The following is a 122,583-nucleotide window of genomic DNA, read 5'->3' on the forward strand; positions in this document are numbered from 1 at the left end:
GCAGACCTCCTCACCCCCTATACCAACGCCAGGGCCCTCAGATCGGCTGACAAGGGTCTCTTAACCACCGTAGGTCTAATTTCAAGTCTAGGGGGGGGGGGGGGGGGGGGGCGTGCTTTTGCTTTCGCAGCCCCTGACCTCTGGAACAGCATCCCCAAGGTTCCTGATCGGCTGCACCTTGGACAGGTTGGAACCTGTCAAGCAGCCCAGGTAGAGAGAGAGAGAGAGTGAGAGACAGAGACCGACAGTGAGAGAGAGAGAGAGAGTGAGAGACAGAGACCGACAGTGAGAGAGAGAGAGTGGTAAGATTTTAAACTTAGTACAAATTAAAGAAGGAATTGAGGGAAAGACAGGAAAGAAAGATTGGAAGTAAGTGGAGAGAGAGCGACTGGATTCAGAGAGAGAGCGACTGGATTCAGAGAGAGAGCGACTGGATTCAGAGAGAGAGCGACTGGATTCAGAGAGAGAGCGACTGGATTCAGAGAGAGAGCGACTGGATTCAGAGAGAGAGCGACTGGATTCAGAGAGAGAGCGACTGGATTCAGAGAGAGAGTCTCCTGCTCAGGTAGGCAACACTGTTCTACCTTCTAGACCTTCTCTGTCGTGGTTTTAGATTAAACAGGAAATTATACTGATATGATACCAGACAGATGCTACTGCTAAACTACTACCTGCCAAATACTGCTAAACTACTACCTGCTGCCAAATACTGCTAAACTACTACCTGCCAAATACTGCTAAACTACTACCTGCCAAATACTGCTAAACTACTACCTGCTGCCAAATACTGCTAAACTACTACCTGCCAAATACTGCTAAACTACTACCTGCCAAATACTGCTAAACTACTACCTGCCAAATACTGCTAAACTACTACCTGCTGCCAAATACTGCTAAACTACTACCTGCCAAATACTGCTAAACTACTACCTGCCAAATACTGCTAAACTACTACCTGCCAAATACTGCTAAACTACTACCTGCTGCCAAATACTGCTAAATTACTACCTGCCAAATACTGCTAAACTACTACCTGCCAAATACTGCTAAACTACTACCTGCCAAATACTAGAAATATTCTGGTCCTCCTGGAAATACCAATTGTTCTTCCCATTTTCAAAACAATATAATTAATATGCTGAGACCAAGGAGTTTAGTACTTTCAACTTGTTGAACTGCCGAATTACACAAGTTTAAATGAAGCTTTGGATTTGTAGATAACCTGTGCCTTGTTCCCAGCACAATACATTTAGTCTTGGAGATATTAAGGACAAGTCTATTACATACTACCCAGTCATGCACAACTTTAAGTTCTCTGCTCAAAACTTAATTTAGTACATTGCATGATGGTGCAGCGTAATACAATGTCGAATCATCTGCATAAAGAACTGTTGTAGCACATTTGGTAGCCCAAGATAGGTCATTAGTAAATACAGAGAAGAGCAAAGGTCCAAGGCAACTTCCTTGCGGAACGCCACACTCTAGACCTCTGCTACTGGACAGGCTGCCATTTAGATACACCTTCTGTGATCTAGAGGACAAATAACTTAGTATCCACTTTAAAGCAGAAGAGTTAAAACCATAACATTTAAGTTTCTCAACCAGTAGAGAATGGTCCAGCACATCAAATGCAGCACTAAAATCTAACAGCACAGCTCCCACCAACATAGAGTTATCTATAGCTTTAAGCCAGTCATCAGTCATCTGTATCAAGGCAGTAGAAGTAGAGTGACCAGCTCTATAGGCATGTTGAGAATCTGTTGCAAGCTTGTATGAAACAAAATACTCTTGAATTTGTGAATGCACCAACTTTTCCATGATTTTGCTCAAGACAGGTAAAATACTTATAGGTCTAGAATTTCCCTCATTAAAAGCAGCTTTGGTATCCTTAGGTGAAGGAAAAACCTTAGCCTCCTTCCACATCTTTGGACATAGGCCCACATCCAAACATCTATTCATAATATGACATATAGGAGATGCTATGATACCAGCAGTCATTCTCAGCACTTTACTATCCAGGTTATCTAGGCCTGCTAACTTACTATCAGGAAGAGAGCGGAGTAACCGCTCCACCTCACTGACTTCAGCCTGATGAAATTCACAAATTGTGTCTTTCATTATAATATACTTAATACAGTCATTTGTTTTAAGGTTGTTTGAAATATTCATAGCCTGCCTTAGTTTAGATACTTTACCCACATAATAATCATTAAAATGATTTGCAGTCTCACCTGGTTTCGTGAGAACAAATCCATTTGATTCCACTAAGGGTGTGCACACAGTTGTCTTTCGACCCATCATTTCATTAAAAACATTCCATATTTTTTTGCTATCATTTCTCACATCATATAACCTTTGTTTAAAATAGTCCCTTTTTTGTTTACCTTGTTTAGTTTTGTCACCTGATTGCGTAAAGCACAGTATTTATGCCTTTGTCTTTCTAGTGACAGCTATTATATTGTGGTCACTGAACCCTACAGGGACAGAGACAGCCTTAGGCCATTGTTCAGAAACATGTATAAATAATTAAATAACAATAAAATGGCTGAGGCTTCCGCCCAGGTAATCAGCTGAAATTGCCCAGGTAAAAGAAGATTGTTGTCGGGAGGAGCCCTATATAGTGGGGGGGGGGGGGGGGGGGGGGGGGGTACATGATAGGTCAAACGAGTGTGTGTGGGGGGGGGGGGGGGGGTACACAGGATAAGGGACAAAGGAGAAGGGAGGGGGATGTCTTTACATGAAAGTTGGGGGCTCCTCAATATATTATTCCACACTGGCCATATTGAAACTATTTTCTCAAACTCTATTTACTCTCAATAACTGTCTAACTAAATTAACTGAATGTGTACAAAACTGTTTAGACTTTTTGGATGTGTGTGAGGTTATGTGCAAAGCTGTTTTGGTGAAGTGGCCCTTTAATGCTCCCATGAACATTAGTGTGTTTCCACCGCACCTGCCGCTTCCAGTGTTACACTCTTCTTAATTTAGTGCTTGAAACGTTACACAAATAAATGTAATAATAATGTTAATACGAATAAATTATGCGATATTAATGAAAAAAACAGAACTGAATACATTTTAATTCATTCATTAAACTTGGAACACGCCAACATTTTGGGAAATGAGCTTACCGTCTTCTCCAGAGAGAGACAGAGGACAGAGAGGACACTGGTATCTATCTTCTTGTCTCTCTCTGGAGAAGACGATAAGTTACTTTCCCAAAATGTTGGCGTGTTCCTTTAAGAAGATGGTCCCTGGGCCTGGGCTATCTCTGGAAACCATCTTCTTGTCTGCCTGACGCACCCAAAGGACAAAGCCTGCTGCCTTGGGTTGTAATTCCAGCGTTGGTTCTGAGAACACGATCAAACTAAAGTGACTGCATCCATTTTCAAACAGGCCTGTTTAGTCTAACCTTAGTCAGCTCAGTTCCACAGTTCTGTGGTTTGTGGGTGTTGTTTTTCTTCTTCTGTTTTTCTGTAGAGGAGCAGATAATTTCCTCCTTCCTCAGAAGCCTCAAGATGGTTGTTAGATTATGTTAAGGGGATGCAGACCAGAGAAAGACTTTCGTCTTGTTTACATCAGGTTCCCCCATTTTCATTTCATAGTGATATTTATGACATTACACAACATACGTGACATTTATGACATAGGGATATAACGGAGGTCCGTGAGTAATATCCACTGTCACGATGAACACGCGTGTTGAGAAGTGACTGTGGCAGTAAGCGGGCTGCGAGTTAAACTCACTTCCCCACAACAGGGTTAAAAGACACATAGATACGGTGCCCAGGAGTTAAACTCACTTCCCCACAACAGGGTTAATAGACACATAGATACAGTACCCAGGAGTTAAACTCACTTCCCCACAACAGGGTTAATAGACACATAGATACAGTACCCAGGAGTTAAACTCACTTCCCCACAACAGGGTTAAAAGACACATAGATACAGTACCCAGGAGTTAAACTCACTTCCCCACAACAGGGTTAAAAGACACAGATACGGTACCCAGGAGTTAAACTCACTTCCCCACAACAGGGTTAAAAGACACATAGATACAGTACCCAGGAGTTAAACTCACTTCCCCATAACAGGGTTAAAAGACACATAGATACAGTACCCAGGAGTTAAACTCACTTCCCCACAACAGGGTTAACAGACACATAGATACAGTACCCAGGAGTTAAACTCACTTCCCCATAACAGGGTTAAAAGACACATAGATACAGTACCCAGGAGTTAAACTCACTTCCCCATAACAGGGTTAAAAGACACATAGATACAGTACCCAGGAGTTAAACTCACTTCCCCACAACAGGGTTAATAGACACATAGATACATGTACCCAGGAGTTAAACTCACTTCCCCACAACAGGGTTAAAAGACACATAGATACGGTACCCAGGAGTTAAACTCACTTCCCCACAACAGGGTTAATAGACACATAGATACGGTACCCAGGAGTTAAACTCACTTCCCCATAACAGGGTTAAAAGACACATAGATACGGTACCCAGGAGTTAAACTCACTTCCCCACAACAGGGTTAAAAGACACATAGATACAGTACCCAGGAGTTAAACTCACTTCCCCACAACAGGGTTAAAAGACACATAGATACAGTACCCAGGAGTTAAACTCACTTCCCCACAACAGGGTTAAAAGACACATAGATACAGTACCCAGGAGTTAAACTCACTTCCCCACAACAGGGTTAATAGACACATAGATACGGTACCCAGGAGTTAAACTCACTTCCCACAACAGGGTTAATAGACACATAGATACGGTACCCAGGAGTTAAACTCACTTCCCCACAACAGGGTTAAAAGACACAGATACGGTACCCAGGAGTTAAACTCACTTCCCCACAACAGGGTTAAAAGACACATAGATACAGTACCCAGGAGTTAAACTCACTTCCCCACAACAGGGTTAATAGACACATAGATACAGTACCCAGGAGTTAAACTCACTTCCCCACAACAGGGTTAATAGACACATAGATACAGTACCCAGGAGTTAAACTCACTTCCCCCATAACAGGGTTAATAGACACATAGATACAGTACCCAGGAGTTAAACTCACTTCCCCACAACAGGGTTAACAGACACATAGATACAGTACCCAGGAGTTAAACTCACTTCCCCACAACAGGGTTAAAAGACACATAGATACAGTACCCAGGAGTTAAACTCACTTCCCCACAACAGGGTTAAAAGACACAGATACGGTACCCAGGAGTTAAACTCACTTCCCATAACAGGGTTAATAGACACATAGATACGGTACCCAGGAGTTAAACTCACTTCCCCACAACAGGGTTAAAAGACACATAGATACAGTATCCAGGAGTTAAACTCACTTCCCCACAACAGGGTTAATATAGACACATAGATACAGTACCCAGGAGTTAAACTCACTTCCCCACAACAGGGTTAATAGACACATAGATACAGTACCCAGGAGTTAAACTCACTTCCCCACAACAGGGTTAAAAGACACATAGATACGGTACCCAGGAGTTAAACTCACTTCCCCACAACAGGGTTAATAGACACATAGATACGGTACCCAGGAGTTAAACTCACTTCCCCATAACAGGGTTAAAAGACACATAGATACGGTACCCAGGAGTTAAACTCACTTCCCCACAACAGGGTTAAAAGACACATAGATACAGTACCCAGGAGTTAAACTCACTTCCCCACAACAGGGTTAAAAGACACATAGATACAGTACCCAGGAGTTAAACTCACTTCCCCACAACAGGGTTAAAAGACACATAGATACAGTACCCAGGAGTTAAACTCACTTCCCCACAACAGGGTTAAAAGACACATAGATACGGTACCCAGGAGTTAAACTCACTTCCCCACAACAGGGTTAAAAGACACAGATACGGTACCCAGGAGTTAAACTCACTTCCCCACAACAGGGGTTAAAAGACACATAGATACAGTACCCAGGAGTTAAACTCACTTCCCCACAACAGGGTTAATAGACACATAGATACAGTACCCAGGAGTTAAACTCACTTCCCCACAACAGGGTTAATAGACACATAGATACAGTACCCAGGAGTTAAACTCACTTCCCCCATAACAGGGTTAATAGACACATAGATACAGTACCCAGGAGTTAAACTCACTTCCCCACAACAGGGTTAACAGACACATAGATACAGTACCCAGGAGTTAAACTCACTTCCCCACAACAGGGTTAAAAGACACATAGATACAGTACCCAGGAGTTAAACTCACTTCCCCACAACAGGGTTAAAAGACACAGATACGGTATCCAGGAGTTAAACTCACTTCCCCACAACAGGGTTAAAAGACACATAGATACAGTACCCAGGAGTTAAACTCACTTCCCCACAACAGGGTTAAAAGACACAGATACGGTACCCAGGAGTTAAACTCACTTCCCCATAACAGGGTTAATAGACACATAGATACGGTACCCAGGAGTTTAAACTCACTTCCCCACAACAGGGTTAAAAGACACATAGATACAGTATCCAGGAGTTAAACTCACTTCCCCACAACAGGGTTAATATAGACACATAGATACAGTACCCAGGAGTTAAACTCACTTCCCCACAACAGGGTTAATAGACACATAGATACAGTACCCCAGGAGTTAAACTCACTTCCCCACAACAGGGTTAATAGACACATAGATACAGTACCCAGGAGTTAAACTCACTTCCCCACAACAGGGTTAAAAGACACATAGATACAGTACCCAGGAGTTAAACTCACTTCCCCACAACAGGGTTAATAGACACATAGATACAGTACCCAGGAGTTAAACTCACTTCCCCACAACAGGGTTAAAAGACACATAGACACGGTACCCAGGAGTTAAACTCACTTCCCCACAACAGGGTTAAAAGACACATAGATACAGTACCCAGGAGTTAAACTCACTTCCCCACAACAGGGTTAAAAGACACATAGATACAGTATCCAGGAGTTAAACTCACTTCCCCATAACAGGGTTAAAAGACACATAGATACGGTACCCAGGAGTTGAACTCACTTCCCCACAACAGGGTTAACAGACACATAGATACAGTATCCAGGAGTGACTTCACCTCTTAGTGCAGCGGTCTGTGTCGTCGCCCGCGGCGCGGGAGACCTGGGTTCGAAACTCCCTCTGGGCATCGACATTTAACACAACGCAGAGGAGTAACATACGATCGGTCATAGGGACACACAGGTATACAGATACTGTTACATTTGTGCCATATACAATATGCAAATATACAGTACTGTTACCCAGAGATCCTGACAGAGAGTATATACATACGATGGGGAGGAGACTGTAGTGTACATTATGAGGGGGTGGAGACTGTAGTGTACATTATGAGGGGGTGGAGACTGTAGTGTACATTATGAGGGGGTGGAGACTGTAGTGTACATTATGAGGGGGTGGAGACTGTAGTGTACATTATGAGGGGGTGGAGACTGTAGTGTACATTATGAGGGGGTGGAGACTGTAGTGTACATTATGAGGGGGTGGAGACTGTAGTGTACATTATGAGGGGGTGGGCAGGCGGGCGGGTGGGAGAAAATCTCATAGCCGAGTTTTCGACTAGGAACTCCCGAGTTGGCACGCCGCTTTATTCCATTTGTCCTCGTGTAGGAAGTCTGAATCTATGACCTCCGAGTTACATCCAACGCAGCAAACGTAAGTAAATATTTAACGGTCTGGGAACACGATGTACGTAACGTCCTCTGCTCCGCATGAGGATGCTCTGTCTTCTGACGTCACTTTAGTTTCCCGCGCGGTCTTTGGGAAAATGTATTATCGGCTATTGTAATAATCCTGCCTCATGTATTGGCAAGCTTTAGTTTCCAGGAAGCATACTAGGACCGCTACTATTCCTAATTTATGCAAATGACATGTCGTCAGCTTGTGACTGCAACTTGTTCCTGTTTGCGGACGACTCAGCCCTGCTGGTCTCTGACAAGAACAAGTTACAGGTTGAAAAAGCCCTCAGCTCGGAACTAGGCAAAATCTGCATATGGCTCGCCGACAACAAACTATCATTACACATGGTCAAAACAGAGTCCATTCTCTTCGGTTCAAATAACAAACTCAGCAAGACCGACGGCTTCTCGGTTACAGTGGGTGACAATATTATCACAAGGAAAGATGAAATTACCTACCTGGGTTCCATCCTAGAGGCTAATCGTTCCTGTGACAAAATGGCATCCAATGTAATAAAAAAAGTCAACCAACGAACGCGTTTCTTGTACCGGATCTCCTCTCTGGTAAACAAGAATACCCTGAAGACTCTAGCAGGAGCACTCATTCAAGGGTACTACGACTATGCTTGCACCTCATGGTACCAAAGCACCTCAAAGGCACTAAAAAAACAAATTACAAACATCTCAAAACAAGCTAGTCAGACTACTACTTGACCTGACTCCTAGAACCCACCTCACCCCTGCCCACTTTGACAACCTAGGATGGCTTAGAGTAGACGACAGAGTACAGCAACTTGCAATGGGCCTGGTCTACAAGATACACTACGCGACCAAGGTACCCATGTACATGTCAAAATACTTCCCAAAGGTCAGTGAATACCACGATCACAACACCAGAGGGAGCTCCACAAATCATGTAAAACCCAGATTCGGCTCAAACAAGGGACTAAACACGTTTCACAATTATGCCACATCAATGTGGAACGCCCTGCCTAAAGCTGTAAAGGAATGTGAATCACTACCCACTTTCAAAAACACTCTCAAAAAACACCTACGTGAGACTGCAATTCGAAACTGGCCCCTACAAATGTCCTAACCTAGTTGTACAGTAAATGACCAAGTAAGGCTTTGTCAGTATTCCAATGTACAGTGTAAAATGTGTATGTGTCCCCTACCCAACCCCCCCCCCCCCCCCCCACCTCCAATGTACAGCCCTCACCCAACCCACCCAACCCCACCCCACCCATCCAACCTCCTCCAATGTACAGTTTCTACGCCAAATGTATATACACTCCTTTTCTGGACACTTTTGTATCACAAACAGTACTGTATTTGCAAATCTGATATGTCATAAATGTATAGATGTAGCAGTACTGTCTATCTGTATGTCATGTATGTCATATATGTTATGATGAATTGAAAATGGGGGACCCTGATGTAAACAAGACAAAAGTCTTTCTCTGGTCTGCATCCCCTTAACAATTGTATGTATTGAGCTGTACTGTACTGTACCCATTCTGCAATCTGTTAATAAAGTTTTCAATCAATCAATCAAACCAAGAAAACCTATTTTATCTTTTAGTGGAATGAACATTGCCGGCATCAGAATACATTTGACTTCTGGTCTTCATATAATCTATCAACAAAACGGGGGGAACAGAATGAAGAACAATTAAAACAATTTGCGATCATGAAACGTTTGGAGTCTAGAATATCTGATGAGTAATCGGTAAACATTATTCTTTTAAGTATAATTTTCTTCTTCTATGTCACACACACACACAGGCATGCGTTCTTCATGGGACGGGGGTGCATTAAGTGCAAGCCCAGATAAGTACTCGCTATTTGCATATCAATAGCGCCGGTCGTATTTAACACACCTGACGACCGGCGCTATTGATATGCAAATAGCGAGTGCAATCCCAGTTGATTTCAGGAATGCACCACTGCACACACACACACACACACACTGCTGGTGTTGTCACTGCTGCTGGTTTAGCTCTAGGCAAGGGCAAGAATGCGACCCCCATCTACTCCTCTTTGCATAATAATAGGACAGGTAGTCAGAAGGGGGGGGGACATAACTGCATTCTGAAAAAATGCGGGGGACACATTCCAATGTCCCCCGCGTGAGTTACGCCCCTGCTTTGGCCCTTTGAGGGCAACCATAATGCTGATGTGGCCCTCTGTGAAAATGAGTTTGACACCCCTGTAGAGAGGAACTGAGGAGGGCAGAAAGAAAGAGAAGTCACCGCTGTAGACAACAACTGACTCAATTTACAACTCTCCACATTGGAGCCTACAGACAGGGTAAGCTTCTTATTTCTTGTGATAATATAAATTAGATTGGGAGAGTAGCTTAATATAAGCCTAATCTACTGGGGGAAACCTTGTTTTAACCTTTGAATAGACTGCTACCTAATAAGGTATTACACTCTTATCTTATGAGCTTGTATAGCACATCTGCAGACATATTGATCTAGTGTGTAGACTATTCTCTTATAGCCAACTTTTGTCATCACGACTTTATTGTTTTACAGGATAATATACTGTACCAATACTGTAGATCTGTCTCTGGGTACTTCTTCTCTTCTCTCATTTCTGGACTCTTTTTGTATCACAAACAGTACTGTATTTGCAAATCTGGTATGTCATAAATGTAGCAGTACTGTCTATCTGTATGTCGTGTGTGTCATATATGTTATGATGAATTGAAAATGGGGGACCCTGAAGTAAACAAGTCGAAAGTCCTTCTCTGGTCTGCATTCCCTTAACAATTGTGTGTATTGAGCTGTACTGTACTGTACCCATTCTGCAATCTGTTAATTAAAGTTAATTAAACTATCTTCCATTAGTGGCCTCTGCAAGGTTGTGTGCAGCCATTTGCAGGGGATGCAGACCAGAGAAAGACTTTCGTCTTGTTTACATCAGGGTCCCCCATTTTCAATTCATTGTGACATTTATGACATACATGACACACAGATATACAGTACTGTTACATTTGTGACATACAAGATATGCAAATATACAGTACTGTTAAACAGAGATCCTAACAGAAAATATATACATACGAGGGGGAGGAAACTGTACATTGGGAGGGGGTGGGTGGGAGTGGCCGTTCGGACATTTACGGGGGCCAGTTTCGAATTACAGCCTCCCGTAGGTGCTCTTTAAGAGCTGTTTTGAAGGTGGTTAGGGATTCAAATCTTTTTTTACAGGTGTGGGTAGGGCGTTCCACATTGATGTGGCATAATTGCGAAACATGTTTAGTCCCTTGTTTGAGCCGAATCTGGGTTTAACATGATTTGTGGAGCTCCCTCTGGTGTTGTGGTCGTGATATTCACTTGGTGGTGTAGTGTATCTTGTAGACCAGGCCCATTGCAAGTTGCTGTACGCTGTCGTCTACTCTAAGCCATCCTAGGATGTCAAAGTGGGCAGGGGTGAGGTGGGTTCTAGGAGTAAGGTCAAGCAGTAGTCTGACCAGTTTGTTTTGTGATGTTTGTAATCTTGTTTTTAGTGCCTTTGACTCGAGGTGCTTTGGTTTCGATTGAGTGACTGAAAACTTTATTAACAGATTGCAGAATGGGTACAATACAGTACAGCTCAATACACACAATTGTTAAGGGGATGCAGACCAGAGAAAGACTTTCGTCTTGTTTACATCAGGGTCCCCCATTTTCAATTCATCATAACATACCTGACATACATGACATACAGATAGACAGTACTGTTACATCTAGACATTTATGACATACCAGATCTACAAATATACAGTACTGTTTATGAGTAAAAAAAATTGTCTATAAAGAGAGTATATACATTTGAGGGGGAAGATACTGTACATTAGAGGAGGTTGGGTAGGTCGGCTGGGGGGGGGGGGTAGGTGGGGTTAACTGTACATTGGAGGTGGTTGGTGGGTGGGGCTCAAGTGGAGCTCATACAGAACCAAGTATTTTGCTTAACCAGTCAAAGTGTGAAATCCTCCTTTTTGGCCCCCCGAACCAAACCAGTGTCATCGCCAGCAGCCTGGGTAACCTGTCTGCCCTAGTTCAGCCCTTTGTGAGAAACCTGGGTGTGCTCTTTGACCCCGAGTTTAGTTTCAATAGGCAGGTGAACTCGGTGGTGAAGGGGTGCTTTTTCCAGCTCCGGTCCATAGCCAGGATCAAGGCCATTCTCTCCCCCTCAGACCTGGAAAAGAGTAATTCACGCCTTCATATCCTCACGCTTAGACTACTGTAACTCCCTGTACCTGGGGCTTAATAAATCCACCATAGCCCGTCTACAACTCCCCCCAAAACGCTGCTGCTAGACTGCTCACAGGTACCCAGAAGAGAGCTCACATCACCCCTGTTCCTGCCTCCCTCCACTGGCTCCCGGTGCGCTTTAGAATAGACTTTAAGGTCCTCCTATTGGTCTACAGAGCCCTTAATGGTAAGGCCCCTGTTTACCTAGCAGACCTCCTCACCCCCTATACCAACGTCAGGGCCCTCAGATCGGCTGATAAGGGTCTCTTAACCACCCGTAGGTCTAATTTCAAGTCTAGGGGGGGGGGGGGGGGGGGGGGGCGTGCTTTTGCTTTCGCAGCCCCTGACCTCTGGAACAGCATCCCCAAGGTTCCTGATCGGCTGCACCTTGGACAGGTTGGAACCTGTCAAGCAGCCCAGGTAGAGAGAGAGAGAGAGAGAGAGAGAGAGTGAGAGACAGACAGTGAGAGAGAGAGAGAGTGAGAGACAGAGACCGACAGTGAGAGAGAGAGAGAGAGAGAGAGTGAGAGACAGAGACCGACAGTGAGAGAGAGAGAGAGAGAGAGAGAGAGAGAGAGAGTAAGAGACAGAGACCGACAGTGAGAGAGAGAGTGAGAGACAGAGACCGACAGTGAGAGAGAGAGAGAGAGAGACAGAGAGAGTGGTAAGATTTTAAACTTAGTACAAATTAAAGAAGGAATTGAGGGAAAGACAGGAAAGAAAGATTGGAAGTAAGTGGAGAGAGAGCGACTGGATTCAGAGAGAGAGCGACTGGATTCAGAGAGAGAGCGACTGGATTCAGAGAGAGAGAGCGACTGGATTCAGAGAGAGAGCGACTGGATTCAGAGAGAGAGAGCGACTGGATTCAGAGAGAGAGCGACTGGATTCAGAGAGAGAGCGACTGGATTCAGAGAGAGAGAGCGACTGGATTCAGAGAGAGAGCGACTGGATTCAGAGAGAGAGAGCGACTGGATTCAGAGAGAGAGCGACTGGATTCAGAGAGAGAGAGCGACTGGATTCAGAGAGAGAGCGACTGGATTCAGAGAGAGAGAGCGACTGGATTCAGAGAGAGAGCGACTGGATTCAGAGAGAGAGTCTCCTGCTCAGGTAGGCAACACTGTTCTACCTTCTAGACCTTCTCTGTCGTGGTTTTAGATTAAACAGGAAATTATACTGATATGAACTACTACCTGCCAAATACTGCTAAACTACTACCTGCCAAATACTGCTAAACTACTACCTGCTGCCAAATACTGCTAAACTACTACCTGCCAAATACTGCTAAACTACTACCTGCTGCCAAATACTGCTAAACTACTATACCTGCCAAATACTGCTAAACTACTACCTGCCAAATACTGCTAAACTACTACCTGCTGCCAAATACTGCTAAACTACTACCTGCCAAATACTGCTAAACTACCTGCTGCCAAATACTGCTAAACTACTACCTGCCAAATACTGCTAAACTACTACCTGCCAAATACTGCTAAACTACTACCTGCCAAATACTGATAAACTACTACCTGCCAAATACTGATAAACTACTACCTGCCAAATACTGCTAAACTACTACCTGCCAAATACTGCTAAACTACTACCTGCCAAATACTGCTAAACTACTACCTGCTGCCAAATACTGCTAAACTACTACCTGCCAAATACTGCTAAACTACTACCTGCCAAATACTGCTAAACTACTACCTGCTGCCAAATACTGCTAAACTACTACCTGCCAAATACTGCTAAACTACTACCTGCCAAATACTGCTAAACTACTACCTGCTGCCAAATACTGCTAAACTACTACCTGCCAAATACTGCTAAACTACTACCTGCTGCCAAATACTGCTAAACTACTACCTGCCAAATACTGCTAAACTACTACCTGCCAAATACTGCTAAACTACTACCTGCTGCCAAATACTGCTAAACTACTACCTGCTGCCAAATACTGCTAAACTACTACCTGCCAAATACTGCTAAACTACTACCTGCTGCTAAATACTGCTAAACTACTACCTGCCAAATACTGCTAAACTACTACCTGCTGCTAAATACTGCTAAACTACTACCTGCCAAATACTGCTAAACTACTACCTGCCAAATACTGCTAAACTACTACCTGCCAAATACTGCTAAACTACTACCTGCTGCCAAATACTGCTAAACTACTACCTGCTGCCAAATACTGCTAAACTACTACCTGCTGCCAAATACTGCTAAACTACTACCTGCTGCTAAATACTGCTAAACTACTACCTGCCAAATACTGCTAAACTACTACCTGCTGCCAAATACTGCTAAATTACTACCTGCTGCCAAATACTGCTAAACTACTACCTGCTGCCAAATACTGCTAAACTACTACCTGCCAAATACTGCTAAACTACTACCTGCTGCCAAATACTGCTAAACTACTACCTGCCAAATACTGCTAAACTACTACCTGCCAAATACTGCTAAACTACTACCTGCCAAATACTGCTAAACTACTACCTGCTGCCAAATACTGCTAAACTACTACCTGCCAAATACTGCTAAACTACTACCTGCCAAATACTGCTAAACTACTACCTGCCAAATACTGCTAAACTACTACCTGCCAAATACTGCTAAACTACTACCTGCTGCCAAATACTGCTAAACTACTACCTGCCAAATACTGCTAAACTACTACCTGCTGCCAAATACTGCTAAACTACTACCTGCTGCCAAATACTGCTAAATTACTACCTGCCAAATACTGCTAAACTACTACCTGCTGCCAAATACTGCTAAACTACTACCTGCCAAATACTGCTAAACTACTACCTGCCAAATACTGCTAAACTACTACCTGCTGCCAAATACTGCTAAACTACTACCTGCCAAATACTGCTAAACTACTACCTGCCAAATACTGCTAAACTACTACCTGCTGCCAAATACTGCTAAACTACTACCTGCCAAATACTGTTAAATTACTACCTGCCAAATACTGCTAAACTACTACCTGCTGCCAAATACTGCTAAACTACTACCTGCTGCCAAATACTGCTAAACTACTACCTGCTGCCAAATACTGCTAAACTACTACCTGCCAAATACTGCTAAACTACTACCTGCTGCCAAATACTGCTAAACTACTACCTGCTGCCAAATACTGCTAAACTACTACCTGCAAAATACTGCTAAACTACTACCTGCTGCCAAATACTGATAAACTACTACCTGCTGCCAAATACTGCTAAACTACTACCTGCCAAATACTGCTAAACTACTACCTGCCAAATACTGCTAAACTACTACCTGCCAAATACTGCTAAACTACTACCTGCCAAATACTGCTAAACTACTACCTGTCAAATACTGCTAAACTACTACCTGCTGCTAAATACTGCTAAACTACTACCTGCTGCCAAATACTGCTAAACTACTACCTGCCAAATACTGCTAAACTACTACCTGCCAAATACTGCTAAACTACTACCTGCTGCCAAATACTGCTAAACTACTACCTGCTGCCAAATACTGCTAAACTACTACCTGCCAAATACTGCTAAACTACTACCTGCCAAATACTGCTAAACTACTACCTGCTGCCAAATACTGCTAAATTACTACCTGCTGCCAAATACTGCTAAACTACTACCTGCCAAATACTGCTAAACTACTACCTGCTGCCAAATACTGCTAAACTACTACCTGCTGCCAAATACTGCTAAACTACTACCTGCCAAATACTGCTAAACTACTACCTGCCAAATACTGCTAAACTACTACCTGCTGCCAAATACTGCTAAACTACTACCTGCCAAATACTGCTAAACTACTACCTGCCAAATACTGCTAAACTACTACCTGCCAAATACTGCTAAACTACTACCTGCTGCCAAATACTGCTAAACTACTACCTGCTGCCAAATACTGCTAAATTACTACCTGCTGCTAAATACTGCTAAACTACTACCTGCTGCTAAATACTGCTAAACTACTACCTGCTGCTAAATACTGCTAAACTACTACCTGCTGCTAAATACTGCTAAACTACTACCTGCTGCCAAATACTGCTAAACTACTACCTGCCAAATACTGCTAAACTACTACCTGCCAAATACTGCTAAACTACTACCTGCCAAATACTGCTAAACTACTACCTGCCAAATACTGCTAAACTACTACCTGCCAAATACTGCTAAACTACTACCTGCTGCCAAATACTGCTAAACTACTACCTGCCAAATACTGCTAAACTACTACCTGCCAAATACTGCTAAACTACTACCTGCTGCCAAATACTGCTAAACTACTACCTGCCAAATACTGCTAAACTACTACCTGCCAAATACTGCTAAACTACTACCTGCTGCCAAATACTGCTAAACTACTACCTGCCAAATACTGCTAAACTACTACCTGCCAAATACTGCTAAACTACTACCTGCCAAATACTGCTAAACTACTACCTGCTGCCAAATACTGCTAAACTACTACCTGCCAAATACTGCTAAACTACTACCTGCTGCCAAATACTGCTAAACTACTACCTGCTGCTAAATACTGCTAAACTACTACCTGCCAAATACTGCTAAATTACTACCTGCCAAATACTGCTAAACTACTACCTGCCAAATACTGCTAAACTACTACCTGCTGCCAAATACTGCTAAACTACTACCTGCCAAATACTGCTAAACTACTACCTGCTGCTAAATACTGCTAAACTACTACCTGCTGCCAAATACTGCTAAACTACTACCTGCTGCCAAATACTGCTAAACTACTACCTGCCAAATACTGCTAAACTACTACCTGCCAAATACTGCTAAATTACTACCTACCAAATACTGCTAAACTACTACCTGCCAAATACTGCTAAACTACTACCTGCTGCCAAATACTGCTAAACTACTACCTGCTGCCAAATACTGCTAAACTACTACCTGCTGCCAAATACTGCTAAACTACTACCTGCCAAATACTGCTAAACTACTACCTGCCAAATACTGCTAAACTACTACCTGCTGCCAAATACTGCTAAACTACTACCTGCTGCCAAATACTGCTAAACTACTACCTGCCAAATACTGCTAAACTACTACCTGCCAAATACTGCTAAACTACTACCTGCCAAATACTGCTAAACTACTACCTGCCAAATACTGCTAAACTACTACCTGCCAAATACTGCTAAACTACTACCTGCTGCCAAATACTGCTAAACTACTACCTGCCAAATACTGCTAAACTACTACCTGCCAAATACTGCTAAACTACTACCTGCTGCCAAATACTGCTAAACTACTACCTGCTGCTAAATACTGCTAAACTACTACCTGCTGCCAAATACTGCTAAACTACTACCTGCCAAATACTGCTAAACTACTACCTGCCAAATACTGCTAAACTACTACCTGCTGCCAAATACTGCTAAACTACTACCTGCTGCCAAATACTGCTAAACTACTACCTGCCAAATACTGCTAAACTACTACCTGCCAAATACTGCTAAACTACTACCTGCTGCCAAATACTGCTAAATTACTACCTGCTGCCAAATACTGCTAAACTACTACCTGCCAAATACTGCTAAACTACTACCTGCTGCCAAATACTGCTAAACTACTACCTGCTGCCAAATACTGCTAAACTACTACCTGCCAAATACTGCTAAACTACTACCTGCCAAATACTGCTAAACTACTACCTGCTGCCAAATACTGCTAAACTACTACCTGCCAAATACTGCTAAACTACTACATGCCAAATACTGCTAAACTACTACCTGCCAAATACTGCTAAACTACTACCTGCTGCCAAATACTGCTAAACTACTACCTGCTGCCAAATACTGCTAAATTACTACCTGCTGCTAAATACTGCTAAACTACTACCTGCTGATAAATACTGCTAAACTACTACCTGCTGCTAAATACTGCTAAACTACTACCTGCTGCTAAATACTGCTAAACTACTACCTGCTGCCAAATACTGCTAAACTACTACCTGCCAAATACTGCTAAACTACTACCTGCCAAATACTGCTAAACTACTACCTGCCAAATACTGCTAAACTACTACCTGCCAAATACTGCTAAACTACTACCTGCTGCCAAATACTGCTAAACTACTACCTGCCAAATACTGCTAAACTACTACCTGCCAAATACTGCTAAACTACTACCTGCTGCCAAATACTGCTAAACTACTACCTGCCAAATACTGCTAAACTACTACCTGCCAAATACTGCTAAACTACTACCTGCCAAATACTGCTAAACTACTACCTGCTGCCAAATACTGCTAAACTACTACCTGCCAAATACTGCTAAACTACTACCTGCTGCCAAATACTGCTAAACTACTACCTGCTGCTAAATACTGCTAAACTACTACCTGCCAAATACTGCTAAATTACTACCTGCCAAATACTGCTAAACTACTACCTGCCAAATACTGCTAAACTACTACCTGCTGCCAAATACTGCTAAACTACTACCTGCCAAATACTGCTAAACTACTACCTGCTGCTAAATACTGCTAAACTACTACCTGCTGCCAAATACTGCTAAACTACTACCTGCTGCCAAATACTGCTAAACTACTACCTGCCAAATACTGCTAAACTACTACCTGCCAAATACTGCTAAATTACTACCTACCAAATACTGCTAAACTACTACCTGCCAAATACTGCTAAACTACTACCTGCTGCCAAATACTGCTAAACTACTACCTGCTGCCAAATACTGCTAAACTACTACCTGCTGCCAAATACTGCTAAACTACTACCTGCCAAATACTGCTAAACTACTACCTGCCAAATACTGCTAAACTACTACCTGCTGCCAAATACTGCTAAACTACTACCTGCTGCCAAATACTGCTAAACTACTACCTGCCAAATACTGCTAAACTACTACCTGCCAAATACTGCTAAACTACTACCTGCCAAATACTGCTAAACTACTACCTGCCAAATACTGCTAAACTACTACCTGCCAAATACTGCTAAACTACTACCTGCTGCCAAATACTGCTAAACTACTACCTGCCAAATACTGCTAAACTACTACCTGCCAAATACTGCTAAACTACTACCTGCTGCCAAATACTGCTAAACTACTACCTGCCAAATACTGCTAAACTACTACCTGCCAAATACTGCTAAACTACTACCTGCTGCTAAATACTGCTAAACTACTACCTGCCAAATACTGCTAAATTACTACCTGCCAAATACTGCTAAACTACTACCTGCTGCTAAATACTGCTAAACTACTACCTGCTGCCAAATACTGCTAAACTACTACCTGCCAAATACTGCTAAATTACTACCTGCCAAATACTGCTAAACTACTACCTGCTGCTAAATACTGCTAAACTACTACCTGCTGCCAAATACTGCTAAACTACTACCTGCCAAATACTGCTAAACTACTACCTACCAAATACTGCTAAACTACTACCTGCCAAATACTGCTAAATTACTACCTGCTGCTAAATACTGTTAAACTACTACCTGCCAAATACTGCTAAACTACTACCTGCTGCCAAATACTGCTAAACTACTACCTGCTGCCAAATACTGCTAATCTACTACCTGCCAAATACTGCTAAACTACTACCTGCCAAATACTGCTAAACTACTACCTGCCAAATACTGCTAAACTACTACCTGCTGCCAAATACTGCTAAACTACTACCTGCCAAATACTGCTAAACTACTACCTGCCAAATACTGCTAAACTACTACCTGCCAAATACTGCTAAACTACTACCTGCTGCCAAATACTGCTAAACTACTACCTGCTGCCAAATACTGCTAAATTACTACCTGCTGCTAAATACTGCTAAACTACTACCTGCTGCCAAATACTGCTAAATTACTACCTGCTGCTAAATACTGCTAAACTACTACCTGCCAAATACTGCTAAACTACTACCTGCCAAATACTGCTAAACTACTACCGGCTGCCAAATACTGCTAAATTACTACCTGCCAAATACTGCTAAACTACTACCGGCTGCCAAATACTGCTAAATTACTACCTGCCAAATACTGCTAATCTACTACCTGCTGCCAAATACTGCTAAACTACTACCTGCTGCCAAATACTGCTAAACTACTACCTGCTGCCAAATACTGCTAAACTACTACCTGCTAAATTACTACCTGCTGCTGTGACGGATCATACTGGGTCTGCGTTGTGTTGATGTTAAATGTTAATGTCCCGAGGGGGAGTCGAACAGGGGGCTCCCGCGCCGCGGGCGACGACACAGGCCGCTGCACTAAGAAGTGAGTTCACTCCTAACTACCGTACCTATGCGTCTGTTAACAGTAGCCCCTTTCGTGACTTTCGGTTTGCAAGCCTGGGGCTTTTGTGACCGCAGTCACTTATTTATGTGCCGCCACCAGTGTTGGGCAAGTTACTTTTAAAAAGTAACTAGTTACAGTTACTAGTTACTTCTTCCAAAAAGTAACTAAATTACTTACTCAGTTACAAATTATAAAAGTAACTAGTTACTTCAGAAAGTAACTATTGCGTTACTTTCAATATATTTTTTGAACTTTTTATATGTATTGCCCCTCAACAGGCCACAACAGGGCAACATTAAATTATGCTTGTTAAGCACTATACCAAAAATAGATAACAAATATATACTGATTGATTGAACATTTTAATTAACAGATTGCAGAATGGGTACAGCAGTACGGCTCAATACACACAATTGTTAAGGGGATGCAGATCAGAGAAAGACTTTCGCCTTGTTTACATCAGGGTCCCCCATTTTCAATTCATGACATTTATGACATACACAACATACAGATAATCTAATCGAATCATTCTAAACCAGGGGTCTCAAACTCAATTTACCTGGGGGCCGCTGGAGGTAGAGTCTGGGTGAGGCTGGGCCGCGTCAAATATTCCACAGAAAAAGGGTTTAAAGTATTCCAAAAAAAAGTACAACTGATCCAATCTTCTCACAAACTCACTAAAACCTCACAAACACCAGCAACTGAGCATTCTCAGTGGTGTCAGTGGACTCATCCACAGCTATGGAAATGCATGTGCATTTTTTTTAACAATAATTCTGCTTGCAGCTTGATATGATTTCATTCCATTACTTGTCTTTCAAAATTACTTGAGTCGCTTGACAGCAGTAAATACAACACTACATAACACAATATAACATGACTTCGTTTATCAACATTACTCATTTCTATATTTCTCTCATGTGTATTTTTAAGCTGCTTTTTAAATTGTGCAATATGTTTACTCATTTTGATGTATTCAGGTATGTTATCCCACAACTTCACTCCACAAACGGATATGCACATGCTTTTCAGCGTAGTGTGTAGAGGGCAGTACAATATTACGCTTACAGTCTAGTAGCTCTCTGGGCATTTTAAGTCATTGTTGACTGAGTGTTTGCGTAAAATAGAGCTGTTACTATTGTTACTGAGGATCTGTATTATTTCTGGAGCTTTCCTTTGCTAATAGGTGTTGTTGCATAACCTTTCAGCAGCATGCACACACACACACACACGCACGCACGCACGCACGCACGCACGCACACGCCACGCACGCACGCACACACACACACACACACACACACACACACACACACACACACACACACACACACACACACACACACACGCCACGCACGCACGCACACACACGCACACACACACGCACGCACGCACGCACACACACACACACGCCACGCACGCGCACGCACGCACGCACACACACACGCCACGCACGCACACGCCACGCACGCACGCACGCACGCACACACACACACACGCCACGCACGCACGCGCACGCACGCGCACGCACGCACGCACGCACACACACACACACACACACACACACACACACACACACACACACACACACACACACACACACACAGACACAGACACAGACACAGACACACACAGACACAGACACAGACACAGACACACGCACACGCACACGCACACACACACACACACACACACACATATATATACATATCTGTCTGAATATACCTGCATATAATCCTTGTTATATGTAGATACTATCTATATCTGTACATATCCCTTACCTACTCTTACTAGTTACGCTGATGTCCTGTATGACTTACTACCATAGTGTCTTTATACCTGTATCACTGTACATATTAATACTCCAACTCTGTACATACATCTGATTAGCACTATTACTCAGTATTACTAATGTATACATATTTATACCCAGTCACCTGTACATTGTATATTACAATTGCACTTTACTGTTACGGCCTTGCCACGGGGTCAGGGCTTTTTGACCCCGACCCCGCGATGTTGGGGGCTGTGACGTGGTTACTTCACGTCCGTTCCCTGGTGGCGTGCGGGATGCACGTCCGAGTGGTCGCGGGCCCGTCTAAACAAAGGTGAGTCCCGCGGTCTGCTCGCCCTGTGCGTTGAGGTACTGAACCCTCTTCGCACAGTCGGGTCCGATCTCCCTCCCGTCCCTCACTAGGGGGGGCCCGGATCCTCCCCAGTATTCTGATGGTTATAGGGGACCTCAGCGGATACATCTGTCGAGCTTTCCAATCTGCTCCACTCTTGTGTTCCAATAGAGCAGAGCGCAAAGCCATATGAAATATAATGAAGGTTATCCTATAACCCTAGTTATATGATTATGGTGAGCGCTCTGCTCTGACTCACTGAGGACCCCATGTGTCTTCCGTTTCGGCGGTGAAAGACTGGGGAAGGAGCTGGTAGTATTTTCAACAACCGTATTCCTTTATAACTTATTCCCATTTTTTTTACTGTTTTTTTAATGTTTACCCTTTCTACTGTTTTTCAATAAATCTTTCATGTCCTCCCCTTAACAAAGTAAATTAGTATCATCAGCAAACGTAAACATTTTCAAAATATTCGATACTGTAAAAATGTAATTTAAATAAAGTATAAATAACTTGGGTCCCAATATGGAACCCTGTGGAACACCACACGTTACTATTCTAAGATGTGATTCTGTATTATTAATGTTTACATATTGAAACCTATTAAATAACTTTTTAACCAATGATGAGTGACACCTCTTATTCCAAACCGTTCCATCTTTTGTAAAAGCAGGGAATGTCAATTGTGTCAAAGGCTTTACGTAAGTCAATAAATACACCTATTGAGGGTTGTTTTTCATTAATTGGTTGATATATTTTCTACAAAATCTATCACTGCTAAGGATGTTGATCTATTGCTCCTAAAACCATATTGATGGTCACTCAATAACCCATATTTTTCAATAAAGCCATCAAGTCTATTTACAAAAAGAATTCGAGTATCTTTAAGAATTAAGGTAGCGAGTTTTTCCTTACCTTCTGGGAGTGTGGCATTCATTTAATTAATTAATTTTACATTTTATTTTATTTTGGATTTCCTGGTGTTTTTGTCTTTGTTCTTGATTTATTGTGATGTTTCTTCTTGACTTGTTTAAAGAAGACGTGTCCGGCCCATGGGGACATTAACGTGTGTTGTCGGGCCTTACACATACATTTGATTTGATTTGATTTAATTAAAGGTGCTATAGATAATGATTATATGTAGAGAGATTTTAGAAAGGTGCGGAATAAAAGTATTCCAATGCATCAAAATAGCCCGACTTGCTAGTAATGTGAGAAAAACAGTAATAGTTTACATGCAGCTCTCACAATATAGACGCACTTTCGACTTGACTGTTATCTGTTATCCGTTACTCTTGGTTTTATGTTCCTGTGTATTCTTATTGTTCTCCGTTTCCCTGTGGTTCTATGTTTCTTTGTTTTCTTTGTTTCTTTTTTGCCTATTGTCAGCGACTTTGTGTCTTTGAAAAGCGCTATACAAAATAAATGAATTATTATTATTATTATTATTATTATTATTATTATTATTATTATTATTATTATTATTAAACATTCTAAATGGACTTCCGGTCACAGTGTTCGTGAATATCAAAACTGACTGAGTCACGTGATCCGCAAGATCTGCAGGAAAGACAGGAGATCTACAGGAGAGACAGGAGAGACACAGGAGATCTACAGGAGAGACAGGAGATCTACAGGAGAGACAGGAGAGACAGGGGATCTACAGGAGAGACAGGAGATCTACAGGAGAGACAGGAGAGACAGGAGATCTACAGGAGAGACAGGAGAGACAGGAGAGACACAGGAGATCTACAGGAGAGACAGGAGAGACAGGAGAGACAGGAGAGACAGGAGAGACACAGGAGAGACAAGAGAGACAGGAGAGACAGGAGAGACAGGGGATCTACAGGAGAGACAGGAGAGACAGGAGAGACAGGGGATCTACAGGAGAGACAGGAGAGACAGGAGAGACAAGAGAGACAGGAGAGACAGGGGATCTGCAGGAGATTTTATTTGATTTGATTACGGATCCCCAAGCTGGTGCCATAATAATAATAATAATAATAATGCAGGACTTAGGAAGTCTTTATTTGGCATGCAAACGACACACACATGCGATGGGTGGCACACACACACAGGAACACACGCATGCAATTTTCTTGTGTCGCCTAATGCGATTGAGTCTCTGCACTTGACCCATCCCGTCGTCCTTCCCCCCATGGGCAACCGGGAGCAGATAGGGCGTCGACGTGAGCCGTGCCCCCTTAGACCAATCCAAGTGCTCCTGCCCGTCTTCGTCACGGACGCCACAGCGTTAGCGATCTGTTGTTGTGCATGTTTTTCCATTGGGTTTATCTTATCGGGGGGGAAACCCTTGCGAGCACAGAGGGGGAGAACATGCAAACTCCACACAGAAAGGCCCGGGAGATACCCCACCTGAGTACCTGGCAACCTGGTCCCCAAGCGGGAATCGAACCCTGGACCTTCTTGCTGTGAGGCGACAGTGTTAACCACTACACACCGTGTGTACCAGCTATAGTCTTCCTGGGGTCCACACACAAAAAACATACAAAAACAATTATTATTGCAAAACAAAATGATTAAAAGTCAGTACTCGACACACAATGCATAATGAAACTAACAATTAAGATGGCTAAAATTGCATGCAAGCAAAGAAACAGAAAACAAAAACACTAAACAAACTACTTTACAGTGTTAAATACAATTTAAGATAATTAAACTGTAAATGCAGCAGAGGTTTTGAGGCGGGTTATTCCAAAGAGTTAATTATCTAAAAATAAAAGATCTCCTTAACCGTTAACGTTGAAAATAGATTTTCTTTTAATATACTTGTGCTGTTCAAGTTGGTCATGAGCAGTAAAACCCCTGTTTTTATACACAAACAGATTGTTTTTAGTAATACTGTGCATGAGCATTACACTAGAGGTTCCAGTAATGAGCAGCTTGAATGACCAGGTCCAAAAACCAACGCTTTAAGCCAAGAGAGGCGGGCATGCATACGGCTCACATTAGACCTTAGTGAGCAGCCCAGTACCAACCGTGCTGCCCTGTTCTGGACCACCTGGAGCTTCCTGAGGTCACCACTGGCAGCAGATGACCACATCGCAGAGCAATAGTCAAGATGACATAAAACTAAACTTTACACTATCTGACATAAAAGGGGACAGGCAACAAAAGAAGCACATTTCCTGGAAATACCAATTGCTCTTCCCATTTTCAAAACAATATAATTAATATGCTGAGACCAAAACATAGTGCAATCCAGCATCACTCCAAGGAGTTTAGTACTTTCAACTTGTTGAACTGCCGAATTACACAAGTTTAAATGAAGCTTTGGATTTGTAGATAACCTGTGCCTTGTTCCCAGCACAATACATTTAGTCTTGGAGATATTAAGGACAAGTATTACATACTATCCAGTCATGCACAACTTTAAGTTCTCTGCTCAAAACTTCATTTAGTACATTGCATGATGGTGCAGCGTAATACAATGTTGAATCATCTGCATAAAGAACTGTTGTAGCACATTTGGTAGCCCAGGATAGGTCATTAGTAAATACAGAGAAGAGCAAAGGTCCAAGGCAACTTCCTTGCGGAACGCCACACTCTAGACCTCTGCTACTGGACAGGCTGCCATTTAGATACACCTTCTGTGATCTAGAGGACAAATAACTTAGTATCCACTTTAAAGCAGAAGAGTTAAAACCATAACATTTAAGTTTCTCAACCAGTAGAGAATGGTCCAGCACATCAAATGCAGCACTAAAATCTAACAGCACAGCTAGGGTGACCATATTTTGATTTCCAAAAAAGAGGACATGTCCCCCCAGCCTCGAGATACTTAATGATACTCAGGCATGCGTTGCTCATGGGACGACTGGTTGCACTATGTTTTAATGATGCCGCGTGCGCTCGCTCCCGCGCATGCGCATAGATGTTCCCTCGCATAGCACACACTAAAGACAGTGCCTAATTGCCTCTACGAATGGGATGTAACACATTTCATTCACAAGTTTTGTGTGAATGTATCTGAGAACGTATTTGAACACACCTGACGACCGGCCATATTGTTATGCAAAGTAGTACTTAGCGAGTTGGCTCATCAGTCGAGTGCAGCACATTCCTGTGTGCACATCCGTGCATGTGCGTGCTTCTGCTCACAGACTGGTTGCAGGTGTGCAACCCCCGTCCCATGAGCAACGCATGCCTGATGATACTCAACGTTTACTCAAAGATGCATTTCCCGTGTGGGGATTACCGCCGGCTCAGCGATGCTACGACGCCGGACCGGTACCCAGTCCCGCACATTCAGGACTTTTCTGCCCGCCTTTCAGGGAAATTAATGTTTTCCAAGGTGGACCTTGTGCGTGGGTATCATCAGGTGCCCGTCCAACCGCTGGATGTCCCCAAAACAGCAGTCATAACTCCATTTGGACTATTTGAGTTTCTGCGCATGCCATTCGGCCTCAAAAACGCTGCACAGACGTTCCAGCGCCTTATGGACTCTGTGCTACGAGACGTGGATTTAATTTTTGTATACTTGGATGATATCCTCATAGCCAGCGCCTCTAAGGCTGAGCACATGTCCCACCTCAGGATGCTTTTTGAGCGGCTAAATGAGCATGGACTGATAATCAACCCGGCCAAATGCCAGTTTGGGCGGTCGACCATTGACTTCCTGGGGCACAGAGTCACTAAAGAGGGAGCGGTCCCTCTTCCCATGAAGGTGGAAGCGGTGATGAATTTTCCCCGGCCGCCCACGGTTAGGTCACTGCAGGAGTTTCTCGGAATGATCAACTTTTATCACCGCTTTATTCCCCAGGCGGCTCGGATTATGCGGCCGTTGTATGAGGCCCTTAGGGGTAAAGCGCCAAAACATGCGGTCGACTGGTCTGCAGAGAGAGACAAAGCTTTTCTGGATGCCAAGGCTGCCCTAGCCAACGCCACCATGCTGGCACATCCTTCCTTTAAGGCCCCAATCTCCATCACCACCGACGCCTCAGATTTTGCCGTGGGCGCAGTGTTTGAACAGTGGGTAGGCGGGGCTTGCCAGCCGCTCGCTTTTTTCAGCCGCCAGTTAAGCCCCAGCGAGCGGAGGTATAGCACCTTCGATCGGGAGCTCCTCGGCCTCTACCTTGCCATCCGCCATTTTCGTTTCCTGCTGGAGGCCCGCCAGTTCACGGCCTTCGTGGATCACAAGCCGCTGACGTTCGCCATGGCCAAGGTGTCTGAGCCATGGTCCGCCCGTCAACAGCGACAGTTCTCATATGTCTCAGAGTTCACTACTGACATTCAACATGTGGCAGGTAAAGCAAACCTTGTCGCAGACTGCCTCTCCCGGGCTGTAGTGGGCGCCATCCACTTGGGGCTGGATTACACCGGTATGGCGGCGGACCAGGCTACCGACCCTGAAGTGCAAGATTTCAGGTCAGCCACCTCAAGCCTGCGGTTAGAGGATGTGGTTTTTGACAGCGCTGGCACCACACTCCTGTGTGATGTCTCTATGGGACAGGCCCGCCCCATCGTTCCCACAGGATGGAGGCGGCGTGTTTATGACGCTGTTCACGGCCTCTCCCACCCGGGAAAGAAACCTACGCAGAGGCTAGTGTCCGCCAAGTTTATCTGGCCTGGGCTTAGAAAAGATGTAAGAGACTGGGCTGACTCCTGTTTGGAGTGCCAGCGCGCTAAAGTGTACCGTCACACCAAGGCCCCCCTGCAGCACTTCCCTGTACTGAAAGGAGGTTCGACCACGTGAACGTTGACCTAGTGGGCCCCCTGCCCCCCTCACACGGCTTCAGTTACCTCTTTACTATGGTAGACAGGACTACCCGTTGGCCAGAGGCAGTTCCACTGTCAGGCACGACGTCCGCCGAGGTGGCCAGAGCCTTTATTGGAACCTGGGTCGCCCGGTTTGGCACTCCAGCCGACCTCTCTTCAGACCGGGGCCCACAGTTCACGTCCGAGCTCTGGAACACGGTCGCCAAGAGCCTGGGCGTGAAGTTACACCGGACTACGTCATACCACCCGCAGGCCAATGGGTTATGCGAGCGCTTTCACCGCTCAATAAAAGCAGCACTTCGGGCCAGCCTTACTGACAGCGGCTGGGTCGACCGGCTCCCGTGGGTCATGCTTGGTCTCAGGACGGCCCCCAAGGAAGACCTTCAGACCTCCTCGGCTGAGCTGGTTTACGGTCAGCCTCTGCGGGTGCCAGGGGATTTCATCCCTAACATTACTGCCCCCTGGTGTGCAGCCCAGCAGCGGACAGCACTTCTGGAGAAGGCTAAGGTATTCACGCCGGTCCCCACCTCACAGCACGGCCTTCCCCGGTCGCACGTCCCTACAAGTCTGCAGTCAGCGGAATATGTTTTCATCCGTCACGATGCCCACCGGGACCCCTTGAAACCTCCATACGACGGTCCGTTCCGTGTCCAGGAGGCTGGAGACAAGTACTTTGTGGTGGACATGGGCGGGAAGCTGGAACACATTTCCATAGACCGCCTTAAACCGGCTCATGTGGACTTGGGCAAACCTGTTGGACTGGCCCAGCCCCCACGGCGGGGACGACCCCCTACCTTGCCCAGTCTTCCGAGTAAGGCCCGCGAGACCCCCTCGCCACCTATCCTGTGCCCGAGTGGCCGTAGGGCCCTTAAGGTTTTCCCTACAGAGGCGCCGGCCTCTACAGGGGTCAGGCGGAGCCGTTATGGCAGGGTTCTCCGCCCTCCTGTTCATTAACTTCTTTTGTTATGATGAATTCTGGGGGGACGTATGTAGTGGGTGCTATGGACATAATTCACCATTAGATTGTTTTGATGTATTGATGGGGCACTGTCACTTTAATGAGGTTGGTTTTGGGGGTTGGGCTTAGAGAAGACGCGCTGGTGGAATGTCATTCATAAAATGTTTTTGGTGACGAGGAGCTGTCAAGAGTTTAGCACGGCATAGATCTGACAGCTGTCACTTGTGCTAAGAAGATAATAAATGACACACTACTTGGTGTTGTCGCAAGATAGAAATTGTGCGTCTCTCCTTTCCGACGATTTCTACAATTGTTTTAATATATTTAAAGTATGCCTCCTCTCTATGGATATACAAGTATTATTTTACTGTATATAACACAACAATATCTCTCTATAACCAAAGACACACCAAACCAAAGTTACTCAGCAATCAGCATGCTTGATTATGCCTCTTTTCAAGTCTTACTGGACAAAAATAAATAACAAAATATATGAAATAATAGAAAATAGAAAATCCAGTTAACAAATATATTTTTCAGACAAATCGTTTTTTTCTTGCCATGTTTCAATGAGATATTGTGCAATGGTTTCTAATCTGCTGTCTCATTTGATGTATTTAACCTCGATTCATTTTGTTTGCATGCCCACCCCTCTTCCAGTCAAAGTACTGTATTATGATTGGGAATGTGTGCGACATCAATCGAGTCGAGTGGGGCGCTATAACAATTGGCTTCGGATTTAGTCCGCGCACTACTGAACTTTTTGGCAGTGTCAGAGTCTGGAAATGCCTTTTTTAGCAAGGCACTTGTGCAATCCATAGATTGTGATGTTTCAGAGTATGAAATGCAAACGCACCCTTCCTCCGCTGCATTTACTTTACAGCATCCTCTGTTTTCCAGTACATTCTTTGGCATTGTGGACGTGAGCTGCGGTGCGGTGCGCTCTGTCCCCTCTGCGTGTATCCTTTCTCTTCCTCTGTTTGTGAGCGTAGTTGTAGAGCCGCCCACAAAGCTTCTCAGGGATTACGTCACACACGCAACAGATTACCGTAGTATTCTGTGCAATGCGCCAGTCAATTTAAGTATATGCAAACGGTCCGTGAAAGCCGGACATTATCATGAATTTATAAACCCCCCCCCCCCGGACGGCCCGGACAGGGCGTGAAAAGAGGACATGTCCGGACAAAAGAGGACGTTTGGTCACCCTTATCTATAGCTTTAACTTTAAGCCAGTCATCAGCAGGCCCGGACTGGCCATCGGGAGCACCGGGAGTTTTCCCGGTGGCCTGGCCTGCACAGATTAAAAAAAATAATAATTATATAAAAAAAAAAAAAAAATTATTATTATTATTATTATTATTTATTTTTTGCCAGGCCATTGTTTCTAGTTGTGGCGGCGGCGCGGCGCGATAGTTAGATAACCTAGGTGGGTGGGGAACAACCAGGATTTCACTGTCTGCGGCAGAGTTGGAGAACTATCTGACTCTCTCCCTCACGCCCCGAGCACACTGCTCACGAACGGACGGACGGGCGGCTGCCTCTTCACTTCCGCTCCCATGTTAACGGACGATAGTAGGCACACTGGCCGCGAGCGGGAGCGCGCCTCGCGAACGGCTCGCGAGCGGCAAGCTATTTTTTCGCCTCGATCCTATTTGAGGCGGCGCGCCACGCGCATTGTCACAGAAAATACAATTGAATATCTGCATTATTACCACAGATATAGATGTTGTTCAACCAGCTGTGTCTGTATCTGCAAATAAACGCCCAACCCCCCCTGTCTGTATGTTTGTTTATACCTATAACTATTACAATGTTGCATAATAATAATAATAATAATAATAATAATAATAACAGCAGGATATAGCAGTCATTAAGTCAATCCACCTTGTCACCTATAATGACAAACGTTTTATTTGTTTCCTGACAGCTAATTATGATTGAACAGCAACCCGTAGGCTTATATCAGTGTATATTTTATTAACAGATTGCAGAATGGGTATACACTACAGTACAGCTCTTTCTTTCTCTCTTTCTCTCTCGTTTTCTCTCTATCTTTCAATAGATGTTGTTCAGCCAGCTAACGTGTCTATCTTTCCCAATGCAAATAAACAATATTACTATAGTTAGTACCCCGCCCTGTCTGTCTGTTTGTTTGTCTATCTGTCATATCTGGTTGCCTGTCTGTCTGGCTGTCTGTCTGTTTGTTTGTCTATCTGTCATATCTGGTTGCCTGTCTGTCTGGCTGTCTGTCTGTTTGTTTGTTTGTTTACCTGCCTTTTTCTCTCTCTCACTATATCTCTCCTCCTCTCTCTATAGCAGTCTATCTGTTCATCTCTCTCTCTCTCTCCCCTGTCTCTCTGTCTGTCTGTCTGCCTGTCTGTCTGTCTGTCTGTCTCTCTGTCTGTCTGTCTGCCTGTCTGTCTGTCTGTCCGTCTCTCTCTGTCTGTCTGTCTGTCTGTCTGTCTGTCTGTCTGTCTGTCTGTCTGTCTGTCTGTCTGTCTGTCTGTCTGTCTGTCTGTCTGTCTGTCTGTCTGTTTGTTTGTCTATCTGTCATATCTGGTTGCCTGTCTGGCTGTCTGTCTGTCTGTTTGTTTGTCTATCTGTCATATCTGGTTGCCTGTCTGTCTGGCTGTCTGTCTGTTTGTTTGTTTGTTTGTTTGTCTATCTGTCATATCTGGTTGCCTGTCTGTCTGGCTGTCTGTCTGTCTGTCTGTCTGTTTGTTTGTCTATCTGTCATATCTGGTTGCCTGTCTGTCTGGCTGTCTGTCTGTTTGTTTGTTTGTTTGTTTGTCTATCTGTCTATATCTGGTTGCCTGTCTGTCGCGACAGAGACAGATAGAGAGGGGGGGGGAAGAGGGGGGGGAGATAGCGAGCGAGAGGGAGAGAGAGGGAGAGAGAGAGCGAGAGGGAGAGAGAGAGGGGGAGAGAGAGAGGGAGAGAGAGAGAGCTCTTGCTGCTGCTGGGGCTCCACGCTGCTCTTTCAGGAGTACAGTCACACTGATCATCATTCTAAAATGACTGACTTTGCATATAGACTAGGCATTTACAGCTGTCCCAGTGGCGGCTCTACCACTAGGGGCGCTAGGGCGCCGACCCACCTGCTGGCCAGCTGCTGTTAAATCAGAGAAGAAGAGAATAAAACTTTTTCGTTTTTGTGTTTTATAGCCCTATAAATAATATAAACATGTTTAAAATTAATAATATTTACTCATTTTAAGTATGTTTGTATTTCCAATGCACAATATAACGTTATTATCTAAATTAAAAAAACACCGTTTTCCAGAGCAGGAAGTGACATCACGTTTTTTTATTTTTTTTATTTTTTCGTATTTCTCGGGGGGAATACGCGATAGCGCTCTGCGTGCGCGTCACAGTTTGATCGCTGTCTCCGTCACAGCCAATCAGTGCATACGGCGTTGTGCGTTGAAATATGACTATTATGTTGGAATCCGAGCGCGATTTGAAGCGGTCTAGCCAGCAGCGTGAACTTCCGTGAAGGATTTTCCATAGCCGCATTTCGCGGAGACGCTCTCTGATTGGCCGACGCCAGTATTTCTTTCCATGGCAGAATTTCACAGAGACGATATCTGATTGGCCGAATCCAATTTCTAGCTTCTAGCTTGGTTGAGATAGTTGTGTTGTTGTGAGACGCATGCAGCTGTTTGCCGTGCCGTGACTGCAAGTTCTTAAGCTTAGGCACTCTTTCAAAGTTGGTTAAGGTTAGAGTTTGTCTTAGAGCATGGCGATAGAACGCCAGGTAGTTTTGCAGTCTGTTCGAGCGGAAATGGACAACGGAATGTACTTGTTGAGTGTTGTGGCAACGAGCTCAGCTGAGCTAACACTTGGCTAACTGCTAACTTGGCCCTGGACGTTCAACTAAACAGTGAGTCTCTCTCTCTCTCTCTCTCTCTCTCTCTCTCTCTGTATCTGTATCAATCTTGGATGCAATAATAACGTTACTTACCACACTGACTATCTCGATGGCTCATTGATTTAACTACTGCAGCTCTCTCGGATTGAAAATACGTGGATTATGGCTTGTTCAATATCGTCTATGTTTGAATGAATGAATGAATGAATGAGAACTTTATTAACAGATTGCAGAATGGGTACAATACAGTACGGCTCAATACATACAATTGTTAAGGGGATGCAGACCAGAGAAAGACGTTTGTCTTGTTTACATCAGGGTCCCAGATTTTCGATTCATATCGATAGTTTAATAGCTAGCCTTGGCTCGTTTAACAATATGCAAAATATGTGTACAGCCCTGTACTCATACTGAAGTTATTCTTGGTATATAATAGGTCTGATTGTGTAACGAATCGATTCCACGTCGCGCTGTGTGTGAGAGAGAGAAGGAGAGAGGGAGAGATCTGCCTGTGTTTGTAGACGGGCGAGTTTTGTTTCTAACTTTTCTATTTATATATTGTGTTTCAAGTTGTGAATTAGAGTCTAGACTATACTTTATTTGACTGGTTGTGTGTTGTTGTAGTAACAGCTGAGCGACTCGTTCATAAGAGCCGATTCATTGCCGTGAGCGTGAGTCGAATCGCTCACGTCTGGCAATGAGTGTTGCGTGGTACTGTACTGTACATGTTTGCATTTAATGTTTGGTATAGCGCCCCCTAGTGGCGAAACCCACCGGCCGCCACTGAGCTGTCCCAATGCGGCGAATGGAATGGCAGACGGCACTCAGATGCAGAATAACAGCCAGGCAATGAGCCAGGTTGATTGATTGATTGAAAACTTTATTTAACAGATTGCAGAATGGGTACAATACAGTACAGCTCAATACACACAATTGTTAAGGGGATGCAAACCTGAGAGACTTTCGTCTTGTTTACATCAGGGTCCCCCATTTTTAATTCATCGTAATATATGACATACAGATAGACAGTACTGCTACATCTATACATTTATGACATACCAGATTTGCAAATACAGTACTGTTTGTGATACGAAAAGAGTCCAGAAAAGAAGTATATACATTTGACGTAGAAACTGTACATTGGAAGAGGTTGGGTAGGTGGGGGGTACTGTACATTGGAGGTGGTTGGGTGGGTGGGGGGAGGTTGGGTAGGAGGGGTGGGTGGGGGACACTGTACAACTGTACAAGCAACACTGTACATTGGAATATTGACAAGACCATACTTGGTCATTTTTACTGTACATTGGAGGGGGTTGTGAGGGACTCGGGAGAGATACAGTAGAGCGAAAGTCAATTAACGTTGATGTCAAGATGGACAGTGGAAGAAAAAGAAAGGGTGGAGGAGAGAGGGATAAAACAAAGAAAAAGAAAGGCCCTTACAGGAGAGAGTGGTTAACTGTATTATAATAGTAAATAGAAAAATATGTTGTGCTCTTGCTTTTTTCTTTTTGAAGGTGGAGAGAGTAGCATTGCTAGTGCCACAAGAGTTTTATTTGAGGTCCATAACAGTACATTGTACTAAGCAATTGTTGGCTCATTAGTTTGTGATTCACATGCACTAAAATTCACCAGAATGCAGGAAATTAAGTCTTTGTAACAAAAAATGTCCTGGTGGGGGACCCCCAGACCCCCTGCTTAAAAAGTGGCCTGATTGGGGCTATATTTCGCGCTATATCTCCCGGTATGAATTATTTCCCCAGTCCGGCCCTGGTCATCAGTCATCTGTATCAAGGCAGTAGAAGTAGAGTGACCAGCTCTATAGGCATGTTGAGAATCTGTTGCAAGCTTGTATGAAACAAAATACTCTGGAATTTGTGAATGCACCAACTTTTCCATGATTTTGCTCAAGACAGGTAAAATACTTATAGGTCTAGAATTTCCCTCATTAAAAGCAGCTTTGGTATCCTTAGGTGAAGGAAAAACCTTAGCCTCCTTCCACATCTTTGGACATAGGCCCACATCCAAACATCTATTCATAATATGACATATAGGAGATGCTATGATACCAGCAGTCATTCTCAGCACTTTACTATCCAGGTTATCTAGGCCTGCTAACTTACTATCAGGAAGAGAGCGGAGTAACCGCTCCACCTCACTGACTTCAGCCTGATGGAATTCACATTCACACATTTTGTCTTTCATTATAATATACTTAATACAGTCATTTGTTTTAAGGTTGTTTGAAATATTCATAGCCTGCCTTAGTTTAGATACTTTACCATACCCACATAATAATCATTAAAATGATTTGCAGTCTCACCTGGTTTCGTGAGAACAAATCCATTTGATTCCACTAAGGGTGTGCACACAGTTGTCTTTCGACCCATCATTTCATTAAAAACATTCCATATTTGTTTGCTATCATTTCTCACATCATATAACCTTTGTTTAAAATAGTCCCTTTTTTGTTTACCTCCCAGACACCCATTCCAAGAGCCTGTTCGCTTTCCAGCTCTCTCTCTCTCTCTCTCTCTCTCTCTCTCTCTCTCTCTCTCTCTCTCTCTCTCTCTCTCTCTCTCTCTCTCTCTCTCTCTCTCTCTCTCTCTCTCTCTGATCAACAATGGCACAGCATTCAAAACTACTGGCCAACATCCTGGAGGAGTTAAGTAAGGAGGAGCTGAAGACGTTCCGGTGGCATTTGAACCAAGGGGTCCTGGAGGGCTACACTGCCATCCATAAGGGCCGTCTGGAGAATGCTGACATACAGGACGTGGTGGATCTGATGGTGCAGTACTATCATGATGAAGCTGTGAAGATTACAGAGGAGATACTGAAGATGCTCAACAGGAATGATCTGGTGGAAGATCTACACGCAGCATGTGGTGGAGCGTCTCGTGCAGCGTCTGGTGGAGCATCTGGTGGAGCGTCTCGTGCAGCGTCTGGTGGAGCGTCTGGTGGAGCATCTTACATAGGAGGTAAGGTTTAGTGGTATAGGATTTTGATATTCAATTTGTTTTTGAAAATGAAGTTTATTATTATTTATATTAGGTAATGCTTTATATTAAGGTCCTTGTAATAAGTGTTAGTTAATAGGTAATAAGGTCCTTATAAGTCCTTAATATAGACTTTATTAACACATACTACTGTTGATAAGCATCATATTGAGTATTATCATCAGAGTGTTAATAACAGCATAATAAACACATGTATTGGTAGATTATAAGACATTTATAAGGACTTGTTAACAATTTATAGACGTTTAATAATGTTAATAAAGGCTTTATGAGTTTATTATAATTGTTTATAATACCAAACACTTATTGAGTGTTATTAATTAATAACTTACCTATTGTGTCATTGTTAAGCTTTTCACATTTTAAGGTTAAAAAAAACACTTTAATGTATTAGCAGTTAACTATACACATTAACTGCTTGAGTGCCAAAAACGACATAAGTCGTTTCTGGGTCGTTTTTTCCTTTTTTTTTCCGATATTCTTATTCATTATCCACCCAGGGAGCCTGTTGTTACCATATGGAATGAGTCTGAGGTCCCCAAGGTGTGTCTCATAATTCACACTATAGGGAGAAGTGTCTCTCAGAATATCACGGTTTTCAGAAGCTGACAATGTGACTCTAGACTAGAGGTTCAAATTCATGAACTCATATCAAGGCAAGAATGACATGAACCCACATGAAAAGCTATTCGATTAGATTCAAATGTATTGTCATCATCATACAGCACAAGTACAGTACATTGAAAAGACATTTGGCATCCAACCAGAGTGCAAATGTAACAGTAAAGTGCAATAGTAATGCACAAGTGATTTAAACTGGGTATACAATATATAAATGAGTACTACTGAGTAATAGTACTAATCAGATTTATGTACAGACTTGTAGTATTAATATGTACAGTGTTACAGGTATAAAGACACTATGGTAGTAAGTCATACTGGCCAGCAGCGTAACTAGTAAGAGTAGGTAAGGGATAGTCAAGTCAAGTCAAGAGTTTTATTTGTCACGGCATACAAGTATACAATGAAATGCGGGTGGTCTTGCCCGCAACGATGTGCAATACAGTAGTACAACATATAATAGATTCCAATAAAACAACAACATTGTGCAATAAACAGGTAACATGGTGGGACATCTCGGTATCTGTACATAATTATTTACAGAGCATGTAGGACAGATATACGTACATATATAGATATAGTATCCACTATTTAGATGTGTAAAAAGGGTTATATGTAGGCATGTACAGACAGATATGGATAGATATATATACCGTGAGAATAAATTGTACATGCTATCATACAGAGTTATGGGTTATCCTCTAAAATCCCTTCAGTGTAGCAACAAGGCTTTGGTTTGGAGGAAGGAGTAGTTTTATTTACTGATTAAATGTGTTTTCTTTATGCTGCTTTCCTCCCCAGCTTCAGAGTCTGGTGCAGCATCTGGTGCAGCGTCTGGTGCAGCGTCTGGTGCAGCATCTGGTGCAGCGTCTGGTGCAGCATCTGGTGCAGCATCTGGTGCAGCGTCTGGTGCAGCATCTGGTGCAGCATCTGGTGCAGCATCTGGTGGAGCGTCTGGTGCAGCGTCTGGTGCAGCGTCTGGTGGAGCGTCTGGTGCAGCATCTGGTGGAGCATCTGGTGCAGCGTCTGGTGCAGCGCCTGGTGCAGATATCATGTGTATGTATCAAGGGAGCAAATTCGTGGATCAGCACCGGGTAGCCCTCATCCAGCGGGTGTCCGCGGTGGATGCCATCTTGGACGAGCTCCTTGACGAGGGAGTTATTACCCAGGAAGACTACAGCAAGGTCAGGTCAAAGGGCATAAATCAGGAGAAGATGAGGGAGCTCTACGATGGTCCCCTGAACACCGTCGGGACCAAAGGGAAATACATCTTCTACAAGATCCTGCTGAAGATACACGCATTGCTCATGGAAGACCTGGAAATGAAAATAAAATGGAAATGGTGTGAGGCTCATAAAAACTCTGAACTGAACTGAACTGAACTGAACTGAACTGAAGAGGCTTGTCTCCAGTAGCAGCAGCAGCACCCAAGTGTACTTTCTTTTCTTTTTATGTATTCATAAAGTATAACTAAAAGTTATGTTAACCCTTTCACTACCACACTACAGAACGTTAACACTTTGTCGTGTGGCAGTGAAAGGGTTAACCTTCTGTATTGTCACTGTGAAAAACAAAATACTTCCCAAAGGTCAGTGAATACCACGATCACAACACCAGAGGGAGCTCCACAAATCATGTTAAACCCAGATTCGGCTCAAACAAGGGACTAAACACGTTTCGCAATTATGCCACATCAATGTGGAACGCCCTACCCACAGCTGTAAAGGAATGTGAATCACTACCCACTTTCAAAACCTCTCTCAAGGGACACCTACGGGAGACTGCAATTCGAAACTGGCCCTAACCCTGTCCTAACCCAGTTGCACAGTAAATTACCAAGTATGTCAGTATTCCAATGTACAGTGTACAGTGTCCCCCCCCCTACCCAACCCCCCCCCCCACCTCCAATGTACAGCCCTCACCCACCCACCCAGTACGTCAACAACACAAGGTAAGGGTTAAAGCCTTCCCCCCAGGTGAGGGAACATTCTCCCACATAGCCTATAGACAGCCCTTCAGCAATTGATTGATTGATTGATTGAAAACTTAAAAATTTTATTAACAGATTGCAGAATGGGTACAATACAGTACAGCTCAATACACACAATTGTTAAGGGGATGCAGACCAGAGAAAGACTTTCGTCTTGTTTACATCAGGGTCCCCCATTTTCAATTCATAATGACATTTATGACATACATGACACACAGATATACAGTACTGTTACATTTGTGACATACAAGATATGCAAATATACAGTACTGTTAAACAGAGATCCTAACAGAAAATATATACATACGAGGGGGAGGAAACTGTACATTGGGAGAGGGTGGGTGGGTGGGTGGGAGGGGGGGTTCGGACATTTACGGGGGCCAGTTTCGAATTACAGCCTCCCGTAGGTGCTCTTTAAGAGCTGTTTTGAAGGTGGTTAGGGATTAAACTTTTTTTACAGGTGTGGGTAGGGCGTTCCACATTGATGTGGCATAATTGCGAAACATGTTTAGTCCCTTGTTTGAGCCGAATCTGGGTTTAACATGATTTGTGGAACTCCCTCTGGTGTTGTGGTCGTGATATTCACTTGGTGGTGTAGTGTATCTTGTAGACCAGGCCCATTGCAAGTTGCTGTACGCTGTCGTCTACTCTAAGCCATCCTAGGATGTCAAAGTGGGCAGGGGTGAGGTGGGTTCTAGGAGTAAGGTCAAGCAGTAGTCTGACCAGTTTGTTTTGTGATGTTTGTAATCTTGTTTTTAGTGCCTTTGAGGTGCTTTGGTTTCGATTGATTGACTGAAAATTGTATTAACAGATTGCAGAATGGGTACAATACAGTACAGCTCAATACAAACAATTGTTAAGGGGATGCAGACCAGAGAAAGACTTTCGTCTTGTTTACATCAGGGTCCCCCATTTTCAATTCATCATAACATATATGACATACATGACATACAGATAGACAGTACTGCTACATCTATACATTTATGACATACCAGATTTACAAATACAGTACTGTTTGTGATACAAAAAGTGTCCAGAAAAGAGTGTATATACATTTGATGTAGACTTGTCTAATTCAAAGGAGGAGGGGGGGAGCGAGGTGAGGTGAGGAAAGGAAAGTCTTTATTTGCCAAGTATTGATTAATTGAAAACTTTATTAACAGATTGCAGAATGGGTACAATACAGTACAGCTCAATACACACAATTGTTAAGGGGATGCAGACCAGAGAAGTATGTATCAATGTAACAATGTATCTCCCCATTTCTAAATAGTCTCGTTTAAAACAAATAAAGCATGAACATTTGCATGGTGTACCTTTCTGTGACAGACAGAACCTTCAACCCCCCCCCCCCCCTTCACCACCCCGAAACCCCCCACAGAACAGACCAACCACAACACTCACCTGTCTAGTCCAACTAACCCAAGACAATGGACACACCTCTCACTTCTCCTGTATATAATGTAAGCAGTATCATCGATCTTGAGCTCAGTTGGATACACCCGGCCAGTGTCCACTCTGAGTCATCCAGCTGTAACTCAAGCCTACCTGACTGTCTACATTGATTGATCCGGGAACATTCTCCCACAATTTGATATATTTTTTCGGGATCTCAGAACTACCGGCGCGATTCCCTTCATCTAGCTGCAGAGGAGGGGTATTAGTACGTCAACAACACACGGTAAGGGTTAAAGCCTTCCCCCCAGGTGAGGGAACATTCTCCCACATAGCCTATAGACAGCCCTTCAGCAATTGATTGATTGATAACTTGAAAATTGTATTAACAGATTGCAGAATGGGTACAGTACAGCTCAATACACACAATTGTTAAGGGGATGCAGACCAGAGAAAGACTTTCGTCTTGTTTACATCAGGGTCCCCCATTTTCAATTCATCGTGACATTTATGACATACATGACACACAGATATACAGTACTGTTACATTTGTGACATACAAGATATGCAAATATACAGTACTGTTAAACAGAGATCCTAACTGTACATTGGGAGAGGGTGGGTGGGTGGGAGTGGGCGTTCGGACATTTTCGGGGGCCAGTTTCGAATTGCAGCCTCCCGTAGGTGCTCTTTGAGAGCTGTTTTGAAGGTGGTTAGGGATTCAAATATTCCTTTACAGCTGTGGGTAGAGCGTTCCACATTGATGTGGCATAATTGCGAAACATGTTTAGTCCCTTGTTTGAGCCGAATCTGGGTTGCACCTGATTTGTGGAGCTCCCTCTGGTGTTGTGGTCGTGATATTCACTTGGTGGTGTAGTGTATCTTGTAGACCAGGCCCATTGCAAGTTGCTGTACGCTGTCGTCTACTCTAAGCCATCCTAGGATGTCAAAGTGGGCAGGGGTGAGGTGGGTTCTAGGAGTCAGGTCAAGCAGTAGTCTGACCAGTTTGTTTTGTGATGTTTGTAATCTTGTTTTTAGTGCCTTTGACTCGAGGTGCTTTGGTTTCGATTGAGTGACTGAAAATTGTATTAACAGATTGCAGAATGGGTACAATACAGTACAGCTCAATACACACAATTGTTAAGGGGATGCAGACCAGAGAAAGACTTTCGTCTTGTTTACATCAGGGTCCCCCATTTTCAATTCATCGTAACATATATGACATACAGATAGACAGTACTGCTACATCTATACATTTATGACATACCAGATTTGCAAATACAGTACTGTTTGTGATACGAAAAGAGTCCAGAAAAGAAGTATATACATTTGACGTAGAAACTGTACATTGGAAGAGGTTGGGTAGGTGGGGGGGGGGGGGTACTGTACATTGGAGGTGGTTGGGTGGGTGGGGGGAGGTTGGGTAGGAGGGGTGGGTGGGGGACACTGTACAACTGTACAAGCAACACTGTACATTGGAATATTGACAAGACCATACTTGGTCATTTTTACTGTACATTGGAGGGGGTTGTGAGGGACTCGGGAGAGTTACAGTAGAGCGAAAGTCAATTAACGTTGATGTCAAGATGGACAGTGGAAGAAAAAGAAAGGGTGGAGGAGAGAGGGATAAAAAAAAGAAAAAGAAAGGCCCTTACAGGAGAGAGTGGTTAACTGTATTATAATAGTAAATAGAAAAATATGTTGTGCTCTTGCTTTTTTCTTTTTGAAGGTGGAGAGAGTAGCATTGCTAGTGCCACAACAGTTTTATTTGAGGTCCATAACAGTACATTGTACTAAGCAATTGTTGGCTCATTAGTTTGTGATTCACATGCACTAAAATTCACCAGAATGCAGGAAATTAAGTCTTTGTAACAAAAAATTTCCTGGTGGGGGACCCCCAGACCCCCTGCTTAAAAAGTGGCCTGATTGGGGCTATATTTCGCGCTATATCTCCCGGTATGAATTATTTCCCCAGTCCGGCCCTGGTCATCAGTCATCTGTATCAAGGCAGTAGAAGTAGAGTGACCAGCTCTATAGGCATGTTGAGAATCTGTTGCAAGCTTGTATGAAACATAATACTCTGGAATTTGTGAATGCACCAACTTTTCCATGATTTTGCTCAAGACAGGTAAAATACTTATAGGTCTAGAATTTCCCTCATTAAAAGCAGCTTTGGTATCCTTAGGTGAAGGAAAAACCTTAGCCTCCTTCCACATCTTTGGACATAGGCCCACATCCAAACATCTATTCATAATATGACATATAGGAGATGCTATGATACCAGCAGTCATTCTCAGCACTTTACTATCCAGGTTATCTAGGCCTGCTAACTTACTATCAGGAAGAGAGCGGAGTAACCGCTCCACCTCACTGACTTCAGCCTGATGGAATTCACATTCACACATTTTGTCTTTCATTATAATATACTTAATACAGTCATTTGTTTTAAGGTTGTTTGAAATATTCATAGCCTGCCTTAGTTTAGATACTTTACCATACCCACATAATAATCATTAAAATGATTTGCAGTCTCACCTGGTTTCGTGAGAACAAATCCATTTGATTCCACTAAGGGTGTGCACACAGTTGTCTTTCGACCCATCATTTCATTAAAAACATTCCATATTTGTTTGCTATCATTTCTCACATCATATAACCTTTGTTTAAAATAGTCCCTTTTTTGTTTACCTCCCAGACACCCATTCCAAGATCTCTCTCTCTCTCTCTCTGATCAACAATGGCAGCGCATTCAAGATTCCTGGCCAACATCCTGGAGGAGTTAAGTAAGGAGGAGCTGAAGACGTTCCGGTGGCATTTGAACCAAGGGGTCCTGGAGGGCTACCCTCCCATCCTGAAGGGCCGTCTGGAGAATGCTGACATACATGACATGGTGGATCTGATGGTGCAGCACTATGATGATGTAGCTGTGAAGATTACAGAGGCGATACTGAAGAATCTCAACAGGAATGATCTGGTGGCAGATCTACACGCAGCATCTGACTGACATCTGACTACCCTTTGTACTGCTTTACTATTATGCTCTCTGCTACTCAGGAATCTACCATGCCCATATTATCACAGTATAAAGAGCTCCCTGGCAAGTATCGGATGCCCCCTTGATTGATTGAACATTTTATTAACAGATTGCAGAATGGGTACAATACAGTACAGCTCAATACACACAATTGTTAAGGGGATGCAGACCTGGGAAAGACTTTCGTCTCGTTTACATCAGGGTCCCCCATTTTCAATTCATCATAACATTATATGACATATGACACACAGATAGACAGTACTGCTACATCTATACATTTATGACATACCAGATTTACAAATACAGTACTGTTTGTGATACAAAAAGAGCTTAAAAAAGAGTATACATTTGATGAAGAAACTGTACATTGGATGAGGTGGGGTTGGGTAGGTGGGGTGGGGTGGGGTGGGGGGGGGGGTAACTGTACATTGGATTATCGACGAAACCTTACTTGGTCCCAAGAAGAGGGTCTCGTGTATTATTGGGTTAGGACATTCACATTGGAGGGGGTTGAGTTAGGACATTCACATTGGAGGGGGTTGAGTTAGGACATTCACATTGGAGGGGGTTGAGTTAGGACATTCACATTGGAGGGGGTTGAGTTAGGACATTCACATTGGAGGGGGTTGAGTTAGGACATTCACATTGGAGGGGGTTGGGTTAGGACATTCACATTGGAGGGGGTTGAGTTAGGACATTCACATTGGAGGGGGTTGAGTTAGGACATTCACATTGGAGGGGGTTGAGTTAGGACATTCACATTGGAGGGGGTTGGGTTAGGACATTTACATTGGAGGGGGTTGAGTTAGGACATTCACATTGGAGGGGGTTGAGTTAGGACATTCACATTGGAGGGGGTTGGGTTAGGACATTCACATTGGAGGGGGTTGAGTTAGGACATTCACATTGGAGGGGGTTGGGTTAGGACATTCACATTGGAGGGGGTTGAGTTAGGACATTTACAGGGGCCAGTTTCGACTCCTCCCCTCCCTGAAGCACAGCTCACACCCTGGCCTCCACCTGTTGGACCTGTTGCCATCGGGCAGGCGTTACAGGGGCATCAGAGGCAGAACAAACAACAGGCTCAGAGACAGTTTCTTCCCCAGAGACATCACCACCCTGAACTCCAATATGCACCAATAACTCACCCCCCCCCCCTCCTCCCACACTGTGCAACGTCCTGATGTGCAACACCCACCCACTACCGTCTGACAGATTGTTATTTGTGTATTGCTATTCTGTATATTGTTGTTATTTTGTATATTGTACAGGACGCGTGAACACTTTAGGCAACCAACATGCGCTTCCGCGTTTCTCTGATTGGCCGAGCGTGGCTCCCCCTTAAGCTCCAGGAGAGAGGCCACGTCACTGAGTGCTGTTGTAGCCACCGGGAAAAATCGCGATTTTTGTATTAGTTTGTCATGACAAACCAATTACATAATCCAACATATGTGTAAAGGCACAACATATTCCAGTTAACGGTATATTTTTTTAATGATTCGTTACGGCGCAATCAATACTTCCATGCGTTCGGGACCTCCATGTTTTGGGGGTATTCATCAGAAAAAATCGCATCCGGGATTCGGCTCCCATCAGTCGGGAAAGAACTGCGGGTTTTCAGCCTCTCTCCTGGAGCTTAAGGGGGAGCTTAGTATTCCTGCCTCTGAGGAGCGCGTCGCGGCTCTTGCGCGCGCTCGGCCAATCAGAGCAACGCAGAAGCGCATGTTGGTTGCCTAAAGTGTTCACGCGTACAGGACTGTAACATTGTTTCTCTTTTATTCTTGTGATTTTATTACTGCACCTTAAGCTTGAGTCCCAAATCTCGTTGTATGCAAAATGCAAATATAATGACAATAAAGTACAATCTAATCTAATCTACTGAATCAACCTGATCTGGTTTCTGCCTGTTTTTATTTATATATATATATATATATATATATATGAGAAATTAAACGGACCAGTGTACCTGTGAAGTAGGAGAGGGGGAAGAAATCGATACAGCAATATATTGTGCCAATATTATAGATACAGTAACTGAAAACGTTATCTTATTAAATAAAACACTCATCAGAATCAGAATTAAGAGAATACTTTGAAAGTTTTAAAGTAATATTTATTTGTGCTGTATACACCATATATATACATATCTGTCTGAATATACAGTACCTGCATATAATTCTTCTATATACATGCATATAACTCTGTATGATAGCATGTACAATGCTGTATATACCATATACATTTATTCAGTACGACTTACTACCATAGTGTCTTTATACCTGCATCACTGTACATATTAATACTACCAGTATGACTTACTACCATAGTGTCTTTATACCTCGCTGCTGTCGGGACAAAACCTCATAACTCCATTTTTTTTTTATTTATTATTTTTATTATATAAATCAACTCCGTAGATCATCCTCCATATGTGTGTGTGGGTTTTACAAAGTTTAAACAATGGGAAAGCATTAAACCGATCATCTGTCTAAACCTCCTAACTCTATTCACCCTCAAATCTGTGTTAGTTTTTTTCATCTGCTGAAAAGTTGGGTTTTTGGAGTTATGAGGTTTTGTCCCGACAGCAGCGATCCTGCATCACTGTACATATTAATAGTACCAGTATGACTTACTACCATAGTGTCTTTATACCTGCATCACTGTACATATTAATACTACCAGTATGACTTACTACTAGGGATGCTCGATATTGGCTTTTTTACCGATACCGATACACCGATATTGTCCAACTCTTAATTTCCGATACCGATATCAACCGATACCGATATATGCAGGGTTTCCCCCCCCCCCCCAAAAAACTGAATAATTTCAGGTAATTAACATTACATATCTCTTGTCGTGGAATTAACACAACATTATGCATACTTTTGACAATAAATAAAATCAGAATTTGTTCTTACTTGCTTGCCTGGGGAAATAAAGGTGAAATAAATGTAAAAAAAAAACAATGAAAACCAATACCGATTATTTCCGATACTACACTACTACCATAGTGTCATAATACTACATGACTTACTACCATAGTGTCTTTATACCTGTATCACTGTACATATTAATACTACATGACTTACTACCATAGTGTCTTTATACCTGTATCACTGTACATATTAATACTACATGACTTACTACCATAGTGTCTTTATACCTGTATCACTGTACATATTAATACTACATGACTTACTACCATAGTGTCTTTATACCTGTATCACTGTACATATTAATACTACATGACTTACTACCATAGTGTCTTTATACCTGTATCACTGTACATATTAATACTACATGACTTACTACCAGTGTCTTTATACCTGTATCACTGTACATATTAACACTACCAGTATGACTTACTACCTGTATCACTGTACATATTACTACTACATGACTTACTACCATAGTGTCTTTATACCTGTATCACTGTACATATTAATACTACATGACTTACTACCATAGTGTCTTTATACCTGTATCACTGTACATATTAATACTACATGACTTACTACCATAGTGTCTTTATACCTGTATCACTGTACATATTAATACTACATGACTTACTACCATAGTGTCTTTATACCTGTATCACTGTACATATTAATACTACATGACTTACTACCATAGTGTCTTTATACCTGTATCACTGTACATATTAATACTACATGACTTACTACCATAGTGTCTTTATACCTGTATCACTGTACATATTAATACTACATGACTTACTACCATAGTGTCTTTATACCTGTATCACTGTACATATTAATACTACATGACTTACTACCAGTGTCTTTATACCTGTATCACTGTACATATTAACACTACCAGTATGACTTACTACCTGTATCACTGTACATATTACTACTACATGACTTACTACCATAGTGTCTTTATACCTGTATCACTGTACATATTAATACTACATGACTTACTACCATAGTGTCTTTATACCTGTATCACTGTACATATTAATACTACATGACTTACTACCATAGTGTCTTTATACCTGTATCACTGTACATATTAATACTACATGACTTACTACCATAGTGTCTTTATACCTGTATCACTGTACATATTAATACATGACTTACTACCATAGTGTCTTTATACCTGTATCACTGTACATATTAATACATGACTTACTACCATAGTGTATTTATACCTGTATCCCTGTACATATTAATACTACATGACTTACTACCATAGTGTCTTTATACCTGTATCACTGTACATATTAATACTACATGACTTACTACCAGTGTCTTTATACCTGAATCACTGTACATATTAATACTACATGACTTACTACCATAGTGTATTTATACCTGTATCACTGTACATATTAATACTACATGACTTACTACCAGTGTCTTTATACCTGTATCACTGTACATATTAATACTACATGACTTACTACCATAGTGTCTTTATACCGGCATCCAGGGGCGTAGCTGGGGGGGGGGTAGCTTAGGATGATTCCAAGGGCCCAGCACTGGGGGGGGGCCCAAAAATTATTGATGCTCTCATTGATACTATGTTTGTTTCTGAAGTGTGTGTGTGTGAGATATATAGAGAGAGAGGGGGGGCTTTGGTAGACTATTGCATTGGTCCATTCATTGAAGATGAACGCAATGCGACATCCTTTACTAGGCTCACCCACCAACAGTGCAGGTGCTGAACTGCTGATCCGAATGTATATGTAAAAACCATATTATTATCAATAAAAAAATGGCCAAAAAATTTTCCGCTCGCGCGCTTACGCGCGCTCGCATTCACTGGGGGCCTACAAATACATTCTTTCATGGGGCCCAGAATCTGGAGCTACACCCCTGCCGGCATCACTGTACATATTAACACTACCAGTATGACTTACTACCTGTATCACTGTATAAATATATATACAATATACTACAACTCTGTACATACATCTGATTAGCACTATTACTCAGTAGTACTTTCATACCCAGTTTAATCACGCATACATTGTATATTGCTGTTGCACTTTACCGTTACATTTGCACTCTGGTTGGACGGCAAACTTCTTTCCGTTGATCTGTACTTGTGCTGCATGATGACAATACATACGTACATTTTTACCTGATCTAATTCATCTTCCATCGCTCATTCGTAAATTTATAGTTTTACAGTTTTCACGTCAACATCAGCTTCAATTCATCGTAGAACTGACAGTTATGAAGCAGACAGCAGATAGATGTGACTTTAGCCGGTGCATTAGACAGTAGATGTGACTTTAGCCGGTGCATTAGACAGTAGATGTGACTTTAGCCGGTGCATTAGACAGCAGATAGATGTGACTTTAGCCGGTGCATTAGACAGCAGATAGATGTGACTTTAGCCGGTGCATTAGACAGTAGATGTGACTTTAGCCGGTGCATTAGACAGTAGATGTGACTTTAGCCGGTGCATTAGACAGTAGATAGATGTGACTTTAGCCGGTGCATTAGACAGTAGATGTGACTTTAGCCGGTGCATTAGACAGTAGATGTGACTTTAGCCGGTGCATTAGACAGTAGATGTGACTTTAGCCGGTGCATTAGACAGCAGATAGATGTGACTTTAGCCGGTGCATTAGACAGTAGATGTGACTTTAGCCGGTGCATTAGACAGTAGATGTGACTTTAGCCGGTGCATTAGACAGCAGATAGATGTGACTTTAGCCGGTGCATTAGACAGTAGATGTGACTTTAGCCGGTGCATTAGACAGCAGATAGATGTGACTTTAGCCGGTGCATTAGACAGCAGATAGATGTGACTTTAGCCGGTGCATTAGACAGTAGATGTGACTTTAGCCGGTGCATTAGACAGTAGATGTGACTTTAGCCGGTGCATTAGACAGTAGATAGATGTGACTTTAGCCGGTGCATTAGACAGTAGATGTGACTTTAGCCGGTGCATTAGACAGTAGATGTGACTTTAGCCGGTGCATTAGACAGTAGATGTGACTTTAGCCGGTGCATTAGACAGCAGATAGATGTGACTTTAGCCGGTGCATTAGACAGTAGATGTGACTTTAGCCGGTGCATTAGACAGTAGATGTGACTTTAGCCGGTGCATTAGACAGTAGATAGATGTGACTTTAGCCGGTGCATTAGACAGTAGATGTGACTTTAGCCGGTGCATTAGACAGTAGATGTGACTTTAGCCGGTGCATTAGACAGCAGATAGATGTGACTTTAGCCGGTGCATTAGACAGCAGATAGATGTGACTTTAGCCGGTGCATTAGACAGCAGATAGATGTGACTTTAGCCGGTGCATTAGACAGTAGATGTGACTTTAGCCGGTGCATTAGACAGCAGATAGATGTGACTTTAGCCGGTGCATTAGACAGTAGATGTGACTTTAGCCGGTGCATTAGACAGTAGATGTGACTTTAGCCGGTGCATTAGACAGTAGATGTGACTTTAGCCGGTGCATTAGACAGCAGATAGATGTGACTTTAGCCGGTGCATTAGACAGCAGATAGATGTGACTTTAGCCGGTGCATTAGACAGCAGATAGATGTGACTTTAGCCGGTGCATTAGACAGTAGATGTGACTTTAGCCGGTGCATTAGACAGCAGATAGATGTGACTTTAGCCGGTGCATTAGACAGTAGATGTGACTTTAGCCGGTGCATTAGACAGTAGATGTGACTTTAGCCGGTGCATTAGACAGTAGATAGATGTGACTTTAGCCGGTGCATTAGACAGTAGATGTGACTTTAGCCGGTGCATTAGACAGTAGATAGATGTGACTTTAGCCGGTGCATTAGACAGTAGATGTGACTTTAGCCGGTGCATTAGACAGTAGATAGATGTGACTTTAGCCGGTGCATTAGACAGTAGATGTGACTTTAGCCGGTGCATTAGACAGCAGATAGATGTGACTTTAGCCGGTGCATTAGACAGCAGATAGATGTGACTTTAGCCGGTGCATTAGACAGTAGATGTGACTTTAGCCGGTGCATTAGACAGCAGATAGATGTGACTTTAGCCGGTGCATTAGACAGTAGATGTGACTTTAGCCGGTGCATTAGACAGTAGATAGATGTGACTTTAGCCGGTGCATTAGACAGTAGATGTGACTTTAGCCGGTGCATTAGACAGTAGATGTGACTTTAGCCGGTGCATTAGACAGTAGATGTGACTTTAGCCGGTGGATTAGACAGTAGATGTGACTTTAGCCGGTGCATTAGACAGCAGATAGATGTGACTTTAGCCGGTGCATTAGACAGTAGATAGATGTGACTTTAGCCGGTGCATTAGACAGTAGATGTGACTTTAGCCGGTGCATTAGACAGCAGATAGATGTGACTTTAGCCGGTGCATTAGACAGTAGATAGATGTGACTTTAGCCGGTGCATTAGACAGTAGATGTGACTTTAGCCGGTGCATTAGACAGTAGATGTGACTTTAGCCGGTGCATTAGACAGTAGATAGATGTGACTTTAGCCGGTGCATTAGACAGTAGATAGATGTGACTTTAGCCGGTGCATTAGACAGTAGATGTGACTTTAGCCGGTGCATTAGACAGCAGATAGATGTGACTTTAGCCGGTGCATTAGACAGTAGATAGATGTGACTTTAGCCGGTGCATTAGACAGTAGATGTGACTTTAGCCGGTGCATTAGACAGCAGATAGATGTGACTTTAGCCGGTGCATTAGACAGTAGATGTGACTTTAGCCGGTGCATTAGACAGTAGATGTGACTTTAGCCGGTGCATTAGACAGCAGATAGATGTGACTTTAGCCGGTGCATTAGACAGCAGATAGATGTGACTTTAGCCGGTGCATTAGACAGTAGATAGATGTTTTGTTTGTTTGTTTGTTTGTTTGTTGATGATAGTGGTGGCGATGATGGCGATGATTATGGCGATGATGAGAATTACAGAGATGATGATGGTGATGGACATTTGGAATAAGATAACAATTGAAGACAATGTTGGATCATTTGGCGCCATCTAGTGGTGAAACTAAAACACGACCCTTAAGCACCTCCAAGCTCGTAAGTAAGCCTCCCAACAATAACACACAGTATAATGAACAATGGGTCTCATTCACCAACGGACTTACGACAAAAAGGGCTTTCTCTTGGGGCCATTTGAGACCTTTTCGGGCAAGACATGAATATAGACAATATATTATAATATAATATTAATTATATATGTTTTATTGGGACGGTTGGTGAATCCCAAAATCGACCCGAAAAGGTCTCAAATGGCCCTAAGAGAAGGCCCTTTTTGTCGTAAGTCCGTTGGTGAATGAGACCCACAATGACTCTACGTCTGCTCTCCCCTATCCCTATTGGACTGCTAATTGATATAGCCTATATATCTTTCTACTTCCTTGCTTATTTGTTTATGTATAATATATTTCTTAAATTTTTTCTTTCCTTCTTTCTCCTTTATAATTATTATTTTTCTTTTCTCCTTTTTATAATGTTGTCATTATTGATTATTATCTTCACGGGGGACACGTGGCTAGCTGACAAGTTGTCAGAATGATAGAACGGAGCAATGGGCTCCGAGCGTGCGCTGTCTTAATGTTGCTTGCTTGTCTCGTTTGTCTGTACCCTTCCCCTCCTCCCTGTCCAACAACAACTTTAAATGGTCCTCCCTCTTTCCCTTCTCCCCCCCCCCCCCCAATATATCTACACCAAACGCACAGACACAACCATTGATTGAAATTGATTGAAAACTTTATTAACAGATTGCAGAATGGGTACAGTACAGTACAGCTCAATACATACAATTGTTAAGGGGATGCAGACCAGAGAAAGACTTTCGTCTTGTTTACATCAGGGTCCCCCATTTTCAATTCATCATAACATATATGACATACATGACATACAGATAGACAGTACTGCTACATCTATACATTTATGACATATCAGATTTGCAAATACAGTACTGTTTGTGATACAAAAGTGTCCAGAAAAGGAGTGTATATACATTTGGCGTAGAAACTGTACATTGACCATATGCATGCACACACACACACACGCAAATACAGGCGCTTGTACACACACAATCACGTTTATGCGCATATATATGCACTCTCGTGCGCGACCATACACACACATACTGTATACTCCCCTCTCTGCCCCCCCCCCCCCTTTCCATTGTCATGTGTATTCCTTGTTGTCCCTCATTGTCCTTAGTTGCAATTTGTTTGTCAATGTATAGTCTGAGTCCCCCCCCCCCCCCCCGAGAGGGCAATGAAATGTCACCATTTTTCTTATTTTACAACACTTTATTTTATTTTGCGCTGTAAATAGTTAAAACGTATAATAAATAATAAAGTTGTCCCCCCCGAAGAGGGGGGGGGGGGTGGATGGAGTGCCTCAAAAAAGGGCCAAAAAATTTAAAAGAATGAGATCAAATGGAGGGTTCAGAATTCTTCAGAAGACTGGAGGTGTCCTTCATCCTGGAGAGAGAGAAAACACACACACACACACACACACACACACACACACACACACACACACACACACACACACACACACACACACACACACACACACACACACACACACACACACACACACACACACACACACACACACACACACACACACACACACACACACACACACACACACACACACACACACACACACACACACACACACACACACCTTTATCCGCGGACAGTGTTGCGTTGCTCATATCAACACTGGCTGCACGCACGCTAATGACGCCACGTGCACGTGCAAAAATGTTCCCTCGCATAAGGACAGACTAAAGACGGTGCCTAATTGCCTCTACGAATGGAATGTAACACCTGACGACCGGCGCTGTTGATATGCAAAGTAGCCAGGCGAGTTGGCGCATCAGTCGAGTGCAGCGCATCTGCTCACAAAACTTTGGTTGCACGGCGTGCAACCCCGTCCCATGAGGAACGCATGTCTGGCCGTGGAGCGAGCGAGAGAGAGAGAGAGACTCATTCTGCGCGGCGTGAGTCTCTGATTATTACAGTGCGCACACTGCGTTCCGTTGTGCCATACCTTGCCAGACAAAAACTACGCCAGTGATTACAAACCTGAGGTATCTGAAGATAAATCGACGGCAAAACAAACCAAGCAAGCAAGCAATAACGGAGAAGAAGCTCATTTTGGCCGTTTCAGACAAATCTTGTTTGTACGAGCGGGTCTTAAAACGACAAGCAGGTCTTAAAACGACGAGCGAGTCTTAAAACGACGAGCAGGTCTTAAAACGACGAGCAGGTCTTACCACGACGAGACGTGAGCAGCAGGGTACAGATTCCCGGCGAGTAACATTATCCTTAATATTATCAATGTCGGAAACGTATCGATAGTAGCCAACGTTAGCTAGCTATCAATGCTAACGGTAGTAATGTATGTAACTTATGTAACGTTAGCTGAGGTAGCAACAGTAATCAGTAGTAATGTATGTAACTTATGTAACGGTAGCCGAGGTAGCAACAGTAATCAGTAGTAATGTATGTAACTTATGTAACGTTAGCTGAGGTAGCAACAGTAATCAGTAGTAATATATGTAACTTATGTAACGTTAGCTGAAGTAGCAACAGTAATCAGTGGTAATGTATGTAACTTATGTAACGTTAGCTGAGGTATAGCAACAGTAATCAGTAATAATGTATGTAACTTATGTAACGTTAGCTGAGGTAGCAACAGTAATCAGTAGTAATATATGTAACTTATGTAACGTTAGCTGAAGTAGCAACAGTAATCAGTGGTAATGTATGTAACTTATGTAACGTTAGCTGAGGTAGCAACAGTAATCAGTAGTAATGTATGTAACTTATGTAACGTTAGCTGAGGTAGCAACAGTAATCAGTAGTAATGTATGTAACTTATGTAACGTTAGCTGAGGTATAGCAACAGTAATCAGTAATAATGTATGTAACTTATGTAACGTTAGCTGAGGTAGCAACAGTAATCAGTAGTAATGTATGTAACTTATGTAACGTTAGCTGAGGTATAGCAACAGTAATCAGTAGTAATGTATGTAACTTATGTAACGTTAGCTGAGGTAGCAACAGTAATCAGTGGTAATGTATGTAACTTATGTAACGTTAGCTGAGGTAGCAACAGTAATCAGTAGTAATGTATGTAACTTATGTAACGTTAGCTGAGGTAGCAACAGTAATCAGTAGTAATGTATGTAACTTATGTAACGTTAGCTGAGGTAGCAACAGTAATCAGTGGTAATGTATGTAACTTATGTAACGTTAGCTGAGGTAGCAACAGTAATCAGTAGTAATGTATGTAACTTATGTAACATTAGCCGAGGTAGCAACAGTAATCAGTGGTATCGCTCGCTGTGGAAATGTCTCGATTCTAAGATGCATCGCGATGCGGGACGTGGTCGATTCTGCATCGATGCAGTGACGGAACATAATCGATTATTATAGCCCACTAACGTTGATGTGTTCAAAATAATTCCAGTTCGCTATTTTAGTCGCTCGCACCGTCGAGTCTTGACTTCAGGCACATAGCGCACATTTGCACATAATCTTGCACAAATAAGACAATCTGCGATATCTGTGAATATTCCTGATGCCTTGGTCTGTGTTCAGCAGACACTGTTGACTACGCCCACTACGCAGAGCTAGTGCTCCGCTCACGCATCCACTCGACTCGTAGAAGATACAGCATCAGGCTATTCTGAAAGTATTGATACTAATAAAATGAAGTATTGAACCGTTTTTAACAGCTGGGTATCGAGATACCTTTCTAGTATCTGTGTATCATGCAACACTAGTAAAGACATATATTTTGACATTCTGATTTAAGAACTTTCTAAATAAAAGTTAATTCATCCGACTGCTTGTATTAATTGATGAAAAAGTAGCCATGTGCGGTAATATAGATAATAAAATTGAGGATGTAATATATTATTGAGATGCGCCGTAGAATCGAATCTCGTGGACAGCTGAATCGTAATCGAATCGTGAGGCCAGTGAAGATTCACAGCTCTAATGTTCACCACCGCTCCTTGCGCAAGAAAAAGGTGTCCAATCTGATCATCACAGCCTAATAATTCATTCATTCATTCAAACCTTTATTTATACTTGTGAACGCACTGAGGTTTCCCTCATTTACAGTGATGACGAGTTAACAAAGAACACAAAAATCTTAACAGTTATGAATTACAATGAATTACAATTACAATTATTACAATGATGGATTAAAAACAATTACATGATTCAGTACATAGGTCATATAATAGATAGCACCACAGATCGCTCACGGTAAACATTTAGGTAGTCGGAAACAACAACAAAAAAATCACAGATAAGAATAAGAATAAAGAATAAAGTACGGTCCGGGATATACATTCTGGTATGTATATACATTCTAAAATATACAGCCAAAAATATACAGAAATATACAGTCAAATGTACAGTAATAAGTGTAAGATTGTAAAGTGTCGATTTAAAGGTAAAGGTCCAGCAAGATGATGCCAGACTGTGCCGTCACCCTGTGCTCAGTGATGCAGTGAGGCGCAGTGATGCGTTACAAAGTCTGATGGCTGTCGGAATGAAGGACTTCCTGTTCATTGTTAAACGGATGTTTAAATCACCACTAAATAACTTAATAATCAATACTCACATGGTAGAAATCCTCTCCAGTCGGTCTTTCAGACCCTCCTGGACAGAGTAACAGAGACAGTAAAAAATACAAGACATGGTAAGCTAGCATAACAGAGAGTGTAGCAGCATAGGACTAAGCTAGCATAACAAAGAGTGTAGCATCATAGGACTAAGCTAGCATAACAGAGAGACAGCGTAGCAGCATAGGACTAAGCTAGCATAACAAAGAGTGTAGCATCATACGACTAAGCTAGCATAACAAAGAGTGTAGCAGCATATGATAAACTAGCATAACAAAGAGTGTAGCAGCATAGGACTAAACTAGCATAACAAAGAGTGTAGCAGCATATGACTAAACTAGCATAACAAAGAGACAGCGTAGCAGCATAGGACTAAGCTAGCATAACAAAGAGTGTAGCAGCATAGGACTAAACTAGCATAACAAAGAGTGTAGCAGCATATGACTAAACTAGCATAACAAAGAGTGTAGCAGCATAGGACTAAACTAGCATAACAAAGAGTGTAGCATCATAGGACTAAACTAGCATAACAAAGAGTGTAGCATCATAGGACTAAGCTAGCATAACAAAGAGTGTAGCATCATAGGACTAAGCTAGTATAACAAAGAGTGTAGCAGCATAGGACTAAGCTAGCATAACAAAGAGTGTAGCAGCATATGATAAACTAGCATAACAAAGAGTGTAGCAGCATATGACTAAACTAGCATAACAAAGAGTGTAGCAGCATAGGACTAAGATAGCATAACAAAGAGTGTAGCAGCATAGGACTAAGCTAGCATAACAAAGAGACAGTGTAGCAGCATAGGACTAAGCTAGCATAACAAAGAGTGTAGTGTGGGAAGTTGAAGGAAGAGGCGAATCAATAACGCGCGTGACAGGTCCTTCAGTGACTTCCTACTTTATTCATTCACAGAATCCACCACGTACACACACCTACTACTCCCCTATATCCCCTCCCCTGTGACGCGTCAACTCTGGCGTGAAAGACTCCCATAATGTGACACCACACAGGCCCCCCCCGAACACCCAGAGTAGACATACCCTGCAACCCCAACCCATACCAAAAAAAAACCCCCAAAGTACTCAGCCCCTCGTAGGAGGCCTGACTACCCGACCATAACGACTGCGCTTAACAGTCAGGGGGGAAGGGGGAAGGGCACGAGCCGGCGGCCGTCCGCGCCGGCGGCGAGGCTGGACTGGGGGAGAGTCCGGGTCTGCTGCCGGGGTAGAGGCAGACATGGGCCGCAAACTTGCGGCAGGAGTGGGGTTGGGTGGACGGCCGCGCCGTCGGGGCTGAGCCAGCTCCACCGGCCCGACCGGGTCCACGTGTGCAGGCTTCAAACGGTCCACCGATATCCGCTCCTGAAGCCCCCCTCTGTCCACCATAAAGCTCTTGGGTCCCGCTTCCAGGACCCGGAAGGGCCCATCGTATGGAGCCTGGAGTGGAGATCGGTGGGCATCGCGGCGGATGAACACGTACGGGGCCGACATCAAGTCCTTGGGGATGTAGGACAGGGGAAGACAGTGATGTGCGGGCACGGGAGCGAAAGTGCTGGCGGCGTCTCGGATGGCCAAGCGATGAGTCGCAGCTGACCAGGGGGCTGTGGCACCTGGGAGGAACTCCCCAGGGACTCTCAGCGGCTGACCCAACACGAGCTCAGCCGAAGAAGACTGCAGATCCTCCTTTGGGGCCGAGCGCAGGCCTAGCATGACCCACGGCAAACGGTCAACCCAATTACTGTCCGTAAGAGCCGCCCGGAGAGCAGCCTTCATAGTGCGGTGGAAACGCTCACAGAGACCATTTGCCTGCGGGTTGTATGCCACGGTGCGGTGGAGTTTCACCCCCAAACTCTCCGCCACGGCGCTCCACAACTCTGACGTGAACTGGGGCCCTTTGTCCGAAGTTAGATCCGCAGGGGTACCGAAACGGGCCACCCAGGTGGAGATGAACGCCCGAGCCACGTCCGCCGATGTAGTGGATGACAGGGGCACAGCCTCCGGCCACCTGGTGGTCCTGTCCACCATGGTCAGCAGGTGAGTGAACCCCTGGGAGGGGGGCAGCGGGCCCACCAGGTCCACGTTAACATGATCGAACCGTCTCTCCGGGATGAGAAATGGCCCCAGCGGGGCCTTAGTGTGCCGATGCACCTTGGCGCGCTGGCACGCTACACAAGAGGCAGCCCACCCCTTGACGTCCTTCCTGAGGCCCGGCCAGACGAACCTAGCCCCCACCAGCTTAACTGATGCCTTCACCCCCGGGTGCGACAAAGCATGTATAGCATCGTAAATGCGGCGGCGCCAGCCAGCGGGGACCATCGGGCGAGGTCGGCCTGTGGAGACATCGCAGAGGAGCGTGGCCTTACTGTCCTGGAACACCACATCCTCCAGTCTCAGTCCTGTCGTGGCTGTCCTGAATGCCTGGATGTCCATGTCCGTGCACTGGTCAACTGCCATGGCTGCGTAGTCCACACCCAGGTGCACAGTGTTGACCCGCACTCTGGAGAGGCAGTCAGCCACCAGGTTGTCCTTGCCCGCCACATGCTGCAGGTCCGTGGTAAATTCCGAAATGGCGGACAGTTGGCGCTGCTGCCGTGCCGACCATGGTTCCGTGGTCTTAGCCATGGCAAAGGTCAGAGGCTTGTGGTCCACGAAAGCGGTGAACTCCCGGCCCTCCAACAGGAACCTAAAATGACGCGTGGCGAGGAAAAGGGCCAGCAGCTCCCTGTCAAACGTGCTGTATTTCCTCTCATTGTCCCGCAGTGTCCTGCTGAAAAAGGCCAGAGGCTGCCAGGCGCCAGCCACCCACTGATCACACACCGCCCCCACAGCATAGTCCGAGGCATCGGTCGTGAGGGCTATTGGAGCGGCCGGGTACGGGTGTGCCAGCATAGTAGCGTTAGCGAGAGCAGCCTTAGCACTATCAAACGCCTGGACCCTCTCAGGGGACCAGTCCACCTCCTGATTGTCCTTCTTGCCCCTTAGTGCCTCGTACAGGGGGTGCATCAAGAGAGCCGCTCCTGGTATGAATCGGTTATAAAAATTGACCATACCGAGGAACTCCTGTAGGGGCTTGATGGTGCGAGGACGTGGGAAGGCAGTGATCGCCTCCACCTTGGTGGGCAGAGGCACAGCTCCCTGTGAAGAGATGTGATGGCCCAGGAAGTCTATGTCTGGCCGGCCGAACTGACACTTGGCTGGGTTAACAATCAGCCCATGTTCATTCAGCCGCTGAAACAGCTGTCGGAGGTGCAAACAATGCTCCTCAGCAGATGTGCTGGCCACCAGGATGTCGTCTAAATACACAAACAAAAACGACAACCCTCGCAGCACAGAGTCCATCAACCGCTGGAAGGTCTGCGCTGCCCCCTTGAGTCCAAAAGGCATCCTTAAAAACTCGAAAAGTCCAAACGGGGTAATAACGGCGGTCTTGGGCACGTCTCTGGGATGGACTGGCACCTGGTGGTAGCCCCGCACCAAATCCACCTTGGAGAAAATGGTGGTCCCGGCCAGGTGAACAGAAAAGTCCTGGATGTGCGGGACAGGGTAGCGGTCATGATCCGTGGCACTATTGAGGCGCCGGAAATCTCCACACGGGCGCCACTTCCCATCAGCCTTCGGAACCATATGCAAAGGCGAGGCCCACGGGCTGTCGGAGCGCCGCACAATGCCGAGCTGCTCCATTGTGTCAAACTCCCCTTTAGCGATGGCCAGTTTAGCGGCGTCAAGGCGGCGTGCGCGCGCGAAAACTGGCGGACCGGCCGTGGGGATATAATGCTCCACCCCATGTTTTGCGACCATAGCAGAAAACGTGGGCACAGTCAGAGCGGGGAAATCAGCGAGAAGCCGCTGGTACACGTCCCCCGTGGCGAGGATGTTGGCGAGGGCGAGCCGGCCCCCCCCCCCCAGAGTGCAGGGGTAAGTGGCAAATGACACTGCGTCAATTAAGCGACGGTTCGCCACATCCACCAAAAGTCTATGAGCACATAAAAAATCCGCGCCCAGTATAGGCATTGACACAGAAGCGATTACAAAATCCCAATTAAAAGCATGTCCATTGAAACAAACAGTCACTGACCTGGTGCAGAAGGTGCGAATCGGAGTTCCATTGGCGGCGTCCAGCGGGGGGCCGTGACTGCCACTCAAGCCGTCCGCAGCGGAAGCTGGCAGGATACTCCGCTGGGCTCCCGAATCCACCAGCAAGCGCCTACTGGACAACGTGTCCTCAATGAACAGCAGCCTCGTCGTATCGCCAGCACTCACAGCTGCTAATGAGCGCCGGCTCTGGCATTTCCCTGGCCGGAAAAAGAGCAAGGCTGCTCACATCGCCTGGCTTTGGCACCATAACGCCGATGAAAAAAACAAAGTTCATTCTCCCTCCGGCGATCCGATACCGCAGCTCCCGTCATCTCCCCCGCCGGCAGCGCAGCGTTAACGTTAACGCTGTAGTGGCGGGTTGCCAGCAATATCCTGTCAGCCTCTTCTGCCATCCCCCGATAATCCTTGGCTCTCACGAGCGGCGAGCTGGCCAAGGCAGTGCGTACTGGAGGTGGGAGCTGACGCAGAAATAACTGTATAAACAAAAATGATGCGTCACCTGAGCCGAGCAACGCCAACATGTTCTCCATGAGCTCGGTTGGTTTACTGTCACCTAAACCGTTCAGTGACAACAGGCGCTCCGCCCGCTCCGTATCTGACAGCTGAAACAGCCGTAACAGCTGTTGTTTGAGAGCGGCGTATTTCCCCATGGCCGGCGGCTCTCGTAAAAATCCCATGACGCGACGGGTGGTCTGTGCATCCAATGCAGCGACGACATGATAGTATTTCGTGTCGTCCACTGTGACACCTCGCAGATGGAATTGAGCCTCGACATGTTGGAACCATGGGTCCGGGTCGTGCTGCCAAAACTCGGGCAACTTGACAGACACCGCAGCCGCCACCGCAGCGGGCCGAACAGCGTTTTCTTCGTTATCACTCATAATAATAATAACAATAACAATAATAATCCAACGATCAAGGTCACCAATGTGGGAAGTTGAAGGAAGAGGCGAATCAATAACGCGCGTGACAGGTCCTTCAGTGACTTCCTACTTTATTCATTCACAGAATCCACCACGTACACACACCTACTACTCCCCTATATCCCCTCCCCTGTGACGCGTCAACTCTGGCGTGAAAGACTCCCATAATGTGACACCACAGTAGCATCATAGGACTAAGCTAGCATAACAAAGAGTGTAGCAGCATAGGACTAAACTAGCATAACAAAGAGTGTAGCAGCATAGGACTAAGCTAGCATAACAAAGAGTGTAGCAGCATATGATAAACTAGCATAACAAAGAGTGTAGCAGCATATGATAAGCTAGCATAACAAAGAGTGTAGCATCATAGGACTAAACTAGCATAACAAAGAGTGTAGCATCATATGACTAAACTAGCATAACAAAGAGTGTAGCATCATAGGACTAAACTAGCATAACAAAGAGTGTAGCAGCATATGATAATCTAGCATAACAAAGAGTGTAGCATCATATGACTAAACTAGCATAACAAAGAGTGTAGCAGCATAGGACTAAGCTAGCATAACAAAGAATGTAGCATCATAGGACTAAACTAGCATAACAAAGAGTGTAGCATCATATGACTAAACTAGCATAACAAAGAGTGTAGCAGCATAGGACTAAGCTAGCATAACAAAGAGTGTAGCAGCATAGGACTAAGCTAGCATAACAAAGAGTGTAGCAGCATATGACTAAACTAGCATAACAAAGAGACAGTGTAGCAGCATATGATAAGATAGCATAACAAAGAGTGTAGCAGCATAGGACTAAGCTAGCATAACAAAGAGTGTAGCATCATAGGACTAAACTAGCATAACAAAGAGTGTAGCAGCATAGGACTAAGCTAGCATAACAAAGAGACAGTGTAGCAGCATATGATAAGCTAGCATAACAAAGAGTGTAGCAACATAGGACTAAGCTAGCATAACAAATAGTGTAGCATCATAGGACTAAGCTAGCATAACAAAGAGTGTAGCATCATAGGACTAAGCTAGCATAACAAAGAGTGTAGCAGCATAGGACTAAGCTAGCATAACAAAGAGTGTAGCAGCATATGATAAGCTAGCATAACAAAGAGTGTAGCAGCATAGGACTAAGATAGCATAACAAAGAGACAGTGTAGCAGCATATGACTAAACTAGCATAACAAAGAGTGTAGCAGCATAGGACTAAACTAGCATAACAAAGAGTGTAGCAGCATATGACTAAACTAGCATAACAAAGAGTGTAGCATCATAGGACTAAGCTAGCATAACAAAGAGTGTAGCAGCATATGACTAAACTAGCATAACAAAGAGTGTAGCAGCATATGATAAGCTAGCATAACAAAGAGTGTAGCAGCATAGGACTAAGCTAGCATAACAAAGAGACAGTGTAGCAGCATATGACTAAACTAGCATAACAAAGAGTGTAGCAGCATAGGACTAAACTAGCATAACAAAGAGTGTAGCAGCATATGACTAAACTAGCATAACAAAGAGTGTAGCATCATAGGACTAAGCTAGCATTACAAAGAGTGTAGCAGCATATGACTAAACTAGCATAACAAAGAGTGTAGCATCATAGGACTAAGCTAGCATAACAAAGAGTGTAGCATCATAGGACTAAGCTAGCATAACAAAGAGTGTAGCATCATAGGACTAAGCTAGCATAACAAAGAGTGTAGCATCATAGGACTAAGCTAGCATAACAAAGAGTGTAGCATCATAGGACTAAGATAGCATAACAAAGAGTGTAGCATCATAGGACTAAGCTAGCATAACAAAGAGTGTAGCATCATATGACTAAACTAGCATAACAAAGAGTGTAGCATCATAGGACTAAGCTAGCATAACAAAGAGTGTAGCATCATAGGACTAAACTAGCATAACAAAGAGACAGTGTAGCAGCATAGGACTAAACTAGCATAACAAAGAGTGTAGCAGCATGGGACTAAGCTAGCATAACAAAGAGACAGCGTAGCAGCATAGGACTAAGCTAGCATAACAAAGAGTGTAGCAGCATAGGACTAAACTAGCATAACAAAGAGTGTACCAGCATAGGACTAAGCTAGCATAACAAAGAGTGTAGCAGCATAGGACTAAGATAGCATAACAAAGAGTGTAGCAGCATAGGACTAAGCTAGCATAACAAAGAGTGTAGCAGCATAGGACTAAACTAGCATAACAAAGAGACAGCGTAGCAGCATAGGACTAAGCTAGCATAACAAAGAGTGTAGCAGCATAGGACTAAGCTAGCATAACAAAGAGTGTAGCAGCATATGATAAGCTAGCATAACAAAGAGTGTAGCAGCATAGGACTAAGATAGCATAACAAAGAGACAGTGTAGCAGCATATGACTAAACTAGCATAACAAAGAGTGTAGCAGCATAGGACTAAACTAGCATAACAAAGAGTGTAGCAGCATATGACTAAACTAGCATAACAAAGAGTGTAGCATCATAGGACTAAGCTAGCATAACAAAGAGTGTAGCAGCATATGACTAAACTAGCATAACAAAGAGTGTAGCAGCATATGATAAGCTAGCATAACAAAGAGTGTAGCAGCATAGGACTAAGCTAGCATAACAAAGAGACAGTGTAGCAGCATATGACTAAACTAGCATAACAAAGAGTGTAGCAGCATAGGACTAAACTAGCATAACAAAGAGTGTAGCAGCATATGACTAAACTAGCATAACAAAGAGTGTAGCATCATAGGACTAAGCTAGCATAACAAAGAGTGTAGCAGCATATGACTAAACTAGCATAACAAAGAGTGTAGCATCATAGGACTAAGCTAGCATAACAAAGAGTGTAGCATCATAGGACTAAGCTAGCATAACAAAGAATGTAGCATCATAGGACTAAGCTAGCATAACAAAGAGTGTAGCATCATAGGACTAAGCTAGCATAACAAAGAGTGTAGCATCATAGGACTAAGATAGCATAACAAAGAGTGTAGCATCATAGGACTAAGCTAGCATAACAAAGAGTGTAGCATCATAGGACTAAACTAGCATAACAAAGAGTGTAGCATCATAGGACTAAGCTAGCATAACAAAGAGTGTAGCATCATAGGACTAAACTAGCATAACAAAGAGACAGTGTAGCAGCATAGGACTAAACTAGCATAACAAAGAGTGTAGCAGCATGGGACTAAGCTAGCATAACAAAGAGACAGCGTAGCAGCATAGGACTAAGCTAGCATAACAAAGAGTGTAGCAGCATAGGACTAAACTAGCATAACAAAGAGTGTACCAGCATAGGACTAAGCTAGCATAACAAAGAGTGTAGCAGCATAGGACTAAGATAGCATAACAAAGAGTGTAGCAGCATAGGACTAAGCTAGCATAACAAAGAGTGTAGCAGCATAGGACTAAACTAGCATAACAAAGAGACAGCGTAGCAGCATAGGACTAAGCTAGCATAACAAAGAGTGTAGCAGCATAGGACTAAACTAGCATAACAAAGAGTGTAGCAGCATAGGACTAAGCTAGCATAACAAAGAGTGTAGCAGCATAGGACTAAACTAGCATAACAAAGAGACAGCGTAGCAGCATAGGACTAAGCTAGCATAACAAAGAGTGTAGCAGCATAGGACTAAGCTAGCATAACAAAGAGTGTAGCAGCATAGGACTAAACTAGCATAACAAAGAGACAGCGTAGCAGCATAGGACTAAACTAGCATAACAAAGAGTGTAGCAGCATAGGACTAAGCTAGCATAACAAAGAGTGTAGCAGCATATGACTAAACTAGCATAACAAAGAGTGTAGCATCATAGGACTAAGCTAGCATAACAAAGAGTGTAGCATCATAGGACTAAGCTAGCATAACAAAGAGTGTAGCAGCATAGGACTAAGCTAGCATAACAAAGAGACAGTGTAGCAGCATATGACTAAACTAGCATAACAAAGAGTGTAGCAGCATAGGACTAAACTAGCATAACAAAGAGTGTAGCAGCATATGACTAAACTAGCATAACAAAGAGTGTAGCATCATAGGACTAAGCTAGCATAACAAAGAGTGTAGCAGCATATGACTAAACTAGCATAACAAAGAGTGTAGCATCATAGGACTAAGCTAGCATAACAAAGAGTGTAGCATCATAGGACTAAGCTAGCATAACAAAGAGTGTAGCATCATAGGACTAAGCTAGCATAACAAAGAGTGTAGCATCATAGGACTAAGCTAGCATAACAAAGAGTGTAGCATCATAGGACTAAGATAGCATAACAAAGAGTGTAGCATCATAGGACTAAGCTAGCATAACAAAGAGTGTAGCATCATAGGACTAAACTAGCATAACAAAGAGTGTAGCATCATAGGACTAAGCTAGCATAACAAAGAGTGTAGCATCATAGGACTAAACTAGCATAACAAAGAGACAGTGTAGCAGCATAGGACTAAACTAGCATAACAAAGAGTGTAGCAGCATGGGACTAAGCTAGCATAACAAAGAGACAGCGTAGCAGCATAGGACTAAGCTAGCATAACAAAGAGTGTAGCAGCATAGGACTAAACTAGCATAACAAAGAGTGTACCAGCATAGGACTAAGCTAGCATAACAAAGAGTGTAGCAGCATAGGACTAAGATAGCATAACAAAGAGTGTAGCAGCATAGGACTAAGCTAGCATAACAAAGAGTGTAGCAGCATAGGACTAAACTAGCATAACAAAGAGACAGCGTAGCAGCATAGGACTAAGCTAGCATAACAAAGAGTGTAGCAGCATAGGACTAAACTAGCATAACAAAGAGTGTAGCAGCATAGGACTAAGCTAGCATAACAAAGAGTGTAGCAGCATAGGACTAAACTAGCATAACAAAGAGACAGCGTAGCAGCATAGGACTAAGCTAGCATAACAAAGAGTGTAGCAGCATAGGACTAAGCTAGCATAACAAAGAGTGTAGCAGCATAGGACTAAACTAGCATAACAAAGAGACAGCGTAGCAGCATAGGACTAAACTAGCATAACAAAGAGTGTAGCAGCATAGGACTAAGCTAGCATAACAAAGAGTGTAGCAGCATATGACTAAACTAGCATAACAAAGAGTGTAGCATCATAGGACTAAGCTAGCATAACAAAGAGTGTAGCATCATAGGACTAAGCTAGCATAACAAAGAGTGTAGCATCATAGGACTAAGCTAGCATAACAAAGAGTGTAGCATCATAGGACTAAGCTAGCATAACAAAGAGTGTAGCATCATAGGACTAAGATAGCATAACAAAGAGTGTAGCATCATAGGACTAAGCTAGCATAACAAAGAGTGTAGCATCATAGGACTAAGCTAGCATAACAAAGAGTGTAGCAGCATAGGACTAAGCTAGCATAACAAAGAGACAGTGTAGCAGCATATGACTAAACTAGCATAACAAAGAGTGTAGCAGCATAGGACTAAACTAGCATAACAAAGAGTGTAGCAGCATATGACTAAACTAGCATAACAAAGAGTGTAGCATCATAGGACTAAGCTAGCATAACAAAGAGTGTAGCAGCATATGACTAAACTAGCATAACAAAGAGTGTAGCATCATAGGACTAAGCTAGCATAACAAAGAGTGTAGCATCATAGGACTAAGCTAGCATAACAAAGAGTGTAGCATCATAGGACTAAGCTAGCATAACAAAGAGTGTAGCATCATAGGACTAAGCTAGCATAACAAAGAGTGTAGCATCATAGGACTAAGATAGCATAACAAAGAGTGTAGCATCATAGGACTAAGCTAGCATAACAAAGAGTGTAGCAGCATAGGACTAAGCTAGCATAACAAAGAGACAGTGTAGCAGCATATGACTAAACTAGCATAACAAAGAGTGTAGCAGCATAGGACTAAACTAGCATAACAAAGAGTGTAGCAGCATATGACTAAACTAGCATAACAAAGAGTGTAGCATCATAGGACTAAGCTAGCATAACAAAGAGTGTAGCAGCATATGACTAAACTAGCATAACAAAGAGTGTAGCATCATAGGACTAAGCTAGCATAACAAAGAGTGTAGCATCATAGGACTAAGCTAGCATAACAAAGAGTGTAGCATCATAGGACTAAGCTAGCATAACAAAGAGTGTAGCATCATAGGACTAAGCTAGCATAACAAAGAGTGTAGCATCATAGGACTAAGCTAGCATAACAAAGAGTGTAGCATCATAGGACTAAACTAGCATAACAAAGAGTGTAGCATCATAGGACTAAGCTAGCATAACAAAGAGTGTAGCATCATAGGACTAAACTAGCATAACAAAGAGACAGTGTAGCAGCATAGGACTAAACTAGCATAACAAAGAGTGTAGCAGCATGGGACTAAGCTAGCATAACAAAGAGACAGCGTAGCAGCATAGGACTAAGCTAGCATAACAAAGAGTGTAGCAGCATAGGACTAAACTAGCATAACAAAGAGTGTACCAGCATAGGACTAAGCTAGCATAACAAAGAGTGTAGCAGCATAGGACTAAGATAGCATAACAAAGAGTGTAGCAGCATAGGACTAAGCTAGCATAACAAAGAGTGTAGCAGCATAGGACTAAACTAGCATAACAAAGAGACAGCGTAGCAGCATAGGACTAAGCTAGCATAACAAAGAGTGTAGCAGCATAGGACTAAACTAGCATAACAAAGAGTGTAGCAGCATAGGACTAAGCTAGCATAACAAAGAGTGTAGCAGCATAGGACTAAACTAGCATAACAAAGAGACAGCGTAGCAGCATAGGACTAAGCTAGCATAACAAAGAGTGTAGCAGCATAGGACTAAGCTAGCATAACAAAGAGTGTAGCAGCATAGGACTAAACTAGCATAACAAAGAGACAGCGTAGCAGCATAGGACTAAACTAGCATAACAAAGAGTGTAGCAGCATAGGACTAAGCTAGCATAACAAAGAGTGTAGCAGCATATGACTAAACTAGCATAACAAAGAGTGTAGCATCATAGGACTAAGCTAGCATAACAAAGAGTGTAGCATCATAGGACTAAGCTAGCATAACAAAGAGTGTAGCATCATAGGACTAAGCTAGCATAACAAAGAGTGTAGCATCATAGGACTAAGCTAGCATAACAAAGAGTGTAGCATCATAGGACTAAGATAGCATAACAAAGAGTGTAGCATCATAGGACTAAGCTAGCATAACAAAGAGTGTAGCATCATAGGACTAAACTAGCATAACAAAGAGTGTAGCATCATAGGACTAAGCTAGCATAACAAAGAGTGTAGCATCATAGGACTAAACTAGCATAACAAAGAGACAGTGTAGCAGTATAGGACTAAACTAGCATAACAAAGAGTGTAGCAGCATAGGACTAAACTAGCATAACAAAGAGACAGTGTAGCAGCATAGGACTAAGCTAGCATAACAAAGAGTGTAGCAGCATAGGACTAAACTAGCATAACAAAGAGTGTAGCAGCATAGGACTAAGCTAGCATAACAAAGAGTGTAGCAGCATAAGACTAAACTAGCATAACAAAGAGACAGCGTAGCAGCATAGGACTAAGCTAGCATAACAAAGAGTGTAGCAGCATAGGACTAAACTAGCATAACAAAGAGTGTAGCAGCATAGGACTAAGCTAGCATAACAAAGAGTGTAGCAGCATAGGACTAAACTAGCATAACAAAGAGACAGCGTAGCAGCATAGGACTAAGCTAGCATAACAAAGAGTGTAGCAGCATAGGACTAAACTAGCATAACAAAGAGTGTAGCAGCATAGGACTAAGCTAGCATAACAAAGAGTGTAGCAGCATATGACTAAACTAGCATAACAAAGAGTGTAGCATCATAGGACTAAGCTAGCATAACAAAGAGTGTAGCATCATAGGACTAAGCTAGCATAACAAAGAGTGTAGCATCATAGGACTAAGCTAGCATAACAAAGAGTGTAGCATCATAGGACTAAGCTAGCATAACAAAGAGTGTAGCATCATAGGACTAAGATAGCATAACAAAGAGTATAGCATCATAGGACTAAGCTAGCATAACAAAGAGTGTAGCATCATAGGACTAAACTAGCATAACAAAGAGTGTAGCATCATAGGACTAAGCTAGCATAACAAAGAGTGTAGCATCATAGGACTAAACTAGCATAACAAAGAGACAGTGTAGCAGTATAGGACTAAACTAGCATAACAAAGAGTGTAGCAGCATAGGACTAAACTAGCATAACAAAGAGACAGTGTAGCAGCATAGGACTAAGCTAGCATAACAAAGAGTGTAGCAGCATAGGACTAAACTAGCATAACAAAGAGTGTAGCAGCATAGGACTAAGCTAGCATAACAAAGAGTGTAGCAGCATAGGACTAAACTAGCATAACAAAGAGACAGCGTAGCAGCATAGGACTAAACTAGCATAACAAAGAGTGTAGCAGCATAGGACTAAGCTAGCATAACAAAGAGTGTAGCAGCATAGGACTAAGATAGCATAACAAAGAGTGTAGCATCATAGGACTAAACTAGCATAACAAAGAGAGCGTAAATCAAATCAAATCAAATTTATTTATAAGGCCCGACAACACACGTTAATGTCCCCATGGGCCGTACAGGTCTTCTTTAAACAAGTCAAGAAGAAAACATAACAATAAGTCAAGAACAGAACAAGAACACCATAAGGTCAAAACATTTTTAGATAAATGCAAAAAATTAAAAATTAAAGAATGCAAGCACTCCCAGACATACCCCACGCGAAGGTAAGGAAAAACTCACTAAAACCTAACAATAGGGAAAAAAGCTCCACAGGCAGTGTGGACAGGGAGCGAAATTAACTTTTTGACTCACCGGCCAGTGGCGGGTAGATGGGAAGAATCTACCCGCCAAGCATATTTCTTACCCGCCAACTTTTTTTTGATAATTTTTTTTATTTATTATTATTTTATATAGATTTTTTTTTTTAATAAAATATATATATTATATAATCATACTTGTGGTTGTGTTATCTGCGAGACATCGCCACCTCGCTGTCTGCAAACAGCTCCACTGTCTGTGTGTATACTCGAGTGGCCTCCAGCTCCAGCAAGGATTCTCCGGGGGTGCAGCTGGACCCTAAACGCTACATTCAGCATGCAAAAGAATTCTCCGGCGCTGCACCTGGACCCTAGTCAGCAGCCCTCACTCATGCGATGTAAACCAGGGACTCGAATACGCATGTTGTTGTTGTGTAGGACATTGATGCCAAGAGCTATCTGTAGCTACTGCTGGATGGCGTTGGGACAACGCCTCAGTGAACTATTTAGTTTACTGCGACATTTCGTAGTGACTAGTTACCTAGCCAACGGAGGTATTATGCACTGGACTATTGCTGGAGGATTTGTTGATGTCGGGAGCTATCCGTAGCTAGCCGGCTGGATAACGTTACACAATGCCTTGTGTATTAAACTAAGTGAATAGTTGACTGGGTCATTTTGTAACGGTAGCTAACGTTATCTCACGAAGGTCCCACACTGACTAGACTAACGTCACGGTGAGGCAATAGCCTCTGTTTACATGCAGGCATACAGGGGTAGGAGCAGCAGTGCTAAGTGCTAACTAATGTCACGGTGACTCGGAGGCAATAGCCTCTGTTTACATGCAGCATACAGAAACAGGTGGGGAGGGGGTAGCAGCAGCAGTGCGCGGTGCGCGCTTCATGTCTGCTGAGACAGCGAGTGAGAACTCCGCTAAAGAATTTGATCATGATTTTCGGTTTTCACATGACTATTTGATTGAGCGCCACACGGCGCTCAGACGTCTCAGTGGGAGGCGCCAAACGTAAAAACTGAGCGCAAATGGCGGGTGGCGCTCTCTAATTTCGGTCCCTGAGTGTGGAGGAGAGAAACCTTAGAAGGGCCATTCAAGGGGGGATCTCCCTTCTTAGATGTTGGTGATAGTAGTGTTGCAGACGGCCAGCGTAGCAGCATAGGACTAAGCTAGCATAACAAAGAGTGTAGCATCATAGGACTAAACTAGCATAACAAAGAGTGTAGCAGCATAGGACTAAGCTAGCATTACAAAGAGTGTAGCATCATAGGACTAAACTAGCATAACAAAGAGACAGCGTAGCAGCATAGGACTAAGCTAGCATAACAAAGAGTGTAGCATCATAGGACTAAACTAGCATAACAAAGAGACAGCGTAGCAGCATAGGACTAAGCTAGCATAACAAAGAGTGTAGCAGCATAGGACTAAGCTAGCATAACAAAGAGTGTAGCATCATAGGACTAAACTAGCATAACAAAGAGTGTAGCAGCATAGGACTAAGCTAGTATAACAAAGAGACAGCGTAGCAGCATAGGACTAAGCTAGCATAACAAAGAGTGTAGCAGCATAGGACTAAACTAGCATAACAAAGAGACAGCGTAGCAGCATAGGACTAAACTAACATAACAAAGAGGGTAGCAGCATAGGACTAAGCTAGCATAACAAAGAGTCTCTCTCTCTATCTCAGTCTCTTTGGTCGGTCTCACCTGTGGGACATCTGTGCCGGGGCTGATGGGAAAGGAAGAGGAGGACTGGGAGGGCTCATGGTCATTTGAATGACAGGCGGGCGGGGCTTCTTCGGTCGCGTAATGTCTGCTTCCACCGTTGACCAATGAAATGTCTCTCTGAAGTAGAAGAGAATAACTGTTGTGTTGGATTAAAACACACACACACACACACAAACACAAACACCTACCCTTGTGTCAGCCAGTTCTAGTTTAGTTTCCAACAGCAGAACTCTACTCTGTAGATTCTCCCAGCTCTGTCGCTTCACAGTCACAGTGTCCGTCTCATCTACTGTCTGCAATAGAATAGAATAGAACAGAACAGAATAGCATATCACCAGGATTATCAAGTGAGCAAAGTCTCATTTACTCATTATTATAGTTTAATTGATCCTCATCTTTCATATTGTAATCGTTTAATTTATTCTCATCTTTCATATTGTAATAGTTTCATTTATCCTCATCTTTCATATTGCAATATAGTTTCATTTATCCTCATCTTTCATATTGCAATAGTTTCATTTATCCTCATCTTTCATATTGCAATATAGTTTCATTTATCCTTATCTTTCATATTGTAATCGTTTAATTCATCGTTATTTTTCATATTGCAATAGTTTCATTTATCCTCATCTTTCATATTGTATTATAGTTTAATTTATCCTCATCTTTCATATTGTAATATAGTTTAATTTATCCTCATCTTTCATATTGTAATCGTTTAATTTATTCTCATCTTTCATATTGTAATAGTTTAATTTATCCTTATCTTTCATATTGCAATATAGTTTAATTTATCCTCATCTTTCATATTGTATTATAGTTTAATTTATCCTCATCTTTCATATTGTAATAGTTTAATTTATCCTCATCTTTCATATTGTAATCGTTTAATTTATTCTCATCTTTCATATTGTAATAGTTTCATTTATCCTTATCTTTCATATTGCAATATAGTTTCATTTATCCTTATCTTTCATATTGTAATATAGTTTCATTTATCCTTATCTTTAATATTGTAATATAGTTTAATTTATCCTCATCTTTGATATTGTAATATAGTTTAATTTATCCTCATCTTTCATATTGTAATAGTTTAATTATCCTCATCTTTCATATTGTAATATAGTTTAATTTATCCTCATCTTTCATATTGTAATAGTTTAATTATCCTCATCTTTCATATTGTAATATAGTTTAATTTATCCTTATCTTTCATATTGTAATATAGTTTAATTTATCCTCATCTTTCATATTGTAATAGTTTAATTTATCCTTATCTTTCATATTGTAATAGTTTAATTTATCCTCATCTTTCATATTGTAATAGTTTAATTTATCCTTATCTTTCATATTGTAATATAGTTTATGGCCATAACTCTGTGGCCGTTGCTTCGATTGCCACCAAACGTTGCCAAAATAGTATAAACACTGTCCAGCGGTGTGGCGTGAGTTTGATTCCACAATTTTATTTATTATTATTATATATATTTTTTTTATTGCATCCATAGGGGGGCGCTAATATATTTCAAATATTTCAGAATGTTTTGTTGGATGGGTCGAGGCTGTGAACGCGTCTCCGTCAGGTCCGTTTGGACGGACAGAAAACGTCAGACAGGAATGTTTGGAACTAGGGATGTCCGATATTATCGGCCTACCGATATTACCGGCCGATATCGGCATTAAAATGTGATATCGGAAAATATCGGTATCGGTTTTCCATTTTTTTCTTTTACATTTCTAGAACCTTTATTTACCCAGGCAAGCAAGTAAAAACAAATTCAGATTTTATTTATTGTCAAAAGTATGCATAATGTTGTGTTAATTCCACAACAAGAGATATGTAATGTTAATTACCTGAAATTATTGAGTTTTTTTTGGGGGGGGGGGGGGGGGGGACCCTGCATATATCGGTATCGGTTGATATCGGTATCGGAAATTAAGAGTTGGACAATATCGGTATATCGGTAAAAGAGCCAATATCGAGCATCCCTACTTTGGAACTGATGGAGACGTCAGCTGCGGCTTCTGCAACGTTACCGTTACGTTGGGTTCCGATTTAACCGGCTGTCGTGTGGCAGTGAAAGGGTCAACCTTCCGTGTATTGTCCCAGTGAAAGGGTTAACCGTTTGGTAGTGCGGCAGTGAAAGGGTTAAAAACGAACAAAAACGGGACAGACATGCCTTCCGTCAGATGTCCCGCCCGCTCAGCGATGTCAGATGTCCTACCTCGTCCACGTCGCTCCGTGTCTCCAGTCGGTCGAGGCGTGTCTCCAGGGAGGAGAGGCGTGTCTCCAGGGAGGGGAGGCGTGTCTCCAGGGAGGAGAGGCGTGTCTCCAGGGAGGGGAGGCGTGTCTCCAGGGAGGAGAGTCTTTGCAGCCCAGAGAGGAGACCCTGCATCTGGGCCTCCAGCGCCGTCAGCCTCACCTCCACCACCAGGGGAGGCTGGAGAGCATACCATCACATACCATCACATACCACCATCACATACCACCATCACATACCACCATCACATACCACCATCACATACCACCATCACATACCACCATCACATACCACCATCACATACCATCACATACCCATTTAGAATAGACTTCAAAATCCTCCTCCTCACCTTCAAGGCACTATCGGGTGCAGCACCCCTATACATCACCGAGCTCATCACCCCCTACGCAGCACCCAGGTCACTAAGATCCTCCAACCAGGCTCGGCTGGTCCCCCCCCCCCCCCCCCCCCCCCCCCGCACCAGACTCAAAAAGAGAGGCGATCGCTCCTTCAAGGCCGTGGCCCCCAAGCTATGGAACCAGCTTCCCCTGGAGATCCGATCTGCCCCCTCGCTGGAGACATTTAAGGCCCGTCTAAAAACCCACTTCTATTCCCTGGCCTTCAATAAACCCTGATTCTCCCCACACCCTAACTCACACACTCCCATGTAATTTTATCCTGCCCCCTCCCTCTTGTATCTCTTCTTATGCTCCTCTGTCCCCTGTGTGCTACTGTACTTTGTGTTCCCCTATCCGTGTGTTGTCCTACTGTCCTACTCTCTGAATGTACCGTCTTGTCCTGCTGTGCCTTTTTGTATTTTTGTATTTGTGTATTTTATATTAGGACATTGATTTTAAGCTTTGATTGTACAGCACTTTGGTTGGCTCTTGTGCTTTTAAACGTGCTATATAAATAAATTACTTGACTTACTTGATACCATCACATACCATCACATACGCTCCACGTAGGAACATTTTCGGCTTATCATGGGTACCAACACTCTCAGAGCGCCCCCTGGGGGGTGGTACCAACACTCTCAGAGCGCCCCCTGGGGGGTGGTACCAACACTCTCAGAGCGCCCCCTGGGGGGTGGTACCAACACTCTCTGAAGGCCCCCTGGGGGGTGGTACCAACACTCTCAGAGCGCCCCCTGGGGGGTGGTACCAACACTCTCAGAGCGCCCCCTGGGGGGGTGGTACCAACACTCTCAGAGCGCCCCCTGGGGGGTGGTACCAACACTCTCAGAGCGCCCCCTGGGGGGGTGGTACCAACACTCTCTCAGCGCCCCCTGGGGGGTGGTACCAACACTCTCTGAAGGCCCCCTGGGGGGTGGTACCAACACTCTCAGAGCGCCCCCTGGGGGGGTGGTACCAACACTCTCTCAGCGCCCCCTGGGGGGTGGTACCAACACTCTCTGAGCGCCCCCTGGGGGGTGGTACCAACACTCTCTGAAGGCCCCCTGGGGGGTGGTACCAACACTCTCTGAAGGCTCCCTGGGGGGTGGTACCAACACTCTCTGAAGGCCCCCTGGGGGGTGGTACCAACACTCTCTAGCGCCCCCTGGGGGGTGGTACCAACACTCTCTGAAGGCCCCCTGGGGGGGTGGTACCAACACTCTCTGAAGGCCCCCTGGGGGGTGGTACCAACACTCTCTGAAGGCCCCCTGGGGGGTGGTACCAACACTCTCTCAGCGCCCCCTGGGGGGTGGTACCAACACTCTCAGAGCGCCCCCTGGGGGGTGGTACCAACACTCTCTGAAGGCCCCCTGGGGGGTGGTACCAACACTCTCAGAGCGCCCCCTGGGGGGTGGTACCAACACTCTCAGAGCGCCCCCTGGGGGGTGGTACCAACACTCTCAGAGCGCCCCCTGGGGGGTGGTACCAACACTCTCTGAAGGCCCCCTGGGGGATGGTACCAACACTCTCTAGCGCCCCCTGGGGGGTGGTACCAACACTCTCTGAAGGCCCCCTGGGGGGTGGTACCAACACTCTCAGAGCGCCCCCTGGGGGGTGGTACCAACACTCTCTGAGCGCCCCCTGGGGGGTGGTACCAACACTCTCTAACGCCCCCTGGGGGGTGGTACCAACACTCTCTGAAGGCCCCCTGGGGGGTGGTACCAACACTCTCTGAACGCCCCCTGGGGGGTGGTACCAACACTCTCTGAAGGCCCCCTGGGGGGTGGTACCAACACTCTCTGAAGGCCCCCTGGGGGGTGGTACCAACACTCTCTGAACGCCCCCTGGGGGGTGGTACCAACACTCTCTGAACACCCCCTGGGGGGTGGTACCAACACTCTCTGAACGCCCCCTGGGGGGTGGTACCAACACTCTCAGAGCGCCCCCTGGGGGGTGGTACCAACACTCTCTCAGCGCCCCCTGGGGGGTGGTACCAACACTCTCTGAACGCCCCCTGGGGGGTGGTACCAACACTCTCTGAACGCCCCCTGGGGGGTGGTACCAACACTCTCAGAGCGCCCCCTGGGGGGTGGTACCAACACTCTCTCAGCGCCCCCTGGGGGGTGGTACCAACACTCTCTCAGCGCCCCCTGGGGGGTGGTACCAACACTCTCTGAAGGCCCCCTGGGGGGTGGTACCAACACTCTCAGAGCGCCCCCTGGGGGGTGGTACCAACACTCTCTGAAGGCCCCCTGGGGGGTGGTACCAACACTCTCTCAGCGCCCCCTGGGGGGTGGTACCAACACTCTCTGAACGCCCCCTGGGGGGTGGTACCAACACTCTCTGAAGGCCCCCTGGGGGGTGGTACCAACACTCTCTGAGCGCCCCCTGGGGGGTGGTACCAACACTCTCTCAGCGCCCCCTGGGGGGTGGTACCAACACTCTCTGAAGGCCCCCTGGGGGGTGGTACCAACACTCTCTCAGCGCCCCCTGGGGGGTGGTACCAACACTCTCAGAGCGCCCCCTGGGGGGTGGTACCAACACTCTCAGAGCGCCCCCTGGGGGGTGGTACCAACACTCTCAGAGCGCCCCCTGGGGGGTGGTACCAACTCTCTCTGAGCGCCCCCTGGGGGGTGGTACCAACACTCTCAGAGCGCCCCCTGGGGGGTGGTACCAACACTCTCTGAAGGCCCCCTGGGGGGTGGTACCAACACTCTCAGAGCGCCCCCTGGGGGGTGGTACCAACACTCTCAGAGCGCCCCCTGGGGGGGTGGTACCAACACTCTCAGAGCGCCCCCTGGGGGGTGGTACCAACACTCTCTGAAGGCCCCCTGGGGGGTGGTACCAACACTCTCTGAGCGCCCCCTGGGGGGTGGTACCAACACTCTCTGAAGGCCCCCTGGGGGGTGGTACCAACACTCTCTGAGCGCCCCCTGGGGGGTGGTACCAACACTCTCTCAGCGCCCCCTGGGGGGTGGTACCAACACTCTCAGAGCGCCCCCTGGGGGGTGGTACCAACACTCTCTGAAGGCCCCCTGGGGGGTGGTACCAACACTCTCAGAGCGCCCCCTGGGGGGTGGTACCAACACTCTCAGAGCGCCCCCTGGGGGGTACGGTACGGTACACACTGAAACGGTTGGGTTCACTACGTGTACCTTTACACCCCTAGTAGCTACAGCTATTGTTATTATCCCAGCTTCCCCTAAACAGCGCCACCATGTGTTTACAAAAAATAAATAAATAAAAATCATTTTCTAACACGCTCGGTCCTGTGTTATCGAGTTCAACGTTAAACTATTGTGCAACCTTATACACTGTATTTAAATAAATAACTTAATAAATAATTAGTGTGCAACCTTATACACTGTATTTAAATAAATAACTTAATAAATAATTAGTGTGCAACCTTATACACTGTATTTAAATAAATAACTTAATAAATAATTAGTGTGCAACCTTATACACTGTATTTAAATAAATAACTTAATAAATAATTAGTGTGCAACCTTATACACTGTATTTAAATAAATAACTTAATAAATAATTAGTGTGCAACCGTATACACTGTATTGAAATAAATAATTATTATGCAACCTTATACACTGTATTTAAATAAATAACTTAATAAATAATTAGTGTGCAACCTTATACACTGTATTTAAATAAATAACTTAATAAATAATTAGTGTGCAACCTTATACACTGTATTTAAATAAATAACTTAATAAATAATTAGTGTGCAACCGTATACACTGTATTGAAATAAATAATTATTATGCAACCTTATACACTGTATTTAAATAAATAACTTAATAAATTATTATTGTGCAACCTTATACACTGTATTTAAATAACTTAATAAATTATTATTGTGCAACCTTATACACTGTATTTAAATAAATAACTTTATAAATAATTATTGTGCAACCTTATACACTGTATTTAAATAAATAACTTAATAAATAATTAGTGTGCAACCTTATACACTGTATTTAAATAAATAACTTAATAAATAATTAGTGTGCAACCTTATACACTGTATTTAAATAAATAACTTAATAAATTATTATTGTGCAACCTTATACACTGTATTTAAATAAATAACTTAATAAATTATTATTGTGCAACCTTGTACACTGTATTGAAATAAATAACTTTATAAATAACTCCCCACTCTGGATGCAGATCAGTAACCATGGAGACCGACTGCCTGCTGTTCTAGGAGGAGCTCGTCTGCTATTGGAGCAGCTGCCATGTGACGTCACACGCTACGCAGGTAAGAGAGGTATTTACTATTGGTACTTCTTCTTCTTCTTCTTCTTCTTCCTCCTCCTCCTCTTCCTCCTCTTCCTCCTCTCCTGAACCTGCCGACTGTGCGCTCCCGAGCACGGCACGGTGGGAGGGGCTTGTCGTGGTGTGGGAGGGCTCTCTGTGAAAGGGGGAGGGGCCTCCTCCTACGTGTCTCTCCACCAATGGGCGTGCGGGCAGCTGGAAGACACAAAGCAGCAGCGTCTGTTCACACGTTCGTTGTATAAGAGTTATAAGCCCAAACAGAGGTTTCAGCTCGTGTCGAGAGGCGAGGAGCCACACGGTGAGGGGGGGAGGAGCCATGAGGTGAGGGGGGGGGCGGAGCCACGAGGCGAGGGGCCACATTGTGAGGGGGAGGGGCCACATTGTGAGGGGGAGGAGCCATGAGGTGAGGGGGGGGAGGAGCCACGGAGCCTTTCTCCAGTTATTTGAGGTGATTAGGATTTTTGCCAAAATGGAGCAGAATCTCTCTCAACTATAGACCGTTTCAAGATTCAAGAGGTTTATGTGTCACATACACACCAGGGCATACATGCGGGTGGTCATGCCAGCATTGATTGTGCAATAATACAATAATAAAATAGACATAAAAAAACAGGTAATAAGAAGACATAAGTGCATAATAAAAATAGACATGCTAAATTCCTGAGAAGGCACTGGTTCCCATGTACACTACTATACAATATACAATGTTAACTCCGTCATTATGCTATACTTACTACAAACTTCAAACTCCAGACGTAAAGGTTCACTAAAAATAATCTTATCCAGTCAGTGTGTTTACTTAGTGTGTTTACTTACAGTAGTTAGTGTGTTTACTTACAGTAGTTAGTGTGTTTACTTACAGTAGTTAGTGTGTTTACTTACAGTAGTTAGTGTGTTTACTTAGTGTGTTTACTTACAGTAGTTAGTGTGTTTACTTACAGTAGTTAGTGTGTTTACTTAGTGTGTTTACTTACAGTAGTTAGTGTGTTTACTTACAGTAGTTAGTGTGTTTACTTAGTGTGTTTACTTACAGTAGTTAGTGTGTTTACTTACAGTAGTTAGTGTGTTTACTTACAGTAGTTAGTGTGTTTACTTACAGTAGTTAGTGTGTTTACTTAGTGTGTTTACTTACAGTAGTTAGTGTGTTTACTTACAGTAGTTAGTGTGTTTACTTAGTGTGTTTACTTACAGTAGTTAGTGTGTTTACTTACAGTAGTTAGTGTGTTTACTTAGTGTGTTTACTTACAGTAGTCAGTGTGTTTACTTGGTGTGTTTACTTACAGTAGTTAGTGTGTTTACTTACAGTAGTTAGTGTGTTTATTTAGTGTGTTTACTTACAGTAGTTAGTGTGTTTACTTACAGTAGTTAGTGTGTTTATTTAGTGTGTTTACTTACAGTAGTTAGTGTGTTTACTTACAGTAGTTAGTGTGTTTACTTACAGTAGTTAGTGTGTTTACTTACAGTAGTTAGTGTGTTTACTTAGTGTGTTTACTTACAGTAGTTAGTGTGTTTACTTACAGTAGTTAGTGTGTTTACTTAGTGTGTTTACTTACAGTAGTTAGTGTGTTTACTTACAGTAGTTAGTGTGTTTACTTAGTGTGTTTACTTACAGTAGTCAGTGTGTTTACTTGGTGTGTTTACTTACAGTAGTTAGTGTGTTTACTTACAGTAGTTAGTGTGTTTATTTAGTGTGTTTACTTACAGTAGTTAGTGTGTTTACTTACAGTAGTTAGTGTGTTTATTTAGTGTGTTTACTTACAGTAGTTAGTGTGTTTACTTACAGTAGTTAGTGTGTTTACTTACAGTAGTTAGTGTGTTTACTTACAGTAGTTAGTGTGTTTACTTAGTGTGTTTACTTACAGTAGTTAGTGTGTTTACTTACAGTAGTTAGTGTTACAGTAGTTAGTGTGTTTACTTACAGTAGTTAGTGTGTTTACTTACAGTAGTTAGTGTGTTTACTTACAGTAGTTAGTGTGTTTATTTAGTGTGTTTACTTACAGTAGTTAGTGTGTTTACTTACAGTAGTTAGTGTGTTTACTTACAGTAGTTAGTGTGTTTACTTAGTGTGTTTACTTAGTGCAGGGGTCGGCAACCTGCGGCTCTTTAGCCAATCAGCTGCGGCTCCCCTTTTGTTCTCTTATTTTGGAGATCGATGTCATACTGTGACACTGAAATATATAAGAAATATTTCATCAACAAAAATATTCCATCAACTAAAATATACAGTATGTCACACCCCGCGCCTCTCCCTGCCGTCTGCAAGTGGCTAATCTTGAGTTTCCGACCCCCCAGTAAGCTAACCATGGATAAATCCAAAAAAAGGAAAGTCTGAGGAAAATTGAGGGTTTAATTCAGCGTGGACAGATTAATTTGCTTTCACGACTAACGATGCAGGCTTACCTGTAGCCTATGCCTGATATGTGGTGCGAAATTTGCGAACAGCGATAAATTTACTTTTTCTTTTATAGATTTTCCACAAATAAGGGAAGGACTCTAATAGAGCTGCATAGTTCAGGGTTTTATTTCAAAGTAGGTCTACAGATGCCAGTGTTTTTTCTCCTTTTCTGTGTTTTATTTCAAAGTAGGTCTACACAGCCAGTATTTTTTCTCCTCTTCATAAGAGTTTGAGGTTTTCCTTTGTTATAACAGGTAAAAACAGCAATAAAAAGTCAACATTTTTCTTTTTGTTGCTTTATAATTCCATGAATGCAACAAACTGTGTGCTATAAGTATAAAGTATAATAATAAATCGCAAATTACTTTGGGTATGCAATTGTCAGGCGTTTTATGCTTATGTGGGGTATGCTTGGGGACATATAAAACGTTATACACTGTATACACTTCATTTTAAGGGTAAATAGGTTGTGCGGCTCCCTGAGCATTTTATTTTGTGGGACGGGGGGGACGGGAGTGGCTCTTTTGATAGTAAAGGTTGCTGACCCCTGACCTAGTGTGTTTACTTACTGTTGTGAAGGGCCAGATTAAACCGAATATATATATTTATTTATATATATATATTTAATTGTATTTGTATATTCTCTAATATTCCCTGATATCCCTTGTATATTCCTTGTACAATATGCATTGAATATCCATTCTAGCCTACTGAACATCCCATAATAGTCTCCATTCTACTATTGGTCGAGACCTTGGTGCCAGGCTGCCATACCCCTCAGACCCAGTTCAAACGTACCGCTCCACATGTACGAACAAGTCCTAGTTCCGCGTAGGAATCTGGCTACCGCACCACTAATGGGACTATTTGTTCATAGTGCGTATATATACTGCGCTACTAAAGTAGGACTTTCTTTTCAGTCCAGTTTCTTACCCTCCAATAGAGTCACAGACGTAAAGCCTCCCCGCGACGCCACGTGTGGGAGTAAGGCCAAGTTCGCCTACCATCGGTATTGAGACATCGTGTATATTAATATTTGAATAGTCATATTTGGCACTATATCGTCGAGTTGGACGTAGTCTATTAAGCTAATAATAGTCTGTTAATATATAGTGCTTCGTGCGGTGAGAATACTACCGTAGTCAGTACCCCATCGTTTCGGGCAGAGAACTGGCTGCTTACCCAGGGTGGTTGACCCTATGTGAAGCTGCACCCGAGGAGCCCCAGTGCCGACGAGCGAGTGGACCTGTATACCGGATTATTCTACCGACGACAGCCCGCCTTCCCAGGCACGGATTATGCTTTGGATACTTTGATTATTCCATGGATAAAGACCCCCGACACTGCCGTGTGTTGGAACCCCCCCCCTGGAGAGGACGCAAGGTGAGGAGACGCTCTGCAAGACGAGGTCGCTTCACGTCTCTCCCCCGTGGACCGGAGAGAGCCGGCCCACAAAGAGTCCACCTGCTTTCATCTGTGGTCCAAGGATCGCCGGCGCATTGAACGGCACTACAGTGGGTTCACCTGGGATACCCTTGGCCGGACGAGGCAGCCGGATTCTACCCCCCCCCCTTCCTACTCCTGTCGGCTTACAAGCGACCGGATTAACCCCCTCTAGTGTATCTAGTATAATCATTAAAGTATCATTGCTGTTATTCCTTAACTATTCCAGGTCGTATATTTACCACCTGCGCCTTCAGAGATTGGACATTCTCTATTGATATACCGACGAATACTCCTTGCCATAAAAGTGCATACTATTTCAATTCATAAATGTAATTAAGTGATTAAGTGCTTATTCTACACACCATCGCTGTGTAGAAATAAAGACCTGTTTCTAATTCGTACATTTGTGTTGGATCCGTTTCATCTACGTGAGAGTGTTCATGATAATATATTTATGCCGTGTACTGGGTGGCCGAATATTAAGTACAAAGGTAGTGGTAGTAAGTATCATATCTAGTAATACAGTCAGGGAATTGTACCCCTCAGTTACAATTGGTCCTTCGAGCCGGAGGGTAATTAGTGTAATATTAATATAGTGTTATTAATATTGAAATGGCCTATGATGAACACTCCACGAAACGATCCTCCTAACCAACGCCCGCAGCGCGAACGACGGCTCCCTCAGTACTTAGAGGCTTACGCTGTCAGTCAACAACCTAGTCTTCTACTAACAGTAAACGCGGTAAAACTAGAAAGTAAAAGTATGTCTAACCCCAACGCCCAGACTACCCCGACCATAGAGGCCCCTACGGGCTCTAATGTAACTGACCAAGTTCACGGTGGGGACCAGTGGGAACCAGACATGACTTCACATCCCGCCAGTACTGAAGAAGTAGTCCCCGATGAGTCCCGGGAGGAATACAACGCTACCGAGAGAGAACTCGGCACGGAAGAAGACGGGGAGAGCACCGTGGAGATAGAGCTCCAAGGCTCCGCAAGGAGTACCCCGAGGGAAGGCTCCCCTATACAACCGCCTTCTCCAGAGGCAGAGAGGACCCTACAGCAGGCCTTCCTCATCAGCCTGAACGCCGCTGCTGAACGCGACCGACTGCAGATCCAGCAGCAAAGCGAACACGAGCAGATACGTCTAGAAATAAGACGCATTCAGATGGAAGAGAATGTGGCCCGAGAACGAGCCGGTGCTCAACGGGACGCAGCGCGCGACAGACAGCAGTCGCAACTAATAGAACAGCTGATCAGACGGACAACACCCTCTCCCTCCGCCAGAGGCTCCAGGAACTCGTCTAGACACACCTCCAGGGCGGCATCCCCTAGCCGAGTAAACAACCCTGAACTTGACCAACAGACGAGGTCTATACCCCCCACAGACCACCTCCCCCCACCGGTCCAAGCGAGACCTAGCAACCGGGAAGGAGCAGCATATCCTGTGGAGAGGCTAAACCAGAGACTACAAGCACTGGATGACCTAACCGAAGACGAAGAGGAAGAGGAGGAGAACCACGCCCGAAGACAGCACAGTACTCTACCGGACCAGGAGGTCCGGTACAGCCCAGGCTATACTCCCGCGGAGCTGCGCTACAGACCCCCGACTCTATACACGGGTGAGCACGACGCACGACCCGCACCGAGGAACAGCACCTGGACAAGCGGGCCATGGTACACTGCCGGTACCAGCCCATACCAAGGAGCGGGAGGAGACTCGCCTAGGAGGCCTCTCCCCCAACGCTCGCCGATGTATCCACAGTCAGCGTCATACATTGGCACGCCTATGGTACCCGACTTCACCCAAGAGAACCGGGCCCAGTATACAGAACTCCGCATGTGTCTGGAGACCATGTTGGTGGATGTATTGGATGAACGCCACAAATACGCCATCCTACTGAAGCACTTAAAGGTACCCCGCGCACATAATATAGCGCTCGCCTACGCGACTTCCACCACCCCATACACAGCAGCGCTGGTAGCATTGGACCAGAGGTATGGGCGCATATGGGATTACGTGATCCAGGAGATCCGACACATCGACCGCTTACCCCCAGCAATAGACAATCGAGCACTGGACGACCTGTCCATCAGAGTGCAGTCCCTGGTAGGGATGTTGGGAGCGCAAAGAGAGAAGGGGAGGCATGAACTTTACGCCAACTCAAATGTGGAAAGGATCCTGGAGAAGCTGCCGCCCGCTCGTCAGGAGCGCTTTAGGCGGCAGAGGGACCACAGAGACCCGAATGGCCCCGAACCGAACCTCCTCGATCTAGCAGACTTCCTGGCGAGAGAAGTCAGCAGCCTACGGCTAGATACATTCGGACGGAGCACCCCTGGCTCCAGAGAAGGAACCAGACGACTAAATGATGGAAGAAGATCGGTGACTGTGATGCACCAATCGGAGTCAGTACCGAGCAGCAGGAGCCACAGTACCCCCTCCAGAACGGAGAAGTGGAAGATAGTGTGCCCCTACTGTGAGAAAGAACACTGGCTAGCGCAATGTGACTCCTTCCCCAAGCTGAACGCGGAGGAAGCAGGTCAATGGATAAAGTCCAACAAGCGCTGTTTTCGCTGTGCGCGCTCACACATGGCAGCCGAATGCCGCTTAAAGAAAAGGTGCACCAAGTGCGATGGAGCCCATCTGGACATACTTCACGACAGTAACAGACGGCGCCCTTCACCTGCACCATCCAGCCGCAAAGCGAGCGTCATGTACATCGATCCCGCCAGCAGCAGTGGAGCCCGAGTACTCCTAAAAGTAGTGCGTGTGACACTAAGCTACCAGAATAAAGTCCTGGACACTTACGCCGTCCTCGATGACGGGTCAGAGAAGACCCTGCTGCTCGCCTCCGCTGCGGCCCAGCTAGGGCTGCGGGGAAGCGAAACCCAAATGACAATTCGGACAATAAGACGAGATTTGAAGACGATAAAGGGCGAGAATGTCTCATTCTCTATCGCAGCAAGCGGCCAGCCTGAGCGACGGTACCAGATTGCAGACGCTTTCACCAGCCAAGAAATAGGACTGTCGCGGTACACATACCCCGTCGCCAAGCTGATGGAGAAATATGCACATCTGCGCAAGTTACCGATCCCGCTCATAGACAATGCTATGCCGACCCTGTTGATAGGCTCCGACCATGCAGACCTCATTGTCCCGATAGACCGGGTTCATACCGGACCCCGAGGCTGCCCTGCAGCAGTCGAGACCCGTTTGGGATGGACTCTCCAAGGCCCGCTCGCCAAATCTCTCAACCGAAGTACAGCCACTAGATGTCTCCACTCCCGAGTCACAGAGGGAGAAACCGCACTCCTGCAACACGTAGAGCGGCTATGGACCTTGGAACAAATGCCCTTTAAGAACGGAAAGAAAGACATTCGCTCTAAAGATGACATTTACGCCATTCACCTCCTCGAGACAGGGACCAAGAGAGTCCCGGTCAACGGCGTGTTGAGATACGCCACGCCACTCCTGCGGCGAGAAGGAATGCCTACTTTCCACGCCAAGACAGACGCCACAGAACGGTACCTGCTGAACACGGAGCGGCGCTTAGCCAAGAACCCCGCCCAAGAGAGTGTATACCGCGCTGAGATTGAGAAGCTCATCACAGCGGGACACGTCACAAAGATGGACATTAAAGAGGCTGACCAGACCACTGAATCGTGGTACGTGCCCCACCACAAGGTCCATCACAACGGTAAAGACCGCATAGTATTTAACTGCAGCTACCAGATCGGATCCCAAAATCTGAATAAAGAGTTACTGCCCGGTCCCACACTCGGCCCCTCCCTACTCGGCGTTCTACTCCGCTTCCGCCAGGAAAAGGTGGCCATCAGCGGGGACATTAAAGGAATGTTCCTGCAGGTGAGATTAGTAGAGGCGGACAAGCCCCTGTTACGGTTCCTATGGAGAGAGAAGCCAGGAGATGAGCACCCAGCCATCTACCAATGGGAAGTCCTCCCCTTCGGAACGACGTGCAGCCCCTGCTGTGCGACATTTGCACTACAGAAACATGTAGCAGAGGACCCAGCAGCGGACGAAGAGGTCCGACACAGCGTAAAGAACAGCTTCTACGTAGACAACTGTCTACAAAGCCTTTCAACCCAGGAAGAAGCCGAGGCTCTCCTGATTAAACTCCGCGCCTCATTGATCAAAGGCGGCTTTGATCTCAGGCAGTGGGCCAGCAGCGATCCGCAAGTACTGCGCAGCCTCTCCTCCGAGGACAAGGCAGCCAGCAGCGAGACCTGGATGGCTACAATCCCGGGAGAAGCCCAGGAGATGACCCTGGGATTGGTGTGGCGATTCAAAACAGATTCGCTTCACTACAGACACAAGCCCCTGACTACGGAGCAGGGAAGGCCGGCGGCGGCGCCGACCACCAGACGGAGTGTGTACACAACACTCGCCCGACAATATGACCCGCTAGGATGTATTCTACCGTACACCACCAGGGCAAAAATGATTGTACGAGCATTGTGGGACAAGGACCAGGGCTGGGACGACCCCATTCCCGCACACCTTGCATCCACCTGGAGAGAGTGGGAGATGGAGCTCCACTCACTCCCAGGCGTTAATATGCGCCGAAGCTACTTCCCACCCACGGTGAGGCCAGAGACATGTAAAATGGACTTACACGTCTTCAGTGACGCCTCAGAGGTCGCATACGGATCAGTAGCCTACTTGCGGGCCCAAGACCAGGGGGGAGAGATCTACACAGCATTTGTCCTCGCCCGCTCGAGAATAGCCCCACGCAAGCAACAATCTATCCCACGTCTAGAGCTCTGCGCAGCCCTAGCCGGAGCGCACCTAGCCACGCTCATCCAACGTGAGCTCACCATACCGGTGTCTAGAACAATCCTGTGGTCAGATTCCACGACGGTACTCGCCTGGATCAAATCGGACTCATGCAAGTACAAAGTCTTCGTGGGAGTCAGAGTCACCGAGATTCAAGACTTAACCGAAGAGTTAACCGGAGAAACAGAGTGGCGCTACGTTGATACAAAACAGAACCCAGCTGACGTCATCACCCGGGGGATGCCCCTGGATGACCTCACCCGTCGCAATGTCTACAGTGACGGCCCCGCATTCCTAAGACTCCCGGAAGGACAGTGGCCCATGCCTATCCCGAGGGAAGCAAGTCCAGAGGAGGTGGAAATTAAGAAGTCTGTGTTCTGTGGATTGAGCACCGTAGCCTCCACCGACCCTAACATAGACGATTGCACGTCCATAGAGAGTGCACAACAAAGAACATTCCTGCGGTACCACCCGGAGTGCAAGTCCCCCGCTGATATGTCAGCAGCTAACTACGAGGAAGCAGAATTGCTTCTACTGCAGCGAGCCCAGAGAGACTCGTTCCCCGATGAATTGGCCTGTCTACAGGGAGGAAAGCCCGTCCCATCCGACAGCAGATTAATTCACCTGGCCCCCGAGAGCGACGCTCACACCCTCATCAGAGTGGGTGGTCGCCTACGCAGAGCCCCCAATCTACCGGATGACATTAAATACCCGATCGTATTGAACAGCCGACACAAGGTCACAGAGCTGATTATAAAGAAATACGATGAGGATGTACATCACGCAGGAGCAGAAAGAGTCTTCGCGGAAATCAGACGTCGTTACTGGATCCTACAAGGAAGAGAGGCGGTACGACGCTTCCAGCGAACATGTCTAGTCTGCCGCAAGTGGCGCGCGCAGCCCAGCATACCAAGGATGGCTGACCTTCCTCCATGTCGCCTCCGAATCGGTGACAAGCCATTCCACTCAACGGGTATGGACTGCTTTGGCCCGCTGCACATAAAGAAAGGAAGAGGAACCGAGAAGCGGTGGGGTATTGTATTCAAATGCATGACCACCAGAGCGATACACATCGAGCTTCTCCCGACCATGAGCACAGACTCATTCCTTATGGCCTTCCGTAGATTCACATCACGGAAAGGAAGACCGTCTACCCTATTGTCCGATCATGGGACAAACTTCAAAGGCGGCGAAAGAGAGCAGAGAGAGAGCTTCCAAGCTATGGGCCCAGAACTTAAGACCCACCTCGCTCCAGCACAGGTTGATTTCCAATTCAACCCCCCAAACGCACCCCACTTCGGTGGCACTTGGGAACGAGAAGTGCGCTCCATAAAGACAGCCCTGTACGCAGTACTTGGGGCCCAGACTGTGGCGGAAGAAGTCCTAATGACAGTCCTCACGGAGATTGAGGGAGTACTTAACTCGAAGCCCCTCGGATATGTCTCCAGTGATGTGGCGGATATCGACCCAGTTACCCCCAACACACTCCTGATGGGGCGGCTAGATCCTGCATTACCACAGACAATGTACCGGCCTGAAGAAGCGAACGGCCGACGAATGTGGAGGTACAGCCAAGTATTAGCCGACAAGTTTTGGAACAGTTTCCTACTGCACTACCTACCGTCTCTACAGACCCGCCAGAAGTGGGTAAAGGAGAGAGACAATTTGACAGAAGGAACAGTCGTCATGATTATTGATCAATCACTGCCCAGAGCTATGTGGCCGGCCGGCCGCGTAAGCAAAGTGATCACCGGTGCCGACGGCAAGGTCCGAGCAGCTGAAGTGCTTGTCCAGGGTCGCACTTACACCCGTCCCGTGGCAAGGCTCATAGAACTGCCTCGACTCCCAGACACAATCGATGATGACCATGACCCTACAACCCTATGACTTTGTGAAGTTGACTGACCCCTACAGCAAACCCTTATGTGTAAATAGACAACGCGATTAATCTGTCTCTGTTTAACTGATTAGGTCTGGGACCTATTCAGGGGGTGGCTGTTGTGAAGGGCCAGATTAAACCGAATATATATATTTATTTATATATATATATTTAATTGTATTTGTATATTCTCTAATATTCCCTGATATCCCTTGTATATTCCTTGTACAATATGCATTGAATATCCATTCTAGCCTACTGAACATCCCATAATAGTCTCCATTCTACTATTGGTCGAGACCTTGGTGCCAGGCTGCCATACCCCTCAGACCCAGTTCAAACGTACCGCTCCACATGTACGAACAAGTCCTAGTTCCGCGTAGGAATCTGGCTACCGCACCACTAATGGGACTATTTGTTCATAGTGCGTATATATACTGCGCTACTAAAGTAGGACTTTCTTTTCAGTCCAGTTTCTTACCCTCCAATAGAGTCACAGACGTAAAGCCTCCCCGCGACGCCACGTGTGGGAGTAAGGCCAAGTTCGCCTACCATCGGTATTGAGACATCGTGTATATTAATATTTGAATAGTCATATTTGGCACTATATCGTCGAGTTGGACGTAGTCTATTAAGCTAATAATAGTCTGTTAATATATAGTGCTTCGTGCGGTGAGAATACTACCGTAGTCAGTACCCCATCGTTTCGGGCAGAGAACTGGCTGCTTACCCAGGGTGGTTGACCCTATGTGAAGCTGCACCCGAGGAGCCCCAGTGCCGACGAGCGAGTGGACCTGTATACCGGATTATTCTACCGACGACAGCCCGCCTTCCCAGGCACGGATTATGCTTTGGATACTTTGATTATTCCATGGATAAAGACCCCCGACACTGCCGTGTGTTGGAACCCCCCCCCTGGAGAGGACGCAAGGTGAGGAGACGCTCTGCAAGACGAGGTCGCTTCACGTCTCTCCCCCGTGGACCGGAGAGAGCCGGCCCACAAAGAGTCCACCTGCTTTCATCTGTGGTCCAAGGATCGCCGGCGCATTGAACGGCACTACAGTGGGTTCACCTGGGATACCCTTGGCCGGACGAGGCAGCCGGATTCTACCCCCCCCCCCCTTCCTACTCCTGTCGGCTTACAAGCGACCGGATTAACCCCCTCTAGTGTATCTAGTATAATCATTAAAGTATCATTGCTGTTATTCCTTAACTATTCCAGGTCGTATATTTACCACCTGCGCCTTCAGAGATTGGACATTCTCTATTGATATACCGACGAATACTCCTTGCCATAAAAGTGCATACTATTTCAATTCATAAATGTAATTAAGTGATTAAGTGCTTATTCTACACACCATCGCTGTGTAGAAATAAAGACCTGTTTCTAATTCGTACATTTGTGTTGGATCCGTTTCATCTACGTGAGAGTGTTCATGATAATATATTTATGCCGTGTACTGGGTGGCAGAATATTAAGTACAAAGGTAGTGGTAGTAAGTATCATATCTAGTAATACAGTCAGGGAATTGTACCCCTCAGTTACACTTACAGTAGTTAGTGTGTTTACTTACAGTAGTTAGTGTGTTTACTTACAGTAGTTAGTGTGTTTACTTACAGTAGTTAGTGTGTTTACTTACAGTAGTTAGTGTGTTTACTTACAGTAGTTAGTGTGTTTACTTACAGTACAGTCCGTGTTCGTGGCTGTTTCACCTCGAGGAGCAGGAGCATAATCACTGCTGACAGTAAGTCTGGGCTACACACACACACACACACACACACACACACACACACACACACACACACACACACACACACACACACACACACACACACACACACACACACACACACACACACACACACACACACACACACACACACACACACACACACACACACACACACACACACACACACGCAGGAAGGTACAGATGTACACACTCAATAATTACGATTAGGGATGTTCGATATTGGCTTTTTTTACCGATATCCGATATTGTCCAACTCTTAATTTCCGATACCGATATCAACTGATACCGATATATGCGGAGGTCCCCCCCCCCCCACCCCCCCGCAAAATGGAATAATTCCAGGTAATTAACATTACATATCTCTTGTCGTGGAATTAACACAACATTATGCATACTTTTGACAATAAATAAAATAAGAATTTGTTCTTACTTGCTTGCCTGGGGAAATAAAAGGTTAAATAAATGTAAAAAAGACGTTTTTTTGAAAAACCTTTTATTACATTTTAGTGACAATATCGGTAGGCCGATAATATCGGACATCCCTAATTACGATAATAAAAAAGACACCACACAGATGGATGAATAATAATAAGTGCTAAATATTGGAACATTCGCAACAAACCTTCCTGAGCCGGCCGTGTCTCTGGAGGGCGAGGCCGATGATGTCACAGTGTCTCTGGAGGGCGAGGCCGATGATGTCACAGACCACCGAGACCTTCCTCTGAGAGAAGCCCGGCTGGAGGAACTGCTGCTTAGACAGTACGGGCTTATACTGGAACACCTCTCTGAGGACCTACACACACACACACACACACACACACACACACACACACACACACACTAGGGCTGTCACTTTAACAAAAAATCGAATTCGATATTCGTTGCAGAATTGTAGACAAGTTCGAATCCGAATTCGAATTTCAGTGTAAAAAAAAAAACTAAACCTGGGGCGGGCAGGCTCATAAATGAAAACAAAAACAACTCAACGTTTCTGTTTGACACAGTTGCAAAACTTACGCAGAAACAACCAAGTGCCCTAAACCATGCGTTCTCGGCTAACGAATTCATGACATTTTTTACCAAGAAAATTGACCTCATTAGAGATGAAATTGTTGCTTTACTCAACAATCAGAGTCCCTCCCAACCTCTGATGGGCCTTCCCCCTGACTTTGATTCCAGCCATACGCTATGCTGCCTTGAAAACGTCTCACTTAGTGCCCTCTCTAAACTGGTTGGCGCGGCTAAACCCTCAACCTGTCTGTTTGACCCTCTTCCAGCAACTCTCATCAAAAAACTCTTCCCAACTCTAGGCCCTGCCCTACTCAATATCTTCAACACCTCCTTGTCTACTGGCGTGGTGCCCCTGGCCTTTAAATCAGCCGTCATTAAACCACTACTTAAAAAACCGAACCTCGACCTTCTAATCTTGAAAGATTACAGACCTATCTCCAATCTTCCGTTCCTATCCAAAGTGTTAGAACGGATCGTCGCAACGCAATTTACTGACCATTTATCAAACAATAATCTTAATGAATCATTTCAATCTGGCTTTAGAGCCTTACACTCCACCGAAACGGCGGTTACCAAAGTCACAAATGACTTACTGCTCTCTCTTGACTCAAACCTCACTTCTGTGCTCTTATTGCTTGATCTCAGTGCAGCCTTTGACACTATCGATCACTCGATTCTTCTAGGTCGGCTTGAGAATCATGTTTGCATTCGGGGTCTCGCACTAGCTTGGTTTCAATCCTATTTAACTGATAGAACACACTGCGTGGTCTATAATGATTTAACATCCGAGACCCTCCCAGTGCAATGTGGTGTCCCACAAGGCTCTGTCCTGGGCCCTTTGCTATTTTCGATTTACATGCTACCCCTCGGCGATATCATACGTAAATTTGGCATAAACTTTCATTTTTACGCTGATGACACCCAACTATATATACCTATTAAGCCAAATGATTCCTCCCAACTACAAAACCTTGAGGCCTGCTTGCTTGCCGTCAAAAAATGGATGTCGCAAAACGTTCTACTCCTTAATGCAGATAAAACTGAGATGTTAATTGTCGGCCCCCCAAACCACAGAGGCCTGTTTCAGGACATCTCCCTCAACTTTGATACCTGTCATGTATCCCAGAGCTCCACCATAAAAAACCTATGAGTCATTTTTGATTCCTCCCTCTCATTTAATGCACATATAAAAAAGGTCACCAAAATTGCATTCTTCCATCTTCGTAATATCGCAAAAATTCGCCCCATTTTAACTCTGGCTGATGCTGAAACCCTGATTCATGCTTTTGTCTCATCACGTCTGGACTACTGTAATGCACTTTTTTCAGGCCTACCTAATTCAAGCATCAAAAATCTTCAACTCGTGCAAAATGCGGCTGCACGGATACTAACTAGAACTAGACAATTTGATCACATCACACCAGTTTTGTCCGCCCGACACTGGCTTCCTATTCAAGCCCGATTTGACTTTAAAGTGCTACTCCTCACCTACAACATTTTAAATGGGCTTGCACCGCTCTATCTATCCGATCTCATCTCCCGATACTTGCCCGCTCGTGCTCTGCGCTCACAAAATACGGGGCTTCTATTGATCCCTAGGGTTAAAAAGAAATCCGCCGGCCACAGAGCCTTTGTCTACCGCGCTCCCTACCTGTGGAACAAATTACCTGCCGTCATCAGGGGCGCCTGCTCTGTCGAAGCTTTTAAATCCCTGCTTAAGACTCATCTTTTCTCTCTCTCCTTCAACCTACCCTGATCTCACCTGGTCGGGGACTGACCTTTAGATTAATCTGTCTAGTTTAGTTAGGGTACAGGGTACTACATGGTACTACATGGCACTACAGGGTACTACATGGTACTACATGGTACTACATGGTAGGGCTGGGCGATAAAACGATAACGATAACTATCGCGATAAATTATTTCCTCGAAATAAACATGAAACGTGGTCGCAAAGTTTCGATATATCGATTTTCCAAGCTTGGCTCCGTTCAGCCTCGGCTCAGCTCACTCACTAACAACAACCAGCGTTACGTGATGACGTGCATACGCACAACAGCTAACAACCAATCAGTGAAGGAGATGGCCGAGACCCGGAAGGAGGTAGGACTCACTCAACAACAAGGCTTGCTAGGCTAATTAGCTTGCACGGCGTTGTTTTATATATTTACGTGCCGAGTATGTGTTTTTTTTTAATTCTGAGGCCACGTTTATGGTAGTGTGGGATATACAGTGGACGCCGTTTCAATATATTGTGGCGGAAGAGAGTATTTTAGTGTCATATTTAGCACATTGTCATGGAATACACGCTTAGAACCAACAGGCTGGCTAGGATAACTAGCTTGCACGTCGCTGTTTTTATATATTTACGTGCCGAGTATGTGTTTTTTTTTAATTCTGAGGCCACGTTTATGGTAGTGTGGGATATACAGTGGACGTCGTTTCAATATATTGTGGCGGAAGAGAGTATTTTAGTGTCATATTTATTGTCATGAGATACTCCGCTTGTCGGCTAACGTGCGCAGACTGATGACGACATCAACTCGACTTGAGACATTCGCAGCAGCATAAGAAGTTAATTAAACTTGACGGACATTATATCGACGATAATTATCGATATCGAATTATATGAAAATAATTTTATAATTTTATCGCGATAACGTTTTTGGTCATATCGCCCAGCCCTACTACATGGCACTACAGGGTACTACATGGCACTACAGGGTACTACATGGTACTACATGGCACTACAGGGTACTACATAGTACTACATGGTACTACAGGGTACTACATGGTACTACATGGCACTACAGGGTACTACATAGTACTACATGGTACTACAGGGTACTACATGGTACTACATGGCACTACATGGTACTACATGGTACTACATGCAGGGAGCGAAATTAACTTTGACTCACCGGCCAGTGGCGGGTAGAATCTACCCGCCAAGCATATTTCTTACCTGCCAAATTTTGTTTGATTAAAAAAAAAGATATATATATTTTATATACATTTTTTTTTTAAATAAAATATATATTATATAATCATACTTGTAGTTGTATTATCTGCGAGACATCGCCACCACGCAATAAGTCAAAATGCTCGCCATCTGCAAACAGCTCCACTGTCTGTGTGTATACTTGAGTAGCCTCCAGCTCCAGCAAGGATTCTCCGGCCCTGCAGCTAGACCCTATATTCAGCTAGACCCTACATTCAGCATGCAAGGATTCTCCGGCGATGCAGCTGGACCCTATTGGTATAACGTTACGTTCTTTTGTCAAATCACATTCAACATGCCCTCAGCTAGAATACGCATTCAATCAATGTTATAAGACATTGATATCAGGAGCTATCTGTAGCTACTGCTAGCCCGGTAGATAACGTTAAGACAATTTAGTTTACTGGGACAGATAGATCTAACGGGAGCTAGCTAACGTGAGCTAGCTAACGAGGGAACGGAGGTATTATGCACTCGAGTCGACTATTGCTGGAGCATTTGTTGATATCAGCAGCTAGCCAGCTAGATACCGTTAGACAATGCCTCGTCATGTATTAAACTAAAAGTGAATAGTTGACTGGGTCATTGTTTAAACAGTAACGGTAGCTCATGGAGGTCCGATCTAAACTAGAGCAGACTGCCCGCATATCGCAATGGTGGCGTTTCAGGAAGTAAACAAGCCAAATGAGAGCTTCCGATTGGTCATTTGCTTTCTTTCTCATGAAACCAGTCACGTCACTCTACTGTGATTGGACTGTTGACTTGAGTGCAATGTGGGACTTGTAGTTTTTTAACGATCTCGCGGCGGAGGAAAAAAAAAGACGAGAGAGGCTATAATCTGTACTCGCACAATCAAAATAAGAGTATCGTTATGAACTACACGCCACACGGCGGGCAGCCCTCTAAGTGTCAAGCGCCAAAGGTAAAAACTGAGCGCCCCTGGCGGGCGGCGGGCTTTAGTTTCGGTCCCTGACTACATGGCACTACAGGGTACTACATGGCACTACAGGGTACTACTTGGCACTACAGGGTACTACATGGCACTACAGGGTACTACATGTCTGCTCTTTTGCAGCACCACAAACATGGGAACTCTCTAACTCCTCCCCCCTCTCTGCGCCGCCCCCTATCTCCCTGTTTCCGGCTGTCCCTGAGCAATGACCGGAGTGTTGAATGTCCCGTGACTAAGACGGGGAGGACGTGACCCTCTTTGCGCCGCCCCTGTGCCTCAAATAGATCCGTTATCAGCTCTATCTTCAATCTTTCAAAATGTTCAGTTGCTATCGCTATCAGCTCTATCTTTAATCTTTCAAAATGTTCAGTTGCTATTGCATGCACTCATCTGTGTTTCACTTCACACTTGAGTGCATGCTTACCAACTGTTAGTCTGCAACACTACTATCACCGACATCTAAGAAGGGAGATCCCCCCTTGAATGGCCCTTCTAAGGTTTCTCTCCTCCACACTGCCTGTGGAGCATTTTTCCCTATTGTTAGGTTGTAGTGAGTTTTTCCTTACCTTCGCGTGGAGTATGTCTGGGAGTGCTTGCATTCTTTCATTTATTTGCATTTATCTTAAATTTTTTGGACCTTATGGTGTTCTTGTTCTGTTCTTGACTTATTGTTATGTTTTCTTCTCGACTTGTTTAAAGAAGACCTGTACGGCCCATGGGGACATTAACGTGTGTTGTCGGGCCTTATAAATAAATTTGATTTGATTTGAATCTATAGCTGCTTCGGTGTTAACGTTAACGTCGGAAGAAATTCCACACTAAGCCCTCAATTCAGAGCAGCGCAGTATCCTAATGACTTGTATATGACCGGCGATAATGTTGTCAACATGCCGTGGACTGGACTCGCAAAACATGTGCGAAGTTCACTCTCCAAAAGCCATGTCGTGAACACGGAAAAACACTGTGCTTCAAAACAGAGTAGGGTATATCTGCAGTGCCGCAGCCCCATACACACCAGCTCTCTAACGATGATCCCTGGTGATCACAATAGATACAGCTAGAGGGCGAGGCTAATCACCGACACTATTGTGATGAAATAGCTATGTAACGTTGCAGTACATAAAGTACACAGGACTAGAAATTATAGCTTCTTGCTAAATCTGGTGCACCCATCTATTTGTTTAATGCAAATGATTGTCAGTAGACACTGTCTTTTATAAACTAAATTAAATTATGCATTACTATTTCATCACAATAGAATAGCAGGGCTGTACAGTGCGACATATATGTCGCACGTGCGACACTGACGTCAGTCTGTGCGATGAATGAATTGACTTCAGTAGCACTGGTGCGATGGCCCGTGGCGCAAGCAAAAAAAAGAAAGTGCGACGGTAAATTGAATGGACCACGGCGCCACGCTATCCACTTGGTACTTGTAGTCTCGTGCGATTAAAAACAATGTCCCGTCTCGCGTAGAGTCCATAATCAAACACCAAATCCCATAATCCCTAGCGAACAATATCCCCGCGAGTTGCGAGCTCAATGTACAGTGACTGGGTGACTTCGACAAGATGAAGCGCTTTTTTAAGGTATTAAATCCAACAAAAGAAGTACAAGATCAAAACCCCAAACGAGCCCGAGAGGGACCACCGTTAATAGAAACGAGACAAAAGGAGAAGATTAACAAGATGTACAGATATAACGCAGAGTGGGAAAATGATTTTCCGTGGATATTTTTTAATGAGGAAGCGCAGCTGTTATTCTTCTGTCACTGGTGCCGGGAGACTCCGGAAAAGATCCGATCAGAGAATCCCTATGTCGCGGGTAACAATATCCTAAAAAGGGATAACATTAATAAACACAATAAGTCCCATCGACACATTCTTGCCCGGGATGCCTTCAACGCTAAACAAACCCCTGAGCGGGCCGGGACACCGGCACCCTCTTGCACTCGCTGAGTAAACAGACGACCAGAGCGGATGATGCTGATCTCTGTGAGGTAAAGTTTAAGATGAATGTGGCATATTGCATCGCCAAGGAAGAAATGCTGTTCACTAAATTTAAGCCGCTAATTTTACTCTGTAAAAAGAACTCCATCATATGGCTACTTAAATTCCCCTCCGGGATCAATAAAGTATTAATTATCTATCAATCAATCTATCTATCTATCTAATAACGAGACAATATGCAAATAAGGTAATAATAATAATAATTCATTTTATTTATAAAGCACTTTTCATTCATGCAGAGTTCCTTGTACTTCTGATTAATGCAATACTGTGTGTGTGTGTGTGGATCTGAAAAAGTGGCCAGCAGACATGATGCTGGAACTGTGACACGTGTGCAGTGCACACACACACACACACACACACACACACACACACACGCACACACGAATAATTATAATAATAATAATAATACATTTATTTATTTGGTTCCACAAATATGTACAGGTGTTTGTATGCATTATATCTATTTGTTATGTTGGTTTCTAGGTGTTTCTAGGTTGGTTTCAGGCTTTCCCTGTAATCTGAGTCCACACCAGCGCTGCCTGGTCTCGGACTGCTTCATATCGGTTATATGGTTATGTCCTTGTTCTTTTTGTTTTACATTATGGGCAAATAAAGAAAGAATTTGTCTGAAAGCATTTCTTGTTAAAGTTTGGATTTTGTGTGCCCTGTATGCAAGATGCATGTCCCTTGCCAGTCACATACCTATTTAAGTAATGAACTGTAATGACTTCCGGTTTAGCTGTAGAATGGAGTAGGTCGCATGTGACACAGCTGCTCACCCGTTATTTTTTTTTTCGTTTTAAAATCATAATTATATACCATTAATGCGTTTAAAACTTGACGCATATATCAACTGAGACTATCAACTAACTATATTGACCAAAAGAATCGAGATGCCATCAAGGAAAAACCCAGGGAAAGACCAAAAACCAGTCGAAGAGATCCCGCTACGTGACCCAGGATACGTACAGCGGACAGCAGAAAGTATTGACTCGACAGAGGCCGCTTCAAGTTCAACCCCATCAAAGACCTCCGCAGATACCGAACATATCATCCGGAAAATGGAAGAAATGGGGAAGACAATGGAGAAGAGAATGGAGGGAATGGAGGAAATGATCACAGAATCACAGAAGATAATAACTCAAAAAGTAGATGCTATTAAAGAATCTATTGAAGGCAAAATTGATGCGCTGAGAGCGGACGCCGACGCACAGAATAAACGCACCGAGGCTCTGGAGAAAGTAGTGGAAGCCCACGAAATCAAATTCACTCACATCTACAAGGAAGTAGAGGCTAACACAGTTAACCTAACTGCCGAGATGAAGGGGAACTACAATGAAATCAAGACGGAGCTCAGCGAAATAACGGAGGAGCTCACGCGAATCAATAAAGAACAGAAAGCCAAAATATTCGAGATGGAATATCAAAAACGCAGGCTGAATATTCGCATTGTCGGTCTGGACGAATCAGTGAGATGTGAAAACCCTGAAGAGTTTGCCACAGAATTACAGAAAATCTTGGGAACAGGAATCCTTCCTAAAATACCGGAGGTGGATGAGAGCTTCAGATTGGGACCCCGCTCCAGTGACAGCAACGCTAAGCCCAGAGTGATATTAGTTGTACTGCGCCAAGTCAGAATAAAAGAAATGATTATGCGTGGAATTCGCAGGATGAAAGGCAATCTGAAACACATGGAGGTACCAATACACTGCTTTGAAGATTATTGTCGTGAGGTAGTGGAACTGCGTGCCAAGTTCAAGACGGTGATGTCTCAACTATACCTGGGGAAATACAGACCCCTACTAATATACCCTGCAATACTTCGCGCCGTCGACAAACAAGGAGCAAAAGTTCTCCTCAAATCGCCTGAAGAGGCAGCCAAATTCCTGTCTGAACAGGAGCAGATTAGTGTATAAATGGCCTTTTAAATCTCAGTTATGCAAGGTCACCATATAGTACAACCTTTAATAATCAAGGATTTGGGACAGAGAGACCTACGTGCTCAGAGTTTTTGAATACTTTCCCCGACGTGTATATTATTGCGGACATATTGGATTTAAGATTGGAACACTCCAGAACATACTGGAACATTCAGACAATGTAAAAATGACATATTGGAATAATCTAGAACATCGAAGCATTCTTTGATATATGGAGCATTCTGGAATATCAGCAATACGTGGTCATTCATTCTACCAGAAGCCCCTCGGGGGAATAATCAACAGCTATCTAGATGCAAAACCACAGAGCCATCATAGCCGGCCGGCTGAAAGATCACTCTACACAACGATCATCGCCCACCCCGGTCGGGGGAAATGCTGCATATACGTATTTAAAAATTGTTTTTTTTATTAATGGGAAATAATTTCACTACTTCTCCAATTAATACTTTAGATGTTTAAGCATAGCAATGCTCTTTTAAGATCTAAGTTAATGTTCTCTTCCTTTTACTTGTTTTTTTTTTTTTTTTTTTTTTTTTCTTCTTTTTCATCCGCTCTCTCTGATTTATTGAGGCTCTCTCTTCAGTTCAATACCTTCATATTATTCATGGGTTACTATAAATTACTATAAATTACAAGTTCATATAAAATGTAAGTGATTAAGGCATGACAATTGAAGCTTATTTTTGGTCTTTATTTTTAGTTTATCTCATTTAAATTTTTATTTATTTATTTTTTACGGGTAAGTGGCCAAGCCACAGTCGACATTCTACTTATGGTAGAATTTAGAGTGTTAGATCCTATGGTATACATAGGAATGTTAAGGATAATTGGATCATTCTGGGATATCCGGTGGTGCAAGGGAGAGAGTCATACGCAAAGGTTGTGTTCATGGAACACAATCTGGTACGACTCTCGGTGGGAGGGAAGGGTAGGGGATTTTTATTTGTATATATGTATGTTTTTAAGCTCGGCTCTCAACGGGACCTCACTAGTGGGATGTATATCTAGTATTGCCTCGCACTCTAGAAGCATTACCAAAAATTACAATGCAACATGTATAGACTATGGCTAGTTTGAATATAATGATATGGAACACCGGGGGAATAAATAACCAACTTAAACGCAAAAGCGTGCTCACACTGATGAAAAAAGAACATGTGGACATTGCTCTGCTAAGCGAAACACACATTCTAGGGAAAGACATAGGTAAATTAGCGGACAACATATACCATAATATCAGTCACTCCTCTATTGGTACGAGAACTCGGGGTGTAGCAATAGTCGTTAAACGTAAGTTGAATATTGTACTAAAGGGAGTATGGTCTGATGTAGAAGGTCGGATAACTATAGCTAAGATTGAACATAAGAACAGGAAAATAGCGTTGATAGCGGTATACGCCCCAAATTTGTACGAAGAAGATTTCTTCACTACACTAACCAATGCAATGTTAGACATTCCCGATTACTCATTTATAATAGGAGCGGATTTTAATGCCATCTGGAACCCAAGGATAGACAAATCTTACCTCGCCTTTTCCAGCGAACAAAAGAATTCATCAAAGGCATTAAAGGATTGGTCAAAGATTACAGGTGTAAAGGACTTATGGCGGTTACTTAACCCCACGACCCGAAAGTACTCTTGTCGATCTGCGAGACATAAGACACTATCCAGAATAGATTATGTCTTTGCATCACAGAGACTATTCGATAATTATGAAGTGGAAATGATACCCAACGCACTATCAGATCACTGTTATTTACTCCTTAAAGGTACATTTGGTATACTATCCTCCCGAGCCCCAAGATGGCGATTTAACTCGTTGCTGCTTAACAACAAGGAATTCATTACACAACTCAAAGAAGCTCTTATAGTATTCCAACGGGAGAATGCAAACTCGGTGCAAGACCCCAGAATAATATGGATGTCGGTAAAGGGAATGATCAAAGACTTCACGGATAGCTTTTCCTCCAAAATGCGCAAGAATCAAAACACAAAACTGGATGAGCTGGAAACGCTTTACTCAACGTTATTTAATTCTCTGAAATACAACAACTCAACTCGACTAGAAAATCAAGTTAACGTACTAAAAATAGAGATCAATGACATATACAGACAACAATCGGAAATACAAATACGCAGCACAAGACAACAGCAGTACTCTCATGGTTCCAAACCCAGCCACCTATTAGCCATGCGATTAAGAATTAATGCAACATTTGCAGATATAACTACCATTAGAGCACAACAAGTACTTGTAACAGATCCGGTAAAAATAAACGATACATTCAAAGTATTCTACTCCGATTTATATAAATCAGAAATGACCTTCGATCAAAACAAAATGGACACATTTCTTAATCAAATTATTCTCCCTAAACTTTCAGAGGATGACGCTAAACAGTTAGAAATACCGATCACACTAGAGGAACTCAAGATGGCCATAACCGCAATGAAAAGTGGTAAGGCTCCAGGAAGAGACGGTTTCCCATCAGAAATGTACCTTTCTTGTTGGGACATAATTGGCCCCTTATTACTAAATATGATCTTATACTCAGTCAAGGAGGGGAACTTCCATAAAACCGACAATATTGCACTCATAACAGTCCTCCTTAAAAAAGACAAAGACCCCAACGAGTGCGGTAGTTATAGACCTGTAAGCCTCCTCGGAACAGATATCAAACTGTACTCTAAGGTATTAGCCATCAGATTACAAAAGCATATGACGTCTTTAGTTCACCCGGACCAAACTGGCTTCATAGGAGGCCGCCTGATCACTGAGAACATAAGACGTATACTGCACGTACTTGATGCCGACAAAGAGGACACCATACCTAAGGCGATACTGTCCCTGGATGCTATGAAGGCCTTTGACAGGCTGGAATGGTCGTATCTGTGGGCAGTGCTAGAAAGGATGGGGTTAGGAAAAGGATTCATCGATATGATTAAAGTATTATACAAAGACCCATCGGCCATGATTATAACAGGCACAATCATCTCTGAAATATTTCCGGTATCACGCTCTGCCAGACAGGGTTGTCCTCTTAGTCCCGGTCTGTTCAATCTATCATTAGAGCCGTTAGCACAATATATAAGACAATCCCAATCCATAGAACCTATCGTAATCAAGGGCACACAACAAAAAATTTGTTTATATGCGGACGATGTAATATTGTTCATGAAAAACCCCAACACCACATTGCCTCATCTGCTCAAGTTGATTGAGGACTTTGGTGATTTATCGGGATTTAAGATAAATTGGCCGAAGTCGGCTTTCCTTCCACTTAACACCCCTGCAAAAAAAGATACAACCCTCCCAGGACAGATACCGATGGTAAAACATTTCAGATGCTTGGGAGTGGAAATATTCCCTACCATAAGACAAACGGTGAAGCACAACTACACAAAAATCCAAAACAAAATCAAAGACGACCTTGATAGATGGGCAAAACTTAAGAACACAGTACAAGCACGGATATCAATAGTTAAGATGGATGTACTACCTAAAATCAACTTCTTCTGTTCAATGCTACCGTTACCCCCCTCCAGAGGGTTACTGGAAAAGATTACACTCCTCCACATACAAATTTATTTGGAATAACAAACCACCACGTATAAAAAGATCCACCGCACAGAGAAATAAAGCAGATGGTGGCATGGCATTTCCAGATTTTTTCCTATATTTTAAGGCGTACTCATTAAGTCCATTGACAACATGGTTTGACTCCCAAGCATTAGCATCTTGGAGGAAAATAGAAGAAAACATAGTAGCCCCACATAGACTGAAGGACATAGCATACACAAAACTACCAATCAAGCACTGTGAACGAAAATTTGGCCCCATAATTACTCATGCGATCCGGATATGGCGTGAATCACAAAAAAAAAATCCTAACCCACAAGAATGGCACAACCATACTCCCTTATTCAATAACAATGCTCTCTTAATTGGAAAACGACCTATAAGATTCCCTATATGGGAAGAGCAAGGCATACACTCATTAGGGGATATTTTTAACAAACAGGGTTTTTGTAGTGATAAAGAAATACGCAAAAAATTTAATCTCACCAAGTCCACATGGCTTTTTCACAAACAGTTAGAGCTATGTTTGAAGTCTCACGGTGTTCCATTAGACAGACCAATTGAACACCACAGATACCACAAATTCTTCTACTCAAGAGAGACATCGAGAGGTTTTGTTTCAGAATTTTATCATCAATTACTAACGTCCTCGTATGAAACCCTCCAACTTGACTCTGTCTGGAGGAGGGATATACCAGACCTGGAAAATGACTTTGATTGGCAAGGAGCCTGGGCAAATGTCCGACTTACATCAAGGAACCCGGATCATCAACAAATCAATCTTAACTATATTCACAGGACATACTTGACTCCTATAAGACTGTGCCGAATGGGGCTCAAACAAGATTCCAAATGCACCCAATGTACAAATGGGGACGAAGGGACATTTATGCACATGTATTGGGACTGCTCACCAGTTAAGGCATTCTGGAAAGATGTGACCCAACAAATATCAAAACTCGTATCTTGGAATATACCTGTACACCCCTCGGTATTGCTGTTGAATGATGTTTTTGAGTTTGCAGTGAATCCACAGCTAAAGAGATTGGTTTTATCGGGTATCACAGTAGCCAAAAAGCTGATCGCATCACGCTGGTTTCAACCGGAAAAAATGTGCCGTAAAGTTTGGTTTCTTACATATCTCGATGTAATTTACCATGAAATATCTACAGCAAGAATTCTGGGTCTCAATGAATCCAAAATGTCAATGTGGTTAGAAGTGGTGGAGAGAATAAAAGCTAGCTTATAATGGTAGTGTCTGGTTAGGTGCGAGGGATAGTGGAGGTACTTCTCAAGGTGGGGTCCGGGAGGGGGGGGTTCGAGCTGAGCATATGTATGTAGGGTTTTTTTTTTAGATAACAGGTATTATGGGTATATCTTATATAAAACAACTAACCAAAAGGTGATCCCATTGGATGTGCCCTGACAATTAATGCTTGTATATCTTATCGTGTGTTGTCATGTTTGTTTATATGTTTGTTTTAAAAAAGAATAAAAAAATAAAATACAAAAAAAAGTAATGAACTGCACTACTTGTGGTTGTTTTTAGATTTTTTTAGAGACGTTTTATACTCGTGCTACAAGATTTTGGCCTGTGCTACAAAACTATCAACCTCTGTAGCACCAGTGCTATGTGCAAAAAAAGTTAACGTACAGCCCTGCAGAATAGATATAGCTAGGCTACTTGCATTGTGATAATGTCAGTAGTAGCTAGCTGTATCTATTGTTTGTTTACACTTGAATTGTGTATTTTTATTTTGTCACAATATTATTTGCAAAATATTGTGTAAAATTGAACTATTTCTGAGTTGCAGCACTTAAACACATTAAATGGACTGTTATATCTTGTTAAATTGTGGACATTTATTTATTAGACACTATTTCTGATGGTAAAATGAGCGTACAAAGCAAAATACAGAATTCTGAAATATTAAAACGGGAAAAATGGAATTTGGAAAAAAATTAAATGGAATTTGGAAAAAAATTAAACGGATTTCATATGGCTCTACGGCTTGGAGCCACAGCCAGCAGAGAAACCGGTTTACTTTCGCTTGCAAACCAGCTGCAGCCTGAGAACTGGAGTGTGAGGGGCTGTAACACTAAAGATGGCGGCAACGACAAAGAATTGCTGAAAAAAAGAATCATACGTTTGTTGTTTAAATAATAAAAAAAACATTTATTTTTTTTAATAATTTCTTTTAAATTTAATACTAATAGAAATATCGATAATTATCTATATCGAACGATATGAAAAATTTGGCCATATCGCCCAGCCCTAGTGTGTTACCTTGTAAACAGTGTCGGTGAATCGTAGGTCGGTCTTGCCAGTCAACTCTAGTCCCGCCCCCACCAGCTGCTCAGCCAACGGCGGAGAGAAAGAGGTCAGAGTGAAGCTGACTATCGGTAGAAATGACGAGGGGTCTCCTTTTGACAACCTGTTTTAGAGAGAGAGAGAGAGAGAGAGAGAGAGAGAGAGAGAGAGAGAGAGAGAGAGAGAGAGAGAGAGAGACTGTCATGTAGGGATGTGACGATACACTCTAACTTACCATCTTCAGATAATAAAGTACTCAACCGATGATACTCAACTCTTCCTCTCCTTCCCTCCCTCAGATATCCACGTCTCTGAGCGGATCTCGGCCTGTCTGTCCGACATCTCCGCCTGGATCACGACCAACCACCTCAAACTGAACCTAAGCAAAACAGAATTGCTCCACCTCCCGGACAAATCCTCCCCCCTGACCGACCTCTCCATCACAGTCGAGAATGCAGCTGTGACCGCGTCCCCGACCGCCAAGAACCTTGGTGTTTTCCTCGACCACCAGTTGAACTTCTCCGCTCACATCGCAGCGACAACCAGAACCTGCAGATTCCTCCTGAGCAACGTCAGAAGGATCCGCCCCTTCCTGACAAAAGAAGCCACCCAACTCCTCGTCCAATCAACAGTCATCTGCCGCCTCAACTACTGCAACGCACTGCTTGCTGGCCTCCCGGCCACTGCCACTAAGCCTCTTCAACTCATTCAGAACGCAGCGGCCCGCCTGATCTCAAACCTACCGAAGTCGGCCCATGTCACCCCACTTCTTAGGGACCTGCACTGGCTCCCAATTGCTGCACGAATCCGCTTCAAGGCCCTCGACCTGGCATACCGTGCGGCAAAGGGAACCGCTCCCGCCTACCTCCGGTCAATGGTCTCTAACTACACACCCTCAAGACCCCTACGCTCTGCATCTTCTGGCCGCCTCAGACCTACTCCTATCCGAGCTCCGGGAGGGTCATCAAGGAGAAGTCACCTATTCTCGGTCCTTGCCCCACAATGGTGGACCGTGGAATGAACTACCCACCCCAGTTAGGACAGCCGAAACCCGTCCAATCTTTCGCCATCGACTAAAGACGCACTTCTTCAACCATTATCTGAAAAAATAAATAATAATAATAAATAAAAAATCGAACCCGGTCCCTAACTAACCGTACTGTCATGCACTTGTCCTAATAAACTAACCTACACTGTAGCAATCAACACTTTGATGAACATTGTTACTCAGCTGATAGAGTTGTGCCCTTCCTGATGACTTGTCGTACAGAACTTGTAAGTCGCTTTGGATAAAAGTGTCAGCTAAATGACTAAATGTAAATGTAACCTCTACTGTGTTTAACTATGAGTGAACATAACACTCTAACTTACCATCTTTAGATAATAAAGTACTCAACCTCTACTGTCTTTAACTATGAATGAACACAACACTCTAACTCACCATCTTTAGATAATAAAGTACTCAACCTACATTGGCATCCAATGTAATAAAAAAAGTCAACCAACGAACTCGATTCTTGTACCGGATCTCCTCTCTGGTAAACAAGAACACCCTGAAGACTCTGGCAGGAGCACTCATTCAGGGGTACTACGACTATGCTTGCACCTCATGGTACCAAAGCACCTCAAAGGCGCTAAAAACAAAATTACAAACATCTCAAAACAAACTGGTCAGACTACTGCTTGACCTTACTCCTAGAACCCACCTCACCCCTGCCCACTTTGACAACCTAGGATGGCTTAGAGTAGACGACAGAGTACAACAACTTGCAATGGGCCTGGTCTACAAGATACACTACACGACCAAGGTACCCATGTACATGTCAAAATACTTCCCAAAGGTCAGTGAATACCACGATCACAACACCAGAGGGAGCTCCACAAATCATGTTAAACCCAGATTCGGCTCAAATAAGGGACTAAACACGTTTCGCAATTATGCCACATCAATGTGGAACGCCCTACCCAAAGCTGTAAAGGAATGTGGATCACTACCCACTTTCAAAACCTCTCTCAAGGGACACCTACGGGAGACTGCAATTCAACACTGGCCCCTGTAAATATCCTAACCCAACCCCCTCCAATGTACAGTCATTTACCTAGTATGGTTTTGTCAATAGTTCAATGTACAATTGTGTTTGTTTGTACAGTGTCTCCTCCCCCCCCCCCCTCAATGTACAGTGTTACTTGTTTATACAGTGTGCCCCCCGCCCCCCCCCCCCCCCCCCCCCAACCACCTCCAATGTAAATTACCCAGTATGGTTGTCAATATCCCAATATCCCAATGTACCCAACCCCCCCCACCCAACCTCCTCCAATGTACAGTTTCTACGTCAAATGTATATACTCCCTTTTCTTGACTCCTTCTGTATCACAAACAGTACTGTATTTGCAAATCTGGTATGTCATAAATGTATAGATGTAGCAGTACTGACTATCTGTATGTCATGTATGTCATATATGTCTATATGAATTGAAAATGGGGGACCCTGATGGAAACAAGACAAACGTCTTTCTCAGGTCTGCATCCCCTTAACAATTGTATGTATTGAGCCGTACTGTATTGTACCCATTCTGCAATCTGTTAAATAAAGTTTTCATTCATTCATTCATACTGTCTTTAACTATGAATGAACACAACACTAACTTACCATCTTTAGATAATAAAGTACTCAACCTCTACTGTCTTTAACTATGAACTATGAATGTTTGAGAGTGGTTTTGTACCGGATTCTTGTACCGGATCTCCTCTCTGGTAAACAAGAATACCCTGAAGACTCTGGCAGGAGCACTCATTCAGGGGTACTACGACTATGCTTGCACCTCATGGTACCAAAGCACCTCAAAGGCGCTAAAAACAAAATTACAAACATCTCAAAACAAACTGGTCAGACTACTGCTTGACCTTACTCCTAGAACCCACCTCACCCCTGCCCACTTTGACAACCTAGGATGGCTTAGAGTAGAGCCATATGAAATCCGCGTTCACGGAATCGCGGACGGAATCGCGGAATTGACCAATAAAAATGGAATCAACTGCAAAACGTGGAATATTGCAGAATTTGGCCTAATCTGGACTGAAATTCCGTTTTTGGGTGGAACGCTTGGTGCACACGCGACCGGGGAGGCGGACGCTAGAGCGGGTTACACACAACACAGGCAGTCTCCCAAGCGTCTCGCTGCTTCGGTGTTTACATCGTCAAGAAGCTAATAAATTCCCCAATAAGCCCTCAATTCAGAGCAGAGCAGTATCCTAATGACTTTTATGCCTCCGGCGATAAGGTGTTTTGCTAATTCTGTCAACGTTCCGTGGACTGGAGCCACAAAAACACTTGCGACACTATTATAGCTATAACGTTAGGACATGATCGCTTCTTGCTAAATCTAGTGCACCCATCCATTTGTTTAATGCAAACGAGTCATTATACACTGCCCTTTATAATCGAAATAAACTTAAATAGCTATGAAACGTTTTACAGTACATAGGACTATAGATGGAAATGATAGCTTCTTGCTAAATCTGGTGCAATCCATTTGTTTAATGCAAACGATTGTCATTATACACTGTCCTTTATAAACGAAATAAACTAAACTAAAGGTGCCTAAATTATGCATTACTATATTTCATCACAATCAAATAGATATAGCTAGGCTACTGACATTGTGATAATGTCAGTAGTAGCTAGCTGTATCTATTGTTTACACTTGAAATGTGTATTTTTATTTTGTCACAATATTATTTGAAAAGTATTGTGTAAAATGTAACTGTATTTCTGAGTTGCAGCACTTAAAAAACATTAAATGGACTGTTATATCATATTCAATTGTAGACATTTATTCATTCCCACTTATTAGACACTATTTCTGATGGTAAAATGAGCATAAAAAGCAAAATACAGAATTCTGAAATATTAAAACGGAAAAAACGGAATTTGGGAAAAAATAAAATGGAATTTGGAAAATAATAAAACGGATTTCATATGGCTCTAGCTTAGAGTAGACGACAGAGTACAGCAACTTGCAATGGGCCTGGTCTACAAGATACACTACACCACTAAGGTACCCATGTACATGTCAAAATACTTCCCAAAGGTCAGTGAATACCACAACCACTACACCAGAGGAAGCTCAACAAATCATGTTAAACCCAGATTCGGCTCAAACAAGGGACTAAACACGTTTCGCAATTATGCCACATCAATGTGGAACGCCCTACCCAAAGCTGTAAAGGAATGTGAATCACTACCCACTTTCAAAAAACACCTACGGGAGACTGCAATTCGAAACTGGCCCCTACAAATGTCTTAACCCAGTTGTACAGTAAATTACCAAGTATGGCTTTGTCAGTATTCCAATGTACAGTGTACAGTGTCCCCCCCCCCCTCCAATGTACAGCCCCCACCCACCCACCCCCCCCCCCCCCCCCCCCCCCCCCACCTACCCAATCCAATGTACAGTCTCTACATCATATGTATATACTCTTTTTCTGGACACTTTTTGTATCACAAACAGTACTGTATTTGCAAATCTGATATGTCATAAATGTATAGATGTAGCAGTACTGTATGTCATGTATGTCATATATGTTATGATGAATTGAAAATGGGGGACCCTGATGTAAACAAGACGAAAGTCTTTCTCTGGTCTGCATCCCCTTAACAATTGTATGTATTGAGCTGTACTGTACTGTACCCATTCTGCAATCTGTTAATACAATTTTCAATCAATCGATCGATCAATCAATCAATACCCTCAGCTCGGAACTAGGCAGAATCTGCATATGGCTCGCTGATAACAAACTATCATTACACATGGGCAAAACAGAGTCCATTCTCTTCGGTTCAAATAACAAACTCAGCAAGACCGACGGCTTCTCAGTTACAGTGGGTGACAATATTGTCACAAGGAAAGATGAAATTACCTACCTGGGTTCCATCCTAGAGGCTAATCTCTCCTGTGACAAAATGGCATCCAATGTAATAAAAAAAGTCAACCAACGAACTCGATTCTTGTACCGGATCTCCTCTCTGGTAAACAAGAACACCCTGAAGACTCTGGCAGGAGCACTCATTCAGGGGTACTACGACTATGCTTGCACCTCATGGTACCAAAGCACCTCAAAGGCGCTAAAAACAAAATTACAAACATCTCAAAACAAACTGGTCAGACTACTGCTTGACCTTACTCCTAGAACCCACCTCACCCCTGCCCACTTTGACAACCTAGGATGGCTTAGAGTAGACGACAGAGTACAACAACTTGCAATGGGCCTGGTCTACAAGATGTTATCAAAATCATGTTAAACCCAGATTCGGCTCAAATAAGGGACTAAACACGTTTCGCAATTATGCCACATCAATGTGGAACGCCCTACCCAAAGCTGTAAAGGAATGTGGATCACTACCCACTTTCAAAACCTCTCTCAAGGGACACCTACGGGAGACTGCAATTCAACACTGGCCCCTGTAAATATCCTAACCCAACCCCCTCCAATGTACAGTCATTTACCTAGTATGGTTGTCAATAGTTCAATGTACAATTGTGTTTGTTTGTACAGTGTCTCCTCCCCCCCCCCCCCCTCAATGTACAGTGTTACTTGTTTATACAGTGTGCCCCCCGGCCCCCCCCCCCCCCCAACCACCTCCAATGTAAATTACCCAGTATGGTTGTCAATATCCCAATGTACCCAACCCCCTCCACCCAACCTCCTCCAATGTACAGTTTCTACGTCAAATGTATATACTCCCTTTTCTTGACTCCTTCTGTATCACAAACAGTACTGTATTTGCAAATCTGGTATGTCATAAATGTATAGATGTAGCAGTACTGACTATCTGTATGTCATGTATGTCATATATGTCTATATGAATTGAAAATGGGGGACCCTGATGGAAACAAGACAAACGTCTTTCTCAGGTCTGCATCCCCTTAACAATTGTGTGTATTGAGCCGTACTGTATTGTACCCATTCTGCAATCTGTTAAATAAAGTTTTCATTCATTCATTCATTCATTCATTCATTCATTCACCTACCCGTTGTAATCCACCTCTCCTGGATACTTGATCCTCCGCAGCAACGAGTCCAATTTACGAAGACTACCTTTCAAATCCCCCGCAGACAACATTACAGAGAGAGAGAGAGAGAGAGAGAGAGAGGGGGGGGCCGGGGGGGGAGATTCCGTTAGTCGGTTAGTTTGCGATTAGATTCCGTTAAATAGCCGCGTTTAGAGAAAGGTTGCCTCTTCCTCGCCGTTTTGTTTTTACCCGGCTCAACCGCCACGCCGACCGACGCGCTGACGTCATGTAGCGTAATCCCCTGACGTCCGTGTGAGCGTAGGGTATATCTGCAGTGCCGCAGCCCCATACATAGGATTGATTGATTGATTGAAAACTTTATTGACAGATTGCAGAATGGGTACAGTACAGTACAGTACAGCTCAATACATACAACCACTAAGAGGATGCAGACCAGAGAAAGAATTTCGTCTTGTTTACATCAGGGTCCCCCATTTTCAATTCATCAGGACATATATGACATACATGACATACAGATAGACAGTGAATGAATGAATGAATGTACACTGTACAAGCAAAACTGTACATTGGAATATTGACAAAACCATACTTGGTAATTTACTGTACATTGGAGGGGGTTGTGTTAGGACATTTACAGGGGCCAATTTCGAATTGCAGTCTCCCGTAGGTGTGGAGAGTGGTTTTGAAAGTGGGTAGTGATTCACATTCCTTTACAGCAGGGGTCAGCAACCTTTTTGACATGGAGTGCCTGTTTGAAATATAGTTGTAACTAGTGTGCCTCAACAATATTCCATGCATCGTAAATTTTTTTTCTCATAATCAGGTCTTTTTAATGATAATTTTTACATTATTACATCATTATTGTTATTGTTATTATTAACAATATTATTATGATGGTTGTATCAACCCTAAATCTGAGTGGGGGGAGGGGGAATGCAATGCAGACAAACAGCTGCATACAGTGCGACCATTTCACTCACATTTGCCCATTCATTTTTGGACACATCACACACCATCGGTGTGTGTACTGTACGTGTGCTGTCATAGCTCCACCTACAGGCCTAATGGAGAACACCAGGAGAACACCAGGATGTGAATGGAGGGTGAATGTGAGGTATATTGTGTAAATAAGTTTTGATTGATCGCAAGACTACACTGTAAAAAAAAAAATAATAATAAGTTACCAGAACTTAAAAATATTGAGTTCAGTAACTGTGCATTAAGGTTTTCAGTTTTCAATCCATAATAAGTTAACAGAAAAATAAGTACACAACCACATTATTTCAACCTAATAAAACTATGTTTATTGTCATTGTTTTAAGAACACAAGTTGACTTGGTAATACTCACATTTTGAGTAAAAAAAATGGCTTTTAACATGTGCAATGTTCAATGAAATAGAAAAATAAATAATAAAATGTGTTGATTAATCCCACTGGTCACAATGGTGACCATAATAATGTTTTTGTTATAAGGCTCTGCAAATGTTACTGAATTATGTAGCAATGTATTTCCAGCTAAATTGAAATAATAAACAAATAAAGGGTCTCAATTAAATATGTGGTAGTAAAAAGAACCTGTGGGAGGATTTCAACAAGATAAATGCGACAACAGTGCAAAATATTTCACTATAATATTTCAAAAAAAATATTAGATTTTTTTTCTTTTTTTTTTAATGCTGCCCCCTGTGCCTATGCAAATGCCCCCGCGTGCCTATGCAGGCACGCGTGCCTAGGGTTGCCTACCCCTGCTTTACAGCTTTGGGTAGGGCGTTCCACATTGATGTGGCATAATTGCGAAACGTGTTTAGTCCCTTGTTTGAGCCGAATCTGGGTTTAACATGATTTGTGGAGCTCCCTCTGGTGTTGTGATTGTGGTATTCACTGACCTTTGGGAAGTATTTTGACATGTACATGGGTACCTTAGTCGTATAGTGTGATTGATTGATTGATTGAAAACTTTATTAACAGATTGCAGAATGGGTACAGTACAGTACAGCTCAATACATACAATTGTTAAGGGGATGCAGACCAGAGAAAGACTTTCGTCTTGTTTACATCAGGGTCCCCCATTTTCAATTCATCGTAACATATATGACATACATGACATACAGATAGACAGTACTGCTACATCTATATATTTATGACATACCATATTTGTAAATACAGTACTGTTTGTGATACAAAGAGAGCCCAGAAAAAAAAAAGTATATACATTTGCCGTAGAAACTGTACATTGGAGGTGGTTGGGTGGGGGGGGTTGGGTAGGAGTGGGGGGGGGGGGGGGGGGTTGGGTAGGAGGGGTGGGTGGGGGACACTGTACACTGTACAACTGTACAAACAAAACTGTACATTGGAATATTGACAAGACCATACTTGGTAATTTACTGTACATTGGAGGGGGTTGTGTTAGGACATTTACAGGGGCCAGTTTCGAATTGCAGTCTCCCGTAGGTGCTCTTTAAGAGCGTTTTTGAAAGTGGGTAGTGATTCACATTCCTTTACAGCTTTGGGTAGGGCGTTCCACATTGATGTGGCATAATTGCGAAATGTGTTTAGTCCCTTGTTTGAGCCGAATCTGGGTTTAACATGATTTGTTGAGCTTCCTCTGGTGTAGTGGTTGTGGTATTCACTGACCTTTGGGAAGTATTTTGACATGTACATGGGTACCTTAGTGGTGTAGTGTATCTTGTAGACCAGGCCCATTGCAAGTTGCTGTACTCTGTCGTCTACTCTAAGCCATCCTAGGTTGTCAAAGTGGGCAGGGGTGAGGTGGGTTCTGGGGGTAAGGTCAAGCAGTAGTCTGACCAGTTTGTTTTGTGATGTTTGTAATTTTGTTTTAAGCGCCTTTGAGGTGCTTTGGTACCATGAGGTGCACGCATAGTCGTAGTACCCTTGAATGAGTGCGGAAAATAGGACATAATGTCCAAAATATGTTTGCCTTAAACTGAATATCAATTGGATTAGGAGTAACCAAATAAAACATTCAATGCAACCAATTGTCTATAGACTAGAATTTTTGAATGACTTTACTTTGTTTCTCGCATGCGCAGTAGTGCACCGCACAGTACAGGCCCCTCCCTGGGCCTGGTCTACAAGATACACTACGTGACCAAGGTACCCATGTACATGTCAAAATACTTCCCAAAGGTCAGTGAATACCACGATCACAACACCAGAGGGAGTTCCACAAATCATGTAAAACCCAGATTCGGCTCAAACAAGGGACTAAACACGTTTCGCAATTATGCCACATCAATGTGGAACGCCCTACCCAAAGCTGTAAAGGAATGTGAATCACTACCCACTTTCAAAAACACTCTCAAAAAACACCTACGTGAGACTGCAATTCGAAACTGGCCCCTACAAATGTCCTAGCCTAGTTGTACAGTAAATGACCAAGTAAGGCTTTGTCAGTATTCCAATGTACAGTGTAAAATGTGTGTGTGTCCCCTACCCAACCCCCCCCCCCCACCTCCAATGTACAGCCCTCACCCACCCACCCCACCCACCCAACCTCCTCCAATGTACAGTTTCTACGTCAAATGTATATACACTCTTTTTCTGGACACTTTTGTATCACAAACAGTACTGTATTTGCAAATCTGATGTCATAAATGTATAGATGTAGCAGTACTATCTATCTGTATGTCATGTATGTCATATATGTTATGATGAATTGAAAATGGGGGACCCTGATGTAAACAAGACGAAAGTCTTTCTCTGGTCTGCATCCCCTTAACAATTGTATGTATTGAGCTGTACTGTACTGTACCCATTCTGCAATCTGTTAATAAACTTTTCAATCAATCAATCAATCAATCAATCAATCAATCAATCCCATGTATGTATGGTGCTGCGGCACTGCAGATATACCCTACTCGACAGAGAGGAGGAGGAGGGAGGAGGAGGAACCGCCGCGCCGACCGACGTGCTGACGTCATGTAACGTAATAATCCCCTGACGTCCGTGTGACAGAGAGGAGGAGAGAGAGAGAGAGATGGTGGTAGGAGCTGGGACGCGGCAGCAGCGGCTGCAGGACGTGTTTCTGTGTGAACTGAGCTGAACTATGATGACAGTTAGTTGACGAAAAGTCTATAAAACGCAGAGACGACGCGTCCAACTGGCCTTGTTTACATTGTTTGGACTCCACTCCTAAACGTCAGGTAGGGGGCGCTATCTGTGGCGCTGTGGCTCTTATAATAAAACTAGAAACAAGAGTGCGCACAGTTGGTTAATAATACATAATAATAATAATACATAATAATAATAAACTAAATGGTACGGCTCGTTGTGTTATTAAAATCAAGCTGTTTGTGTTGTCAGTCACCGCCTTCGCCTCAAATCCAGGGGTTTTAATAACAGCCTAACGACAGGAGACTTTGATTGATAGACGTGGGGGACCAATGGCTGCGCTCCCCGAGACCCTCCCGACCAATGGTGTTGAGGAGGGGCGGGCACTAGTACGGGTCAACCGAACGTGCTAGCTGTAACTTCCAACGTTATGTTTACATCCGTGCAGTGGATTTGCTTATTGATTGATTGATTGATTGATTGATTGAAAACTTTATTAACAGATTGCAGAATGGGCACAGTACAGTACAGCTCAATACACACAATTGTTAAGGGGATGCAGACCAGAGAAAGACTTTCGTCTTGTTTACATCAGGGTCCCCCATTTTCAATTCATCATAACATGCTTGTCACCTATTGATTGATTGATTGAAAACTTTATTAACAGATTGCAGAATGGGTACAATACAGTACAGATCAATACACAAAATTTTTAAGGGGATGCAGACCAGAGAAAGACTTTTGTCTTGTTTACATGAATTGAAAATGGGGGACCCTGATGGAAATGGGGGACCCTGATGGAAACAAGACAAACGTCTTTCTCAGGTCTGCATCCCCTTAACAATTGTATGTATTGAGCCGTACTGTATTGTACCCATTCTGCAATCTGTTAAATAAAGTTTTCATTCATTCATTCATTCATTCATTCATTCATTCATTCATTCATTCAGTCCCCCATTTTAAATTCATCATAATATATGACATACAGATAGACAGTACTGCTACATCTATACATTTATGACATACCAGATTTGCAAATACAGTATTGTTTGTGATACAAAAAGAGTCTAGAAAAGAGTACATACATTTGACGTGGAAACTGTACATTGGGGGGGGGGGGGGGGGGGGGTTGGTTAGGCGGGGTGGGTGGGGAACACTGTAGAACTGTACAAGAAAAACTGTACATTTGAATATTGACACAACCATACTTGGTAATTTACTGTACATTGGAGGGGGTTGGGTTAGGACATTTACAGGGGCCAGTTTTGAATTGCAGTCTCCCGTAGGTGTTCTTTGAGAGTGTTTTTGAAGGTGGGTAGTGATTCACATTCCTTTACAGCTGTGGGTAGGGCGTTCCACATTGATGTGGCATAATTGCGAAACGTGTTTAGTCCCTTGTTTGAGCCGAATCTGGGTTGAACATGATTTGTGGAGCGCCCTCTGGTGTTGTGATCGTGGTATTCGCTGACCTTTGGGAAGTATTTTGACATGTACATGGGGGTACCTTAGTCGGGGCTCAGGCGGACTGACACGCAGACGAGTAGACATAATGGTGGACAGGAAATGGACCTACAGTCAGATAACCAGCAGACAGACCACTCGCATGACGGAGGATCTCACTGATCAGATGGATCTCGGCTGCACACCACACGCTCAGAGGGATGGTTTCCTCCCCGGCAGAAGTCCTGTAGCACTAGTTGAGGACAACATGCCTAGAATGGGTCCATCCGTATAGGGATGGCTTAAAGGAACACGCCAACATTATGAGTCAGACGAAGAAGATGGATACCAATTTCCTCTCTGCGTTCAGTAGAAGGCTATCTGGCTGTAAGCTAGCCTAGCTGAGCACAGATGAATGGAAGTGGAAACGGACCAGCTAGCCTAGCTGTTGCCCAAAAACACCTCTCCCGCAGTGTTAAGCTCGGCTAGTGGTCCGTATCGACTCTCACTACGGAGCTAGTCTTCCTCACCAGCTTGTTCAGTTTGACTACAGAGCTAGTCTTCCTCACCAGCTTGTTCAGTTTGACTACAGAGCTAGCCTTCCTCACCAGCTGGTTCAGTTTGACTACAGAGCTAGTCTTCCTCACCAGCTTGTTCAGTTTGACTACAGAGCTAGTCTTCCTCACCAGCTGGTTCAGTTTGACTACAGAGCTAGTCTTCCTCACCAGCTGGTTCAGTTTGACTACAGAGCTAGTCTTCCTCACTTGTTCAGTTTGACTACAGAGCTAGTCTTCCTCACCAGCTGGTTCAGTTTGACTACAGAGCTAGTCTTCCTCACTTGTTCAGTTTGACCACAGAGCTAGTCTTCCTCACCAACTTGTTCAGTTTGACTACAGAGCTAGTCTTCCTCACTTGTTCAGTTTGACTACAGAGCTAGTCTTCCTCACCAGCTTGTTCAGTTTGACTACAGAGCTAGTCTTCCTCACCAGCTTGTTCAGTTTGACTACAGAGCTAGTCTTCCTCACCAGCTTGTTCAGTTTGACCACAGAGCTAGTCTTCCTCACCAGCTGGTTCAGTTTGACTACAGAGCTAGTCTTCCTCACCAGCTGGTTCAGTTTGACTACAGAGCTAGTCTTCCTCACCAGCTTGTTCAGTTTGACTACAGAGCTAGTCTTCCTCACCAGCTTGTTCAGTTTGACTACAGAGCTAGTCTTCACTAATGAGATGTGGTGTCAAAGTGAAACCTGTTGTGGCCTTGAGATGTGTCTCTGCTGCCAGTCTATAGCGTCACTCACTCTACCAACCTGTCAGACAACATTCCTCATGAGAGCCAGCCAGCAAGCAGGCAGTGGGGAAGAGAGAGAGAGAGAGAGAGAGAGAGAGAGAGAGAACGCAGTGGGGAAGAGAGAGAGAGAGATAGAGGCTAGCTTAGCACAAATGAATGGAAGCGGATACAAGTTAGCCTAGCTTAAAACTCCGGGAGAGGTGTCTAACATGCTTTGCATTCTTGCCATGTCCACATTAGCCGGAATAGCCGCTAAGCTAACCAGTAGGGCCGTCTTAAAGACTTCGAAGCTTCGTTCGATGGGCATGGGATTCGAATGGGAAAATAAAATTTGAATATATAAAAAAAAAAGTTCCCAGGCTGCTAAATCAACTCTGCCTCTCTTTGTTAATTACAACAAGCAATGCCGAGACACTCTATTAATAATAATAATTAGAGCTTCCATTTTTCGTGGACGAAAACTACACCAGACTATAGATCGACAAAATCCGTGCATTGGTTATCCAGATACATGAATTATCATCTCGGATAAGTGGCTTTGTACTCGTTTTAGCTTATCTTTTACAGCTTACGTTTTGGGCAATCATTAGAGGCTCCATTTTTCGTGGCAGAAAAATACATCGGTCTATATAGAAATAAATGCGTGTTGTGTGTTGTGCTTTGTAACGTGGCTTCATCTCGAAGTTTATCATCCACTGAGCCGTGAGGCTCCACATGCTTGTTTGGTTGAGGTCTGAACTCGCCAAATTGCCCATAAATATCGTTTTTGTGGGTATTGTCCCAGTTGTTGCTGTGTGGTTTTATCTGCCCAAAATTCAAGGAAGCATGAAAGCATTACAGCTTTGCTTGCACACCACGCCTGACGCCCCCCGCTCCCTCGTCGGGGACACTGGCGCGCACCCGAGACCACCTATTCCAGCGGTCCCATCTTGGAGCGAATCAGCGGGGGGGGGGGGGGGGGGGGGGGGGGATGGGCGTTCTCATCACACTCTCTCTGTGTGTCTCTGTGTGTCTCTGTGTGTCTCTGTGTGTCTCTGTGTGTCTCTGTGTGTCTGTGTGTCTCTGTGTGTGTCTCTCTGTGTGTCTCTGTGTGTCTCTGTGTGTCTCTGTGTGTCTGTGTGTGTCTCTCTGTGTGTCTCTGTGTGTGTGTCTCTGTGTGTGTCTCTGTGTGTCTCTGTGTGTCTCTGTGTGTCTCTGTGTGTCTCTGTGTGTCTCTGTGTGTCTCTGTGTGTCTCTGTGTGTGTCTCTGTGTGTCTCTGTGTGTCTCTGTGTGTCTCTGTGTGTCTCTGTGTGTCTCTGTGTGTCTGTGTGTCTCTGTGTGTCTGTGTGTCTCTGTGTGTCTCTGTGTGTGTGTCTCTGTGTGTCTCTGTGTGTGTCTCTGTGTGTGTCTCTGTGTGTGTCTCTGTGTGTCTCTGTGTGTGTCTCTGTGTCTCTGTGTGTGTCTCTGTGTGTGTCTCTCTGTGTGTCTCTGTGTGTCTCTCTGTGTCTCTCTGTGTGTCTCTGTGTGTGTCTCTGTGTGTCTGTGTGTCTCTGTGTGTGTCTCTGTGTGTGTCTCTGTGTGTCTCTGTGTGTGTCTCTGTGTGTGTCTCTGTGTGTCTCTCTGTGTGTGTCTCTGTGTGTGTCTCTGTGTGTCTCTGTGTGTCTCTGTGTGTCTCTGTGTGTCTCTGTGTGTCTCTGTGTGTCTCTGTGTGTCTGTGTGTCTCTGTGTGTCTCTGTGTGTCTGTGTGTCTCTGTGTGTCTCTGTGTGTGTCTCTGTGTGTCTCTCTGTGTGTGTCTCTGTGTGTGTCTCTGTGTGTCTCTGTGTGTCTCTGTGTGTCTCTGTGTGTCTCTGTGTGTCTGTGTGTCTCTGTGTGTGTCTCTGTGTGTCTGTGTGTGTCTGTGTGTCTCTGTGTGTCTCTGTGTGTCTCTGTGTGTCTCTGTGTGTCTCTGTGAGTGGGCAGTTCTCTCTGTGTGTCTCTGTGTGTCTCTGTGTGTAGATGGGGCAGGCGGCCCTCTGGAGGTTACCTCTCATGTGTCTCTCTCTGTGTGTAGATGGGGCAGGCGGCCCTCTGGAGGTTACCTCTCATGTGTCTCTCTGTGTGTAGATGGGGCAGGCGGCCCTCTGGAGGTTACCTCTCATGTGTCTCTCTCTGTGTGTAGATGGGGCAGGCGGCCCTCTGGAGGTTACCTCTCATGTGTCTCTCTCTGTGTGTAGATGGGGCAGGCGGCCCTCTGGAGGTTACCTCTCATGTGTCTCTCTCTGTGTGTAGATGGGGCAGGCGGCCTCTGGAGGTTACCTCTCAGGCTGCAGCTGCAGGAGGAGTTGGAGGAGGAGCTGGAGAACCACCTGGCTGAGCGAGACAGAGAGGAGGAGCAGAGAGGGGGGAGGAGGAGGGAGGAGAGAGCAAGGTGAGGTGTCTCTACTGTCTCCTCCTGGTGTGTTTCAAAGCTGCCGGGGGAGGGAGGGGAGAGAGGAGAGAGCAGAGAGGAGGAGCAGAGAGGAGGAGAGAGAGAGGAGAGAGAGGAGAGAGAGGAGAGAGGAGAGAGAGGAGCAGAGAGGAGGAGGAGAGAGGAGGAGAGAGGAGCAGAGAGGAGCAGAGAGGAGGAGAGAGAGGAGAGAGGAGGAGAGAGAGGAGAGAGAGGAGCAGAGAGGAGGAGAGAGGAGGAGAGAGGAGCAGAGAGGAGCAGAGAGGAGGAGGAGAGAGAGGAGAGAGAGCAGAGGAGAGGAGGAGAGAGGAGGAGAGAGGAGCAGAGAGGAGAGAGGAGGAGGAGAGGAGCAGAGAGAGGAGAGAGAGGAGAAGAGAGGAGAGAGAGAGGAGGAGAGGAGAGAGAGGAGAGAGGAGAGAGAGAGAGGAGAGGAGAGGAGAGAGAGGAGAGAGAGGAGAGAGGAGGAGAGAGAGGAGGAGAGAGGAGAGAGAGGAGAGAGAGAGGGAGGAGAGGAGAGGAGAGGAGAGAGGAGCAGAGAGGAGGAGAGGAGGAGGAGGAGAGAGGAGCAGAGAGGAGCAGAGAGGAGGAGAGAGAGGAGAGAGGAGGAGAGAGGAGGAGAGAGGAGGAGGAGAGGAGAGGGAGGAGAGAGGAGCAGAGAGGAGGAGAGAGGAGCAGAGAGGAGGAGAGAGGAGCAGAGAGGAGGAGAGAGGAGGAGAGAGGAGCAGAGGAGGAGAGAGGAGGAGAGAGGAGCAGAGAGGAGGAGAGAGGAGGAGAGAGGAGGAGAGAGGAGGAGAGAGGAGCAGAGAGGAGGAGAGAGGATCAGAGAGGAGGAGAGAGGAGCAGAGGAGGAGAGAGGAGCAGAGAGGAGGAGAGAGGAGGAGAGAGGAGGAGAGAGGAGCAGAGAGGAGCAGAGAGGAGGAGAGAGGAGGAGAGAGGAGCAGAGAGGAGCAGAGAGGAGGAGAGAGGAGGAGAGAGGAGCAGAGAGGAGCAGAGAGGAGGAGAGAGAGGGGAGAGGAGGAGAGAGGAGGAGAGAGGAGCAGAGAGGAGAACTGCTCCTAGTTCTGTGACAGTCTGACCCCTCCTTGTCTTCTGCTCCTAGTTGTATGACAGTCTGACCCCTCCTTGTCTTCTGCTCCTAGAGAGAGAGGGGGGGCCCCTGAGAAGACCCCCTCACTGTCACGGACCTGGAGCTGATCTCTATCACCTGCTGGGAGCGCGCAGGGGGGGTACGCACACACACGCACACACACACACACACACGCACACACACACACATGCACACACACGCACACACATGCACGCACACACATGCACGCACACACACACACCCAATAATACACGCAACGAGACCCTCAATATTCCAATGTACAGTTTTGCTTGTACAGTTGTACAGTTCCCCCCCACCCCACCCAACCCCACCCCACCCACCTACCCAACCTCCTCATGTCATGTATGTTGAGTATGTCATATATGTCACTATGAATTGAAAATGGGGGACCCTGATGTAAACAAGACGAAAGTCTTTCTCTGGTCTGCATCCCCTTAACAATTGTGTGTATTGAGCCGTACTGTATTGTATTGATTGATTGAATTGATTGAAAAGTTTATTAACAGATTGCAGAATGGGTACAGTACAGTACAGCTCAATACATACAATTGTTAAGGGGATGCAGACCAGAGAAAGACTTTCGTCTTGTTTACATCAGGGTCCCCCCTTTTCACATACATATATGACATACATGACATACAGATAGACAGTACTGCTACATCTATACATTTATGACAGATCAGATTTGCAAATACAGTACTGTTTGTGATACAAAAGTGTCCAGAAAAAGAGTGTATATACATTTGACGTAGAAACTGTACATTGGAGGAGGTTGGGTGGGGGGGGGGGTTGGGTAGGGGGGACACACACACAAAGCCTTACTTGGTCATTTACTGTACAACTAGGTTAGGACATTTGTAGGGGCCAGTTTCGAATTGTACCCATTCTGCAATCTGTTAATAAAGTTTTCAATCAATCAATCAATCAATCAATCAATCAATCAATCAATCAATCAGTCTATGTGTCTGCAGCGTGGTTAACAGCAGAGACCACAGGCTACAACAAAAGGCGTCACAGTTACACTAGTTTAGTAAAAGACTGGCCAGGTAAATAAATTATCTAAATAATAAATAAATTAAAAAGAGCTCTAACA

The 122,583-nt window shown here is 44.2% G+C and overlaps 1 protein-coding gene and 1 long non-coding RNA gene across 6 annotated transcripts; one reads left to right on the forward strand and one right to left on the reverse strand.

Annotated features, from left to right (window-relative positions):
• Window positions 1–52,302: 52,302 nt before the first annotated feature.
• On the reverse strand, window positions 52,303–120,062 carry cep44 (centrosomal protein 44). Of its 5 annotated transcripts, none has more exons than XM_084338341.1 (11): window positions 119,981–120,062; window positions 111,177–111,239; window positions 105,120–105,267; window positions 90,955–91,125; window positions 90,263–90,334; window positions 78,064–78,258; window positions 73,340–73,555; window positions 71,303–71,407; window positions 71,094–71,231; window positions 55,627–55,664; window positions 52,303–52,454 (listed from the first exon to the last, which is right to left on the reverse strand). In XM_084338341.1, the coding sequence occupies exons 1-11, from the start codon at window positions 120,040–120,042 to the stop codon at window positions 52,406–52,408; spliced, it is 1,257 nt and encodes a 418-aa protein (XP_084194467.1). In that variant the 5' UTR covers window positions 120,043–120,062; the 3' UTR covers window positions 52,303–52,405. The 5 variants fall into 5 exon arrangements, 4 of the variants coding, with proteins under 4 accessions (XP_084194467.1, XP_084194469.1, XP_084194470.1 ...); XR_014619971.1 differs by having other exon boundaries at window positions 52,385–52,454; window positions 71,094–71,250; XM_084338343.1 differs by lacking the exon at window positions 90,263–90,334.
• LOC311232764 lies at window positions 115,186–121,611 on the forward strand. The gene is made up of 4 exons (XR_014619972.1): window positions 115,186–115,343; window positions 120,061–120,083; window positions 120,248–120,364; window positions 121,522–121,611. It is a non-coding gene; the product is annotated as an uncharacterized lncRNA (long non-coding RNA).
• The last annotated feature ends 972 nt before the right edge of the window (window positions 121,612–122,583 follow it).

This window comes from Notolepis coatsorum (genome assembly GCF_963971535.1).
Source record: "Notolepis coatsorum genome assembly, contig: SUPER_7_unloc_5, whole genome shotgun sequence".
Taxonomy (NCBI): domain Eukaryota; kingdom Metazoa; phylum Chordata; class Actinopteri; order Aulopiformes; family Paralepididae; genus Notolepis; species Notolepis coatsorum.

Coding starts and splice junctions, on each gene's coding strand:
- cep44 (XM_084338341.1), bottom strand. CDS start 120,042: ATGAGAGGTAACCTCCAGAGGGCCGCCTGCCCCATCTACACACAGAGA. Junction 78,259..90,262: donor CCACGAACACGGACTGTACT/GTAAGTAAACAC, acceptor TGTGTCTTCCAG/CTGCCCGCACGCCCATTGGT. Junction 71,408..73,339: donor CACGGAGCGACGTGGACGAG/GTAGGACATCTG, acceptor ATTCTATTGCAG/ACAGTAGATGAGACGGACAC.